General features: G+C 42.4%; 1 long non-coding RNA gene and 1 pseudogene across 2 annotated transcripts; one reads left to right on the forward strand and one right to left on the reverse strand.

The window, feature by feature from the left end:
- The first annotated feature begins 21433 nt into the window (after positions 1-21433).
- On the forward strand, positions 21434-26183 carry LOC145713677 (serine/arginine repetitive matrix protein 1 pseudogene; annotated as a pseudogene).
- Positions 26184-46914: 20731 nt separating this feature from the next.
- Positions 46915-115265, reverse strand: LOC145714266 (uncharacterized). 2 transcript variants are annotated; one of them, XR_014136824.1, is made up of 7 exons: positions 115091-115265; positions 113258-113293; positions 112253-112426; positions 97170-97257; positions 63584-65043; positions 56196-62991; positions 46915-56158 (listed from the first exon to the last, which is right to left on the reverse strand). It is a non-coding gene; the product is annotated as an uncharacterized LOC145714266 (long non-coding RNA). The 2 variants fall into 2 exon arrangements; XR_014136825.1 differs by having other exon boundaries at positions 46915-55538; positions 55630-62991; positions 115091-115264.
- Positions 115266-144179: the final 28914 nt, after the last annotated feature.

Raw genomic sequence — 144179 nt, forward strand, 5'->3', positions numbered from 1 at the left:
CACCAATGCTGATGGACGTAGCTGTAGTTCATCACCTATACAAATATATGTCATTTATGTATCTGTTCTCCCATTGAGAGATCATTTAAGATGCTTAAATTTTTTTTTTTTTTGCTATTGCTAATAATGCTAAAATGAACATTCTGGTACATGTCTTCTGTGCAGACGTGCAATAGTTTCTCTAGGGGATACGCTCAGGAGGAACAACGAGCTTTTAACTTTTCAAAGAAAGTAACAGATTGGGAGGAGACTTTGATCATTGTGAACCATAGTTTCCATCAAAAGAGTCTTTAGAAATCTTTGCCCCTCAGGAGTGTGAATCCTTGCCTCTCTCAGAACACTAAAATATATTATGCAGGAAAACTGTATTTTAAAACTGGCCTGACCTCGAAAAGACCAAAGGCATCCTTAAAACTTAAAGAGACCCACCTTAGAGAACAAGGACTACACAAAATAACACCAATTACTCCTTTAAAAATCTCTCAGGAGAGAAGGCAAATTGAGATAAAAAAAAAAAAAAGCAGAAGAAGAAAACTTGGAGGAGCTTCTTGAAGAATTTTCTTTTCATAGATGTGATGAGAAACTGCATAATCAGTCACTAAGTGATTTGAAGGTATTATCAATGAGACAATTTGTGAGTAAACAGTGAGCTGCCAGTCATAGGTCAGAGACTAATGATATAGAATTATCCATATGATTTTTTCCATTTTCAGTCTGGATGACTAATCTCAAACAATCACCATATAAAAGAGCAATCTGAAAAAATGGGATTGGGTATCCCACCCCACCCCACTCTTGCCCAAAGGTGCTGAGAAATAGAAAAGCATTCTGGAAATACTTGAATGAGAAAGGAAAATGCCTCAGAATAGGTCACATACATTTCTTTGGAACCCACCATAGGAATTTCCATAGTACAGTTTGTTATTTGTGTAAATAACAAGTATTCTAGACTGTAATATCAAGGACGTAGGTGTAGTATGTATCCCTATGGCACTCAAGGCCCTCGGGTACGGTTATAAAGATGATCAGGAAGGTTTCCTCAAATGGGAAAAGCAGAGTATAAAATGCTGTAGCGATAGCCTAATTGTGTTCTTTTTTAATCTGGACATTGAAAAAGTCTGGAACAATACACACAAAAATATTGAGAATTGTTGTCTAAGTACTGGGATTGTGGATGTTTTTATCTTTTGTCTTTTACATATATGATTTTTCTACAAAATGAAAGACACATTATATATTACATTTAAATTACGTTGAAAATTTGTCAATTCCTGGAGAAAAAGGAAGAAAGGAAGTATTTTCTTTGCCTCCACATCAGCATTTCTCAACTACCAGTTTCTCGGCTCTCAGTGTAGGGCTTTCTCCTGGTCTTCTTTCCTTCAGATCCAGACCATTAGGATATGCTCACCTGCAGAGGCTACTGTGCCAATAAGAGGAAAAGCCAAAGCAGAGCCTTCTCTCCTCATGTCCGGATACCCTTCTCCCTTCCTTTAGGGCTTTCTAAAGCCCAGGACAAAGAAGGCTAGTGAGAAAGGTACAGACTGACTCAAAGTAGAGGAGGGGCTCCCATCACAGAGTAAGAGTGCCCGTCCACCTTTTAAGTTCCTGTGTAGCCTGCACACCCTTTTCACACCAGCTCCCCCATTTCTCCACAACACTTTACCCCATTCAAGAGTCTACCTACCTATTTTTTCTTAAAAGACTTTAGATAGAGATAGGAAAACCCACAGTCAAGTCCCCTCATTTTACAGATGGAGAAATTCTCAGAGAGGGGAGGTATCTTCTCCAGGGTCACACAGCAGAAAATGTTAGATCTGCCTGAAGAGTCATGTGGTAGGCGAAGAGTTAGAAAACTGGGCTCTGGAGTGTAATAGCCATGGGTTCAGATAATCCCAGCTTTTCACTCCCTGAGCCTTTGTTTGCTCAGTAGTCAACGGAGCAACCTCACAAGGTTGAGCTGAGGACAAATGTGATAATACAGGTCAGACTTTAGAGGAAAGTGCCTGGCACATAGTATGCGCGAAATAAATGGCCGTTGCTTTATTGTGACTTAACACCATTGTGATAAAATTTGGCTGCTTTTTAAACTATATCAGCTTCCTTCTAGACTCCTGTTTTAACTAGCTCTTTTCTAAGGTGAGCTCACATCTTTGCAGTTTCCTGGTTACTCCAGCAAAATGAAATATCACTCATTAACCTTAAGTACCTTGTGTAAGACCTGTCACTTTGCAGCTGACATATTGACAGTCGCTCTCATTTCAGTTGTGATGCACCCACTGCAGTTCTCCTTTGTCAAGGCATTTCATTTGCAGTCACTTCAGTACATTCTGACACTCTGTGATTTTTAAAGTCAAATAAATAATTGCTCAATTTCCTCCCGAGCTTTGATGAAATGTCAAAATCATTACAGAAATTGATGAGAATTGTGTGAAGGACTTGTCAGTAGCCTATTGGATCACTACTGTGCTCATCCCTAGTCAAACTCCAGGGTGATTTAAGGAGCAGATTTTGACCTCAATTCAGATTCTAATCATAATAATTAGGATACAGTGTTTTCTAATGACTGTTTACTTTTGTTTGGGATTAATTTGGATGGCACAATCAGTACTAAATTAGGACCAGGCAAATGTGTAGGGAAAAAATTTCCAGATAATTTAAAAATGCATTCTTGGGACACCTAGGAGGCTCAGTCCCTTAAGTGTCTGACTCTTGATTTTGGCTCAGGATATGATCTCACAGTTCATGAGTTTGAGCCCCAAATCAGGCTCTGTGCTGACAGGCAGAACCTGCTTGGGATTCTCTCTCCCCCCTCTCTCTCGGCCCCTACCCAGCTTGCTCTTTCTTTCAAAATAATTAAATAAGGTTAATAAAAAGATTTTTTTAAAATTTTTATGTCTTTATTTTATTTTGAGAGAGAGACAGAATGCAAGCAGGGGGAGGGGCAGAGAGGGAGGGAGACGCAGAATCTGAAGCAGGCTCCAGGCTCCGAGGTGTCAGCATAGAGCCCGACACGGGGCTCGAACTCACAGACTGTGAGTGAGATCATGACCTGAACTGAAGTCGGTTGCTTAACTGACCGAGTCACCCAGGTGCCCCAATAAAAAAATTTCTTAAGAAAATAAATAAAAATGCATTCTTGTCTGATAACTTTAAAAATTTTTTTTAAATGTATGTTTATTTTTGAGAGAGAGAGAGAGAGAGAGAGAGAGGGAGAGAGAGAGCAAGTGGGGGTTAAGGGGAGACACAGAATCCAAAGCAGCCTCCAGGCTCCCAGCTGTCAGCACAGAGCCCAACGTGGGGCTTGAACTCACAAACCACAAGATCATGACCTGAGCCAAAGTCGGATGCTTAACCAACTGAGCCACCCAGGCGGGCACCCCTAACTTCTTCTTTAAAAAAATTTGTTTTAACTTCTTCTTTTAAAAAAATGTTTTTAATGTTTATTTTTGAGAGGGATAGAGCACGAGCAGGGGAGGGCAGAGAGAGAGGGAGACACAGAATCTGAAGCAGGCTCCAGGCTGTGAGCTGTCAGCATAGAGTCTGACACAGGGCTTGAACTCACAAACCATGAGATCATGACCTAAGCTGAAGTCAGATGCTTAATTGACTAAGCTGCCCAGGAGCCCCCAATAATTTCTTCTTTAAAAAATTTTGTGTAGGGTGGTGGAAAAAGATCACATTTTGGACTGAAATCAGTCACCCTCTCTCATCCTTACTTGGTTACCTTCTGATTGGAATTGAAGCTCACACTGTACAAACAGTGGGCAGCAGAAGAAAAAAACAGCCCAGTAGAGGCCTTGGAAAATCCACAGTCTCAAAAATTAAGAATTGGCTGCGTTGAAATGGAGAAGCCCCAAACCATGCATCACTCTGTTCATGTGCCATGCACTAACTACCCTTGCTGTTATAATGAAAGAAAATAAAGCTCAAAGGCACCGGTGCAGCCAGCTGTAGAGAATCAGTGTCACTCCCAGAGGATTTACATGGTTTACAAAGTCAAGTTCCTTCCATAACGAGAGCTTCGTGAGCTACCTAGAATAAAGTACCTCTTTGGTAGTAGCCAGGTACAAAAGGTCTAGTCCTACAGTGAAAAGAGCCACAGACTACAAATCTGCAGACCTGTGTGACAGTTCCAGGAACTCTAACTGTGTGGCCTTGGGAAAGTCACTGTGACTTCCGAAATCTCAGTCTTCTGACATATAAAAATGGAGGTACACCATAGGTTATAATGTATGTGAAAATGCTTTGGCAACTGGGAAGCACTATTTATGTGTATGTGATAACTGTAAAAACAAATGCTCTAAACATTTGTTATATAGACAGCACTATAAAGACATAAAGAAAAACATTAAAGTTGATCTCTATCCTCAAGGTGCTTACAATCATGTCAGACAGATAAAACTGCTAATGTCAATAAAAAAACTAAACTTCAACACTAGAGTTTCCAAAATGTTTGTAAGAATCCTATTTGTCCCTCACGATGGCCTGATGAGGCAGGTAGAATTATTAGTACTATGCTCATCTAACAGATGGGAATCAGAATAACTGAGTTATTTGCCCAATGGGGGCAGATGGACACAAACCAAGATCTGTGTCTTCTAACACTTAATAAAGGACACTTTCTTTATCATACTCTTTGGTCTACTCACTCAGCTATGTTAAATGGTATGGGCTCAGAAGTTCTGTAGAAGTTCAGAGAAGGGATGAATGGTCGATGAAAAGGAATGAGAAGGGTCAGGGGCACCTGGGTGGCTCAGTCAGTGAAGCGTCCGACTTCGGCTCCGGTCACGATCTCATGGTTCGTGGGTTCGAGCCCGCGTTGGGCTCTGTGCTGACAGCTCAGAGCCTGGAGCCTGCTTCAGATTCTGTGTCTCCCTCTCTCTCTCTCTCTGCCCCTCCTCTGCGCTCTCTCTCTCTCTCTCAAAAATAATAAACATTAAAAAAAATTAAAAATAGAAGAATGAGAAAGGTCAGAGAAATCTTGATGGAGGCACACTCTCCAGAAAGCTAGGTAGGATTCCAGAAGGCTGAGAAACAATGAGAGAACATTCATATTAAAATTCCTTGGGGAGGTGTGGGGCGGGGGCTTTTGGAGCTACACACAGAAGGCCCTTCAGAATGTGCTCTGGCCCCATTCCCACTCTGGGAATCACTGCAGTGTGAACCACCCTTACTGAGGGAAGTGTTGTACCTCAGGTCTGTTGAAGCAGGAAAAGGCAAGCCACCTAATTACAGTTCCGCTCCTTTGTGTGTCTATCTCCCTCACACATTCACCCTTCCCCACGAAATAGGTGTGACTGTCTTCACTTGTAAACCTGAACTTGTACGGTCCACAACAGTAGAAACAGCTTTATTTTATTGAAAAAACGTTACTATAAAGGCGGATAAGCATTAGTGACAAATCTTTCTGAGAAATTATGTATGCAACGTTAAGTTAATGAAACCAAATGACCTCATTTGATCCCATAGCCTTCAACTCTGAAATCCCAGAATATCTCTTTACAGATCGATGATAAACTGACTAGAAAGGGAAATAGTAACAACACTATAAAAATTTAAATATTCCTTCAGTTCCCCCAACTAAATTTTTATACACAGAGCAATTCTATTTCAACTGGAGAACAAAAGGCTATTGCTTTGTTTCTAGGGGGCTGTGCTTGAGACAGTAGGCCAAATGCACATCCGTGCCTTGAACACCACGGGAAACTTCCCATGAACACCCCATTGCTAGTGCTAGCCTGACCATATCTTCCTATCCACCACAAAGTCAGCCTAACGAAGTTTGCAGCAGCTTAAAGAATACTGCTATCGGGCCTGGATTACGGAGTTCTCTAGAACTCCTGGACCACCTTGAAGTGCTTCAAGGGTGCAAATATATTGGATTGAATTTAATTTTAGAAAAACACTCTAAACTCTTTGTTAAAACTATAGTAAACATAATATGCTTACACAAATGCACCATGTGTGAGCACAATGAAAGCCATAGGTGTATTTCTTTATGTAGTGCAGAACAGGTTTGGGGCAGATCTCAAAATATAGTTCTTCCCGTCAGATCCAATATGGATTTGAACTTCTTGGACATACGTCACTGACTGGAGGAATTCTAGGTTTTCACTCACGCTTTTGATTGAGGCCCGTACTGGTCCACTCCTATAAAATTGTGCACGAGAAGAGGGTCATGGAATACAAATATTGGGCCCAGTGAAATGCAAGATAAGGCACAGTCATCACATGATCACCACTTCTGCCTAATTTCTGCATGATAGTCAGTTGTAGGATTACAAAGGTACATATAATATGTGGCATTATGAGGATATTATCACACTCTAAAGTATTTCAGCAGGCTTTCTGTAGGGGCTTCTTGTCAGACCCCATTAACGATGCGGCATGGGAGTTAACAGAGTTTGTTAGTGATTCAGATTTAAAATAAAGATGTTCTCTCCTAATCCTCTTTTGTGTTTCAGGATCAGTCAAGTTTAAGTGTCCTGAGATTGTTGGCATGCTATTTAACACCTGTTACCATTTGCAACTACTACACTTCCTATGATTCATCTGGATTTTCGTGTGGGCATTCAACACAAAATCCATTAATAAAAGTAGACAATAAGACTTTTATATGAATGCCGCGGTCATCCAGATGCCTAGCTACCTAATTTCTATGTCCATCAAAACAACTTTCATCATTCTCAGTGAGGGATGTAATAAATGTTAGGACATTGAATTTATAAAAATATACGTAATGCATTTATAACAGGTTTTTGTCTGTTTTTCACATCATGAATGAAATTTTAAGAACATAGGGTTCTGCTACTTGAAGGAAAAAGGAAGGAAGGAAAAGAGGAAAAGAAGAAGAGGAAAGGAGGAGAGAAAGAAGAGGAAGAAGGGAGATTTGGACATCACTGGCCAAGTTATAACACTGGCCTGGGAAACTAGAGCCATGAATTCTAGTTGATTCTTTCTCGGACATGCTGTGTTCCCTTGAACATTTAAGCCCTTCCCCCTCAAGGCCTTGAGTCTCCAATCTGTGAAATGCACGCATTTCTCTTAACTGAGCACTTCTCTTAACTCGGAGCTGTGCCTGGTGTGGGGGTACAATGGTAGAACAGGCATGGCCCCTGCCCTCATGAGGCTTATCATCAGAGGGAAGAGAGAGAATAAACAGGTTGATTGAGCACAGCAGCAGTAATTCTCTCTGCCATCAGGGAGATGCCATCAGGCTATCACGAGGGTCAAGTCAGAAGATTCATGCAGACGTGATTCGGAAATTCAAAGCATTGGCCAACTGCAGGCTGTCTCAGGTTGAAGTTTGGTTGTTTTGTTGACATTAGCAGTTTTGTCTCCCCGATACAAGCTCCTTGAAGATAGAGATCAACTTCAATGCTTTTTCTTTAGCTCTTTGTAGAGATGGTGCATAATAAATATTTAGGGCATTTATTGTTTTACTATAAATTTGCCCCCTCCCCCACTGCTATATTCCACATTTGGTCTCCCTTCATTTCCCGGGAAACACCAGGCTTATTTGTGCCTCTGAGTTTCTGGCCACGGTGCTGCCAAAGCCTGGACTTCTGTTTCCCCACCCTCTCCAGCCGTCACAGGTCTTCTCCCTCCTCACCCTGTGGATTTCAGAGAATGGGAATCTCGCCCCATGTCATGAAATCGTAGGCTTAACACCCTGAGCCACCCAGGCACCCGCCCCCCAAGGTGATTCTTTTAAATGCAAATCAGGTCAAGAAACACCTCTACTCAAAACCATGCAAAAGCTCCCCATATCATTCCCAATAAAAGCCAAGGGACTCACATAACGCTCTGTCATCTGGCCCTATTACTACTCTGCCTCCATTTCCATTTACTCTCCCCTTTATTCACCCCATTTCATCCTCACTCATCTTGTCATTCCTTTGCTTTATCAGGCATTTCTCTACTTCCCCCACCTCTCCCCACACCCCACTTGTAGCAGTTACCCCAGATATGGAGATGGCATACTCTCCCTACTTTAAATCTCAGCTCACAGGTCACCTTTTCATTACAACTTTCCACCCCACCCCACCGCCGTTCCCCTACCCTTGCCTTTCTTTTGCTTTGTTTGAAGCACATATCACCTTCTGACATATTCTATATTATTGACTTGTTATGTTTATTGCCTATTGTCTGTCTCTGCTCTCTTGGCTGTAAGTTACATGAAGGCAGAAGCTTTTTTTCTTTTGGCTTACTCCTACACCCCCAGCCTCTATGTGGGACCTACCTGGAGAGTAGGGATCGGTATACACTTTTCTCAAATGACTAAGTGGATGAATAAATAAATACTACAAATTTCTTATACGAGGAAGCTACACACATCAGGGAAGCAGCCATTGCACAAAATATTTGGGGGTGGGGAGAAAAGTGAAAAAACACATTTTGGGGGAGATCTTAATTAGGATTGTCTTCAGATACTGGGGACATGGTCTGACGGTCTTTGTCCTTAAGGATGAATTTACCTTTTGGAGACTACCAGAAGTCTCTCAGAGCCAAGGATAGTCAAAACAGAAGGTGAACAAATTGGACATTATCATTTTACATTGAAAAATAAATGTTGATATTACGAGATCATGTTTAATTCTTTGGCTCATAGGCCTGTTATAAAGCCGTTCTCGGGAAGGAGTTCCAAAAACATTTCATCTGCCTGCTGCAAAGTTTAAATTGGTATGTGGTTTTCTAATGGAACATTTTTGAAGTTAAGGGTTCGGATTTTTTTGAAGCACTGCATTCATCCTTTGCAACATTGCCAAGATAATGACATCCACTGAATTTAGATAGTCTAGCCAAATTCAGCTCTTGATTCCTATCAGATGTCAGTATAGAGAGTTTTCTCCCTTCAGAAAGTGTGGGCTGTTAAGTCTGGTGGAGCTGGAAAAGACACCTGGGTCTGAAGGGTCTTGATTCCATTGCTACTGATGGTTAGTGCCATCATTGCTGTAGTTTAGTAAGGGGAGAAGAAAGTTTAGTTAGGGTTGACATTAAAGGAAATTGTTGAGTTCTTTTTCTTTTGGCTTCTAGTATTCTTAATAGTGTATTTTTATTAGTTGTTTGTATTATAATCCCATAGTATACTTGAACTACTTTCTAAGTATGCTTTAGTAGGTTTTCTTTTATGCTTATAATCACCCTACCTCTTCTCTGGGTGATGAATGTCCATACAGGTCCTAGTACTTTTTAATTGGTCGCTGATGTCAAATGAGTAATAAGCTATGATTTAACATCACGGTTGCTTTTTAAGCAATCCTTCCTAATACTGGGTCCTTATTTAGTGAATGGCTGATTTCGCTCTCTATTGCTCTGACTCCACAGGTTTTTCTTTGGTCTCCTAGCATCAGACTATATAGACACGACTGTTTGTCCTTAGACTTTTAACTGTCAGCATACAAAGAAACCCGTGAGCAGGTGATCAGGCCTTCCTATAGTTGTTTCTGATTCTTTGTCCTGATACTATAGACCCAAGACATCACATAGGTTTCATCTCAAGTTCTAAGGCAAACAATTTACATCTGCGGAGCACTGTGTTGAGGTGTGTGTAGCCAGTCTAGCTGGATGGGAAAGCATGTCATAATTGATTAGTGATGTCTGCCATCGGCTTATGATAGGAGAGCTTCTCTGTCCCACCATGTTGCAGCTCCCTTATTCTCCTATATAAGGTCAATCATCCCCCCCAAAATAGCCTAATTTTTTGTCCCACTGGTTGCCTAGTGGGCCCCAAATTCCCAGGTGTCAACTTCCAGCCACTGAAGGCACAAGTTGCATGAGCAGAGTGGTAACAGTCTTATTTTTTAATGTTTATTTATTTATTTTGAGTGAGCACGAGCAGGAGAGGGGCAGAGAGAGAGACGGAGACACAGAATCCCAAGCAGGCTCACGGGGGCTCAGTCCCATGAACCACAAGATCATGACCTGAGCCGAAACCAAGAGCTGGATACTTAACTGAATGAGCTGCCCAGGCGCCCCAGAGTGGTAATGGTCTTGATCTCCCTCCTATCATACTGCTAGGTTTCCCTCAACCTACACCTATGATCTCATGGGGATGTTTCTGTGACCAGGTGAATAAAGGGAAAATTTAAGCCCAAGATGCACATGCTGGCCCCAAAGTGGTCTCTTACAGTATAACAACTTCTCTTAGACCTGCCCCCCTTCTTCCTGAGACCTCTCTGTTATTATTTACATCTGGTATTGGTTGCCTCTGCCACTGGATTTTAGCCTCCCACTGGATTGCTGTTCTCAAGACCTGGTTTTTGTTGTTGTTGTTGTTGTTGTTGTTTTTCATTTTTCTTCTGTCTCTGATCCCAACTCTCACCCCTTCCTGGCTTGATTCTTTGTAGATCATTGAAACTTGATTGGAATCCTCTTACCCCTGATCCTGCTGTAACCAACAGTGCACTCTAAAATTGAACCACAAGGTTGGAAAGGCTCCTTGCTATACTCTCCTGGTTCCTGAAAACTATATCACAACTCATTTGATAAACTGTTTAATGATATCATGGATTATCTTTCATTTTCTGCTAACCACTCATCATTTAGGAAGAGAACTCAGGTTCCCGGACACTGAATACTTATTCCACATCTATTATCAGTGAGCAATTTACTCTCAAGACGATTTGTTAAGGTCCCAGACTAACTATGGAACCAAGCCTGCAAAGAATTTCTATGTTAAGAAGTCTAAAAGTGTTCTTGTTCTCTTTCCAAATATAGAGATAAACATTCTTGATAATATGAGCATACATTCTAATTAATTAGTCAAAAGTTGTATAGAAATAGCAATACTTTGTATTCCAGAAAAAGTACTGGTGGTAGTTAATAAATAATAATTATATCCTCATTTTCAGTAATCTGAAAAATAGTGTGAATAGAACAGATGAGTGGTTTCCCACAGCTGAATAAAAATCAAAATAATTAGCATAGTATCATAAAAGTTCACTTTAGAGACAAGCTATTTTTAGGACTCTATCCTTGCAAATATCCTAAGATACCCTACACAAAATAAATAAAAGAAGAAAGAAGGAAAACTGCCATGAACAGCTCCAGTGACTTATTCTGAATAAGAATGAAAGATGCTTGGACTTGGAAAAACAAAGTGAGAAACAGACCAAAATGTCGTCCACATAAAACACACCAGCAAAGGGCGCCTGGGTGGCTCAGTCAGTTAAGCATCCAACTCTTGGTTTTGGCTCAGGTCATGATCTCACACAGTTCGTGAGTTCGAGCCCCACATCGAGCTCCGTGCTGTCATTGCGGACCCTGCTTGGAACTTTCTCTCTCTCCCTTTCTCTCTGGCCCTCCTCCACTTGTTCATTCTCTCTCTCTCTCTCTCTCTCTCTGTCTCTCTCTCTGTCTCTCTCTCAAAATAAATAAAAACTTCAAAACACCAGCAAAGTGGACAAACTACAGACCCATGTCCTGAAGAGCAGGGATCCACTACCTGGTGCTGAAAACATAGTCAGGAAGTCCTGGCTAATTGAAAAAGGTACAAGAATTGCTCACAACAATTTGAAAATAACTGAGTAAAATCTGTTGTCACAGAAAGGACAAAGTTCATTAATTTCCCATCTCCTGAAGGTAGAAGTTAATTGACTGTAAACAGGCCATTCAAGCTTAGAGATTTATTATTTACCTACTTCTTCTAAATAGTTTAGCATCTTTAAACAGAGTAACAAGGCAAAAAATTCAAGACTAAATTAAGTCATATAAATAGTGTCCTCCTGGATATTGGTTCAAATACACTTGATTCCCAAAATATGGGTACTACCCTGAATCTATTGATGAAGTAACATTTTTTTAAATACCATCACCAACCAACAAGAGAGCAGAATGTCCAAGGTCAGAATAGCAGCTCTAATGCTGAAATTTATTTTGGACACATTGCACATTACAGGTTTCCTTTGTGAAATATGGCCATAGTAGAAAGCCTCCAAAAGCACAGGTTGTAATTGTGTTGCCATGGGAAGTTCTGGATTCTACAGCCATAGTTGGATGATCGAGAAATGCATTTCCAGCTGTTTGCTGACCATATCCACCGTGTGCCCCATATGTATCTTCGATTCAGTATGCCCAGATTAGACTCATTGCTTCTTCCTTACCTTGCCAAAAACAAAAAAAGCAAAACAAACAAAAACTTAAAGCAAACTACTCTTCTCCTCCTCATTTTTTGGATACCTAGAAGGTATCCAAATAATCCATGATATCCAGGGATGCAGAACTATATCCCAGGTAAAATGCATGGGCTTGGGGCCACCAGTGACCTAGCAGGTCAAACTGAAGTAATTAGAGTTAATTAGCATGTTAAGCTGTGACTTAGGTAGAATCATCCATAGTAGCGCCCAGTTCTCTAACTTTTGACGAAGATCCCTAATCTGTAACCATGCTGTGGTCACAAGTCTTTGACCCTCTAACAATGTTATGGCCACAAATCTTTGAGCAAACAAGTAGAGCCCATCAAAGATGGTGACTCAGCTCTCCTAGTTGGATAAGTGATTTTGCAAACTCAGGAGAGTTGCCAGATCGAATACAGGGTGCCCAGTTGAATTTCAGTTTCTAAAATGTTATTCGTTGTTCATCTGAAATTCAAACTTAACTAGGTATCTTATGTTTTATCAGCTAAATCTGGCGACCCAGGTAGTAAAATCTAGCAGTAAGTATATGTAAGTATTGAAGCAAATCAAACGCTCAGTAAATAACTTATTTTAGGAATACATTTTGTTATGATAATCTGTGTATGTGTTTGTAATTTAAGGTACTGTATTTGAAACGTTTGATAGAAATGGACCTGTTAAAGATTCTAAAATGATAGCTTTAATTTGAAATGTTTAATTATCATTAAACTATTGAAAGGGTAAGATTTTGTTACGTATGTATACAAAACTCGAGAAAGCTTAGCAGAATGTGACTTATTACCATTATAATTGTGACTAAATTTGTAAGCATTATTATAGGACTTAGAAACATTTTGCTTATGAGGTATGTAAGATTACCCTGTCAAGCATTGGGAAGGTTTATGGGAATCGAATTTATTCAATTTCTAAATGTATTTAGGGTAGACATTTAAGGGAAAATCTATTGAGAGTTACTCAGAGAACAAGTGAAGTGATTTTTTACATTTTTGTACAGAAATACTAGATTTATGTCTAGAATGTTGAACTTAAAGGCTTAAAGACAAATTTGATTTTCAGTTTAGAGCTCTGATTAGTGAACATTAATGTGATCACAACTGAATGCAGCTTCACCCTCACCACACCCCAGTCACACTAGACTTTTTCCAGGCCTCTCTAGGCTGCTTCCCACCACAGGTGTTTGCCCCAAGTTGTTCCTTCTTCCTTGAGGCCATCTATACTCCCACCCCACTGGCCCCTGATTAACTCCTCTCCCTTCAGGTCTCAGCCATAACTTCAGAACTCCCTAAGTAGGTCAAATCTCAGTACATGCTCGGCAGTATAGGGACTAAGAAGCTATTAGTGGTTATGGTTATTATTGCTGGATTTTTTACCTCTTCCTTTTCTTTCTTGGCACTTGTCTTAGTTATAATTAGGGTCACTTTGTTTATAAGCTCCGCAAGGGCAAAGACTACATTTGTCTTTATTCATCATTTTATTCTAGGTGGATGGTGGCATCTGTAACATACCAGCCACTCAGTAAACACGTGTGGAAACAAGAGGCAGAGGTCAGCAAAGACAGATCCCGTTCTTCTTCAGGAGGTGAACTTTGGGGCTGAAAACCTGCATAAGCACCTACGCTCACAGATCTCCCTTCCCTCCTTGCAAATCCAGGCTCTCTCCCCTCTGTTGTAGACACAAGGGAAGTTTATATTTATACTTTTGAGGAAGTCAACTTAGGGACACCAGGCTGAAAACAAAGGACGTACATGAAAGTCTAAATGCCGAATGGCAAGGAGCCTCAGTAGTCCCCTTTCCCTGCTTGGCTCCCAAAATGCTGTTAGCCAAGCTCCTATCACCCAGGAAGAATGGAGCATTTCTCTCCAGAGTAAGAGAGAGAGATACTGACAGCTAGTCCCTTATTAATTGCCCTCCAAGGCTACCAATCAAAAACACTACTCATAAACAGAAGCTTATCGGTTTGTTTGTGCATGGCCATTAAATACAATGGAGAGCAAATCTAAAGAAAGCCTCCAACATGAAAGAAAAAACCAAAATGAAACAACTGAGTGGAACTAGACAATCCATAAAGTAGAAAAACTTCAAAATATTTATAATTAGTTGTTTTAAGATTAGAAATGTCAAACCTATGAAAATATTAAATCGAGGATATTTTTCAAAAGAAAAACAATCATATTTAGAATAAGAAAGAGCTCTTGAAAATTTAAAGCATACTGGCCAAATTTTAAAATCCATTAGAGGTGGTAGGGGATAAAGTTGAGGCTATTTCCTAAAAGTAGAGCTAAAGACAAAGAGAATAAAGTGATTAAGAAAATCAAAGACTCAATTGAGAAGAACCCATGCCCAAATAGGAGAGGTTTCAGAAATAGAGAACAAGGAAAGCAAAGGGGTAGAAAATCAAAGAAATAAAACAAGAAAACTTCCTGAAACAGAAGGGTATGTTTGCATATTAAGAGGCCACACTCGTGCTCAGCACAAAGCATCATTACCAAGTGTTAAAGCAGAATAAAAGACTTTTCAGAGATTCAGGGTATTGCAAACACCTATCACCCAGGAATCCTCCCAGGTTGGAGAACCTCAGTCTCTTCCCTCCTGTGTTTCTCGTTTACTCTCCCACTACTGCCACACTCACAACACTTTGGACGCCACATGTGTGCGTTTTCCCCACACCGCCAAGCAATTCTCCTACGTGGGCGGGGTGTCCTACAATTCAACCCAATTCTGATACTATCCACCCGAGATTGCGTCAGACCCTGCAGGTTAGTGGCTCAGTCCCCCGACACTGCCCTCCATCCCCTACTTCAGATGCCAGTTTCCAAGTCCAGGTTGTCACCTGTGCCTCTGGCTGCCTAGCTATAGATCAGAGGTCCCAACGACCAGGGGTTGAATTAACTTGCTACAGGAGCTCACAGAACTCAGAGAAACATTTTACTTACTAGATTACTGCTTTATTACAAAGGATATTAGAAGATATGAATCAACAGCCAAATGAAGACATACATTGGGCGAGGTCCTGAACAAAGGAGCTTCTGTCCCTGTGGAGGTTGGGGCCCCACTGGGCGGCACGTGGATGCATCCTGGTTCAGTAACCCAGAAACGCTACGGAACTGTCCTTTTGGGTTTTTAGGGAGGCTTCGTTACACAGTCGTGATTGATTAAATCATTGGCCATAGGTGATTGAACTCAATCTTCAGCCCCTTTCCCCTCCCCGGAGGTCAGGAGGTGGGACTGAAAATTCCAACCCTGGGTTTGCTGGGTTGGTTCCCCTGGCTACCAGCCCCCAAAGTTACATTACCTAGGGGCTCTTCCAAAAGTTACATCATTAACATAACAAAAGGCACCTTTGGGGGCGCCTGGGTGGCGCAGTCGGTTAAGCGTCCGACTTCAGCCAGGTCACGATCTCGCGGTCCGTGAGTTCGAGCCCCGCGTCAGGCTCTGGGCTGATGGCTCAGAGCCTGGAGCCTGTTTCCGATTCTGTGTCTCCCTCTCTCTCTGCCCCTCCCCCGTTCATGCTCTGTCTCTCTCTGTCCCAAAAATAAATAAACGTTGAAAAGGCACCTTTGTTGCTCTCATCACTTAGGAAATTACAAGGGTTCTAGGAGTTCCGTGCTTGGGACCAGACCAAATACACATTTCTTATTATACATCGCAATATCACACCTTTTTAGCAAGCTCTTTGCAGTTGGTCTGCACCAAAACAAAAAAGTAAACCAAGAATGAATAAGGTGGAGCCCAGGAAACTGGGGATCGACAGAAGAAAGAAGGGAAGAAGATTCCCCCAGGCAATGGTGAAGGAGAGCCCCCAGGATGGCAGCTGTGGAACTGGCTTAGAGAGCAAGCAGTCCAGATTGGAGTGGGGAAGGTCAGGGTGAAGGACCGGAAGAGGTGGGGGGGAGAGTAAAGGAAGGGAGGAAGGGATGGAAGAACACCTGATGTGTGTGATTGGAACAAGCGGTTTTTGCGGTCTAAGGAGATTGTAGGAAGCAGTATATAAATAAAACAAAGAAACAGCAAACAAGGGAATTGTTACTCTATGGAGAGTAAACTGGCAGCTATGTACAGTATTTACATAATCAAAATAATGTTTGCACAGATAATACTGATTTTTAATTCATTATTTTTTCAACGTTTATTTATTTTTGAGAAAGAGAGACCGAGTGTGAACAGGGGAGGGGCAGAGAGAGGGAGACTGTTTCCATTTAACAAATTTTACACATCATCCGTTAAGTTGCAACTTATGGAACAAATAAATCAAGTTCCATAAGTTGCAACTTAACGGATGATGTGTAAAATGTCAAAAACAAGTAATAACTGTAGAAGCATATTACTAAGCAATGTGGAAATATTCCATACTCCAGACCAAGAAAAAAGCTGAAAAAGGTTAATGTGGTTGCCTCTGGAGAACAGGACTGGAGTAAGGTTGAGGGTAGGGGACTCCTGTTGTTCTTGTCAAGACATGTAACACAATTTACCTTTTTAAACTGTGTGATCTGATTTCTAAAAAAAAAATTTATGGGGGCGTGTGGGTGGCTCAGTCAGTTGAGCCTGGGACTCTCGATTTTGGCTCAGGTGATGATCCCAGGGTCATGGGATCGAGCTCCACATTGGGCTCTGTGCTGAGTATAGAGCCTGCTTAAAATTCTCTCTCTCCTTCCGCCCCTCTCCCCCACTTACTCTCTCTCTAATATTAAAAAAAAAATTATGAAACAAACGGGAGCACCTAACATTGTACGCAACAACCTTTTACTACCAGATGAATGATGGACGTGTTTCCCACTGTAGCAAGCGAGCAGCACCTGACATCGCCTGTTACCTCTACCACTGAAAGAACCACCTAATGACCTCGCTTAGGAACTTGAGTTCGAATTCTGACTGTCAGGCACCAGCTACAATATTAGGACCTCAAAACAACTCTCTGAGCCTCCGTTTCCTCAGCTGTCAAATGCAGGTAATACTATCATTCTTTTTTTTTTAATTTTTTTTTTATGTTTATTTATTTTTGAGACAGAGACAGAGCATGAACGGGGGAGGGTCAGAGAGAGGGAGACACAGAATCGGAAACAGGCTCCAGGCTCTGAGCTGTCAGCACAGAGCCCGACGCGGGGCTCGAACTCACGGACTGCGAGATCATGACCTGAGCCGAAGTCGGCCGCCCAACCGACTGAGCCACCCAGGCACCCCTCTCATTCTTAAAAGGTTGTGAGGAAGGAAGGAGTTACTAGTGAAAGCAAAGGTAACAATGCGATGCTCTGCCATCAAGGACCTCAAAGGCTCCCATTACCTTTAAAATGGAGTCGGGCTCCTTTGGCGTTTCTGCCAGGCTCAGTCAGTAGAACATAGAACTCTTGATCTCAGGGTCGTGGTCTCGAGCCCCACGTTGCCAGTGGAGCTTACTTAAAAAAATTTTTTTAAACATTTGTCATAAATAAATAAAATGAAGTCAGACTCCTTCAAAGAACTCCACAGTCTATACTCGGCCCTCTTTATTGTACCCTGCACCTCAATCCTACAGGCATCTTACAATCCAGCTTTATCAGACTGTGCCATTCCCCACGCGCTTTCACATGCCTACCTTTTTGCTCCCTAACCTTCCAGCTGGAATGCCTCCTCTCACCTCCTGATTCTCCCCGCCCCCACCTCGCTATATCCACCTGTAGCAGTCCTGCCCGTTCCTCATTGCCCAGCTCAAATCACACTTCCTTTTGCAGACTTCCCTAGATTTTACCAGTCACGTGCCATCTACCCATCCCCTATACTCCCACTGGGCTCTGTATTCTATTTTACCACAGTTCTCTGTACACACCTGCTGTTCCTTCCAGACCACTGCTTTTTAGAGTGTAGAACAGCATCACCTGGAGTTCTTGGTCGCAATTCAGACTCCGGGGCTCCACTTCAACCCTGTGGAATCAGAAGCTCTGCCATTGAGTGCCAAAAATCTGCATTTTCACAAGCTCTCCAGGCAATTCTTAGGCCTAATAAAGTTCTGGAACATTTGCCCAAGACTGAGACACCCCTCCAAAAGAATCACACCTCACTCTTCTGTGGATTCGTTCTCCCTTCATATCTGTTGCCCATGATATAGGAATCCTTCAGTAAAGGTTTTAAACCTAATTTAATGTGGGCACCAGGGCATCTTGGAACGGAAGCCATGGCTGCAATTTTCAGGAGTTCCACAACACCTTCTACAGGTTTGCTTTCAGTGAATTTTACTTTGAAGACAAGGGAAAGCACTCAGAGATCTCAAGGATTTCAAAATGCATCATTCTCCTTTCTCTCCACATTTCCAAATCCACTCTTGAGTTTCCAGAAATGTATAATAAAAGGTATAGCTTTTAATAACTACTACACTAGAAAAAGAACTGTCTGTAGCAGTTCTTAATCAGAGGGAGAATAATGTTCTTACGCTTCATCCCTGCAGCTTTTAATATCTGTACACTATATTTAATCATCTGGGCCCCTTAATTTACTGACATTTAAATGATCTCAAATTAGATTTCCCGGAGCACTGTTCCAAATAAGTAACTTTTTAAGATAATGCAGGGTCTTATTAGTTGCGAATCGTGCCACGGGTTGCCAAACTGGTTGCATTTTCTACACCTTCCTGAAAAATTACCCTGTTTCTATGTAAAGAATGTTGTCAGTGTGGTCAGAGTGTGTAAGTACGTAACCATCTGAGTTTCTACATTTTAGCCAGAATAACATGAAAAAAGTATAACAATAGATAAGAGGCTTCTTTCTCATCCTTTGTGCAAAGCAGGTTCAACCTTTAAACACTTTAAATTATAATATTTTTCTATCTCTACTGTATTACTTGCACGTGTGTCATTGCATTTGGTCCTCAAAACATCCTGTGAAGCTTCATAGAATTGCTATTATTTATTCAGCTTTACAGATGAAGAAAACGGTTTTCAGGGAAGTCGTGCAATTTCGCCCAAAGCATACCATTAGAGCTTAAACCCAAATCTTCTGACAGTAAAAAGCGTGTTCATTTGACTGTATCAGAGTTTCTGAAACCTTCTGGACTGCCACAGTTAGGACATATATCCCTAAGCTCTAACTACTCACTTCTCCTCACCGCTCAAGACACCACTGATTATGTAACTGACAAGCTGTAGCCACTCCAGCTCCCTACAAGTGCCTTTAAGAGATGGTGAGATCACACAGTACAGGCAGCCTCTACTTCATACACATACGAAGCCAGGCCTTCCTGGACTCCCAATTGGAAATGGATGGCAGAGTACAAGTGCCCTCTTTGTGACATGCGAAGCCTCCAGCCTTATCGCCGTCCCTAGCATACACGAGGCCTGGCCTGCATAGGATGTACCTCCAGTGACGATGGTGCTCAATTATTTAAGGAATGCACTAGAGATTACACGTTCCCTCAAAACTTGGGGATTTTGCTGAATTGAAAGCTCATCGGGATTTAATGCATTAACTACTCAAAAAGAAGCCCCATGTCACCCTACATTTCTCCAAGCACAGTGACCAGAACCAAGGACATAGTAGTCACAAGCCAAGTACAAAGACTTCAAGAAAAGCACCTGGAGGTCGTGACGTATATCTCCTGGAGAACATAGGAGCTGGTTCCTCCTGTCACCTGGAAGTCTAAAGATGAAAGACAGGGTAGCGTGGGCTCTAGGGGGATCTGCTGGCATGGCCAGAGTTTAATGGGAAAGGGTGTTTTCCACAGTGAACAAGAAACACTGGGGAAGGTCGATGGGTGTGAGCCACCCTGAAACAACCCAACCCAAGAGATCTGGCTACCAAGGCAGGGATATCTCCAAAGAAAATGAGCATTGGGTATACTGCCGGAAGCAGAAGGAGAGTAGTGGGAGGAGTCAAAAGTAGTCAATTCTGAGGATGTGTCACCCAGGTAAAGATGGTGCAGTGCAATGTCACCGTGGCGGGTAACTCCAGAGAGTCCTTAAAAGCACTTCACAAGCAAAAGAGGCAGCACTGGAGCGTGCACCAGACCCAGAGCGTGCCAATGCAGGATTCACACTGCACCACTCAAGTAGGATCTCATCCATTTCCTTCCATCCATCAGATCTAGAGGCCCAAGTGAAGCCAGAAACAGCATCATGGGTGGAAGAGTAGGAGGGCAAGAGCTGAAAGGCATGGAAGAAAGACTGTGCCCCTTTGGTGGACTCCATGACATGCTGCCCATCTCCTCATGCGGGAATGCAGGACCCACTCCCCTACCCCTGCAGTGCCGCCACTTGACAGCCCTCAGCTCTCAGCCCCTTTAGGAGAGTGCCTCAGCTGAAAAAAAGCCACCTTGCCTCAGGTCACATGCTCTTTCAAGGGTGGCCCTCGTGTGATGGCTGATCAAAGCAGGGTATAAAGGCCCGGTCCCCTCACCCAACTCAGGACAACTCTGAAGGGTCATCTCCGCTTCAGAGCTCCCCAGAACGTTGGCCAAAACCACTGCAATGCATTGCAGCTCAACTTTTTCCCCTACCCAATCCTGCATCTCTCCCCTCCTTTCCTATCCACAGGTGCTGATCCCAAGAGCACCCTCGCAGACTCTGCTTCCCAGGAACACAACCTGCAACAGCTCCAACTTCGCTATTTGGAAGCTTCTGAGGCCAGAGAGCAGCTTCAAATTGAAAGAGACTCAAGTTCTGATTTTTATCCGACTGAGCTCTTTAATCCCTAAGATTGAGATTGTTCATTAAAAACTATACATGACTGAAAAAGTGATGGAATCTGCCAGAGATTCTGTACAAGAGCAAGAAGGGAGAACTTATGGAATGGATTTGAAAGTCACTTGTGACAGGGGCGCCTGGGTGGCTCAGTCAGTTGAGCCACCGATTCTTGATTTCGGCTCAAGTCATGATCCCAGGGTCGTGGGATCAAGCCCCTGCTTAATATTCTCTCTCTCTCCCTCTGCCCCTCTCCCCTGCCTGTGTGTTCTCTCTCTCTCTCTCTCTCTGAAAAATAAATTAAGAAGAAAGAAAGTCAATTGCGACAAATTACTTTCATAATTTCACCCCACTGAGTCCAGCCTGGTTAATAAGCTAGTTATATAAATTTCATACCACAGTTTTCCTGGTGTCAGAGCTTCGTTCTCCCCTAGTATCCAGTTTGGGATGTGATTGCTGTTACCTCTAAATCTGTCTGTCTCCTAGGAGGCCATACAGTGATCCCAGTGATGCTTCCAGTGGATTGCCACTCATTTGGATGAACTTTCACAGGGTTTGTTGGTTAGTTCATTTGTTTCTCCTCAATGGTGGGAACTCTTTATTCTGTGAACCCATTTTTGATTTGGGGGTATATTTAAAAGTGACCCAACCAAACCACTGAATCAGGTAGGTAATAATGTCCTCAGCCCAAGATATTTTTTATTTTATTTATTTTTTATTTTTTTAATGTTTATTTATTTTTGAAGGAGAGAGAGACAGAGTGTGAGTGGGGGAGGGGCAGAGAGCACGAGACACAGAATCTGAAGCAGGCTCCAGGCTCTGAGCTGTCAGCACAGAGCTTGATGTGGGGCTCAAACTCACAGACCACAAGATCATGACCTGAGCCACAGTTGGACGCTTAACCGACTGAGCCACCCAGGCGCCCCCATTTTAAAGTAAAGTTATAAGAAAAATGTCTTCATTTAGCTGGATGACTGCCTCTACAAGCAAAAAGAATTCTGGACATATTTTGAGCAATGGCAGGATCTTTAGGATGAAGTGAATATTTGTATATGTCTAAGTTCTGCTGTGTTTATTTTCTGGGCGTCATGTATCTTGAATTGTCGATTGCACTACTATTTGTAGATAACTCATGAAGGCTCTGAAGATGAGAGGGGATCCCCTGGTGCTGGGTACTGGCAGTGATGCCAGAAGAAGAATAGCAAAGTATTCAAGGCAAAGAGCCTCACACCAGGTTCTGTATCAGGTAGCCTCTGTTAGTTATGAAATTGCCAAAACCAGACATTCGGAAAACTGTTACACTTATGCTATTGGAACACATAAAATATCACCCCGTTCCCACCCCCATCACATATACTTGTATTTCAAAATACAGAAAAACTTCACAGAAAGCACAACTGACATTTGATTCACTAATTAACAAAATGGGATTTAGGCTGGAAATCATTTTTAGCAAGCATAGAGCATAAGCCTCAGCAAACCAGCTGCCTTGTGCTCTGAGGGCCAGAAGGAGCGGGAAGAATTTGATGAGCTGACAGCTGGTTGCTTTCGCCAGTCTTTCCCATGGAGGACCTAGAAGATCTAAACATGACCCATCTTATTATGGCCTTCAAATATCAGCCCAATATATACACAAGTTAAAAACATATACAAGCATGCACCTCTACCCTGACTACATAAAGTTTACATTAGGGTGGATCCAATAGCTGAGATCGAGGGTATGCATCTACTAGAAAAAGAAAATAGGCATGGGGGAAAGAAGACAGTACAAATTTTTAATATCTCAGTCTTAGTTTGGAGCTTGGGGTATGAAAACTCTGACATCACAATAAGAAAAATCAATACAGAGGCAGCAAGATGGACACGGGATTCTGGAACAAGTGCAGAAAAGGCCAGTCGGTTCAGCACAAACAGAAGAAGGTACTGAAGCAGCTGAAATTTGCAGCATGCCTGGAAAAAAAGGTGGATATGAGCAAAGTAAATTTGGAGGTTATAAAGCCTTGGGTAACAAAACGAGTAATAGAAATCCGTGGGTTTGAGGATGATGTTGTGATTGAGTGTATATTCAATGAGCTGGAAGTGAAGAATCCAGTCTCAAAAATAATGCAAATCAACCTGACTGGGCTTTTGAATGGAAAAAATGCCAGAGAATTTATGGGAGAACTGTGGCCCCAGCTCTTAAGTGCACGAGAAAACATTGCTGGAATCCCTTCTGCTTCTCTAGAACTGAAGAAAGAAGAAATAAAACAGAGACAAATTAAAGAAGAAAAGTTGGCATCTTTGAAAAAGCAAGATGAATACAAGGATAAGAGGGTTAAGGAAGAAAAAGAAAGCAGCAGAGAAAAAAAGGGAGAGGTCTGGAAGCCCAAGAAGATGCAAATTCAGGTGTCCTTCCCCTAGAAGATGAGTTTCCCCTGTCAGGAGAGAGAGAAAGCGCAGTTATTCTCAGTGTCCCCACCACAGAACCAAGAGCCAGAGTCCTTCCCCTGCTCCAGAAAAGAAGGAAAAAACTCCAGAGCTCCCAGAACCATCAGTGAAAGTAAAAGGACCTTCAGTACAAGAGGCCATTTCTACTAGTGACATCCTGAAAGTTCCCAAACCTGAACCTGTACCAGAGTCTAAAGAATCTTCTCTGGAGAAAAACTCCAAAAAAGAAAGAGAAGGAGAAACCTGACCAAGATCTCAGTCACATTCAAAATCAAGATCCCAGACACCGTCTGCTCTCCTTCTCATACTCAACCTAGACGGTGTCATAGATCCCGATCAGGATCAAACTCACCTCGAAGGTGGCCATCTCCTCGAAGAAGAACTCCACCAAGAGGAATGCCGCCTCCACCCAGGTATAGGAGGAGTAGATCTCCAGTGAGGCGAAGGCGTTCGTTCATCAGCATCCTTGTCTGGAAGTAGTTCATCATACTCTTCATCTGGTTTCTGGTCACCGCCAAAGAATCCTCCTGAGAGGACATCCAGCCCCCCTCAAAAAAGTGGTAGGCTATCTCCTTCAGCAAGTCCTCTGAGGGGAAGGCATAGGCCATCACCTCCAGCAACTCCACCGCCTAAAACTCATCATTCCCAAACACCTCAGCAGTCAAACCGTACAAGAAAAAGTCCTGGTTCTGTCTCTCCAGGGAGAACTTCAGCGACAAAACACAAAGGTACCAAGAAAAAAGACTCCCCTTCAGCAGCACCTAAGCCTAGAAAAGTAGAGTTACCTGAATTGGAGGAAAATAAAGGTGGCCAAATAGCTGTAGCAGATTCTGTGCAGCAGAAACATCAGTACAGATGACAGAACCAGCAGTATTCATCTGATTCTCGTTCCTCTTCTTCCTCAGAAGATGAGTGACCCAAGAGGGCCCATGTGAAGAATAGTGAGGTAGGCAGGTGGTGGAGACATCCCCCTTCTGGGAGTACCTCTCCATCACCTTGAAAGCACCAGAAAGAGACTTCTCCTCGTGGTAGATGGAGGGGGAGCCCCTTCCCACCATCCACCAGAAGGCTCCGTTCTCCTTCTCCTGCCCCTCCTCTTCATAGGCGCAGGTCTCCCACGCTGCCACCTCGACGAAGGACTCCTTTTCTCCACCCACCCCCCCACCATCGGCACTCACCTTCCCCAAGAAGATACTCTCCTCCAGTACCGCAGAGATACTCTCCTTCTCTGCCTCCAAAGGGAAAAATGGCTTCTCCCCCTCCCCTCTTAAATGCAGGAAATTGCCGTCTTCACCACCAAACTGTCAGGTCTCCCATTCTCCACCTCCCGAAGAAGCTCCCCAGTCACCAAGAGACAGTCGCCTTCATTATCATAAAAGCATAGGAAAGTGTCTTCCCTGAGCTAATCTACCTCGGAGTCCCAGTCACCACAACCAAACAAATGGCATTCGTCCTCACCATGGCCTCGAGCTCCTCAGACTTCCTCAAGTCCTCCACCCATTCAAAGAGGAGCATCATCATCAGCCCAAAGAAGGCAGTCCCCGTCTCCACATATGAGGCCCATTAGCGTCTCCAGAACTCTGAAAAACCAAAAAGACAAAAAAGGCTCCCTCACCAAGTCCTCAGTCTGTAAGGAAGGTCTCACCCTCCTGATTTGTCTCAAGATCTCCCGAGCCAGCAGTTAAAAAACCCCAGCACCTCAGTCTCCTGTCCAGTCTCAGTCACCCTCTACCAACTGGTCACCAGCAGTACCGGTCAAAAAGGCTAAAAGCCCAACACCAAGCCCATCTCTGGCGAGGAACTCGGACCCCGAAGGAGGTGGAAAGAAAAAGAAGAAAAAGAGGGACAAGAAACATAAGAAGGATAAGCACAAGAAGCACAAAACACAGGAAGGAAAAGGCCGTGGCCTCAGCCCCTGCAGCCATTGCTGCTCCCACAACCACAACAGCACAGCAGGAATCAGAGGCAGAGCCTGAGCCTAAGAAGGAGACCAAAAGTGAGCCCAAAGACAACCTCGACGACTTAGAAAACCGCCTGCGCGAAAAGGTGCTAGGTCGATGCAGAAGGCTCAAGTGTCCCCACAGTCTTAGGTGGGAATGTGTGTCACGATGTACATTTTATTCGGTTTGTATGCAATTCAGTTTCAAAATTGCTAGAGTGTGTTTGAGCTTTAAACTATATACATTTGTTGTAATAATTGCTAGATTGAAGTTCACTGTATAAAAAAAGGGCACAGATTTACACTGTGAATAGTGTCCACAGTGTGTTAGTGACATTCTTTTGTTGGACAGCTGACATAAATTCATTTACAGTGAAATATTTTAGCCAAAAAAAAATCCCCTTTTTTAAAAATGGGGTTTAAATATTGTTGGCATCCTTATGGTTAAAGGCCTTGGCTATTCCCAGAGGTTTTTCTTTCTTTTCATTTTTTTTCTTTATTTTTTTCTTATTTGAATCTTAGCACCCATTTAAGTTATAATGCTTCCAACCTTATATGGTTTGCAGGCTAGCCCAGACCACTGTTGAACTACCACAGAAGTATAAACTATTTTAATGCCACAATCTTTCCTGTTGCCTGTGGAGTCCCCGGTGAAATGAATCCGGATTTGAGCTCTAGGATGAGACAGAAAATGAAAGCATGTTGTTTGCCAGGACACTGGGTTTATATGGATGTGTTACAAGTTGGTTTGGAACACTGCAATTTCATTCTATTCTGTTGTGGGTTTTTTTTGTAAAGGCAATTAACTAGTTCCAGGAAGGATCCTTCAGTTATATAAAAGTTTGTTTTATGAAATGTCACAGCTCCATTCATAATTTTGTCTTGTTCTTCCAACTGGTATATACAACTTTCAGAGCTCTCATATTTGGAAGGCTGGAAGGGCCCAGACTGAAACAGTGTGCTGTTTTCACTGTTTCTGTTTTGTTTTGTTTTGTTGTTGTTGTTGTTTTTAAACTAAAGCTATATAAAGCTTGTGGATTAAACAGAGTAAATTTCTAAATTAAAAAAAGAAGAAAAATCGATACAGTTCTATTTTCTTTTACAAAGCAAACAGCAAGCAACAGAGCAACTGTGTTTGGCCTGGCACAGAGTTGAACACTGCAGGGAATAGAGAAATGAATGAGACAGGGACTGTGGCCCTGAAAAACTCACACTGCAGAGAGGGAAGTAGACACATAAATAATTACAGAATAGTGTGATACATGGACGAATGGCCCCATAATAGCAGTTGTCACTACTATATTTAGTAAGGAATTAGTGGGGCCATGTTGTAGATACACCATTGACATCACCATCTCATAACTAAGATTGTTCTATTTTGTGTCTATCCATTCCTGTCCTGAATTACTCCTCAATGAACCACTCCTAGACTCTCAAAGTGTTCAGTTTCATTAGAGGGCCACATCGTTTTATAAAGCAAAGTATGATATAATATTAATTTTTAAATCCCCATATGTAATATATAATATTAATTTTTAAATCTCCATATGTAATACAAAGCTTCATAAGAGACTTCAAAGATACTCTTACATTAGCTAGATATAGAAACTTCTGAAACAAACTACCCTGGAAATGAATAGATTTTGGTACAGAAATAACTGGAGGAAGCTGTTTGTTTCTACCAAAAACGTGACATTGTTACATCAACCCACCCAGTCTCCCAGGGATTCCAAAAAGTGGCTAAAGTGTCAGAGTATGTATGCCATTACCTCTTACTATTTCTGTATCAAAGAAATGAGTTCGGTATTTCAATTATATTCTTCCCTGTGGGGCAGGATAGCTAATGTATTATTTATTTAACAAAGGAATTAAAATTAAAATGCTAGCACTTCAATAATTTTGCCTAATTTCTCATCGATGAAAATAAAAAATAAAATCTGCAGGAAGTGAAACACATGTAGGTCTTAACCGTTTAACTCTCCCAATTCAGCTATCTATCAAACTTTTGATCAAAAAATGTCCCTTTGGATGGCCAGTTCTAAATAACAAATTTATTTGATTGCACCTAAAGAAAATCACAATCTTAATCAAAAACTTATTGTGTGACATTTCTGAAAGGTAATTCTTATTGGAGACTTCAACAGAAACATTTGGAGGGGAGTGAACATTCCTGTATGTAGTTGCACGTAAATCTGAGTGAACATTTTTAACAGAAACTCACTAGGGTAGAAGTAATGGGCACTTGTTGCAAACTCACCTAAGTGCTTTTTTTGATATGATATGTAATGACGGTAAAAAATACATGAACCTGTATAGAGTTGTTGGATAACTATACCTGCAACTAATGTAACAGTGTGTGTCAATTATACTCAAATTAAAAAGGGGGTGGGGCGTAGATGGCTCAGTCGGTTGAGTGTCCCCCTTCAGCTCAGGTCATGATCTCATAGTTTGTGGGTTCAAACCCCATGTAAGGCTCTGTGCTGACAGCTCAGAGCCTGGAGCCTGCTTTGGATTCTCTCTCTCTCTCTCTCTCTCTCTCTCTCTCTCTCTTTCTGTCCCTCCCCTGCTCATACTCTGTTTCTCTCTCAAAAATAAATAATAATGATAATAATAAACATTTAAAAAAAAACGCATGAGCCTTATTTCCAAGCCCTCGTCTTGAAGAGAAACTGACAGAATCCCCTTACACCTTACCCCATAATGCTAGAGCCCAGTCTGAACAAGATGCTAACATAGTTAACCTAGGAACCTCCAGGGCAACACTACTGTTCCATAGCTCCCAACGTGGTTGTGAAAGCTGCTTACAAGTTTGCTCTAACCACTGTAGCATGTAAGCAATCCATTTCCTACCCAACTCTACACACACCTGGCTTAAACAGACAATACAAGGGAGTGTGGAAGGATGATGGATCCAATCCTTCCCAAGATTTCATAGAGCATGCGTTGAATACAGTTGACATCTAGCCCTGCAAAGCTCCTTTGAAAATCACATCCACAGCATGGATTCAGGCCACCTCCACCTTCACCCACAATGTAGGGGCACCCTTACTTTTACCTACAATCTCTGTTCTGATCTGCTTCACAACCTACCTTTTGTTCAGTGTCCTAAGCAATCCTTTTCATCCTGACATTGACCCTTATGACTTGTTATGCTATTTACAGTCTCACCTCACATCTTGGACCTAAAACTTCATACTGTTTTTCCAACACTGAAGACTTGGTTGTGCTTTTCTCAGGTATGATTTGGCTATACCCTCTGATTCTACTTCAGAAGCTCTGGGTACCAACCTGGTTTATCTTGGCCCAAACTGTCACATGTGGAAGCCCCACAAGTGAAACGTGGGAGAGACAACAAACACTGAGGGCCAAGAAAAAGTGGACAATTTGTATGGAACATGCATACATTTGTGCACACAAAATACACTTGTATCATGCATTGGCTCACACTCTATTACAGTATGGCTTTATGTAACAAAGAACGTTTTCTAGAAAGCAATTCCAAAACATTATTTTCCAAAGCCTTCTTAGGATGAACAAAGAACACCGTGGCCTGCCTACCTTACTTATTCCGCTTTTCCAGTGGAAGACAAATTCAATAATAATTAAGCAAGCTCTGTTAAATGGGGAATACTTTTTCCCCACTTCTGATTTCAGTGTGGAAGGATTTTCCCTAAGTACATTCCCGGTCACCTGGTCTCTCTCCATTCCTTTGCTCAGTCTACCTTGGAGAGGAGGAGTGATTTATCCAGTTGGTCAATTTGGAGAGATCAAGCTTAGCTCTGGCCTCCTTCTCTTTGCTTCTATCTTCTGTCTGCTACTCCAGGAAGTCTGCCTCTATGAGAGGCTTAGGGGAGCTTTTCCAGCTTAGTGCTGCTGCAACTGGGTGAGCAGACTTGCCTGCTTCAGGGTTCTGTATTAGCAAGCCCAGTGAGCTAACAGACCTAAGGCCACATGCTCCAAGTTGGCCTCTACAGGTTCAAAAGATGATGATCTGAGTCCACATGTCATTTCTTTGCTTTCTCGAATTGTTCCAAACCTGGTTGGGAAGAAGGGTGTCTCCTCAGTGATTCCAGTAAACACCACTACATAAGACTAAGGATTTTGCTTGTTTCCTCAGCTATGTGTATCTAGCAGAGTAGGTCAGTCAATAAGTTTATTGGCCAGTGAAATGCGAGGGGAAAGGTACCGGGAGGCTTCTGAGAAAGACTTCCTCACCCTTGAAAAGAGACACAAGAAAGGGAAGCTGTCTCCTCAGACTTTTGGGTAGTGCCTTGTGAGGCTGCTTTTTGTAGAGCCACTGAAGCCACCTTTCCACCATGAGAAGGTAAGTCTGAGGCTGACGATGGTCAAATGTACATAGGTGGAAAGAACCCGGGTCCTTGACAGTATTGCTAAATCACTGATTTAACCAATGCTGTAACCACTCTGCTTCTGGACTCTGTGTAATATGCAATAAGAAGTCTCCTTATGGGGTGCCTGGGTGGCTCAGTCGGTTAAGCATCCAACTTCGGCTCAGGTCATGATCTTGCAGTTCATGAGTTCGAGCCTCGCTTCAGGCTCTGTGCTGGTGGCTCAGAGCCTGGAGCCTGCTTCAGATTCTGTGTCTCCCTCTCTCTCTTCCCCTCCCCTGCTTGTGCTCTGTTTCTCTCTCTCTCTCTCTCTCTCTCTCTCTCTCTCTGTCTCAAAAATAAATAAACATTAAAAAAATTATTAAAAAAATATATCTCCTTATGGTTTAAGGTAGTTTGAATCAGGCCTTCTGTTGCTTGATTTAAAAGCCTCCTTGGGGCGCCTGGGTGGCTCAGTCGGTTGGGCGTCCGACTTCAGCTCAGGTCATGATCTCACAGTCTTGTGAGTTTGAGCCCCGCGTCGGGCTCTGTGCTGACAGCTCAGAGCCTGGAGCCTGCTTCCGATTCTGTGTCTCCCTCTCTCTCTGCCCCTCCCCTGCTCATGCTCTGTCTCTGTCTCAAAAATAAAGAAAAACATTTAAATTTAAAAAAATAAAAAAATAAAAAATAAATAAAAAATAAATAAATAAAAGCCTCCTAACTTATAGAGCCGTGAAAAGGACAGTTACTGCTTAGACTCCATTGAGGAGAGACAGGAGTACACATGTGTACATGAAGAGATTAGACAAATTCGGGTATTGATGCATGCTCTGAGGAAAACAAAAATGGGGTGCTGTGGAGAGTGACTGGAAGGGCTGCTTTAACTTACGTGGTCAGGGAAGGCTTGTCTAAGGAGGGGGAAATGCTTGTCTTGAGACGTGAATGATGAGAAGGAGTCACCCATATGAAAAAATGAAGAATAATGCATACCAAGTAGAAAGAACAGCAAGTTGAAAGGCCCTGAGGTGGAAATACTGGCATGTTGGACAGTGAAGGAGAAAGCTAGTGTGGCTGGAACAAAGTAAGTGGCGGGGGGGGGGGGGGGCAGCAGAAGATGAGGTGAGCATGTTAGGCAGAGGTCAGACCATGGAAATCCTTTGGAAGAAAGACCAGAAAGAGAGAATGGACACTCCTTTGGTTGTGAATGAGATGTGCTTAAAAGATTTTAAGTGGTAGAGTGGTATATCTGATTTATGTTTTAAGACATTCATTTTGCTATGTGTAGGATGAACTTCATGGGAGGGAAGGTCATGTGAGGAGACAAGGACACTAATTTTGAGGCTATTGCAATAACTCAGGCAAAAGACTTGATGGCTTGGACTATGGGAGTAAGAGTGAAGATAATGAGAAGCAATTGAATTTAGAATATATTTTGCAGATAGAGAGAAGTCACAAGACTTATATAGATGGGTTGAATGTGACATATAAGGAGAAAAGGGGAATTCAAGGCTGATTCCTAAGTTTTTAGCCTGAGCAATTGAGTAGATTGTGAAGTCATTTTGTAGGATGAAAAGCCTTGTTGGGGTGCATTTGTGGTGAGGGGATCAATAGTAGGGTTTCAATAAATATTTACAGAATGAAAGATTAAATATTTTAATAATGAAGCTTTATTATATAAACACATTTGGGAGGAAGTTACGTACATACCTACTATAACCCTTAGGTATGAGTAATCATATTTGGATTGTATCACATGCATATTTTAAAGCCTAGTTATTGCAAAACGTTGGCACAAACACTTAATGCAACCATGTACCATTAACACTTCAAAGATTAACAAAAACATGCACAACAAATTAAATAGATAATAATGGGGCTAAACCAATAGCATTTTAAAATTAAAAAGCAAGAAAACAACCTTAGAAAACTAGAATCAACTCAGACAATAATGAAAATGCAGATGGTTTGCCGACCAGGCATACTCCTGAGAGCCAAGGGCACTCCAACATCTATCTTCTTGTGAGCATGCCCAGTGGGGGCTTTACAGTGTTGCTCAACACCTACCAGATTTCTTGGTAGAATCCCAAAGTTAAGTCCTCAGGACACATCAGCAATGCACTCATTTTAGTTTATGAATATCAAGCTTTGATAATCTTTTAACATCTCACTTAGGAAGTTAGCATAGGTTGCCTCTGGGTATACATAAAATGAAAGTTTTGGAATTTGCTATCATTTGTCTATAGCAACCAAAGGGAGGATTTGTAATGAGAATTCATTCAGATCCTATGAGAAGGATCCTTATGGCCCAGTGTTGGTCTGGGGATCCTACTAGCAGAACTCCTACCCTAATATGGCACTTTCCATAGGTTTAGGTAGGAGAAGCAGGAAAAATTCTGCATCTGGTTCAAGGGTTACCTCCTCCTCATGGTCATTGTCAAGCACCCCATCCCCAACAACCAGTCACTCCTCTGAATTCCTTTATCACTTACTGCTTGCGTCACTGCTCTGGACCCCTGGTATCTCGGACTTGCTTCATATATATATCCTCTTTTCCCAACTGGATGGCACCTCCTTGGCCCTCAAGGGCTGATATGGCATACTGTAGGTATGACTGCCTACAGTAGGGGCATACATAAGCAAATTAATCTATGGGTATATTTTTGTTAATGATAAGACCAATGACCTAATTTCCTTATGAGTTACTAGAGTGTAAGCCCTGACAATTGTGTTTTTCTTTTTTGTAATGCAAGTGCCTGACTTAAGCTTAATTGCCGAGGCATCCACTTCAAAGATGGCTATCTCCCATCCAAGCACTAATTAAAGGATAAAGAAGATGTGGTGTGTGTGTGTGTGTGTGTGTGTGTGTGTGTGTACACATACACAATAGAATACTACTCGGCAATCAAAAAGAATGAAATCTTGCCATTTGCAGCAATGTGGATGGAACTAGAGCGTATTATGCTAAGTGAAATAAGTCAGTCAGAGAAAGATATCACATGATTTCACTCATGTGTGGAATTTAAGAAACACCACAGATGAACATAGGGGAAGGGAAGGAAAAATAAGATAAAAACAGAGAGGGAGGCAAACCATAAGAGACTCTTAAATACAGAGAACAGACTAGGGGGTTGCTAGAGGGGACGTGGGTGGGGGGATGGGCTAAATGGGTGATGGGCATTAAGGAGGGCAGTTGTTGGGATGAGTACTGGGTATTATGTGCAAGTGATGAATCACTCGGTTCTACTACTGAAACCAATACTAAACTGTGTGTTAACTAACTTGGATTCAAATAAATAAATAAATAACAAGATGACTGTCCTGAATAAAACACATTGCCAGCCACAGGACTAGATGAAGAGCCAGTCCTCCCATTTCCCCGCAGGCTCCTTTGTTTTAGAGAACTTGGTTATTTCAGTGGCTGACCATTTGGGTCTCTTGTGCTTTCTCTTCCCAAATTTAAATTCCTGCTCTTATGTTTTAAATTCACCAGTAAAGAATGAAACAGCAAAATCCTAGGCCCCACCCTCAACCCCGATAAAGTAGAATTCCACTCCCCAATTCTCAACACCCCTCAGGCTCATCATGTGGCCCCAACTGTGCCATGGAATTTCTAGGACTTGTAATTAGTCTTTTTTCTTCAAAGTTTCATAATGGTTATTGCTGAGGATGTCTTGCAGTCATACAAGTCACAAGGGCCGGTCCAGCCCCGACACTGGTTACCAATAGGCTGAGACGGGCACGCAACAGTTATTTTATGGTCAAGCAATAGCAGTGTTTCGTTATATCTAAAAATACCAGCATGTGATACCATAATTGAAACATATGACATCTCATACACAAAATAATACACTGGGAGCCAAACAACAGAATGTTGATTCTGTATTTGAACTGTGCAAATGTTTTATTAAAGAAGACTGAATAAGTTGTCATGGCAATTGTTCTAATTTGAGACTTACTAGATACATCAATATTTCATTTCTGTACCTGCCACATGTCCCTAAATCTAAGACATGTGGCTTCATAGGAGCTACAGATTTTGTTGTAGAAAGTCATAGATTTGGTGAAGACCTTTATAATGGCTAGAAACCCCAAAAGCATAAACTGAACCATATTTCTTTTTCTATCACTAAAATGAGAACCTGAATTTTCAAATAGCAACCCGCACTGTTTCTTGAGCAGTAAAAATATGGCACCGTATAGTAGTTTACCTCCTCAGCCTACCTTACGCTCCACGGGTCTTCCTAAAATTGCCTACAAGTCACTGGAGGAATAAATTGAAGCTGGAAAAATTACACCTCCCCCATCCTCCTAACTCTGCCAATACAGGACCTCACGGGAATGAGAGCACTAAACTGAGCCCTTACAGGAAGTGAGTAACCTCAAAGCTTTAACAGTCTTCGATAGCTGAGAGAGAGGTCATCAAGACCTATATGGCTCAGTAGTGGGCCTCTTTCTTCCTGTTGGTAAAGCCTAAAGAGGAATAATATGAAAGCTAAGAACGGAGGAAGGCACACTCCTTATGAAAATATTTACCGCAAAACACCGATGGTAATGTAAAATTAAAATGCAAAGAAACGGCCCTGGTAAATACAAACCACTCAAGACAGCTTTGAAAATGGGCTGCTGTTTAAATATCCTTCCAGCAACCACAAGGACTCCAGCAGCAAGCTGTTGTGTGAGCATGCACTGTGGGAGACTTAGAATCCTAAATTTGAGTTTTCATTAACTTAAGCAGTGTGCTGATTTTAGCTTATGAATATCAAGCTTTACAAACCTTTAATCACTCTCTTCATGAGTTAGTTGTACATGATAATGTTCGAGAGCATGGACTCCGGAGCCAGATTGTCTAGATTTGAATCCCAACCCTGCAACTTATTAGCAGCATGTCCTTGAGCAAATTACCCAACTTTTTTGCACCTCAGTTTTCCACCCATAAATTGGGGACAATAAAAGCATCATCAACCCACAGTGTTGTTATGAGGATTAAACACGCTTAACCAGTATTTAAAAATTTCTTAAAACAGGGGCACCTGCGTGGCTCAGTCGGTTGAGGATCTGACTCTTGATTTCGGCTCAGGTCATGATCTCACAGTTCGTGGGTTCCAGACCCGTGTAGGGCTCTGAGCTGTGTCAGCAAGGAGCCTGCTTGGAATTCTGTCTCCCTCTCTCTCTGCCCCTCCCCACTCATGTGTTCTCTCTCTGTCTCTCTCTCTCTCAAAAATAAATTTTAAAAAATGTCTTAGGGCAGTGCCAGATACAGAGGAAGCTCTGTGAGTGTTAAACAAGAAAGTTCTCATTGAACATAAAATGGTAGTCTCTGGAACTATGTGCCTATTGTCAGCAATACGCAGGGAAAGGACTCATACTTTTAGATTCATTTATAACCCATCAGGTGAAAACTTATTGCCCAGCAGTAAGTCTGGGACCATATTTTGAGAACCCTTTAAGGGCCTCCAGTCTAACCTACTCATGTTACAAATGAGGTAACGAAGGACCACGGCAGGGATAGCATTTGACCAAAGGAACAATTCTGAAAATGTGGCAGAGTTAGAAATGGAAGCCAAGTCACTGCTGTTCTTACCAGCTGCCTCTCTGCCTTCCTAAGGTTGAGTTTCAAATAGATCTTGTGAGAGATACTTATTATTGATCAAAATAATAATAATACTAGTAAAGTTGGTATTTGCACTAACATTCAAAATAAATTGTGTGCTTGCCATACAAGGGTCACACGTTATGTGTGAGACTGTGGTTCTCAGCGTCATTGATATTGCTTATTTCACAAATCTTTTCCCAATATGGTTCTCTCTGTCATGTGACTAAATTAAGTACCAAGATTAATATTTCCTTCTGTTACTGCCTTAATCCGTTCAGGCCGCTGTAACAAAATGCCATAGACTAGGTAACTTATAAACAACAGACATTGATTTCTCACAGTTTTGGAGGCCCAGAGGTCCAAGGTCAAGGTACCAGCAGATTCAGGGTCACTCGCTTCCTGGTTCGTGGACTGCGATCTTTTCAAGGTGTCCTCACATGGCAGAAGAGGCAAGGGAGCTCTCTGGGGCCTCTTTTATAAGAGCATTATTACCATGCAGGAGGGCTACACCCTCACGACCTCATCACCTCCCAAAGACCCCACCTCCAAATACCTTCACATCGGGGATTAGGTTTCAACATGGGAGCTTTGAGGGGACACAAATATTCAGTTAAAAGCAATTACACATTCAAAACCAATGCCTTTGTAGTCAAATAAACCGAACCTGTTGCAAGAAAACCCCTAAGGCAATTTTATTACTTACAATAACACTTCAAAAGATCTCTCCCTAATGAGTGACTCAGACGATAGTTTAATTGCAATTCTGATTTCCCATATCAGGATGTCTGCATCTTTTTAGCTTTATTATACTTCAAATATTAAATTATTAAGAATGTATACAGCACAGGAATTAAACAGGAAAGCCAGCTCAGAGGCAATTAAGTATAAAACCAGAAATTGCTTCTTAATTCCTTTGTCAATTAAAAAAAAAAATAAGTGAAGAGCTTGGCCTTACAGTTTGTAAAAAGACATTTCTTAAAAGTCAGGATTTTGAATCCATATACTGTATTCCTAATACCCAGAGAGCTCTTACAAGACTCATTTGTTGAAAAGCAAAGCAGAGATTTGGAGATGCCTCCTAAAGTGAAAACCTAGCACTTTTCAAATTCACATTTACTTTTATATTTATCACTGATAAAAACCCAGGGAGCTAACATCTGTAAACATGAAATGTTTAATAACAAACTCATTAATTGGAGTCTTTTCATAATTTCATTACAGACCGTGATTCTCTGTTTGGACTAAAGTCCTATTAGTTTGTCACAGCCATTATTGCTTCCTAGGAAGCAGTGACTGAGATTTACCCAAGCGTGTGAATTGCACAAATCGTGCATTTCCTTCTGTGGGTCTCGTAATCCTCAATATTTGACACTATTAGAACAACAAACAACTACAGTTCAACAAGGAGATATCAGTAGGACATTATGTAATGAATATGTTACTATTCTAAAGAATTATTAGAAAAAAACAAGTTAATGAACCATGGTACATTATGAAAGTCTTAGATTCAGTGTGTCAGAATTGGAAAATGTGTTAGAAACCGAGTAGTTAAACCCCCACAAAGGCAAGGAAATGGTTCAGGTCAGTGAGTTAGTCTTAGAGTCAGGAGGCTTCTGGATCCTTGTCTAGTACTCTTCTAAGGTTAGGATTTTGCGTGTGTGTGTGTGTGTGTGTGTGTGTGTGTGTGGGCGCGCGCGCAAAGGCACTTCAGTATATACTGTCCCTGTTTGAGGTCGGTTAATTCCAAGGCTTTTCTCTGAAGCAAATCATAATCTAACCAGGTTTCATTGCAAGAATTTCCCACTTATGAATATTAACTTATGTTAGGTCTTCAGCCATGACATTCATATTTGCAAGAAAAATACAATCAGGGAGAACTTCCACGTGATAGGCATTTTCCATGATTTATAAACTTAATTTTTCACATGTGGCTTCTTAGATTTATATTACAATATTATATATTAAGAAATTATCTATAGACTCATTCTTGCGTTCTAAAGATAATTGGACCAGTTAATTTATTTTAGGCAAACTAAGAAACTAGGTAAATGGAGAAATCATCTCGAAATGGAATTTCAAAGCAATAAAGGCGTGGGTCTTTTTAGTGACTTCATAGAAGCCCATTGCTACAATATATCCTCCTAAACCCTCAAAAGCAGATAACATAATCCTATAATAACCATTTAAACTTTTTTCTCTGATTTGGGCTCAACAGCTATTCTGACATAATGCTTCCTTAAAACTTTACATGATGCTCCATAAACTGAGACCAAACTCCTCACCCACATCATCAGGGCATTTTGCCTCTTAGCCTTACCAGCTAAACCTGAAGTTGTTGCTATTTCTTCACTTACATCTCCCACTTACTCTAATGAGCTTGACTCGCCCACTCACCAGGTTTTATCTAGAGAGTAGAGATTAGCCGCAGGCTATAAACACGTCCTGGCTATGGTGTTGTGTTGGCCTCTCAGCAACAAGGTACCCCACTACTCATATTGTGTGTTATCCGGCCCTTTTTATTTCAGGGTCCCCCTGTGGGACAAGTGACATGGGGAGCTGACAGGATAAAGATCTTGCTTTTGCTGTCTATGTAAGTAATACACTGTTCACATCTGTCTGGGCTAATTGTTTTTTTACCTGCTGAATCTGTCAAGCTGTTTGACATAGTGTATATCAGTAAACACTTAAGGACAGCTTTGTGCTAGGCATTCTAGACAATACAGTGACTTTTAAGACATGAACCTTCTTTCAGGAAACCACTTACGTGGGAATACTGAAGTAAAGGACATGTGCATAGTGAGTAATATGCTCAATAAACCTTCCGAGAGTTCAGAAGAGAGACCTGGGGCCAGAGTGTGGACCTATATATTGTCTCCATTGAATCCTCAATATGTTTTAGCAAAGCCACAGTTGTCTTCCCTAACGATTCCAGAAATATACCAGCCATTCCTTATTTAAATGATTTTAGGCACCAACATTATAGTGGTAAGAACTCATGACTTACGCTGTATAAGCATAATACGTAAATCCTATGTGTTTGTTCATCTTGTGAAATTTACTTTCGTTCAACTGTTTTCTGCTTAAGAAACACTACATATTCAGTAAAGAAATTTGAAGAATATAGAAAATACTTTAAAAACCATCCATAACCTCAGGATAACCACCATTAACATTTTGGCCTTCTTTTCTGCTATTTTTTTCTATGCATTTTTACATTGTTGAGCTAATATTGCATAATTTGCTTTTTAAGTAATTTTTTCCTCTTAGTTTAAAATGTATAAGGAAGGAGCTCTGTGTTGACAGCTCAGAGCCTGGAGCCTGCTTCAGATTCTGTGTCTCCCTCTCTCTCTGCCCTTCCCCCCCTCATGCTCTCTCTCTCTCTCTCTCTGTCAAAAATAAATAAACATTAAAAAAAATTTTTTAAATGTATAAGGAAGGAAACAAAAATTCCATGTAAACCTACTACCGGTTAACTCCAGATGACATTTTTTAAAACCTTATACATGGTTAGAAAATTCAAACAGTGTAATTGGTGCACCATATAGCCAAATGATTTTCAAATAGGTTTTCAATTACTTGCAATTATAACCAATGCAGTGCTGAGTATTTATCAACACATATCACTATCACATGAAAATGGCTGAATGAATTTTCACCGAATTTGTAAGGTGTGTTTACAATAGTCTGGCTCAAAAAAAAAAAAAAAAAAAAAAAAAAAAGTGGTCTTTTTGAAATACAGGAGCTTCACTTTGGGGACCAGGAGGGAAACCTTCACAAAAATCTGCTTCAAAGCAGCTGTAGCAGGGGTTCAGTGAGAGCCCTTTAAGACTGCTAGTCAGGAAAGCCCTCCCATATGCATTAAGATGCCAAGGAGACACAAATCACACAGCGCTTTGAGCAGAAACCCCCTTCTGAAAGTCGCAAGAGCAGATACTCCAAATTACAGTAACGGATTTTCTACTGAATTGTTTCTCTAATAGATAACTCAACATTATGTGATCCAGAGTAACAACAGAGACAGTGTTCACATTAGGATCATTAATAATTAACTTGAACAGCACGAAAAAGTGATGCAAGGCTGAACAGAGGAACTGACTCCAGAGGCTGAACGCAGGAAACAGAAGAAAACTTTGGAAAATGTCCTCAAGAGACAGATTCAAGAGGATTTTGAAAAGGAACAACACAGGAAACAACAGATATTGGCCGGGATACGGAGAAAGGAGAACCCTCTTACTTACACTGTTGGTGGGAATGCAAATTGGTGCAGCCACTCTGGAAAACAGTATGGAGGTTCCTCAAAAAAAGGTAAAAAAACAAAAACAAACAAACAAACAAAATCTACCCTGTGATCCAGCAATTGCACTATTAGGTGTTTACCCAAAGGATACAAACATACTGATTCCAAGGGATACGTGCACCTATATAGCAGCATTATCAACAATAGCTAAATAAAGAGCCCAAATGTTCATCGGCTGATGAATGGATAAAGATGTGGTATTCATATATATATATGATGGAATAGTATTCAGCCACCAAAAAGAATGAAATCTTGCCATTTGCAACTACGTGGATGGAACTAGAGGGTATTATGCTAAGCAAAATCAGTCAGAGAAAGACAAACACTGTATGATTTCACTCATATGTGGAATTTAAGAAACAAAACAAATGTGGGGCCCCCGGCTGGCTCAGTCAGTTAAGCGTCCAACTTTGGCTCAGGTCAAGATCTTGTACTTTGTGGGTTTGAGCCCTGCATCGGGCTCCGTGCTGACAGCTCGGAGCCTGGAGCCTCCTTCGTATTCAGTACCTCCCTCTCTCTCTGCCCTTCCCCTGCTCTCTCTCTCTCTGTCTCTCTCAAAAATAAATAAACATTAAAAAAAGAAAACAAATGAACATAGGGGAAAAAAGAGAGAGGCAAATCATAAAACACACTCATAACTGTAGAGAACAAACTGAGCGTTGCTGCAGGGGAGGGGGGCAAGGGATGGGCTGTACGGCTGATGGGTGCTAGGAAGGGCACTTGTGATGAGCACCGGCTGTTGTACATAAGTGGTGAATCACTAAATTCTACACCTGAAACTAATATTACACTGTATGTTAACAAACTGGAATTTAAATACAAACTTCGAAACTAAAAAAAAAAGTGGAGGGGAGGATTTGTATCCGTAAAGGAATAGAACAAGCGACCATGAAAAAAAAAAGTATATTGGAAAGGAAACAGTTTGTGAACATTATAAATATAATTGCCAGATTAAAAAAGAAAATATTCCCTCAAACGAAAGTCTAAGTAGCAGAAGGAACACAGCAGGAAAGCAAATTAGAGGTCTGGCAGATGACAAAGTACACTTTCAGAACGTACTGGGGATGGGTGTTGGGAGAGAGAGCAAAGCTACGAAAGAAACGTTGTGAGGTATGGAGAACACATAAAGGCGAGTCAATGTCTGTCTGATAGAACTTCCAAATGACAGAGAAGAGAAAGGAGACACGGGCAAACATAATTGCGGGAGTAACGAAAGATACACTCCTTTAAGCTGGAGACTATGTTTTGAAGAAAAATACAGAAAATGGCACATTATGGTGCATTGCTTGCCAGAATGGCTACATTTATTCCCCTCCCTGTATTCCTGCCCCTTTGCAATGTGACTTGGAAGCTCCTCCCGTTAAGGAGTGGAATCTATTTCCTCACCTCTTGAGTCTGATAATGCGGCCTTCTGACTTGCTTTGGCCAACAGAATGCGATGGAAGTAACATTGTGTTAGTTCCAAGCTAAGTCTCTAGAGGCCCTGACGGTGCTTCTACACTGTCATGGAACCAGCCCTATGATTAATATGTGAACAAGCCCAGTCTTGTTTGCTGATGGGTGAGAAGTAATGCAGAGCAGACCCAAGCCATTAGAGCTGGAGCCTTCCTAGCACCCTGCTGACCTACCAGATCATCACAGACACATGAGGGATCTCAGCCAAGAACAGAAAAATTGCCCGGCTGGGTCCAGGCCAAATTGCCAACCCAGTAGCCTGAAGGAGCCAAAGGAACTAGCTATATGGATATCTGATGGAAGGATATTTTGGGTAAGATCAGCATATGCAAAGGTCCTGAGGTGAGAGCATGTCTGCCATTTCTGAGGAAAGGGGAAGAGGTTGGTTTGTCTGGAGTAGAGTAAGCGATGAAGGGAGAGGGATAGGGGATGAAATGAGAGGAGGAGTGTGGCGATTGTACAAATGTGACCACATCTCATTTCCCTTTCTGCATGCTTGCTCTTGCAGTGGGATACCACAGACCCTCCCATCAAGAAGTGGACTCTGTCCTTCCACTCCTTGCATCCGGGTTGGCCATGTTGTTTGCTTTGACCAATGGGACGTCAGCAAATATTAGCAGAGGCTTGAAAAGCACTTGCACATCAAGGCTTGCTCTCTTGCTATTCCTGAAACCCCTGACTGCCATGCAGGTCCAGATTATTCTGCTGGATTGAGACTCGTCACACTCATCATCAACACAACACCTAGCCACCCCCTCCCCGCCGCCGTGTGGTATACAGTGTTGTCCAAGCCAGCTGTTTCTCTATTGGCTTTCTGTCTGGGTTTTCTAAGTGCGGGTATTGAAGTCCTTTACTATTATTTATTGCTGTCAATTTCTGCCTTCAGCTCTGTTTTGCATATTTATATGGATAATTAACTAATTAATTCAGGTGCTCTGATGTTGGGTGTTTATATATTTATAATTGTTACATCTTCCTTTTGAATTGACACTTTTATCATTATATAATGACCTTCTTTGTCTCTAGAGACCGACCGTTTGGGACTTAAAGTCTATTTTGTATAATATAAATCTAGCCACCTCTGCTTTCTCATGGTTACCATTTGCATGAAAGGACTTGTTCTCTTAGCCTATGTATGTTTAATTCTAAAGTGAGTCTCTCTTAGTTGAAACTTTTTACAAATAGTTCACAAAAATGTGAGACAATGCCACTCTATTTTTTTTGTCTTGGAATTTATACTTACTATTTATAAAAAAAGTTTGAAAACATGTTTATTTAAACGTGTATATTTATGTTGTTGCTTTTTTAAAAGACTCAAATGGATATTTTATTTATTTTTTTATTGTTTATTTTTGAGAGAGAGTGAGAGAGTGTGTGCGAGGAGGGGAGGAGCAGAGAGAGCAGAGAGAGAGGGAGACACAGAATCCGTAGCAGGCTCCAGGCTCCGAGTTGTCAGCACTGAGCCCGATGCGGGGCTCAAACTCATGAACCATGAGATCATGACCTGAGCCAAAGTCAGAGGCTTAACTGACTGAGCCACCCAGGTGTCCCCAAATGGATATTTTAAAAATTTGTCGGGGGTACCTGGGTGGCTCAGTCATTTGGGCATCTGACTCTTGGTTTGGGCTCAGGTCATGGTCCCAGAGTCATGGGATCGAGCTCCATGTCAGGCTCTGTGCTGAGCATGGAGCCTATTTGGGACTCTGTCTCTCTCTCCCTCTGACCCTGTCCTACACTCGTGCTCCCTAGCCCTCTAAAAATAAAAAATAAAAATAAATACAGTCTCTCTTGCAGATAGCATATCACTAGAGCATGTTTATTTATCCATTCTATGCCTTTTAATTGGTAAGTTTAATGTGTTTACCTTCAAAGTAATTAGTGAGAAGTGAGAACTTACTGCTGCCATTTTGTTCACTGCTTTGTTTGTCTTGTAGTTGTTTTCTTCCTCTTTTTCAGCTTCTTTATTGCACTTCTCTATTGTACACTGGAGCTCTCTTAGAGCTAGTCTTATTGCCATATAGATGTTTATTCATTGTTTTTGTTGGTTTTGTGGGAGAGATGAGCATTGGGACTTCCTAGTTTGCCTTCTTGCTAACGTGAGAATAGAGACAATTATCATTAACTCAGAGACTATTGAAAATAGAAGGAATGGAAACAGTCGTTCATGAGGGCTCCACCCTCATGACCTAATCACTTCCTAAATGCCCCACCTCCGAATACCCTCACACTGGGGATCTGGTTTCAACATAGGACTTTTGGGGGAAAGTTTCATTCCTTACACGCTATAACTTTGGCCAACAGAATGTGGCGGAAGTGATGATGTGCCAGCTCCATCTCTAGGCCGCAAGATCGTGGTCCTTTCTAAATCTTCTCTTCAATTCCTGCTGTGTGGGAAGAATAAGGCTGCTGGGAAGCAAGAGAACATGTGGAACAGACCCCACTTGTCCCAGCTGGGGCTGTCCAAGGGCAGCATAGTGCTAGTGTCCCCCAAATATGTGAGAGATCACAGTCAAGAGCAGCACAGTTATGTGCGTGACCCACAGCTGATGGCCACCATTAATGGATGCCCTATCTCCATACCTGTTGCAATGTACCTTTGTAGCTCTTCCCATTAAAAGATGAAGGGTTTTTTTCCCCCCCACGTCTTGAATCCACCATCGATAGGCCTTGAGTGGCTTTGCACACTTCTACTCTCCCTCTCGGAACTCTGCCATGCAGTGAGAATGTGCCTGGGCTAGTCTGATGGAAGATGAAAGGCCATGTGATTGGGAGCCAGCTTATCCCAGCAAACCCCCAAATATGTGAGAGAGCCCTGCCAAGATCAACAGAGCTTTCTAATTTACCCACCGCTGACCATAGACACATAAGGGAGTCTAGCAAAAAATGAGAAGAAATGTCCAGCTAACTCATAGGCTCACAAAAATGAATGGTTATTGACTTAGACCAGTGAATTTTGAAGCGGTTTGATACAGCACAGTAGGGAAGCAGCACAGGCCCTATCAACAAAGTAACCTGGAAGGAAGTGACTTTTGTGTATCTTTTCTGGGCAGGCGTTAAATTACTATGAAATTCAAAATTGGTCTTCCAGAGATGGGACATCTTAATCCATGTTGATCTTTGACTTAAAATTTTAAATGGCTTTTTTAAATAAGAAAACATGCAAATAATGTCAGCCCCTGGATGAGAGTGGGAGAGCAGGAAGGAGGGTGAGAAAAAGAACAGTAAATAAGTGTAACTTGAACATAAAATTGCAATTGAAGTTTGTTATCTTAGTTTTCTGGTGTTTTGTGTTGGTGCCTATGGTAAACAAAATATTAATTATACATGTGTACAGAAATAAACCCACTGAACTTCCTGAATAAAAATTTAAGTCTGACGATTTTTGACACTGGCTACACTTTCTGATATTCTTAATTGCTATTTCCAAAGGTAAACTGGCATAGTACTAAGATAATAAATATCCACATTTATGTAAAGGTCTTTAATAAACTGGGATTCAACATTAAAGTTGTCCTCAACAGTAGGAAAAAAACACTAGCTCCCATAACAATAAAGCATTAATGGTAATTTTGAGATAACTTCCCAATATTCTATTCAAACTACTTATGTCCTGCACTTTTGAATTCCGTGGATGGAGAGTTTTCTTTGCAGATAGCTGGGCTTTGAGGAATAGTGATGGAGATTGGAGCTATACAATTTGCAGCCATTTTAAGAAATATACGCTAATAGAAAAACAAAGGCTGCTCAATTGGGAGACTGGGATATGGTTTCATAACACATAACATGGTTTAATAAAGTCATTAGAAAAGGAGAAAAAATTGGCTGCACAAAAACACAAAAGAAAAATTGGATTAATAAAGCCCTCATTAAACCAGGTAAAAAGAGACAGTGACTTAAAAGCAATAACGTGAACTTGCAGTATGTTTTGAAAAGAGGAATCCTTTTGATTCTTCATGAAAGTGGATAGCAACCACCGTGTTAACCTGCTTCACCTCAAGCACTCATGAGAAATCATTTCCACTCGCAGCTTCCTGGGATGGCTCTCTCAACTTTTCACTAAAAAGAAATTGGGGTCCTTACAGAGTAGCATACTTTAAAATCAGCCTGGAACCTTCTGTTTTTGGGAGGAAGCCGCCTGGGTTGTGACGTAAGAGTTGGCGTAAAATCATTCCTAACGGTCCGTGAAAATTTGAACATTAAAAAAGTGATTACATCAAAACATATCAAAATTGTACACCTTCAGTATGTGCAATTGTGTGTCACTTTTACCTCAATAAAACTATTTTAAGTTAACAAAAAAAGTGATTATGGTTCCCTAGAACCAGTAGAGTCTATGAAAGGCCAAATGTCTGTGATGATGCTCAGAGGGACAACACGAAGTGAGCAAGATACAAGTTGTGTAAAACGCACGCGTGACTCCCATCCTGAGACAAACTCTGGAGCAGGACCACCTGAGTCTGGGTGTTAGATCTGTGAGTTTTCTCACCTAGGAACTTGGGGGCAGATATTGCATGAGCATCTGGTTTCACCCTTGCTGACGAGGACAGGAGCTTTTTGAGGCTGAGTTTGGCTCAAAAGAGAGGCACGTGTTTTGGTGAGTTTTTCCGGAATGACGTAACACCCATATCTAAATATGGTGCCGTGGTACTCCTGGTGGTACCATGAGTTCAGATGTGCCAGGACCCCATCCTGTAGTGGATTTTTGCAGTTATGTGTTCCCAAGGACCCTACATATGCAAGAGAAGCTGTGCTGAGATATGGAAAAGAACTTTATTCCTCATTTTAGGAGGAGAAAACATGTTTTATTCAGTAAAAATAAGAAATGCATACAGGAAAGGAGAAGACTTGGTGCCGTGAAACCAGAAAAACATGTCTCCATAATTACTGGTAATGTGCTTATGTCCTAAAAATAGAAATATAGGCATAGTGTAAGCAACCAAAAATATTTTGAAGCCTAGACAAGGGGCAGTGGTTCGTCAAGAATTCAGCTTTGTTGATCCAACGGAACTCTTTATCTCATGAGGCAAATATTGCTTGCAGCTGTACTCCCTTCTAGGCACTCTGGGGGCAGAGTTATCTGGAAGAAATGGTAGGGGAAATAAAAGTAAAAAGTATGCTAAAGACCTTGTCTTGTTGGGGTAGGAGTGCAATAGAGAACTGATTATTTTTTGGCATTGAGGCGAAAACATACTTCCTCAGTGCCTAGAGTTCTTACATCCCATTCTTAGCTTCCACTCTAGGGTAGGAAGGGCCACACTGACTGAAATGCAAGCACAGGTTCTGCTGAGGCATCAGGCCCAGAGCAGTTCGTGGAAACTTCCAGAGAAGCTCAAGTCACCGACTAAATTCTGATAGGCCCCAAACAATTCTCAAGGAAATAGAAGATTGACTATCCTCTGCTAGAGAGGATTCAGAAACCGGGGAAAGGTTTGAATCGAGGTGATGTTAACCGGCATCGTCATTGAGGAAACAGCGTAAAGAAACCTTTGGTTTGGGGTGAGGGGTTAATATCAGTCTCAAAGTTAAGTCTTTTTAGGGCATGGTCCAAATGTCCCTTTTCAATAAACATCAAACGCTTTAAGGCTTCATGGTCAAAAATGAAGTCTTTTCCCACAGTGCTGTGACCAGAATATTCCTGCTCCCTGAAGAGGCATGTCTTCCCATAATGGAAAACTATTAGGACAGAAGAATAACCTATCTTCTGAGACAGGTTATCTAGACTCTTTGTGGTTGGGCAGGACTCTGAAAATATAGAGGGAAAGTCGAGGACAAAATAACCAAAAGCAAAAGAAGGAACCAGTGCTGACAAATGAGGGGGCGAGGGAAGCAGTGTGGCTGTAGTAGGTCCACGGGCAAGTGGAGAACGGGAATGGCTCCATGGGGGAGTCATGGCGCAGAGGTTCAGCTTTCATTAGGAATTGAGTTCTAGGAAGGAAATGGTATTTTAAGTCAATAATCTGGCAGCAATTAACAGGATGGACAGGAGTAATGAGGGGTCGTGAGGTCAGTGGAAGGATATATATAATCTCGATGATGACAGCCTGAGCAAGGGACGGGAGACCGGTAAAGAATGAACAAATATATTCTAGGCACACTTAAAAGCAGTGTTGTTTTATTTTTTCATTACAAAGGTATTATGTGCTCACTTTAGAAGTTTTAATGATACAAAAGTACACGAGGTAAAAAGAATACGTATACGCACGTACATGTATATATGCAACCACTATTAGAAGTGATATTTCTAACTCCTAAGCCACGGTAGGAAAGGAGGACATGCGCCTTGACAAGCTTAGCAAAAAGAGAAACAAATTAAAATAATGACAGAATTATAAATAAAGGTTACATCATTGTAATAAATGTGAAAATTTTAATTATGAATTAAAAGGCAAACATTCCAGATGGAGTAAAAGAAAAAATCATCATGTACCGTTTGGAAAAGATAAAGACACACCTAAAACAAAACAGTGCAGAAAAACTGCAGATACTGAAATGGATAAAGTTACACCGGACAAGTGCTAACAAAAATCAAGTAAAGGTGGCAAAGAAACATCACGGCAAAAAGCATCAAATGGGTCAAAGAAGGTACCTTTATGTTGTGAACTAACACAATCCAATGAAGATAATCATGAAATTTAATGCACTGAAAAAGAATTTCAAATTTGCAAAGCAGAAAAGGCTAGAAATAGAAGACTATGATAAAATAAGTGGGAGATTTTACATACTCTCATCAAAAATTTAGATTGAGCACATCAAAAGGGAAAATCTGAGTAACAATTCAATATGTAGAAATATGATATAATATTACCCAAACAAAAAGGAAACATACATTTGCTTCAATTGCCCATGGAATATTTATAAAAGTTTATTACATTAGGACACAAAAAATTTCCAAAATGTATAATCCACACAGGAAACATTCTCCATCCATGAGACAGTAGGATTAGTAATAAGAGGGGGAAAAGGGTAGAAAAACAAAATGTCAACTAAAATCTAACCATGCTGAAATAGATAAATACTTCTAAATAACTCTTGGATTAAAAAGGAAAACAAAACTAACTACAGATGAAGTGACCCCCCCCCCCCGAAAAAAAAAGGTCACACTGTTTTGGCTAATGCTGTTTATGGTAACACTGTTTATGTGGAAACTGGGGGCACGGTCAAACACATCCAGAGGAAAATTTCTCATTTAAATGCATTAAGTATAAAATAAGAAAGACTGAAAAATAAACTAAGCATTCACTTAATTATTCTAGAAAGAGACCAAACAGAACCAAAGAATATAGAAAGAAGTATTAACAAAAGCAGAAAGTGATATTAAGGAACAACTTTTAAAAATAGTTAAACTGAAAATAAAATACACAAATCTATGAACAGTTCTATTAAAGAAAAAAAGGAGGATATCGCCACATATATGCAAGTTAAGACACATTAGACGATTATGTACAACTTCTCATCAATACATCTGAAAATCTAAATGAAATGGGAGAGTTTCACAAATTGCCCCAAGGAGAGGTGGAAAACTTGCATAAACTGATCATCAGAGCAGGAAAAAGACTTCTAAACACAGAGAACAGATCGGTTGCCAGATGGGTGGCGGGTGGGGGAATGGGTGAAATAAAGGAAATTAAGAGTACACTTATCTCAATGAGCACTGAGAAATGTATAGAATTGTTGAATCCTTCTATTGTCCACCTGAAACTAATATAAACCGCATGTTAATTCAATAAAAAAATATAAATGAAATTTTAAAACTAAAAATTCACACACATAAGGAAGAAACTGAGAGATTTGCATTTCTACCCTCCCACTTCCCATATAAGCACCAGGACGAAATGGTTTTATGGGTATTACCAACTTTTCAGGGGAACAGCTTGTGTCTAAGGCACACTGTAAAATAAGAAAAAAAATCCAGTTCATTCACAAGTACACACAATTATATTAAAGCAGGAAAAGGACATCACACAAAGGAAAACAATAAATGAGAGTTTCCCAACAAGCGTGTGTGTAATTTACCTTCTAAGGCCTTGGGGGCAAACAGGCAGAGCCTGAGAAGCCAGCTGCCTCTGCCCTGAGCAGTCCTGTCCATCTGCCCCAGTGTGCCAACATGTGAAAAAGGTAAGGAGGCGGCGCTGTAGGCACTTGTTAATATAGAGCTTTACATCCGAAATCAAATACTGACAGAACCAAAACACCACAACCAAGTCAACTGGATTCCAAGAATGCAAGAATATCTCAACATTAGGAAACCTATCAGTGTAATTAACTACATTAAGGGATTAAAGAGAACAACCATATTATCGCCCTGGCAGATGCCAGAAGAGACTTTATACCATTCTTTGTCTGTTCCTGACAGAACTAGAAGTCAATCAGGAATCAAGACTAGAAGAGTATTCCCATAACTGGAAAAAGGTTATCTATCATAACCAATGGCAACCATCATGTTTTACAGTGAAAAAAGGTATTTGTGTTCAAGTCAAAAACAAGAGAAGGATGCTTGCTCTTTATGAATCAGTATAAATCTGCATTGTCCTAGAAGTCATAAGATCTTTATCGATGTTGTACAAGGGGAAAAAAATGAGATACAAACATTAGCAAAGAAAAGACAAACGTGCCATTGTTTACAACTGACATGCTCCTGTACCTAGGAATTCAAGATAATTAACTGGAAAAATAACATAGGGCTAAGAACAGAGTTTAATATGATGCCTGGATACAGGATAAATGCAAAACTTGGTGTCATAAAGATATCAGTTCTTGACACATTACTCAAAAGGCCTGAGGCAATTCAAGGGATTTTTTTTTTTTTTTCTTAACAGAAGTTGATGAGCTGATTCTAACATTCATCTGAAGAAAATGTACAAGAATAGCTAAGTAAATCCTGAAAAATCAAACAGAATAATGGAGGAAGAAAAGCAGCCCCATCAGGTTTCAAAACATATTATAGTGCTATAGTAATTAAAGCAGAAAGGAACCAGCTCGGTAAAAGACAAAACTGGACAGAAAAGAAGCATAAGTATACCCATATACTTCCTGATAAAAAAAAAAAAAGAATTCCAAATTAGTGCAGACGTAATTCCATAAATAACATAGGAAAAAATAAACATAGGTCCCTTACTTTCCACCATACACACACACAAAATCAATTCCATATGGACATATGGATTAAGGCACTACATAATAAAAACTAAATAACGTATTAGAAGAAAACAGAAGATAATACTTTTATCATGTTGAGATACAGACACCAACCTAAGTATGAGACAAAACCAAGAAACTATAAAAGAAAGATTCATATGTTTGCCCATTTCTATAATTAGATTGTTAGGGCAATACCACCATAAATAAATGTTGAAAAAGACAAATGACTGACATTTGTGGTATACAGCAGACAAAAGGATACCGGCTCTGATAGCCAGAGACCTCGTACAAATCAACAGGGACAAAGACAAATGATTCAACAGAAAAATAAGGCAAAGGATATGAACGAGCAATCTCCAACAGGAGAAATACAAATAACTAATAAAAATATTAAAAGGTGCTTAACTTTACTAGTGATCAGGGGAAAATAACTTAATGGAATGAGATTGGATTTTTCATCCAAAATGCTGACAAAAATTAAAAAGAATGACAGGGTCCAGCATGCCAGGGGTCAAGTTAGCTCACACCCTTTGATCTAGCCATCATACTTCTAAGGTACCAGCCTGTAAAAATACTTGTAAATGTGCAAAAGACAGATTAAAAAGAATGTTTTTATAGCATTATCTGTAATGGTAAAGAAAAAAAAACAACTGTTAACAATCTCAAGATTTATGTGGGAAGAGTTGAATAAATTATATAGTACACCTTACTATGGAATTCCCTCAGCTATTACAACAAAATGACTTCTATTGGGGCGCATGGGTGGCTCAGTCGGTTGGGCTTCTGACTTCGGCTCAGCTCATGATCTCACAGTTATGAGTTCGAGCCCTGCATCGGGCTCTGTGCTGACAGCGTGGAGCCTGGAGCGGGCTTTGAGCTCTGGGTCTCCCTCTCTCTGCCCCTCTCCCACCCCTGCTCACCCTCTGTCTCTCTCTCTCTCTCTCTCTCAAAAATAAATAAACATTAAAAAATATTTTAATGACTTTCTATTGAGCGCGGCTGGGGAGGGCAAGTTGTAGAATAATATGTACAGGATGACTTCATTTTGTGAAACATCAAGAACACATGCACATACAGAGGAAAAGTAATCATGGCTGTCTCTGGACAGCGGAACTGTCACTTGTTACTCTATATACTACTGCATTTACAGTAAGCATATATTACTTTTGTAGCAACAAAAAAATAAGCTCGCTCTGTAACATTTGGATTAAAAAAACAACTGTAAGGAAACAGAAAAAAATGATGCGAAATGTCACTAGACAAAGGCAATTATTATTAACCCGTCAACACTTTTTCAGTCTCTGGTATGCACATTAAACATATCTGAGATCTTCCTCTATGTAGTTTGGGGCTTGTCTTTCAATTATTGTTAAATTGTATTTTCCCTATAGGAAATTTAGAGAATAAAGAACTGCAAGAGAATAAAAAGCCCATGTATTCCAGCCACCCAGAGATAACTGCTTAAGAAATACCATGCGATTTGAATTCACCGAATTGTATTATGAGTAATCCACGCACGGTGTCTCATCGATCTGTGCATGGCCCGCTTTTATTTTTATCCATTAACTTATTGGATTTAATTTTCATAATCGTACAATTCTTAGTCAATGGTATGCTTTTAATTATATAAGGAACACCCACCCACCCATTGAACCTGAGTGCTAGAATACGGACGATAACTTCAATCCACTTCTACGATCTTCTCCTATTCCAGCCCCTTTCCTCAGTCCCAATGACCATTATCCCGAAGTTTTTATTGATTCTCCTTTGCTTTTTAATAAAATATTTTAAATCCCAAATATATATGTGTAGCTAAATAACACAGTGTTTAGTTTCACTTGTTTTTGAATAATATAGGAAGGACATCCTATTATACGTGCTCTTCCGGGACTTGATACCTTAATTTAACATTATAGAAGTACAATCTACCCATATTATTATGCTCAGCAGTAGTTCATTTCTCTGCTGTTTAATATTACACTGTGTAAATATACCACGATTTACCCATTTTCCTCTTGGGACTTTTACCACTGACATAGTAGTGTATATTCTTCCGGTCATTTTTCGGAGGACATTTATATAGTTTGCCTTCTAAAGATTTGACTGTCATACATACTTCCATGTGACCTGTTCCTCTCACTAATGAGATCTTGTCAACATATTCCTATTTCAGTGAATATTCTTCTGTGGTGCAAACTTAAATGGCTGCATAGTACTCTGTCATAGAGTTACCGTATAATTTTATTTAACCACCCCCGATTCTTGGACATCTTGACTGCTTATGGGTTTTTTGCTCTGATAAGCATTATGATGTACATATCCCTTAACTCGGCAACTCTCCTTTAAGAATTTATCCTAAGTGATACCTGAACAAATTTGCACACGATCACGTACAGGGCCACCATGGAAGACGACACAGTTTGTGTTCTGCACAACTTGTGTAACGTATGTGCTCATCACAGCAGTTTTTAGAATACAAAACAACTAGGAAGAACCTGATGCCCGCCAATAGGAGATATTAAAGTTAGATATTAAAATTAGAACATAGACTCACAGTCACTGACATGGGAAGACGTTTATAATTTATTGTTAAGGGGAAAACTGGGTTAAATATAAGTATGATTCCATTTTGTGAAAGAGAATAAACATACCTGTGAAAGAGGGTGGAAAAATATACACCAAAAACCTTATAGAAATTATCTCTAAGTATTATTTGAGATCTTAATTTTTTTCAATTTGGTTTCTTTCATTTTGAAGTGTTTTCAACAGTAAAACTTGATTACATGTATAATAAGATGAATAAATAATGAACGTTTATGCACAATCATTTAAATATTTTTCCTGAATATAAAATACTTTCACACTGTAAGAACTTTGGGAGGAAAAAAAAAAAAAAGAACACCAAGAAGTACACACAAGTCACACATAAACGTACCCACCTAGAGATAATTAGTTCACAATCTCCAATATGTTTATTTCTAGTCGTTTGTCTCTGATTATATATACTCAAGATAATTGCAACCACACTTTATGTAATCTTGTGTGCTGATTTTTCACTTAACATTATATAATATCAACATACCACAAATATTTTAATGAAAGAACATTCCATCACATGGAAATAGCACATTTACCTAACCATGCCCTTAAAGTGAGACCCTTAGGTTTTTCTGTTTTTCACTATACCACGTACTACGTGAGGAACATCTTTGTGCATGAATTATCCGCATTTAAATGAAATAATTTGAAATGAAATCTTGAATAGATTCACTGAGATGAAAATACGAAGTCAAAGAGTACCAACATTTTTATATCCCTTGATATATAGTGCCAAAACTATACTTACTATACATTTTTTAAGGCAGCATGGAGCAGTAGGGAAAAAAACAAGTCAAAATACATGCATCCCATGCCCATCTTTAGTACTTGCTGTTTTACCTGATTAGGTGAAACTGACATAAAACATCCATCTTACTAATCAAGTGAGAAAACAGATCCTTCAGTCACCATAAATGTTACTTCCTCAGGAATGCTTTCCTTAACTTTCCAGACTCTCACAACATCCTATACTTACTTTTCCTTCATGGTCTTGCAACAACTGATAGATAATTGTTCAATTATTTGTACACTGTCAGTTTCCCCTAGGTGATTTTGAGCTCCATTAAAATATTCCTGGCACACAGTTGGCGCTCAATAAACATTTGTTGAATGGATGAAGACATGGATGATGGATGAAATGATAGCACTTTGCAAAATAAATCATTAGACATTTGGAAGGTATTTCAATTTTAATAATAATTATTATTCATTTGTATTACCATGTAGACAATTCTAGATCTTTAGGGATCCCTTGACCAACCATAATTTCATTATGTAGCTTTAATGCTTGTCATGCCAGCCAGAGGCATGGTAGCAATATTGCTGGAAGCACCTGTTAGGAGGTGAGACTTGGAGAACCAAGTAGTTAGTTCTCTAGGTCAGCATGCTGGGGGTTAGGGAGTTGTAGTTACCATTAGTTGAACACAAGACAGTAGTCAGGAATCCAGGAGGTCAATGATATGTGAAGAGACAGGTAAATCCTGGAGGTCAGAAACAAACTCATGATAAGTGGTCTATATAGTAAGGTAAAACTGGAGAATGGTCAGTGATAAGAGATTGAAGTTGATGGGAGGGTCAAATTCCAAGCACCAGGACTCAAAGCATGGACTTATGAATATGATTCTAAAGCAAATGGCTCTTGAACTCAGTGCTTCCTTATTTCTGCCCAAATTGAAAACGGTATCAGGAAGTGTTTGTGCCTAGTTCCATACACATGGGCAAGGGAATAATAGTAAATAGTTGAGGAATGAGATCTGTGGATACAAATACGTTCTGATAGTGACAGGAAAAAGTGAGACCATTTGGACATAAGATCTGATAATAGTCTGCACACAAAACGGGAGCAATCACGCTTTGGATCCCATAATTCTCATCTTGACTTTCAGCAGCAGGTATTATAGCATAGCGGTTAGGATCATGGGCTCTGGTCACAAGCTAGCTGAGTCCAAATCCCAGCTTTCTCATTTCACTTATTAGTTGTGTCCTTTGGACAAGTTACTTCACTTCTGTGTGTCAGTTTCCTCATCTGTAAAACGGAGATGACAGCACCTACCTCAGTGGGTTCTTGGGAAGATTAAATGAGTTGATGCATGTTACAACCTTAGAACAGTGCCTGGACGTAGCAAATGCTATGTCAAGTGTTATTATTATGATTACTATTATTATTAATTGGTCACATAAGACCAAACAAAAACTGGTGTTAAAAGAAATGGATAAATACACTGTATGTTAACTCTAATAAACAGTCTGTAAACAGGATTTTTTTTCATTAAATAAGAATTTCACTTGCACCTAAACATAGTTGACTATATGAAACCTATAAGCATCAGGGAAGTAGCAAAATTTCTCACAGCAATCCCATCAGTGTGTTTATTTTCCAGAGGCTGTTTTATGAACACTATCTTAAAAAGTTGTAAAGCATAAATACATATTTACTAATAGCAGGAAACACTATTAAGCTGCAGTACAGTTAATCCATAAAATCTGGTCTGTAAGAAGGAACACCTTATCAGATTTTTTGAGGCTAAATCTACTGTGGGCAGGATTACTTGTGTTGGAGGGCCTGTCTGCAGAAAGATCTGACTCAGAAAGGCTTGGACTTGGGAAGACTAATTTTAAAAAGGTCTGGACCTGGGGAAAGGTCAGAAGACCCGGACTGTGGAACATGTTAGAATACCTGGATATTGTAGACACTGGAAGCCCCAGTGTTAGAAGACCGGCACTCTGGAGACGTCGGAAGATGTGATGTTGAGCCCCCTGTTGGAAGACTGGGTAGTTGTCGGAAGACGCGGAGATACCGGAAGACGCGGAGTTGCTGGAAGACGAGCAGATGCTGGAAGCCCTGGAGATGCAGGAAGACGTGGATTTTCTGGAAGACAGATTTGTTGGAAGACGTGGGTAGGCCGGAAGACACGAATTTGATGGAAGACACAGCCTTGTTGGAAGACGTCGATTTGCTGGAAGACGTCGACTTTCTGGAAGACCTGGAGGTCATTGGAAGACGTGGATTTCCTGGAAGACGTGGATTTTCAGGAAGACCCGAGTTGTCTGGAAGACCCGGATTGTTCGGAAGACGTCGATTTGCTGGAAGACCTGGAGGTTCCTGGAAGACGTGGATTTTTTTCCGGAAGACGTGGGTCTCTAGGAAGACATATATTTGTTGGAAGACCTGGATCTAGCGGAAGACATAAATTTTCTGGAAGACGTGGCTTTGCTAGAAGACCTGGATTTATTTAGCGGAAGACGTAAATTTTGTTTGGAAGACGTCGATTGACTAGAAGACTGGATTTGGTGGAAGACGTGGATCGGTTGGAAGATCTGGACTTTTCTGGAAGATATGGATTTGGCGGAAGACGCATATTTTTCTGGAAGACATGGAGTGAGTGGAAGCCCTGGATTTCTTTCTGGAAGACATCAATTGACCGGAAGACCTGGATTTTCTGGAAGACACAAGTCAGCTGGAAGACTTGGATTGATTGGAAGACTTGGATTTGGTGGAAGACGGTTTTTTTCTGGAAGACATGGATTGGCTGGAAGACCTTGAAACCATTGGAAGACATGGATTTTCTGGAAGACATGGATTTTCTGGAAGACGTGGATTTTCCTGGAAGATACGGGTTTTGTGGAAGACCTATAATTACTGGAAGACATGGATTATCTGGAAGACCTTGATGTTGGAAGACTTGGAACCTGTTGGAAGACTTGGAGTTGCTGGAAGACCCGGAGTCGTTGGAAGACCTTGACACTGGCACCATTGGAAACCCTGGACATTGGAGACATTGGAAGCACAGGATATTGGAGACATTGGAAACCTTAGATTTTGTGGACATTGGTTATTCTGGACGTTGGAGACTTTGGAGACCCTAAATGTTTGGAATTCATGGGTATCGGAAGCCCTGAACACTTAGAGGCATTGTAAGTCCTGCACCTTGGAAGCCCTAAACATTGGAAGATACAGACAATGGAAGATCTAGACATTTAGAAATCCTAAAATTGGAAGCCCTGGGTATCGGGAGATATTTGGGAAACCTGGATATTGACACATTCATGTTAAGACACAGAATTTGGAAGCTATAATTTTCATGATGCTGGAAGTCAAGGACGTTGGCAGCCCTAGACATTAAGAGACTTGGACAGTAAGATGTCAGGATGTCAAAGACCAAGTCATCCAGACACTGGGGATGTTGGAACACCTAACCATTGGAAAACCTGGTTCTTAGAGATATTGAAAGACTTGGGCAGTGGAAGAAATGGTGATAATGAGACATTGTAAAATCAGAATTTAGGAGACACTAAAAACTGTAGGAACCAAATGATGTGAGAGCTAGAAGATATTAGAAGAGCTGCACTAGGACACAATAAAACGTGGACTCTAGAAGACGTGCATATATGGGACACTGGAGGATTGGGAACGTAGAGAAATTGGAACTTAGAACTCTGGACCCTGAGACAAGACCTGGAACTTGATGATTGATTATTGGAGAAAGTAGAAGACCTAGAGTTTTAATGTCCCCGATGATGAGGAGATTAGAAAACCCTGGCATTGGAGATGCTTCAGGCCAGAGAGTGGAAGATGTGGGCATTGTAACATTTAGAAGATCTGGCAATTGGAGATGTTGGAAGCTGTGAAGCTCAGAAAACCTGATGTTAGAGATACTAGCGAATCAAAAGGCCTAATCTTAGAGATACTAGAAGGTCATGTTGAAAGATATTGGCAGTGTTGAAAGACTTTCACATATGGACCTGATGTGACATTTAAAGACGTATGATAAGGCTACTCTAGTAGTCTTTATAACTATGGCATCTCTCACTAAAAAGCAAAACACAGAGAAAGGACATCTTAGGAAGATGACAAAGAGGAAGCAGGGAAATTCAAGCGAAAGCAAGTAGTTTGAATGGGTGGGAACCTATTTTCATAGTCCCAGTGAACTAGCCTTGTATCGTTTGACAGGATGTGAATGAGGAATTATCAAAGATGAAGGAATATCCAGCTTGGAGAACTACTTGACTTTAAATAGGAGTCAGCCAGCCAATGTTTTCTGTAAATAGTTAAGATTTTGCGGGCCATATGGTTTCTATTGCAACTACTCAATTCTATCATTATAATGTAGCCATAGGCGATACATAAATGAGTGGGCATGGTTGTGTTGCAATAAAACTTTTATTTAAAAAAAGTTGGGCCAGTTTTGACCCAAAGGCCTTGGTTTGCCAGTTCCTGCTCTAGATGCCAAATCTAGGGTATAGTAAGTATATTAAGTACATCCCAGGCTAGCATTCACATGCAAAAGAGTGTGTCGAGCAATTTGAAGCCCGGTGGTAAATAAAGATACCATGTATGTGATGATGCTCAGGATAGGAGGCTAGCAAGAGCCTGAGAATGGAGTTTAGATCTCCACTTAATTATTCCAGGGGCACAACAAGAATATTTGTATTTAGAGCCAGGATTGAATGGGTAGCATTCAGGACCCCAGGCAAACGGGGCTGGGGTTCAGTGAGGATACCCTAACTCGATAGGCTGGAAGCTTAAAAAGAATATTAAAGAAGAAAGTCACTTTTACACACCGGGGTTATCCTTCCAGCACTAAGCACCATTCATCCAAAGAGAGGGAGTCCCCAGCCCAGGGCAGAGAATAAGTGGCAAAGCCTTCACTCTGTGTCCCATATTCTTCTCATTAGGACACTGATCATGCCACCGCCAATTAATCAAGAGCCAAGTCTAGGTGTTTGTCATAATGGAGGAGAAGAGGAAGGAGACTACAGCTTTGAAGTCTCATCTCAGGCACTCTGGCTTCAGGTAATAAGTCTAATTTCTGCTCTTACCCACCAGAGCTTAAGCAACAAACGTTAAGAGATCAGGGTTGAGTTGTAAGCTGAAGATCTTTAGTACTTAGACAGGGCTGAGGAAGACACGGGTGATCACATACACTGTAGGAAAGAGAACACCGGCCGGCAAAACTGGTTACAATACGCTGGGACTGGGTCATGATTTAAAGGTTAAGTAGTGGAATATATAGACAATGGGCAGCCACTGAAGATTTTTGAACAAGGAAGTACCAGCATCTGAAGTGTACACGAGGAAAATTTGTCAAGCAGCCAAGTGCCGAAGACTACCAGACATAATATACCAGAACATCAAAGACTCCCAAGTTCAAACACTAAAAGAGTTGGGATGTGAGTCATGAAGCCACTATAATCATCCAGGCTAAGTGGTAACGGGGGCTTGAACTGAGGCAGTGACAGCTCTGTTACCCAACAGATCCAGCATTTGGATGATGATGAATACTCAGCATTCTGGAAAGCATGATGCTAAGTTTCTTGAATGCCATCACAGAATGCATGAAATAGCGAAGATGTTCAGAAGCGAGTTATGCGGAATTGTCCTCCCCTCGTAAGAGTACTTAGATATCCAATTTTCTCTCAAAGGCAGCTGAGCTAATAATTTGGTGGTTTAAGCAAAGTAGGTCCTATAGAGCTTTATTGTTAGCTCCTATTAACACAGAGTGACTTAATTATCTTAAAAGTGGAACCAAGTGGATGGATTATTTTCTAGAGAATAGGAATATACCCATGTGAAAAAAGTCATTAAAAGTCATCCCTATATGAATAAATATCGTGCAAGGATAACCACTTGATAAACAAAGCACATATAAATGGAGCTGCAGTCAAGGAGTACCACAGGGGCAAAGGAATTATCATTTCAGGTATCTTTCACAAGCAAAGAAAAATATTGCAAATCAATTTTTATTCCTTCTCTCTTCTTAAAACCATCATGCATACCATTTTTTGAAGGAAATTAGATAAAATATCAAAATATTAAAATCCTGCAAAAACATGAGTAAACTATCATCTTTAGTTCTATAATGCTTGTTATAATAATAAAAGCAACAATTTATTGAGCGCTTACTATGTGCCAGGCACTGTACTAGGCATTTCATATACTCTCATAGCAATCCTATAATGGCAGGTATTTTTCGACCCCGTTTTACAGATTAGAAACTCAAGTCTGAAATGGTTAAAAAGCATGCCCACAGTCACATAGCTGGTAATTGGCAGGGACAGGATTGAAAGCAACTCTGATCCCCAAACCTAGGCCCCACGCTGACTTGCCGCACCCCAATAGCTCAAGGGTGATCCTGCGGGGACCAAGCGCCACTCACGCAGAGAGAGGGAGTCCCCACCCCAGGCAGACAAGAAGCCAATGGCAAAGCCCTCATTTATCTATGTCCCGTGTTCTTCTCATCACGGCCTTCCTCATGCCCCTGCCAGGAAATCAGGAGTTAATTCTAGGTGTTTGCAAAAATGGGTTAATTATATCACGGGCTTTATGCAGTAATGCAAGAAAGATGAAGTGCAGTGTCTCAAGCACACTAGATTCCTATTTAATTTCCCAACGTTTGTTGTTTGCGCTAGTGAAATGTCCTGTCTGGGCTTTCATCTATTTTCTATTTGATTTTATGGCTCCCAAGAACATATACACTCTGTTCATGCCACAATTTATTTCTGAATTCTTAGATAAACAACCATAGCACATTGACATCAAGACCATTAAAAGGTAACTCTATGTAAAGTTCAGTGATCAATATATTCCATAGCACAAACGTGGTTCGCACACTCTTCGGCTATACACGCCGTAGAAGCCCTTTATTAGCATTCAGGTGGTGGCAGCCGTGTAATCCAAATGTGTGGTTTAAAGAGCCTTGTCTGCATTTTGAACGGAAAAGATTTTAAACAAACAAAGGGCTCTTTTTAAATGTAATACCAGTTTTCTAATATTCTCTACAAGCGTCATCAACCTGGGCTGCCCTTTCTCCCCACCTCCTTTTCCTTTTCTTTTCTTTTTCCAGTGGTTAAATATGTCTGTAAAGAAGGAAAACTCCACGCATTTCATAATAGTGAACACAACAATTTACCTGAACCATTTGACAAGAGGAGGATTCTTTTCACCCAAACTGTGCATACCATCTTCTAAAAGAAATTTCAGCTTGTCAATTTGGGGGACTATTCTTAATTTTAAAAAGAAAAAGGAAACACCCATTTGCATGGCAATGTTGTCATTCATTTCTATTTCTACCGCTTAGGTCTATACCAACTTTCAAATCCACCTGTAAGTTCTGCTGACTTGTTAAACTCAGCCATATTGAAATGTTCTAGATTTTATCGTCATCAATGAAACTTCTTAGATTGTTTTAACTGGATATTGCATTAAACAAGAATTAGATTTATCTCAATTATTTTATTTCAAATGGCCTGGTCCCTAGACAAACATTTCCGCCTCTCAAGCCAAAGTCTAGGCATTTCTGTGACAACTAAACTGATATAATAGTTGGTTTCCCATTGCATTATTTTTATATTAATGGTTCCTGCTTGATGCTGTTCAACTTGAATTTGATTTCTCTAATTCTGGTCAAATTTAAGAGAAATAAAATGGCAAGGCAGTAATCTCAAGAAATGGTAAAATTCTCAGGAAACCACATTCTCTAAAGGCATATGGAACCACTGATTATACTGGTAAAATAGTCATCGACTTAAAAATATTTACCTCTAGATATGATTAAGAATGTACCAATTATCCATGGAACCTTGAAACAGTAACCATACAGAGTTCTCTGCTTTGGTTTATGAAAACAATAGATACAACATGTTAAGATGTTTTACTCATAATATCTATGCATTATTATTTTCCCCGAGCCCTGTAACTCAAGAAGAAAAATCGCCATTAACACAAATAAGAAACTCATAGGAAGTCCTCTCTGTCTTTCTTTTCAGGAAGTTGATGCCATGTTTGTTTCTCGTTTTTCCATGCCTAACTCTCTTTTCTGGAAGGCACTAAAACATGGTAAAACTTGAACCAGAAGCACGATTTTTAAAATAACAGGAACACAGTACAGTAATGCTGCTACTTACCTTGGTCTCTATGAAAGGGCTCAGGCACACTCACAATCAACCAGTGAGGTTGATGCACCTTTCTTGCAAGGTGCAGAGAGAGAGGGACCTTAGAGACCAAGTGGTCCTATTCTTTCACTTGACAGATAAGGGAAAAGCAGGGTGATTTGAATAAGACCATCCATTGAGTTAGTGGTGGAGCCGAAATTTAGAATCAGGGTTTCCTAGCTGCTGGGCCCACTGCCATTTGTATTGCATTTTCTATTAGAATTCTGTTCAGACTGAGAGCAGCAGTTAACAACCATGGCTGTATAAAACATCGGTTGAGGAGCTTTCAAAATACGCAGGTGCTCACCCCGTCCCTGATTCAGTACATCCAGGGGCAGGTCCCCGAAATCTGTATTTTTCAAAGCCCCCCAACGGGATTTTGATGTGTCGAGAACTACTGTAAGGCAAGGGAGTGAGCTCCTCTGGCACTGTGGCGGGCCGCTCGACCCACAGCACCTGAAAATGAGTTTTCTCAACTCTCACTTGCCTCTTTTGAACCTGTTGGGGAATGCCTGATATCTCAACTGTACCTATGCAAGCAAGCCCTTTTAACTCTTGGATTTTCTTCCCTTTCCTCTGACCACTTCAAACTCAGATATAGGTAAGCTAGCATTCAAACCTTCAGCCGCCGAGGGTGGTGTGGATCATTGGATTTCTACCACCTTTCGGGAAGAAGTTGCGATATCCCTTTCCCAGAGGGTATTTAAATATGCAAATCGCTGGGAAGACCAGATAGGACAACAGAGAGGATCAATGGAGATGAACTCTGGCAGCTTTTATTCCTTGAGTAGATACCACGAGTAAATCCCAGAATGCATTTTAAACGCACTGCCTTAAAGACTGACCGATGGCTACATCTACAACTGCTGGAAAACAAATTAACTGATACCAAACGAATGAGTCTAGATTCTTTCTGTCAACATGGCAAGTTAGGCTTAAGTAAGATTAAAATAAATGTCAGTATCAAGAGTACAAAATCAAGTTGTCCAACCACATAGAGTAACCCCCCTCCCTACGTATTAGAGTTGACTTCCTGGAACCCTCACTGTAGAGGAATCTGTGTCGGAGGGACTTATGAGCCTCGGGGGGAAATTGCAGCAGGGAAGTGGGTATTACGACAGCCCAGACACTTGGTCTGTTCGCTGAAATAAGACACTAAGTAAAGTGAATCTTGTTGGTATTTTACTAATTTCACATCAGTAATAGTGATGACCGGGCAACCGATTGCTGTTTCTCTCTGATCGCAAAGTCAGGACAATCATGCGTCAGTGAAAATGCTGGTCATCACAGTAGTGATAGGGAAAGAATCAAGACAATTGGGTTTTGTCTGGAGAGAAGTAAGCTCAACCTTCCGTTCTGCTTTCATCTTCCAGCACTTGGATCACATCATCATCAGAGCTGTTGGAGTCTGAATCCCAAGGCTCAACTATCTGTGTGTGGCCTTTCGGCCTGCTGTTTGTAGAATGGGTTTGAATGACATGGCCCGAAGGTCCAGCCTCTTCTTCCCTGTTGAAGCAAACAGAGAGAAAGACTTATTGGCCTTCATTTGAAGGTTTCTTATTACTGCTTTATAGGGTTGTGGGTAATCGTTTAAATCTTGCCTTCAGGTCAATCAATATTCCATCGAAGGATCTCTTTCCTCTGAATCATCACAGCAATTTGACTTGTGGAACAGCTGCTCCTACATTCTTTGAGCTCTGGATGTTAACCTATGCTGACCTGTGGTATCAACTTTTGATGTGATGCCATCTCTGAAAAAGTTCTCAACTATCTTCTGAGGGTGAGAATCTAACACTTCGGCAAAATGTCACTTAAATCAATGTCTTCAAATCCTTCACCACCCAAATGTTTTGCAGATGCTACAACCTTTGCAATTTCGTCTACCACTGGGAGAAAACTTGCAGAGTCCATTACAACCTCATTCCCAAGTTTGTGCCAGGCTCCATTAAGGGTTGCCTGTGTTAGTTCTCGCATTGATTCTTCCACTATTGTTAAAGCATTACAAATGGGGAAGTTTTGTCAAGCTACCCTCCCAGTCAGTTCTGGCGTCTCTCTCATACGATCTGCAAGGGAATCAAATATACGCCAAGTACAGTACCTCACAAACAATTTTCAGCACTCCCAGATGCTTGGGTTTGAAGGAGTGGAGTTGTACTGGGGGGTGGAGGTGACTGGAACACAAGGATCAGCATTTACTATCGCACTTTTGGCAGCAGGAGCAGGTGTCCAAAAGCAGCAACTTTGAATTCAAGGTTTTTTGTTTTTTGGGTTTTTTTTTGGTTTAAATATTGTCTAACCTCAGGAATGAAGACTTCAAAAACGGGCCCCAAAAGAGTTTCTCAGTGATCCCTACTTTATGGTTTCCCTTCATGTAAACAGAAAAGTGTTTCTAGCATTCTCTTTTAAGAGGGCAAGGACTTCGCAATCTGTGAAGCAATGTGGGTTTAATCAATCACCAGAACCGTTGGAACAAAACAGAACTTTGAGCTTGTCCTTTCCAGGCTTGAAGCCTCTGGTCTTTTTCTCATCCTTTGCAAAAGGTGTGCAAGTAGGCATGTACTTCCTGAACAGGGCCATTTCGTCAGCACTGAAGAAATAGCCGTTTCCCTCAATCCATTCCCTCAGGTGTTCAGGGTAGCCAGCAGCAGCCTCACGATCTGCTTCCTCTGCCGACCATTTCTTTTCAGACAGACCACAGCATTTCTTAAACCTAGCCAACCACCCTTTACTCACAGTGAATGTTGTAACCTTTTGTCCAGATGAAAACTGAAACTTGCGTTTTTGTGATGCTCGCTGGCAGATTACGCATACAGGAGGAGGCCTATGCAGCTCTCTCTGGGTTAGAAGCCACACGTGCACATCTTTTCCATGGTCTCTGTGTTGGCATCTCACGTTATGTATGATGTTCTCGATGATTCTAGTGTGCCCCTCGATTGATTGGCCCTAATAGCTTCTTATTTTTATTGTGCAAACCATAGATTTATTAATGCCAAAAAAAGGAAAAAAGGGCCCTAGAGAGGTCTTGGTTTCACCATTATTGAGCATTTCGAGAACTTTCATTTCGTTTGCTGCAAACATCACTTTTCTTGCCCTCTTTGCTCTTCTAGCATCTGCACTCTTGCTTTTCTGCTTGGGCGCCATTCCTACCCAGACTCAACGCAAATTTCTAATTAGTGACAGTTTTATATCACCGAGCAGTACATGACACTAATTCATGATACGCACGAAGCAAATGACAACATTCACAAGACAAATAAAAACAGCAAAACGGCTTTTGTGTGACAACACGTGCGTGTGCTCAATGGCTGCAGAGGGGACAACAGGCAGAAGAACAAGGGCAGAAGCAAGCGACCCGGGTGTCGGTCTCGTCACATGAGACAGTCAGCAGGATAACGTGATGGCGACGTGAACTTGCATGCTGTTCCAAAACTCTCAAAGGCGCAGAGTAGGCAAACTCCAGTTTTGTAGGAAAATGACTTGCAGTTGTGAAGGGATCGCGGAAGTCAGGAGTGAAGGTCAAGCCTGCCTGGCTGGGATGAGAAGCACAAATAGCACCAGCTAGGAGAGAACAGACACAAAAATAGGAAATGAAGTCAGGAACAGAGGCAGATTGCCTGAGTAGCTTTTACATTAGCGAGGAGAACATGAACTTGGGATAATAATAATATATGCCAACCTGCCCTTACAGAGGCTGGACCAATTTGTATGCTTACCAACAGTGGAGGAGAGCCCTCTTGTCCCATATGTTCACCAACATGAAATATTACCAATCTTTGTCATTTGCACCAAACAGAAGGTGAATAGCAAGGTATCTCAGTTTTGTTTTAATTTTCATTTCTTTAATCATCTTTCCATATGGTGAGCCATTTCTACTCCATCTTTAAATTGTCCGTTTATATCCTTTGCCCACTCAAAAATTTTTCTCCTACTGATTTGTAGGCACTATTAGCATATTAGAGAACTCTCCTTTTCTTTTTTGTTTTTTTTAAAAGTTTATTTATTTTGAGAGAGAGAGAGTATGTGTGTGTGTGTGTGTGTGTGTGTGTGTGTGCAGGGGAGGGGGAGAGAGAGAGAGAGAGAGAGAGAGAAGCTCCAGCAGGCTCCAGACCGTCAGTACTCAGCCTGACACAGGGCTCAAACCCATGAACCATGAGGTCATGACCTGAGCCAAAATCAAGAGTCAGATGCTTAACCTTAAGGCTGAGCCACCCAGGCGCCCCTACGGAACTCTTATTTTAAACTCTATGCTGCAGACATTTTCTTTAAGCCTGCCATTTACTTTTTAATTTTGTCTTTTGCCATAAAGACGTTCAGATATTTATGTAATCAAACGTTTCATGCCTTCCTTTGAAAAGCCTTCGCCTCCCTAAGATGATAAAAATATGTTCACGTATTTTCTTCCAATATTTTTATAGTTCTGTGGTATTATTTCAAGGAATTGAGGAAAGGAAGGATTCCTTGATGAATGATGGTGGAATGACTGACCATCCAGCTACGAGAGTGTCAGGCCTCTCTCGATGGCACTTCCCCTCTGTACGGGGGACAGGAGTTCTGGTAGACTCCGAGCCCCACGCTGATTCCCAGTTGATGGCTCAGCTTTCTCCGGAGGTCACTATAGCTCGAGGAGGGGAGAGTAACGAATACTTGATTACTCTGTATTTTTCTGGCTTAAGTTCTGTTCCGCTACCGGTCTATACTCCTGACTTCCGTCAGCTGAGGGACAGTACCAAGTTCTCAGATCTCTGATCTGCCAATGATCGCGTCACTCATAATTCACAGTCACTCACAGTTTGGGCACGACTGGAGGAATCTGGATATGAGTAGGCTGTCAGGTAGAATAGGTGACTGCTGTTGACTTTATTAGGTATAATAACGGAACCGCGGTAAGATAGGCGAATACTCACTTTTGAGGGTGGAGAACTGAAGCAAATACACATATAAACTAGTCACTTATTTTATCAAAAATGTTAACAATTGTTAAATCCAGGTGCTTGGCAAGTGGGCATTCACTTCACTACTTTATTTCTCTGTAGATTTGAACACTCTCATAATAAAAAGTGTGTGTGTGCGCATGCACATGTGTGCATGAGGTAATAATCTCGTATTTCATGGCTACATTTTAGGCACCATCACGTCTCTGTCAGTGACTTTTCAGGTTAAATACAAGATTAAGAATTGCAACTAAAGAGGGGCGCCTGGGTGGCTCAGGTTAAGCGTCCGACTCCCGGTTTCAGCTCAGGTCACAATCTCATGGTCGTGGGATCAAGCCCCGCGTCAGGCTCTGCATTGACAGCACGGAGCCCGCTTGGGATTCTCTCCCTCTCTCCACCACTCGTACTCTCTCTCAAAATTAAATAAACTTTTTAAAAAAATACAACTAAAGAACAACTGATCACTGGAGGGGAATCACTTTAATGAAGTATTTTCCCCCCGTTAAATCAATAGATTAAATACTAAGGTATCACACAGCCTGAATCCCGGTATCAATTTAAAGGTATGAGACCAATTTCCAGGTCTCCTTTTTCCCTACCAAACTGGAACAGAAGATTTATGGCAATTTTATCCAAAAGGAGATTATCTGAACCTGGGGACAGCTCAGCTTCATAATACTAATAGCAACTCTTTTCCACACCGTACAAGAGATGGAGATTTATGAAAGGAAATCAGGAGCAAACAAGAGGGTAAAAACCGATAACCCAGGGTAGGAAGACTGACTACTGATGTGCGTAACCGAATCACTGGGTAAAACTTCATTCGACCGACTTTCAAATGAGAAAATACATCTCTACCCACAAAATTCACTTTGGGTCAGCCTTTCACCCTGTGTTCTTTGACCTTTTGCTAAGGGACATGTCACTTTTGTAAGGCGCTGGCACCAGGCCAGTGTGAAGAATAAAGTGTCTGAAATAAACGTCCTCCGTCACCTTTCGGTTCTGCGAGTTGTGCAGAGCTTCGAGGCGGGTAGGGCGCTATTAAATAACGGTATAATCAAGTGTTCCTCTTCTCAAGGTATTATTCCAAAGTGCATTTATCTAAAGGGTTGAGAGCATACCATCATGCTTCCGGCCCTTGTGAGTCCAAGGAGGCCTGATACGCTGTCGAATGAGAAATAAAGCCCAATTGAGCTTTGAGTTGAGGCTCACGTCGCTCAAGTGCCCGAAAGGGCAGGAGCGTCTCAGGATGTTGTTTCTGTCAGCATTTCAACAACGGGGAAGAATAAAGGATTTCTAAAAGTGCCACACCCTGTGAGGATTTGAACAGCCAAACAGGATTGAGCTCCTTTGAAGCTTCTGTTATGAAGGGACATTTGGTCTCGGTGGCGGCGGGGGGGGGGGGGGGGGGGGTTGGTGCTTTCATACAAGCTGTGCAGAACTATCATCTTCCCCCTTCAAAAATCTTAAAACACACACACTCAAGTGGTGAACTCAAAAAGTACAGAGCCCCGGAAGCATTTCACCTTTTGAGTATAATACCCATAAATGGCAACCGATGGGGAGATTTCCATGAGAAATCTTATTTTCTTCCAAAATTGATAAACTACCCACAACATGTTTACCAGGAGGATAAACCAAGCTGCCATGCAACTGACTTTTGAGACCAAAGAACCCTAAGAGAGCGTTTCAAAAGTAAACCCTTATGATAACAAGTTTCTGACATGCATTCTCCTCAGACAGCTCATGCTTGTCACGTACAAGGGCCACGTGGTACGAAGAATCCAGAAATGAACGGAGAAAAAACCTTGATCTCAAGAAACTTAAGTGTTCCGGGGAAGGTGAAGATAACGCGCTATGAGGTAGAAAGTCACACATTCCCTAAGAGTTACAAACAATGTGTTATGGAGGCCTAATCCTGTTTTGTCCATTTCTACTTTATGTACCCTGCTTCGGGCCCTTCTCTTTCCTCATCTGAAGAAAGATGTGACTTCCTAAGTCGTCCGCCTGCCATTCAAACCTACTGACCGCACTGCCTCCAGAGTAACCTTTCTTTTCTTTCTTTTTTTTTTTTTTTGAAGTTTATTTTGAGGGGAGGAGCAGAGAGAGAGAGGGAGAGAGAGAGAGAATCCCAGGCAGGCTCCACACTGTCAGCACAGAGCCCGATGCGAGGCTCGAACACGTGAACCACGAGATCGCACCCTGAGCTGAGACCGAGAGTTGGGTGCTTAACCGACTGAGCCACCCAGGCGCCCCAGAGAGCAACGTTTCTAAAATAAGTGTCTAAGCCAGTGCTGCCACCACTTGAAAGCATTCCGTGAGTGTCCATGGCTTGTGGAATAAAGTCCAACCTCCCTGTGTGTGGTGCTGTCTGCCTACTTTCCCAGGCTTATCTTTCACTGCCTCTCCGTTTCTGCCTCTGTAATCTCCTCGGTAGCCATTAAGGGGCTATTTCAATCACCCGGATTTCCTTAACCTTCAACGCTAGGTCAAGAACCGCCTCTCCCAGGAAGCTTTCCCTGATCTCTCCGGCTGTGTCTGAAGCACCGGCTGGCTCTGAAGTAGGGACCGGAGCTCTCAGAGCCTCCTTCCCCAATTTACTCCGATTGCAGCATTGATGACATTGCACCGTGCTGCCATCTGGTTCCCTGTGTGTGTCATCATCTGTGGATGCCTTGCAACACACGCAAAAGTCAGTATTTGAATCGGACTTTGAAGAACGGGTAGGATCTCCAGCACGTGGAGAAGAGAGCAAGCGAGTGGGAAGTAAGAGGCAGGAAAACGCTGGGGAAAATTAGACGAGGTCGAAAGACAGGGTAGCCGAAGTGGATGGTAGAACACAGAGTTGAAAGTCTGTTGAGGCAAGTCATGGAGGGCCTCAGATGGCAGATTTCTTTTGTGAGATGGAGTTACATTTAACTGTCTCCGTATTAACGAAAGGCTTTGTTTGCAATAAATAAAAAATTAAGGAGATGTTTAGGATGAAGCAGACCTGTTCTTCTTCGTTACTATGTCTCAGCACACACATCCCCACAAGAAAAAGACCTATTTGTGTCCTAAATAATTTATGTGCACCGTGCTGATGTTTATTATCACGTTGCTATTTTGTTCTCGCTATTTTATTGTTTGATAACGACAGTTAGGAAACATCTTCACTTTCCTTCCATGGCTTGATGGGTCATTAATCAAATAGACATCCACAAGTTATTAATAATAATCTATTTTTCACATTAATGTTCCATGGAAAATCACGCATATTTCTTACTGGAGCCAAGTATTTTTTATAGCTCTGAAAATTCTCCCCACCCCAAAAAAATCAAATGGAGTCCATGTGGCAACAGTGCCCTCTGCTGGCTACAGCGTGGAACAGCTACACCGAGACAGGGAAGAAACGCCAACACCCATCTGCGGTGCGCCCCCGCGGGACAAGGTTCCCCCCCATGCCTGCCCTTTCTCAATTTCTTCCCCTTTTGTATTAAGCAGAATGCTGACTTAATAGCTCCTCAAAGTAAGCAAACTCGTCTTAACAGGCCAGGAATCTGGCAAGTGATGGGACAAATTCCCCCTTTTCCCTGATCTTTTGAGGGACTGGACACACCCAAAGCTTCGAAAGATTTCTTTTCTTTTTCTTGTCTTTTAGGAAAAGGCACATAAATGTGAACAATAGTTTCCTGATCTCTTTCATTTGCTCTTCCCCTTTACCTCATTTTCACCGGCCTGCGTGAGACGAAAGGGAGCATTTAGTTCGGGAACCCAGTAAGGAATCCGGCAGTCACCGACCTAGTGGCCAGCCACGTCCCAACCTGAAATACAACTGGGCCGTCCCCTAGGCCTGGGCTACACGTGCCATCTGTCTCTCAGCCATAATGACCGCAAACCACACGAGCTCGGCAGAAACTGGTTCTGAGGGATAATGACAACTGAAAGCCACTTTGAGCCAGCGCCCAGCACTGTGTCCGGTTACCGGCTGAGAAGAGTTACATGAGGTATGACAAGGGAGATGCACTGTAAATTATGGAGTGTCATCGTCATTCAAGGTACCTGCATCATTGCAAATTCAGACTGAATCGCAATACCAGGAAAGGCTCCTGGCAGGCTTGAGCCGAACAAGGCGGCCCGGAGCATAGAAGCATCCCTCCTTCTGCAAATTAATTTCAAAAGCGCTTCCCAGTTACTCGTGGTTCCTTCAAAACACATATATTCAACCCAATTCCGCATGGGTTCCTAAGCCCTGATTAAGGGAGCACAGCTTCCTCTTGCGTCCTACTTCTGCGGTGTTTTGGCCATTGGAAGGCAGAGCTTTGCAAGCTGGGGGTCTCGCATAAGCTCTGGCCTTCAGTCTCCTCCAAACGTCGCACCGCCCCAATGGCCTCTGTGAGCCAAGAACTGGGCTTTGCTCCTTGAGGCACGAGGTGATGAAGCCGCAGTGTCTCCAAACCGAACTCACTGCAAAGAAAGCAAATGAGAAGTAGGACCGAGGTCCAGGATTGGGGACAACGGGGGGGGGGGGGGGGGGGGGGGATCACTTCGGAATTGATTCGCAAAGCCCAGGATTCGGATGAGGCCAGCGTGGCTAAGTCGTGACGAGTCGGGGTCAGATCGTGTCTTTGTTTCACATGTTGATGTTTTGTTCATCATGGATTTTTCTTTTTGCATTAACTTTGAATTTTTAAAGATGTCGCATTAAAATTTTTATCTTAATTACCGTGTGTCTTGGTGCGCCCCCCCCCCTCCCGCCTTAAATTTCGCGCCCGAGGTGCCTCCCCGGATGTGCCCTTGGCCCGGGCCTGGTGACTGGAGTGCGGGATACGCGATGGCCTTAGTGGCAGCTGGAGAAGAGGTAAAGGGCCGCCCCGAGCAGGCGGTGGGAGCGGAAGCCTGGGCCGCTGCAGTTTGGGCGTGGGGGAGGGGCGGAGGTGGGGCTGGAAGCCGAGGCCCCGGCTCGGGCACGTCGTGGCGGCCCCCCGGGGAATCGGCTGGGTTAAAGCGGAAGGCCGGAAGGCCGCTGCTATACCTGCTCTGGCTGCTTCGGGCCCCGCCACCTCCTCTCCTAACGGCCAAGATCCGATCTGCTCCCCGGTGGGGACGGAGCGCCGGGTCCCCGCAGCAGTGCCGACCGAAGCAGTGCCCTGCGGCGCAGCCTTTGTCCACCTGCCGCTCCCAGGAGAGACCTGCCCTCCCCCGCGGCCGGCCGCCCGCCGCGCCCGTAGCTCGTAGCTCGTCGCTCGTCGCTGCCGGACGTCCTCTCGCTCCGCGCTGGGTGGGCTTGTCCCCCGCGGGGATAGGAAGACCGCGTGCCGTCTCTTCCCACCTGGTCGCTGGCTCCGGACGTTTCCTCGGTTACGCGGTTCAATCTGCCCCCATCCCCTTCCCCGAGTCCCAGTCCGTCCACTCCGTCCCAGCAACAGCGGCGGCGGCCCAGACGCACTCTGGATTAACCATCTCGAGGCCAGTGATGACACTCCGCAGGGTTATTCCTTAGCGGTCAAAGTCGCTGGTCCGCCTGATCGTTGGGGCAAGCGGCCAATCCGAAAGAACTTCAGATTTGGGGTAGGATTTAGCAAGTGTCAGTTCACCAGGTTACTTCGGGTTTCTTCCGAAGCAATTAACATGGCTTGTTCAAGTGAGACCGGCGGCTAGAATGGAAACAAATACTCCTGGAAAAAGGATGCGAAAAATGGGTATGCCACACGGTTGTTTTAGTGTGGTAAGTTACACTCAAAACAACCAGGAGGGTGGAAATGCACATTTCCCCCAGATCCCTAAAGACGTACTTCACTTCCGGAGTCCTGCCTTCAGATGTTTGGCTATTTTTAAGGCCTTAGTATATAAGTGATGGGCAAAGTTCGTAAGTACAAGGACAAATGCCAGATTTGCCAATAAAAACACAAGTCACCCAGTTAAAACTAAATCTCTGCTAAACAACAAATACTTCGCTAATGTAACTATGTCCTATGCAATATACAGAACTTGGATGTTAAAAGCTATTCATTGTTCTTAGGTGAACTTCAAATTAACTAGGTGTCCTGTTTGTTTGGGTTTTTTTCCTGGCAAGTCTGATAACAATGCATCAGCTACTTGAAGTCCTTTTTTTATAGTCAGTCTAACAAACAAGACACAAGCCTATATTGAGAAGTAGGCAAAAAAAAAAAAAAAAAAAATCACAAGTTTTCTTAGTAATTTGTACACGCAAAAAAAAAAAAGCCACATTGAAACATTTATTATGAAAACAGTAAAAAGTTTATTTACATTAACCGAGGAGACTGTCAATCTGATAGTTAAGATTATTAAGGGGCTACAAACTACTCCCTGGGGAATAAATCAGGCCTGTTGCCATGTTTTGTAATGGTCTTTGAGCTTTACATTTTTAAATGGTCAAAAAGCATCAAAAGAAGAACAATATTCTGTGGTAAGTGAAAGTTACAAGAATTTCAAAATTCAGTATCCATAATTAAAGCTTATTGTAACCCAGTCACGCCCCCTAATTTTCTTACTGTCTCAGTCCGTCTTCAGGCTTGTAGCCTGCAAAAGCAAAGTCAAGTCAATGCAACAGAAATGGACGGACCTGCAAAGCCGGAAATTTTTACTATTCGGCCCTTTTAGAGAAGCACTTTGTCAACTCCTGATATGGATGAAACCATTACCTGTAAAGCGGTGCTATAAATAATCGTTAAGTCTGTTAGCTACAACTCTGAGCAGGCTAAACATTTCCCTATTTGTAGAAATTATTTGCTTAGCTGTCCTTTTTCTCGTAGTGAAAAGGACCCTATTTACATAGATCAAAATTTTGGTGAACTGAAAACCAATGGCGTTGGAATGAGATTTGTTTTAACAATATAGGCTGTCTCCGCTTTTCACAATGTCTAATTCACCCTTTGTCCATTGCTTCACTGCCTCGCAAATCCGAATATTGCTGCGGTTCCTAGATCCCGAACCTGGACAGTATTTTACCAAGTGGCTCGCCTGCCATCTAGTGGGGGAAGACGTAAGTGAATTATTATTTATCGATTGATTGATTGATTGATTGATTGATTTAGACAAACGGACTGGCTAGCTATATAACCTCTAGGACCTTGAACGGTGATGATAAGAGCAATTCCTTACATTTGAATAGCAGTTTGCCATTTACAAAGCATTTCCCCGTATAGTATTTTAATTAATCCTCCCTCCGAACAAGTGCTGTGTTATAAGCAGATCTTCTTTGCCCTATTTTTCAGATGAAAAAACTGAGTCTGAACATTAGCTTATTCAGGGTCATACAGGTGGGCTCAAACCCAAATGCCACATTCTTTTTGCTAAGCCTAACCCTTCCGAATTTAAGTTCCTTTGTTTCTACATTTCTAGCTCTAGTCTATGAATGATTTTGAAAGTCTCTATTTGCCACAAGTACATATAGTTTAGGAAACTTCCATGGATAGTTTCTTAAAACAAACATGACCCATCCAAAATATCCCCTCTCAAGAAAAAAAAAATTCAAAGAAGGCCAATGCGATTTTTTTCAGGCAAATTTTTAATTAGTATTTATCAAAAACAGGGTATGAGTTAAGATCCATTTTCTAATGGGAAATGGAAGGTGCCAAAAGCGGGCAGAAGACACTGGCCCCCTTTAAATCCTTAAGATATATAATTAAGATATTAATATATATAACATATAAGATATATAATATATATTAAGATACATAAGATACATAAGAAACATAAGATTGTTATATAATAATAATAACTAAGATATAAGATATATAATAATAATAACGCTTTCAGTGCAATACGATCCCCTTACTTTTAGGTCTACAGAATGTTGTTTGCATATGGCTTTGAGAGTGGAAGAAGGGAGATTTGTGGGCTCTTCCAGGAGCTACTGAAGTGCCTCTGTCTTAGAACAGCAGCCTGTGTGCTTCGTGATGACCAAGAACCAGATTAAGTCACCAGAGGTCAGGGCAACCCGAAAGAAAGAGTCACGTTTGCGATGACACCCATCTGCTGGGTCTACAGCTGGGCACACAGTGCCAATGGACGGAATCATGGGCCGCCTGCTACACGCAGCTGTACGTGTTGAGTGCGTCCAAAAATGCACAAAGCATCAACCCAAGAAAGAACAGTTTCCACAACTTTGCAGATCACTGTTCTCGGGCCCTGCCCGTTTCTGGTGAGCCTGCCCCCAGTGCGAACACTTTAGGATTACTTGCAAATAGCCACCCCTTCATACTGAACTTTCGGCTTCGGGTGGGAGTATGAAAACTAAGGCCCCTGGGACGTAGGAATTAAATTCTTGTATCGCTAGACTTTCCACGCCACCTTCAGTTTAACCACAGGCAGTCCCTACCGTTTGCGAGCTTTGCGGGTAGTGTGATTTGTAGATAGAGGCGCTCTCAAACTCTGGCTCGGACGTGAGCCTGGAACCATTTTACTGGCTGCCCCCATTGTCCCGGAAGCCAACGTTCCGGTTGGGCCATTTTAAGCTACAGAGGCCTGGTTATTTATGGGGCTAGTACATGGCTGACCCCGGGTGTACCTTAACAGTTATGCCGAGAGGGTAGAATCGAACATTCTGAAATAGCCCCTGAGGTTCACTACTGGTTTTTTCAAGCCCATCAGGTCATCCTAGGTACGTCCCTACAAGTTCACAGCACAAGAACTCCCTAAAGTTGCTCCTATTTGTATCACAACTATTATCGTTACGATTACTACTGACCACACTGCTGCTACTAACGACGACGCACACCGTACGGGGTTCCCTCTTGTGAGACAGCGTGGTAGGGGCTGCATACGCATGAACTAAACCAATCCTCACGGACTGTACCTGTGCGACGTTCACACCGAGGCCCAGAGAGGCTGAGAGACTCGCCCAATCTCAGTAGTGAGCCTGAACGCGCACGGTGCGGCAACGACGGAATCAAAGCAGTCCGATCCCAGAGCCCCAGCTTCTAATTAATATGGCCTCAAGCCCAAAGCACAGTCGGAAGAAGAAGGGACGCATCAGGTCCAGTGATGAAGTCCAGTGACCAGCTTGCCCTTCACTACCTTCCGTGGTCTAGCTGCATCTCATATTTCCCTCGCGCTGGGCCACTTCCTGCCTAGTCCGCCGTGGCCGCTGCAAAGGGCTTACCAGTAACAGGCCGACCCTGGATTCACGTGGTTCCTTCTATATTATCCCCTCCCTCACCCCTTTCCCTGTTGAACTTCTCATCCATTAAGGCCCAGCTGCGATTCAACCTCTTTGGTAAATATTGACCTGGGGCCCCAGCTGGAACCAAATACACTCACCCTTCTACCCTCGCTCACTGCCCTCTGTCTGAGCTTCTCCTAGGGTGCTGAGTACCTTTTACCTGAAATTGGAATTATTTACATGCGTACCAGTCAGTCACACTCACCACACTATAACCTCACTATAGAAAACCCAGCACAACCCCTGCCTCAACCATGGCTCCTTGGTTCCCCAAATATATTAACTCACAGGTTCCCTTGGCACTTTGTTCTTACCTTGTGTGTAAAACTTAACCTTACCGCAGGGTGCAGTCATTAGTCTGGGTATGTGCCTTACCCAAGAAGGTAAACTCCGTGAGGGGGGACAGTGGTCGTGTGTGTGTGTGTGTGTGTGTGTGTGTGTGTGTGTGTGTATGTGTATGTTTGTAAAGTTTATTTATTTTGAGAGAGTATGTGTGTGCGTGCACGCATGTGAGCAGAGGAGGGGAAGAGAGAGAGGGAGAGAGAGATTCCCAAGCATGCCCCACAATGCCAACGCAGAGCCCGACACTGGGCTCGGGCCTATGAACAGTGGGATCATACCCGAGCCAAAACCAAGAGCCCCACGCTTAACCGGCTGAGCCACCCAGGCGCCCGGGCAGACGGTGTTTCGCTTGTCTCTGTATCTTCAGCCTCGCACAATCTCCTGCTCATTTGCTTGTCGAATGAATGAAGGAGGGAAGCCCTTCCTGAATCTCCCCAACTAGAAGTAATCACTCCCTTCTCCGAACACCAATAGCTCCTTGTTCTTCCGTGTGTCTTTTTTTTTTTTTTTTTTTAAATCTTTGTTAGCGTTTTGTTAGTCTTATCTCCTTGTTAGACTATAAGCATCTTAAGGTTGGAGCTATGCCTTAGGCATCTCCATGGTTCCATTACCCAGCAGAATTCCTGGTCTAGTAAATGGGCTCGATAAATGTTTTTATATGAGAGAGAGCATGTGCAACTGGGGGAGAGGGCCAGAGGGAAAGAGAATCTTAAACAGGTTCCACACTCAGCACAGAACCCGACGCGGGGCTCAATCCCACGACCCTGGGATCATGACCTGAGCTGAAACCAAGAGCTGGATGCTCATCCCTGAGCTGAAACCAAGAGCTGGACGCTCAACCGACTGAGCCACCCAGGCACACTAAATATTTTCTGAATGAATGATTCATCACAAGGAATGGAGCCCCTTATTGATGGGCTCACCAGTGGTCTCAAGGAATAAATGGAAGAAGGCTGAACTGGGTGGGAATCAGCCATGAAGGCTGAGGTGAGCTGTGTGTGGTGGAAAAGCTGTGAGCTATGGGGCCTGTCACTCACACCTATACACACAGGCTGCCATCATTTGTCACTGTCAGTACTGACATGAGAGGCAATTCATTATTCTTTGCTCTGCTACTGGAGATATTAGGAAAACAAACATCAACATCCTCCAAGAGAATAGGACAAAGTGATGAAAACCCATAAAGAAAACTTATTTTCAGGTTCATACAATAGCTGTATATACATTCTGGGAAAACACGATGTATCCGTTTGTCAGTGTGATTATATCCCGATCCTAGCCTTCCTTTCACATTATTCAAAACATTATCTTAGCACCACAAGACAAATAATAAATGAAAAAGCTTGTATTATAATGCAATGGCAGGAAAGCTTTAAAATATCATAAAAATATATGGGTCTACAGGTTAATAATGGGACATTCTTATGCCATCTTTACATCAAAGAAGTAAAAATAAAATATCTTGGAATGAAGTAATCTTCAAAACTGAGTTCTTTATAGAATAACCCGACTCTTAAGATTTAAGAGAAGGAAGAATAAGAACACTGGCTGAGAATCTACCACGTGCCAAATACTATCCTTCGTGCTTTTACCCACATAATCTAATTTATCGGTCTGAAGAAATCATGGAAGGTGACAGGGCTCATAAGCATCCAAATTGGAACTTGGTCACATGTCTTCTGTATGCTTACCTTTATTCTGCCCCTCCTATTAAGAATTCACTGCAAATATAACACTTACTGAAACTCCCCATCAGTACCATTTACCTTTATCCCTCCCCACCACAAACAGCATTTCAGATGCTATCTGGGCCAGTTAACGGAATTTCTCAGAGATTCATTCAACACATCTAAGCCCAAGTGGTCAGGATTTCTCCCATTCATCTACCCTATCGTCGATGCCTATCTTTTTCCTTTAGAGAGTTTAAACCTGGTGAGTTACACAGACTACTAGTCTTTTTCATTTTTTTCATCTTCCCCAAACACACAGTTTTAGTAGCCTGATGACAGAAAGCCAATCCTGGCAATCCAAATGGGCTGAGTTCCAATGGATCAACAACTCACTTGGTAGTCTGCCACCAAGTGGCCAATCACCATCAGAAAATATGGAGCCCAATCCTTCTCTAGTCTGCCACCGATTAATTAAGTGGGTCATCTTTCCTTGGCGGTGGTGACAGTCCCTTCCAAGCAATCGTATGTGTGAGAGTAGTATGCAACTGGCTTGCAGACAGGGGACTTATTGCAAACATCCATAGACACTTTCAGACTAGGGAAAAGTTTGTGAGACTGTGTAACAACAAATTTAAGTAGTAGAGTATTCATGATCAGTATTAAAAAAAAACACTAAGCGCTTGTCAAAATGGCACAGTTAATTTCTTTTAGAATTAAATGAAAATGAAGGAACAACAATTAAGCATGTAATTATCCACAAAAATGTTTTTAAGATTTGTAATTACAGTTAATTGCTATAAAATATCATGTTGACTTAAAAAGCTGTTACAAGATTGAAAATAAAGTAATGGCATGGCAAATGCATACTTCCTTCTGTTCGCCCAGGCACACGGGCTAGGGTACAGCCCCAGCTCCCTTTGTGACCCAGCTCCCTGTCGTCCTTCCTCAGCCGGCTACACATCCAGCCTCCCTTACTCTAGTTGTGCCTTTTTTTTTTTTCCTCTTTCTCGCTTTGTCCCTGCCCACGTGACAGGTCTTCATATTCTCTGCTCTTGTCCCCCATCTGTGGCGGAGATGCCGAAAGAAAATGATCCATGGGATTAAGAAAAATTAAAACGAAGCCACGGAGGTGATCTGGCTTTAAAATTGGAGTTCTGATGAACTGCATCTGGGTTGACGTTCCCTAAACTGGACCTAATTTCAAAGCATGTCACTTTTATTCACTGTAGCCACAACCATGTCTTAATCCAAAAGGTTTCCAAAGTTAATTTGCATTATGACTATAGCACGAAGATGAACGTTCAGAAAACCTGTCCTCAGTAAAAACAAGAAAACAAAAAAAAACATGGTGTTATCTTTTCAAACCATACCTGACATTTAAAAAATTTAAGTGCATGGCTCCATGTAATATCTCTTTGTTAATATCACTATCCTCTTACAGCTGTTCTTGAAAAAGTTGGGAGGGGAGCCTGGGTGGCTCAGTTAAGCGTCCGACTTTGGCTCAGGTCATGATCTCATGGTTCATGAGTTCAAGCCCCGTGTCGGGCTCTGTGCTGACAGCTCAGAGCCCGGAGCCTGCTTCGGATCCTGTGTCTCCCTCTCTCTCTGCCCGTCCCGCCCCCCGCCACCTCTCTCAAAAATAAATAAACGTTAAAAAATTAAAGAGAGAAGAAAAATTTGGGTTACTAGTTACCCATCTGCTCTACTTGGGTGGGGGGAGAGGTTATATGGGTAGTTCAGAGAATCCTACTATTTTCTTCAAGCACTAAAATGAACACATTTCAATATAATATATAATTACTAATCTAACTCATGCTTGTCCATTTTCACAGCTCCTTATTCGGTAGTATTTACTTATATGTGGCTATAAAGTATCTATATTTATCATTGTTCACATGTGAGAACAATTTGATCCCCTAAAATATCTCTGCAACATAAAACGTGTACTCTGGCCAGTGTGAGCCTCAAAGCCAATAGTAGAAGTTGTTTAGCTCTGCAACTATGTCTAGCATCTATTGTATGCAAATGCCAGAGGAATGGAGATACATGGGGTCTAAATATTTGAGAGAGAAACTAATTACACTTCAGCAATTAGTTTAGCATACGAAACCCTGGTACTCGTAGACGGATCCAAACAGAGGGCATCTCTGTAAGCATGTGGTTTCACTGCTATATTAGTATTTGTGAATTCATTCATCTATTCACTCCACAAACCTTTCCTCAGCTGCTGTTCTGGGCATGTCACCATGCAGGGTGCTGGAGACACGTAGAGCAACTCGTTAAATCTCCACAAGAATATGAGGTAGGTACTGTTATGATTCCTATTTTCCAAGTGGAGCTTAGAGAAGTCATTTGCCCAACATCGCATAGCTAGTAAAGTGGCAGAGTCCCTCCAAAATAACTCAGACGACAGAGACACCTTTAACTTAATCGTAGGGAAGTGGCATTTAATCCAAAATCCTAGGCAGAGAGAGGACTGGTGAAGCCTCGGGGCACTATGGACACCCAGGATTATTTACTGGAACTTTTACTAACTCTCCAGTGCTCTGACGCGGTGTCCCCGTCACTGCAGGTGGCACCGAATGTGGCCATTCAGGACGACTATGAAGAAGGGGGAACAGCTTCCTCCTCACCTAGGGCCCATGCCAGGGTCTAGCCACAAACAACGGTGACTCTGATGAGTACTGGCAGACCAGGGGGGGCAGCTCCCCGAGCTTGAGGGTCAGGCTAGAAAATGCAGCCCATGCCACTAGGACTCAACATGAACTAGATGGCTGTTTGCCCCATTTGACAGGGCAGTCTGAGTCCAGTGAAACTGCCTTTTGTATGTTCCCTTCCTCAGACCCCTTAAGAGTCAAAAAAAAAAAAAAAAGTCTCCCCACTAAAACAAAAGTAAAACAAAATGACAAGAATGTGGCAGAAGGAATTCATGGTCCTACTCCTTGGGCCCCATTTTCCTCTCTGAAAACAGACCAAGCAACGCCAAGCATCTCCCTGGGAGGCCGGCTGGAATGCCGTAAGCTGATTTTCAGAAACTCAAATAAGCGGCAGCGGCTAAGACAGAATTAATTCAGGTTACTGGTTTGTGTCTGTTTGCTTGATGTTTTGCAACTGAAGAGCTAAGGAGAAGGCTCTTTTGCTCTTAAGAACTAGCTGAGGGTCCGAGGGGCTAAGCCTGTTTGAGTGTTACGTCCCCCGGCATCCGGCAGCTGTCCAGCCCAGGACGTGCTTCTGGCTTTCAACTAACGGACTCAATCTCTTTATGATGACGCCACCTACAGCCTTATGGAAGAAATTCTGAGCACAGGAGAGAGATCACTATGAGCTGTTACCAGGTGAATCAGAACCATAAGGAGAGCGGGGCTCTGTATTTTTTTAAAGATCCCCATGTGATTCTAAAGTGCATCCAGGCTGAGAACCACAGGTTTAGATGGTTTCAACCTTGGGAGGTTTCTAAGTAACTGGAACTCAGGTCACATGGAGAAGGAGGAACCCTCTAGGCCAGGACTGCCCAAGAGAAATGTAATAGTATGAGTCATGGATATAATTTTAAATTGTTTACATAATCCAAAGAAGAAAATAGAAAGTACCAGGTAAATCAATATGATAACATTTTATATCACCAAATATATCCAAGATATTATCATTTCAACGTGTAATCAATATAAAAACTCATGGAATGATCTTTTCCATTCTAAGTCTTCGAAGTGTGATGTGTATTTTACGCATACAATATATACTCTGCACTGGACAGCACAGCTGTATGTCTGAGTGAATACCCGCCAAATGGGTATGGCTTTTACCTCCCTATGGGCTGCCACTCCAGAATGGGGCTCTGGAAAGTAATTAAGTAATTTCATCTGCAGAGTCACTGAAAGGGCCAGAGCTGGAAGGGCCAGTCGATATTTGGTCCAACTCCATCACCTATGAACAGCGATCAAGGCCCAAGGGGGAAGGCTTGTACCAGATTGTGCTCATGATTTGTTACAGCGCAAAGGCTTTGGAATCTTAGGTCGTTCTCTCTATCCTGAAAAAGACTGTCATTGAAAAGGTGGTGTCTGTGCTAAGTCTCCCTTTTCTTGATTAGCAAAGAAGTATTTTCTGTAATGCTGAATAAAAACAGAAATTGATCAAAAGGCTATTCGTTTTATGTTAGAAATTAAAATACCAAATTTCCACTTTGTTGGGATTTTTTATTTTAGCACAGCAGGCTTTGGACACCTTATCTGATGCCTCGTCCGTCAACTGTCAATTTCAGCGCATACAGGGCCAAATTCACTCAAGAGATCCCCAACTGAACAGAGTGATTTCTGGAACAATCCACACATCTGGTAGGAGTAATCAGAAGCTTCATTAACAGACCTGAATTAAACAAAAGGTTTATCAAGGCTGTTAAGGACCACTGGTTGGTTACACAGACCTCTTTAGTCTTTCATCTGGTTTTTTTTTTTTTTTTAAGATTTTTAATGTTTATTTATTTTTGAGAGACAGAGATGTGGCACAAGTTGGGGAGGGGCAGAGAGAGAGGGAGACACAGAATCCCAAGTGGGCTCCAGGCTCTGAGCGGTCAGCACAGAGCCCGACACAGGGCTCGAACTCACGAGCTGTGAGATCATGACCTGAGCCGAAGTCGGACGCTCAGCCGAATGAGCCACCCAGGTGGCCCTCTTTCATCTGTTTTTGAACGAAACGGTAAGGGTTACTTAGATACTAATTGCAAACTGCCTAATACTCAGGAGTGTGTGGTAACTAAAAAGTGTTTCCCTGAGGGAAGGAAAAATAGGATAAAAACAGAGAAGGAGGCAAACCATAAGAGACTCTTAATACAGAGAACAGACTAGGGGGTTGCTAGAGGGGAGGTGGGGGGGGTGATGGGCTAAATGGGTGATGGGCATTAAGGAGAGCACTTGTTGGATAACAACTGGATGTCATATGTAAGAGATGAATCACTGGGTTCTGTTCCTGAGGCCAAGACTACACTGTATGTCAACTAACTTGAGAATTTAAAAAAAAAAAAAGTGTTTCCTCCCCACAAAAAAGATGCCTAAGTAACTATCAGCATGTGTTTCCCTAATATGCAGTTGTGTACTAGAGAAAGTTATGGGCCAATGTGTTTGGGTCCTTTTTTGTTCCTTTACTTATCCTCTTCAGTGGTTTACATCAGGGTTAACCCGGAGACAGTTCTGCCCCACTCAGTACTGGCTTTTCTGTGGCTTGTCAGCATTACATCACATAACTGAGCAAAGAGCCGACATGGAGATACAAACAGCCACATACACGCTGGTTCTGTCCTTCATGCATTCAATCATTCACTGAGCACCCGTATACAAGGCACTGTGCCAGGCCCTGCAAAGGACACAAAAGTAAAGGAAATATAACTGCTACTTTCAACATGCTTACATGTATGAGAAGGGAATATACAAATGGCTGAACTATCTGAAATCTCTAAGTGTTCAAGGGCATGCATATGCAATATTATGGGAGACACATCTTTTTATAGATATATATCTTAATAATTTTTTAGATCATTTCGACTGAAAATGAGAAAAGGACACACAGATGGGGTGGGATGAAGGGACAGGCCGTTTTGATAAACTCCAACACTTGAAATCAGGGCTTAAGGAGGAGAGCTATGGTTTTAGCTTCCACAGCAAGGGGTTGTTTTCCTTTCTTTTGCGTTACAGAGTGGTGAGAAAATCCCCATTTACCCTGAAGAGTAATGCATTCTTGCTTGTCCAATTTTACAGTACCCTCTGAGAGTTGGGCGTGAATTTTTACCAAAAAATGCGAAAGGCAGCCTTCCTTCCCAGTACATTTACAAGACATTCAAATATCTGCACAGAGTAAGCAAGAAAATCCTCATTATGGGGCTTGGCCAGGGCCCCGTTCCTCTGGCAGGATTCACGAGCCATCTGAAGAAGACACACGCAGATGACACTGAGGGGCTGTGGATGTTAGGGGCAGAGAAGCCTTTCCCCACAAGAAAGTCTGGCACCTTCGCTCTCCGCTTCCTCCTCCTCTTGGAACTGACAAGATTTTTAAGTTTTGCCGCTGAGTGGGCAGAGCTGGGGACGCCAGAGACCGCTGAAGATTTTGTTTCTTGACTATGCTGGGAGGGACAGTAAGGGTGCATTTGAGATGAGCCTTGAAGGATGGGATGAGTTTGAACAGCCAAGCGAAGGAAGAGGGGCCTTCTAGGCGAAGGCAGTGACATGCAAAGGGAGGGCAGGAGAGAAGCTTCAGGACCCCCGGGGTGGGGGGGCAGACTCACTCAAGAGGCCGAGCCACAGTTCTCCTTCGGGGCTAAACACCATGCCCTGTCCCTAGAATAATCACCAGCCAGGAATCCGAGAGGGGATGAGAGAATGGTATGGGGAAGGTGAAGGAACAATCGTAAAGGTCTGTCTTCCCCTGGCCAAGTTCCTCTGCCAAAGCTGTTCCAGCTCCCCTTTGGCTTTCCTAAGCATCCCCCCCCCACCCCCGGGGCAATAATGACTGGGTGTGGGGGTAAACTCCAAGAGGGCTTTCTGAGCCCCTGCAGAGAGCCGAATAATAGGGCTTTGCAAACGAGGGACTTTAAGAGTCCTTAATCCCAAAAAGTTTAATAATATTCACAAACACAAGTTTAAATGAAAAACTTAAAAAGCAAAAAAAAAAAAAAATGTCTGCTACATTAATAAAGCCTTAGTGGACCGTAATCAGGTTTTGATTTAATCTCTTTAGGAAGCCCTCTAATACTCTGCATCAAATACAAAGCTAATCTTCTTGTTTCCTCTGAAACTCCACCTCAGCAAATTGTTCATCCCGCCACGGAAAGAAACCGAAGCCTCCCCAGAATGTATTCTGTGGTTTGGACTCACAGTGATTGTGTTGCGGATTAAACGGTCCTCTGTCAATAGTCATTTTTAAGTTTTGTAGCTTTGCGGTTTCTAAGATGCAAAGATTAAAATATTTTCCAAGTCGTTACCCACAGATATTATCTCTCTGCCTTCTCCAGTCACCCCTGTTCCTCCTTTCCTAAGCCTTCCTGTAATTTACAGACACTCAGGGTCCGCTTCTGGTCCGCCGGGGCCCAAGCTGAACACTCTTGTGTCTGGGTCATTCACTTGGCCTCAAATTGCGCTTGTAGTCTGGTTCCAGAAGCCTTCCCTAGGGGAACTGATCTCAAACTCCAGGGACTGGTACCTGTGTGCTGAGAATCAACCCATTTTCCTCTGCGAGCTGCAATACCTCCTTCCCTAGTTTTCATTATTTTACAAAGTGTGCCAATTTGCTTCTCTTGGGGATGGGGGTAAATAAAATGCGTCACAAAAACTCTCCCATCCCCCTGTGACCCAGGATAATCAGAGAATTTTAGAAAACGCTCAATGACCCAAAAGTTTTCTATTCCTGCTCTCAGTGGTCTACTTGGGATGTATCCCGCGGAGCACTGCCTCATGTTTGATAGGTTACAGAGTCGTCATCTAAAAGCAATTTCCAGGGGCGCCTGGGTGGCTCAGTCGGTTGAGCATCCGACTTCGGTTCGGGTCATGATCTCACAGCTTGTGAGTTCAAGCCCCATGTCGGGCTCTGTGCTGACCGCTCAGAGCCTGGAGCCTGCTTTGGATTCTGTGTCTCCCTCTGTCTCTGCCCCTAACCCACTCGCATCTTGTCTCTGTCTCTCTCAAAAATAAATAAAACATTAAAAAAATTTTTAAAAAAATTAAAAAAAAATAAAAGCAATTTCCAAATTGTGGAAACCACCCCTTTTTACATATCCATGAAAACCGACCAGTTCTACGAAAAAGGTTGGGATCTAACTCAGCTGAATTATCTTTATCTTTATAAAATACATCAAAAGATGTCTGCAAATTCTAAGAAACAGAGGTACATGCTAAAATCTCCAGCATTCATAACTTTACTGGGGCAGCAAAAGCCGCCCATGTTCAATATGTTAGGTATTGTTTCCCACATCTGAAAAGTTATTAGGCTTATTATTACAATTAACAATACTTCACAACTGTGTATCACATTAAATTTTATGTGTTCATACGTATTTTCTCACTTGTCTTCACAATAACCCTGTGATATAATAAGCAGAGCAACTATTATTTTTCTTCCCATTTTAAAGATGAGGAAACTGGTGATGAGGTAAAGATTTTACCCAACTAGTCAGTAGTGCAGGGACATGACGAATCCATGTTTTCTGCCTTCCTGTTCAACACGTTCAACTTTAACAGAAATATAACAGAAATATAACAGAAACTATAACAGAAATAACATATAACTATAACAGAAAATATAACAGAAACTATAACTTTCTGGCATTCAATACCAAAGACGTCCATTGTCTGGATAAACCAGAAGGGATTACATCAGAGAACTGACCTTGAACGGACAGGCTGAGGGAAGAGAACTGAGGAACTCCCAGATCAAAGGCTCACCTGCTGCCATTAAATGGCAGCAAAATGAAATACTTTTGCCGCCTCATGGCTTCACTTCCTCTACACAAGAAACATCGTTTCCTGGGGGCACCTGGGTGGTTCGGCAGGTTGAGCGTCCGGCTGTTGATTGGGTCATGATCTCGCGTTTTGTGGGTCCGAGCCCTGCATGGGGCTCTCACGCTGACTTGCTTGGGATTCTCTCTCTCCCTCTTTCTCTGCCTCTCCCCTGATGGCTTGCTTACGCGCTCTCTCTCTCTCTCTCTCTCTCGCAAAATAAATAAATAAATAAATGAATAAATAAATAAAATAAGAAAATATAGTTTCCTGAATATTTAAATTAAACCTGAAGCTCATAACTTTAAAAAAGTTTCATTCAAATGAAAAGTCAGGTAGTATCTTTAGGACTGGAAGTTCTACTTTTCATTCTTCTATCTCGGCTTTCTATCTGTGAAGGAGCATGGAGTGGCCCTTTAACCACATGAGGCATAGCCACCTGTCTACACTGTCTCCCTACTGACAGGCAATTGGCCAAAGAAGGGGAGGAAGAATCCAGGGCAGGGATGGGCCAGGGCACCAGAGGAACTTTGCTGCCTGTGCCCCATCCCGCCCCTTCCAAAAGGTCTGCTCCCAATGAAGGCAGCTGGGCATGGCTGTCCCTTCCCAGTGCCAGCTGAGACGACTACAGTCAAAGCCAGTACACCTGGTTTCACAGGCTCACAGGGCCCGTGCTGCTGTGCGTGAGAAGTCAGGCCAAGATTCAACACATTCCAACGTGATTCTTCGTTCACTGGTCCAGAGATTTCCAAACTTTGAAAAAAGACAATATCCCAGCTCAGCGCACCCTTGACCTAAGTAAAGCCTGCTTATTGTATTTATCATTTCTCCTACTAAGAAAACTCCCATGCAGGAAAAATGTATTTCTCTTTCCTTTTCTAAATGAATTCGGTTTTGTATTTGAAGCTTACACACTGTTTTCCTCAGGACACTTCGGGTGGGGCAGAGGCGAGGAACGAGATTCGAAACTAGGAAAACTCCAGTCCCAAGATAAAAGGTGGAAAGAGCAGTAAGTGTAGTAGAGGGCAAGGAGGTGTGTGTGGGGGGGGGGGGGGGCAGAATATGTAATTGTGAAGATGGTACAATGCAAGCAAAGTCTTCATCCATATGGCTCTTCTTTCCAGAACACTCCCAGTACTAAATAGTGTGGTCCGCTCTGTCCATAAATACATTTGTAGCTATCACCTCTCTTGTTGTAAAATAACCCTTGCATAGAGTGCATAGACATGATTTTAAGCGAGTGATTACTATGATGTGCGCTATGTAAATGAGCCAGGAATGTGAACATTCTCAAGAAGGAGTATCACACCGGATCCTGCTCCCCCTCATTTGTCTGAAGCATGAATCCACCATATAACATCTTCTTTACCTTCTACTGGGGATTAGTGTTGAGTTATTTAGATACAGGACATAGCACACTTTTCAGCCCATCTAGTGAGCAAACTTATTAGCGAAATTCTAGAGGAAGAAAAAAAATCGCCTTGCTGTATTCTTTAGTGACTGAGTCCTCTTTCCCTCTACTCGCAGGTAATGTTGTTCATTCCTAAGACTGTGTCAGGGGAGGGGGACATAAAGAGAGAAAGGAAGTGTCAAGCTCACTCCTGCCGCACCATGAGCGATGTGTGTGATTAATACAGCTCCTCAACCCCATTTAAGGTTTATTTTTCCATGTTTTCTCGGGCTCCCAGACTCCATATGAAATGATATGTAAATAACTTAGGGATATGTTGAGGAAAAACAGATAGCAAAGCTCTTAACAAAAGACAACATGCCACATAACTTTCTACCCTCCATTTCGTTCCTCCCTGTACCACCATGACCTAACTTTCAGTGGGGAAACTACTTTTGGTCAGAAGCATCGGCTACCCCTTTGTTCTTACTGAGGCATGTTTCAGGCATCTTCAAGCTCAGTTTAGACTTCTGGAAACTCTGAGAGAGTCAACAATCTGATCGTAAATGCCATGCGCTCAGTAGAGAGATGATATTCACCTTAAGGAGCAGGTGGTCAGACTAAGACTCTAGTACCCTGGTGAGAGGGTACCTGACTTTTGTACCCTGTCGAGAAGGAGAAAACAAGGGTAACAGGGGCCAAAATTGTCAAATGGGGAATGGCAGAGAGAGGCTAACCTAGGCAAAGAGAAGAGTTCAATGAGACAGGAACTGTCTTCAATGATCAAAAGGGTCATGTGTCGGGGCGCCTGAGTGGCTCAGTCGCTTAAGCGTCCGACCTCGGCTCAGGTCACAACCTCAGGGTTCGTGGGTTCGAGCCCCGCGTCGGGCTCTGTGCTGACAGCTCAGAGCCTGGAGCCTGCTTCCAATTGTATCTTTCTCTCTCTCTGCCTCTCCCCACTCGTGCTCTCTCTCTCTCTCTCTCTTAAAAATAAATAAACATTAAAAAAAAATTTTTTTAAAGGGTCATGTGTCAGCAGGAAGTGACTTGCCCCAGGTTCAGAATGTGCATCCCGGGGAGACAGATTTCAGTCCAACAAGAGCAGGACTATAAAGATGGCCAGAGACTGAATGGGCCACCTCAGAAGACACGGAGTGCCCCATACTGGAGATGTTCACACCAAGGTAGAAGAAACTACTTATTGCAGATTTCAAAATGGAGATACAGAGACTGCACTAAATGGTCTTTAAGGGTTCTTTGCAACTTGAGACTATATTATCATCTTCCCTTCTCTGGTCCTCAGCCTCAACTGGGGTCCTAAGAGAAACACTGGAAATCTTCCTATATTACAAATGAGAACTTTACCGGACTCCCAACCTACCTTCACCAATGGGCACGGCCTCTCTCTGCTGGTCTGGGAACACGGTAGGGATTTCAGGCAGGGCTACAGGTAGCTCAAAATAGCTCCTATCCCGACCTGAGCAGAGCTTAACTAAGTCAGTTACAGATACCTGCACAGACAACTCCCCCTCCAACTAGTTCACGAAGCCCCCCAACAGCACCCTCCCAGCTCCTTACCCTCTCATGTGCACGGATCTCTCTGCCTGCACCCAGATCTCTATGCGCTACAGCCAACTCCCCTTTGCAGGTTCTCTTGTGATGAAAACCTCTCAAAATGAACCCGCTCAATGACGCGCTCATACAGTTGCCCAATCAGCACACTTGTCCCTTGTCTCCATTCCCGATCTGGTCTGTCATGCATCCTCCTCAAGTCAAGGTGCTAGGTAGCTGTAAGTCTCAGATCTGAACCACTCACAGACCAGATATTGGCCCTTTGCTATTGGCTTACCAGGTCCTCAGCCCTTGCACCGACTGGGCCTATTGGGTAAACTCAGGTGCAAAAAAAAAATCAAAATAGTGCAAATACATACCAGCCATTTCACCCCTTCATTCTGGCACAACGCAGCCACCCCTTATTTCCCAACAGAGACATGCGACCAAATACACTGTATCGTCCTGGCCAGAAAACGGTCTTCTCCTGGACACTCAGTCCTAAAAAGCTACATCCCTACCCTGGCTTGCGTCACCCACAAGAGACAAAGTCTTCAGAGATCTCTGATGTATGAAATAATGCAAACCGTTGATCTCCATGTCCCATCAGTGACAAGGAGACATTGCCAAGATATTTTGAATGGCATCTCCTGTGACCTCATTTGAAGTGCTACGTTCACCTCTCCGTTGCACTGTTAAAAGCAAAAGCTTTTAACAAAGGCCAGGAGGACTCACCATGGAAATCACTGGCAGGCTTTCTTGCATCCTGACCTCCTCAAGGTCTCTGTTGTGCCACTTTCCCTCTTTACTTCTGAGAAAATGAGTTCCTTCCCACAATGGGGACAAAAGTTTCCTTTTCTTACGCGGGTAATGGCGACTCTAGATACACTTCCATTCTAGGCAATAAGAAAACTGTGGTAGTCTGAGGTGGCTAGCATCCTTGGCCATTTCCTCCCCAACCCTGGATGTAGCTGCAGGTGCCCTAGAGAAAGCCCTGTGGCATTGCCCCGGGGGCTCAGAGGAGCTTTCCCAGCTACACTTCCTCTCCTCTTTACTCAACCCTCTAACCGTGTTGCATATTTGTGATTTCCATCCAGGTGCCTTGACCCAGCCCTTTCGACAGTAAGGAGATGCACTGCTTGGGCTCTTGAAATTTCAGAGGCACTGATTTTCTGGCTTTAGAACCCTCTGGGTTCTACAGTCATGGGCCATAGCAACCTCACCAGTGAGCCCAACTCAGGCCCCCAGGACCCCTAGGCAGGTGGCTGCTGCCCAGACTCTATGCTCTTACATCTGTTTTAGCCTTTACAGTTCACAAGTACTTCCCTGGGCATTTCAATCTGATTCTAAATTAGCCTCATCTAGGGTTAAGGAGGGTATGTGTAATGGCAATGCCATTTTATAGATAAGAAAAATAGAGACACGTAGAACAAACAGCCCTAAAATTTGTATGGAACCACAAAAGACCCCAAATAGCCAAAGCAATCTTGAAAAAGGAAAGCAAGGCTGGAGGCATCACAATTTCAGACTTCAAGTTATACTACAAAGCTGTAGTCATCAAAAGATTATGGTACTGGCACAAAAGCAGACACACAGATCTACAGAACAGGATAGAAAACCCAGAAATAAACTTACAGTTAACATGGTCAATTAACCTTTGACAAAACAAGAAAGTTTATGCGATGGGAAAAAGACAGTCTCTTCAGCAAGTTGTACTGGGAAAACTGGTCAGCTACATGCAAAAGAATGAAACTGGACCACTTTCTTATACTGTACACAAAAATAAATTCAAAATGGATCGAAGATTTAAACGTGAGACAGGAAGCCACCAAAATCCTAGAAGAGGGCACAGGCAGTAATGTCTAACATTGGCCATAGCAACATTTTTGAAGATATGTTCCTGAGGCAAAGGAAATAAAAGCAAAAATAAACTACTGGGACTACATCAAAATAAAAATCTTCTCTACAGTGAAGGAAATAATCAACAAAACTAAAAGGCAACCTACTGAATGGGAGAAGAATATGCAAATGACATACCCAACAAAGGGTTATTATCTAAAGTATATAAAGAACTTAGACAACTCAACAGCCCCAAACCAAATCATCTAATTAAAAAATGGGCAGAAGACATGAACAGACATTTCTCCAAAGAAGACATCCAGATGGCCAACAGACACATGAAAATATGCTCAACATCACTCATCATCAGGTGTAATCCCATCTCGACTGCAATGAGATATCACCTCGTTCCTGTCAAATGGCCAAAATCAAAAACACAAGAAACAAGCGTTGGTGAGGATGTGGAAAAAAAGGAACCCCGTCGCACTGTTGGTGGGAATGCAAACTGGGGCAGCCGCTGTGGAAAACAGTATGGAGTTTCCCCCCAAATTTAAAAATAGATCTACTCTATGATCCAGTAATCACATTACTGGGTATTTACCCCCAAAATACAAAAACACGAATTCAAAGGGCTACATGCACCCCTGTGTTTATGGCAGTGTTATTTACAATAGCCAAATTATGGAAGCAACCCAGTGTCCATCCACAGATGAATGGATAAAGAAGAGGGGGCATATATATACACATATATATATATATATATATATGTGTGTATATATATATATATATATGTGTATATATATATGTGTATATATATATGTGTATATATATATATGTGTATATATATATATAGAGAGAGAGAGAGAGATAGGTAGAGATATATAAATAGATATAGATATACAGAAGGGACTATTACTCAGCAATAAAAAGGATGCAACATTTGCAACAACATGGATGGAGCTAGAGGGTATAATGCTAAGCAAAATCAGTCATTATGCTAACTAACTTGGATGTAAATTAAAAAATAAAATATGGGGCATCTGGGTGGCTCAGTCAGTTAAGAGTCCAACTTCAGCTCCGGTCATGATCTCGTGGTTTGTGAGTTCAAGCCTCGCGTCGGGCTCTGTGCTGACAGCTCGGAGCCTGGAGCCTGCCTTGGATTCTGTGTCTCCCTCTCTCTCTGTTCCTCCCCTACTTGCTCTCTCTCTCTCTCTCTCTCTCTCTCTCTCAAAAATAAATAAAGACTAAAAAAATTTTTTTAAAGTAAATAGAATTTTAAAAATACATTAAAAAGTAACTCATTCAGAGAAAGACAAAGACCATACGATTCACTCATATGTGGAATTTAAGAAACAAAACAAATGAGCAAAGGAAAAAAGAGAGAGAGAGAGACAAAGCAAGAAACAGACTCTTGCCTATAGAGAACAAACTGATGGCAGCCAGAGGGGAGTGGGGTGGGGGATGGGTGAAATAGGTGACAGGGACTAAGGAGGGCACTTGTCATGAGGAGCCCCAGGTGTTGTACGGAGGTGTTCAATCACTATCTTGTACACCTGCAACTAATATTACATTGTATGTCCACTGTACTGGAATTAAAATAAAATGAAGTAAAATAAAAATTTTAAAATTTAAAGAAAGAAAGTAGAGACGCAGAAGATGCCCCAGGTCATATGCATAAATGAGGGAGTCAAAATAAGGGACTGTTGAGTAATACCATTCCTGTTACTACTTTGACAACTATTACACCTAACAACAACAACAGCAACGGTAGGTTATGAATACTAGGTTTATGAGTACTGACATAAAGAATTCAGTTTCAGTGCGTAACATTAGAGAAGCAACACTTGTAATTTAACTTCGCAACTTGAGTTCATTATTCTCTCTCTCGCAAGTGTCTCCTTTTGAACAGGATCAACTACGTAATTGGTGGGGCCCAGTGCAAAATGAAAACGTGGGGCCCCTTTTACCAAACTTATTAATAAGCATGTCAAGACCAGGACAGCAGAGCCTTAAACCAAGCATGGAGCCCTATGAGACGCACAAGTCACAAGTCCGTGAAGCTGGCCCTGCTTCTGAACCCTTAAGAGATATGTAAATCTTAGAATAATGCTTGACTGTAGGGGCAATGAAGGAAACATGTCATTGCTTCTCTTATTCTTCTCATTTCATGAAAACTTTTGTTTCTGTTACCTCTTGTAAATCTCTTCTATTGTCAAGAGTATCATTAGAATCAGAGATGTGTCACAATTCCTGGATAGCAAATCTAGGGTTGTTTTCATTGATTCTTGAGATAATGTACTTCCTGTGGAGTTCTGATTCATCTTGCTGACCCTCTTGAATACTATGTAAAACAAAAACTCAAAAAGCCGCTCGATCTCCATTCGTCCCTCTTCTCAAGCCCTTCAGTCAAGAAAGGATACAATGAATATGTTAAAATTAAACTAAACTACCACAAGGAGAAAGGCCCCCTCTGTTAGCCCACTTACGAAGAACAAACAGTGCCATTGAAGGCACAGCCTCGCACAAGACTGTGCTAAGTGGTTCTCACAACAGAGATGCTAGACCTTTTCAGTCTGGAGAGATCCAGTCTCCCCAGCCATACTCCACCTACCACGATTCCCACTCCCGAGCCAGGAAACAAAGAAAAGAATGCTAAGAAAACCATGAAACGACAACTAAGATGAAATGCATAATGCAATGTCATTTAAGTGCGCTGGGATAAATTTTTAGATAAGAGCCACATTTTGTTTTCTGCAAACACAGCACAGGTGTTTTCGCTAGGGGCATGTCTTAGGGTTTGCTTTCTGTCCTCCACGGTCCTTTTTTCTGAAGAAATGACTTACCATATTTACCCGATTCCAACATGTATTTTTTCTGGCCTTTTATACATCTCTGAAATCAGAATGCACCTTATAATCAATGGCATTTTACCATCGCTGTCAGCCAGGAGGCAGTTGAAAGGGAGCTGTCATTGCCTGTGCATGTACTGAAATCCGGTCATGGCTATTGCAGTATCATGACATATGATAAACATGTATCTAGATACGCCAAAAAGAGCTCTCTCAGTAAATATAAAATTAAAATTCTATGGATATGAAAGCATTACATCATAGTTTATTTGGGGGTGTTTGTTTTCTTTCTTGGTGTTACATAAAAACTTAATTCCATAAAAAAGCATCTCAAATGTGATGAAATACCTCATATCTTCAATAGAATGCCATATCCACCACTGGCATTTTGGAAGAGCCTGAAAAGCTGCCCATGCACCCGCTGAGAAGCCACCCAAAGTGCAACTAGAAACCCCCCAACCTGAAAACCCAAACACTGGTAAAAGGTACTAGCTTCATGAGAGTTACCAATATACTGAACCAGATTCGTGGACAGATCAGTTGTTCCTGGGGTCATGCTTTTAGAGGAAGTTCGAGAACACCAACATAAGGTCTAGAGCAGCACCATCATGTACAATACATATGATGCAAGCTACAGATGCAACTTTAAATTTCATGCGCAACGTTTTTAAAAGTTTACAAAGTAGGTAAGATTCATTTTAATAATCTGTGTTATTGAACTCAATATATCCAGAAGATTGCCATTTCAACATGTGATCAGTATAAAAATATTTATGAGATATTGTATTTATCTTTGCCCTGTCTTTGAAATCTGGCGTAGACTGTATTCTGCACTTATAATGTATCACAGTTCGCACCAGCCACATTTCAAATGCTCAATAGCCACATGTGGCTCCTGTATGGGACAATGCAGGTCAAATCAACACATACGTTTACCGGCAAAATAAAATAATCCCTTCCAGAACATTCAGCAGAAATCCAACAGTGGCAGCTATTTCCACGGCACTCTGGTGAATGTCAATTACAATGAACTGAGTACCTCAATGATGACAACAATATATGCTCTAGAGCAATTCTGCTGAAAACAGTCTAGGGCAGTGGTCTTCAAACTAGGCTACTGGTACATGAAATCTTTTCCAGAAGTATGCGAGCAGGGATAGTTTGCATGGGATCCACTCTCAGATTCTCAGCTCCCGTGGATCTTCTCTACTAAAATTTATCTGCCTAAAAACAACTTTTTTTTCCCCACGTGCTTAAAATTAAGCATTAGTTTGCAACTATTCTCAATACCGCTTGCTTAAATGCATCATTAACTGGAAAGAAGTGCACGTCTTGACTAACAGCAGGATAGACTGCTGATGCTGATTCTTGCAAATATAACCAGAGTGTTTTCCTATATTGCAAAATGGTGACACTGGTAAAACCGATGCATAGCAATTGTATGTGATTTCTTTCTTATAAGGTCCATCATTCAAATATGTGAAAACCTGTTTTCTCAGGTTGAATCTTGAAATAACTTTTCCAATCAAAGTCAACCCTCATTTCATTTTATAAGTATTTTCTACCTCCCATTTTCAAAAACAAAATATGGTATTTTCCAGACCGATTATTCTTTACCTATGTATACTTTTCTCCTGATAAAATATGGTTGAAACGTTTGATTCTGTGGTCTAATAAGATTAATGGATTTTAAAATTTTTGTACATGATTCCTAGTTAATTATTCCAGAAACCCGACACCAGAGTTGTAAAAACATATGCATAAGTGTTTACCAAAGGAAACTACGTCTGCCATCGGATTTCTTGTTTCATACATGAATTATGTTAGCTACATATTACATTCTTTAATTTAAAATCACATGAGAAACAAAATTAATTTCTTAATTTATTTGGAAGTAGATAAAAATATCATTATAATTTTAGTCTATTTAATCTATTTGCTCCTCAAAGTGCATGTCAGTTCCTTTTTTCCACTGCGAAATGAAGTAGAACACTTTTTCTGAAGGTACAGCTGATATGGCTGAGTATTTTGATATGGACATTGCCTTTGCCAATTAAGTTATATTATAAATATTTTCTATGAAATCATGACCCGGAGTTACAGCCTCCAAGTTTTATATTTAAAGGGTATAACAAATTCAAGGCACTTTGTCAAAATTATTGTATCAGCTAAGGCATATTCATCTAAGTATTTTGATTTTTCCAACCTTTTGTAAGCACATTGGATTAAAAATAATGCCTCAAAATGAAAGTATGACCGATATTATAGTCATTTGCTAAAGCATGGCAAAGTCATTTTGGTAAACTTACCAGAAAACTCAGAAATAAATGATTCGGCAACAAATCCTTTTGTAAAATTGGGGCTTCTTTGCTTTCGTGGAACTAAGGATAGGCCTAATCAAAAGTTCTCTGTTAAGAATTTTAAATTTTAATTAAAACATTTAAATCACTAAAAATTATTTTTGGTGACAGATCACTGTGATTTTTGACTTATGACTTGGCCATTCATTCCATTCCCTTCTACCTATTTATGGGAACAAAGTTTTCTGAGTTCTTAGAGTTCTATACGTGAAAAATAGGAATAAAATTTATACTGTACTGTCTCATTAGAAGTAAGAGTCATCCTTAGAGTCATGAACTAATTTGGGGGAAATAACAACTATAGGCACTCAAAGGATGTATTTCCAACCAAATTTGAGTTTTCATTTTTAGTAAGTACTTATAAAGATATGTAAAATTTCATATTGTTTTGAGAAACTGTATACTACTAATAATTCAATGATAAAAAGTTTAATAGTTAATAAACTTAGCATTAGAGGAAAATTTATTTCAACCCATATGTAAAACATAGAGATGTACAGTAGGATGACCAGTAAAAGGCTTTTAAACACAAAAATATATTACATTAGGATAAATTATTGAGGGGAGTTACATAGAATGGGGATTTCAGGGAGATAATATCATGAAAGTTTCTGACCATGTTTTTTTTCCCCTTTGTTTGCTTTTAAGTCAACAATGACAAGTATCAAGATATTATGGTAGTTTTAGTTCACTGAATGAATATAAAAATGTGATTAAATCCTTTTATTTAGAAGTCTAAGTATTTATAATATGCTAGAATAGAAATAATAACTACAAATAATTAAACACGCGATAAGGAATTTCAGATGCCGGCTTCAAGATGGATGATGGAGTTGAGATTCCTCAAAATTATTTTAGCAGGCCTATAATTGGAAAGTTTGAAAACCACTGCTATAGAACACAGTCTCAGTGAAGCTCAGAGGAAAACTAAGTGGGGGAAAGGAAATTTAGAGAGATTTCTTTTATTTTGTTGTCATTTTTAATTTCTCAATATAGCAGAAACCACTATAAGTTGAAGTATAGCAGCTTATTTGCCAGGCCAGTAATGCAACCTTGCAGTGGGTGAAAGTGTAGGGATATTCTGAGCAATCCACAAACACTGCACTTACTCACTATGGTCACTAGATGGCAAATATGCACTGGGCATGCAGCCCTCTTCCGCTCTTCCAAGGGCTCTCTCAATCATCCAATCTCCTCCTGCAAAAAGGAAAAGGATATGACCAACAGCGACAATCACAACAAATAATTACAGGAAATATTTGTTCCCATTTTCCAGGGGCAGTAATAAGCCTTTATCATCTCTGAAAATTTCATAAATGGCCTTGTTTATGAAGGTAGCCTACCCTTCATTAATACCATCTACAAATAACATTAATACATTCTATTCTAGAACCATGCACTTTGATCATAAAACCCAAACCTTATGCAGCTAAGAACTTCAGTTCCAGCAAACCCAAAAGGCAGCATCTATGATATTCCAAGCAGAAGGCTAAAACCTTCATTTCACTGAACCTTTAAACAACTCTAAGAGATAGGTGTTAATATTACCCCATATTACAGGTAAGAAAGCAGAAAAATGGCCCCAAACCATTCAGTTAGTAGGAAAATGCAGGTTTGGTTTGGTTTTGTTTTTCCTAACTCAGTAGCCATGCCCTTAAATAGTATACTGTGTGATGTTTCAGTGGGGCGTGTGTGTGTGTGTGTGTGCACACCTGTCTATGTGTCTTTCTGCATTTGATTATGCATATTTGTCTTTCTGTGCTTCTGTGTCGTTCTGTGCATGTGGAAGTGTGTGTGTGTGTGTGTGTGTGTGTGTGTGTGCGCGCGCGCACACAAACACCTGTGTACTCCGGATCTTTTAGATCTCTTTCTGGTAATCTTTGCATCTGCTTTTATCCTGTATAGTCATTGGAGGGAACTCAATAATTTCCATTTTCTCTTGAAGAGGCTAAGAAAAAGGTACATTAAAAGTCATAGTGTCCTTTGAAAAAGTGTTACTTGTGTATCTTTTTGTAAGTATTTGAGTCTCTTTTTTCACATGTATAAATCCACATATGTTTCCATATCTGCGCATGTGTCTGTGTTTGTTTGCAGCATGACTGAGTCCATGTATGCATCTATATGTGTATGTTGGCACATGCATGTGCGTGCATCCATATACCTGACGCACGTCTAGGATTGAGTGCCACGTGGGCACAGGAGTACATTTGTAGATTATTTGTGTGTAGGTACACATGTGACAATGTGTATCCATGTTGACATGCGAAGGTGCACGTCTGTGCATTTGTGTGCCTGCGGATGTGTATTTTATACCATGTTTAGGTCCGTGTTGTCTGCAAATATATGTGTGAATGTCTCTTTTATATGCCGAGGGCGTGTATTTCTGGGTGGGTACAGCTGGCATCTGAGTGGACATGTGCATGTGCATTTATGTGCCCGTATGTTGCACACACATACGCTCTTATAGAGTTGTGTGCGCATGTGCCTATAAGGGGGGTTGGGAGTGTGTCACCATCTGAGTAGATGAAATCTTGTTTTTTTTGGAGGCAGTGCCCATGTAAGTGTACATATGTAAGTCTGTAGACCTGTACCTATACTCTCATGTATATATCTCTGCATGAGTCCATGTGTATCAATGGCATCTATGTCTGTGTGGAAATGTTTTGTCCTCATGCTCACCGCTTGCAATTATTCATCTGTGTGAGTAGGGGCATGTGTCTGGGTCTGTGTGTACATAATGTCTATGCCTGTGTCTGGGTGTGAGTCAATGGGTGTGGACCTGTACATCCTTGCCTGGAAGCCTCTTTGTGACGAGGTGCTTCTACCTCCACAGGTGCGTGCCTCAGTGCTCATCCATCTGTTCAGCCACCTCTGCGTGTGTCTGTGTGTGTGACCATCTGCATGTCCATGGGGACGGGTGTGAGTGTGTCTACATCAATCTGTCTATGCGAGAAGGAATTTCTTTGGCTGGCTCTCCAGGTGAATGGATCTGTGCGTCCCTGGGCAGATGTTCTTGTTGCTGCATGATAGAAGGACTCTGTACGTGTGGGAATTTTGCACGTCTGTGTGTACATGTGTGGCCGTGTTTGTGCACGCTTCTGTGGTGTGCACACTCATCTATGTTTGCATGCACACACACGGCGGTACATACAAGTGTCTGCACAACTGTATGTCTGGAGGGTATCCTGGATTCTGCCCGTGTGTGCATGCATTTCTAAGACTAGGCGCACAGATCAACGGACACGCGTGCTTCTGTGTGCCTCTGTGTTTGCTCCGGTTTGTGTCTGTGTGCATGTATACGTCTCCACATACAAATGTATTTATATGTGTACACCTGCGTGCTTGTGTATTTCCATATGTACGCCCACATGCACGAACATTCCTTTCTGTACTTCCACATGCATTTTCATGCATGTGCACGTGTGCACACTAAATTTTCATGGTGTGCATGTGGACAAACTTGTTTATACATGTGTGCTACAATAACAACAATGCTGCTGTGTGTACACGTATGTGACTCTATAAGCATGACAACACTGGTAAGTACATGTTTAAAACATACGTGTCTAACCGCGAATGACTCTTTATGTTTCAATGTTTGCATTCATGTCTCCGTGTCTGCATCTCAGTAAATACACATGCACCTGTGTCCACCTATGGATGACTTTATGCATCTGTCTATACGCATGCACACACGCAAACATGTGTGTCTGCGTGGGTTCACATATGCCTGTCTACATCTCTGCATAAATGTCGAGGGGTGTCTGAGCATGTGTCTATGCCTCATGAGCCTCTAGAGGCTTCTACGTGTTTTTGGAAGTGCATATATGCGTGTGCATCTGTGATTTTGCATCTTTGAGGCTACGAATCAGTAAACACGTCCTCTGGATGCTGGCCAGGTCAGCGTATACACCTCTGCACGCTTCCCTGGGTCTGTGTGAGTGTGGATTGTGTGTTTGTGAGTGTATGTTGCTCTGCACCTACACACAGAGCTGTGGGCATTTGTGTGTACCTGTGTGTATGCATATATGTATCTGTGTATGTAGGAGATGACCCCTGTTGGGACTCCGAATTTTATGTTCATACTTGGGAAAACATAGGTCTTTGGCTGTGGCTGTAGGAATCTATGGTGTGTGGGATTATGACACACCTGTAGGTCTGGGCCAGTGTGAATATCTGTGGCACTGTGTGTGTGTGTGCGTGTGTGTGTGTGTTCTAGCGTGTACTTATCTATGATGAATATGTGTGCACAGATGTGAGCACTTCCTTCCCGAAAAACGTTTCTGATCATTTCCACACCTGCTTGTCTATGACTCAGCCAGCAGAAGGAGCTCAAGCTTTTCTTCCTACTCTTGAAGCAGCCAAGAAAATAAACATTACAATATGGACTCTTTGGAAAAATGTAGATTATGGAAGCTGGTGACTATGGTCTAAGAACACAGGCTTTTTATAATTTGAAGACAAAAAGTGGGTGGCTCCTCAGTTCTTCAAATCCCACCGCCGTCGCAGGCATTTATGTGGGGGACCCTGGCGCACACCCACCTTCCTCCTCCTCTCCGGCCCCAGGCAGAGCCCGCATGCCGCCACCTGGCCGTCCAAAGCCCACTCATCACAGAGCCTCCGTCGCACCTTCCGCTTCCCCAGGCTTGCCTATTACAGAGGGCTCCAGAGTCACCCCCACTTTCTTGCTCATCCTACTTGTCTTTGCCTCGACATTGAGATGAAGAGGCCTGGTGTCATTTCATCCTTATCACGGACTAAGAGGCCGGAGCCGGCGTCACCCCCAGTTTACAAGTGAGGGCTGAAGATCGGAGAGTCCGAGTGCGTCCTATAGGTCATTTGGCCAACAAGTGGCAGAGGCAGAATTCAAACACGGGCCTGATGGACACCAAAGCCACGTTCCTTCTGTTCTACCGCTGACCATTTCTACCATCGAACGTGCCCAGGTTCCAGCGCCAGTAAGCAGGCATGTTTGCCTCCAAAGACCGTGCTCTAAACCTTGGTTCCTTCTTGAAATTATCTTACTGAATTCTCGGGATGACCTCAAAGGAAGCACTCTGTCCATGTTTACAAATGGGCGTCCGGACTCAGAAAAGTCAAGTCACTAGTCAAAGTTGCGTGCGAGCGTGGAGGTCCTCCGTTCGTACCCTGTGGGGCAACGTGTTGTTGAGGAGGAAGCGTGATAGAGTGAGCATGGGTCTCGTGAAGGGAAGCCGTAGAGTCCAGGGTGAGCATACATACTGTGCTGTTCTTTTTGGTGGATGAGGCCTCCTGAGACTTGTGTAATGAGACTGTGCAGTTGGGGGCAAGTGTGGGTCTTCTGGGGTGAACGCGCGTGTCGTGGTTACGTCTCCGTGTGTGGATCTTGTCTGTGCCGTGGTATGAGTCTCTGAGGACTGTGGGGCAAGTCTGAGTGTTCCAGATCTAGTTCCTGGGTTAGGCGGCACTCTGTGCAGCCCTGTGACGCTAGATGCCATGTGGTGAATGTGTCTTGAGTTAGGTCTCTGGTTGTATAGCTATAATCTCTGTGCTATCTTGCTGAGATGAGCACTGGATGTTGTATGGAAACCAATTTGACAATAAATTATGTTTAAAAAACAATCTCTGTGCTACGGTGGGACCCTAAGTGTTGTGGGGCGAGTCTGGTACGGTAAGGTGAGTCTGACGGCGGTGGAGAAAATCTGTTACGGCAAAATCCCTTTGTACCGTGCCTTGATGTTACACGTTTTGGGGTGATATGTTTTACATTGTGGGGTGAGCCTGTCTGAGGGTAGGTGGGTCTGGATGTTGTGGGGCACGTATGCGGGTTTTGTGGTGTATCAGGAAACTGTTGGTCTGGTGAGTGCGTTTCTTGCGACGTCAGTCTGTGACTCGCATGATTCATATGTGTCCTGCGAGGCTGTTCTCGGTGCACATTAAGGGAAGCGTAGCAAGGTGGGGATGAGGTGAAGCCGTGGATTCTGGGTTGTCTCTATGAAATATGGGTCCTGTGAGTCCTGAGCTTCTGATTTGGAGTCACTTGCTTTGTGGGAGTGATTCTGGGTGTTGTGACTTTCGTGGCTGTGATTCTTTGGAGGTACTATCAGGAAAATCTGGGGATGGTGGAACACGTCCTCACGTTGTAGGGCATGTCTAGGTGTGGAGTATGCATTGCAATCTGCACACTGTGGGATATATATTGGAGTAATGGGGTGAGACTATGTGTCATGGGTTGTTCCCAGAGATTCTATAGCAAACTGTTTTGTCATAGAGCCAGTGTGCATGGTAGGGTATGTCTGTGCCTTGTGGGGTATCTATGTGGGTTTTTTAAAGCAGGGAGAGTCTCTCAGGTATGGGACTGTGTCTGTACATGATATGGAATTTCTAGAAGTTGTGGTCCAATGCTGTGTATTGTGGGGCAAGTGTGTATGATATAGGCTGATCGCGAATATGGTGTTGGACAAAGTCTGAGCATGGTGTGGCCAGCCCGGGATTGTGGCGGAGGGCCTGTGTGTTTTCAAGGTACTTTGTACATTGTCGGACGCGTCTTCTCGTTGGAGGTTTTGCCAAGGTGTCGTGGGGGTGTGTGCACTATAGATCGTGTCTAGGTTGTGGAGATCAAGGGTGCCTTGTGGGGCAAGGCTCAGTTATAAAGAATGTCTGGTGAGGTGAAAACTGTGAAAAATGTCTTCATCCTGTGAGGCAAGTCTGTGTGTCATAGGGCAATTCTGGGTTTGGGGGATACACGTTTTTCTTCGTGGGGGTATGTGTCTTGTGCAATGACTGTGTGTGTGTGTGTGTGTGTGTGTGTGTGTGTGTGTGTGTGTGTGTGTTGAATCTTTGCATCCGAATGCAGTTTTGTGCTTGTGGGAGAAACCTATGTGCTATAAGGCACCTCTGCCTATAGCAAGTTAGCTGTATCTGGGTACCATGGAGCTATTTTGTGCATGGTAAGACCTGTCTTCGTACTGTGTGGCCAGACTGAATTCGGGGGTGCGGCTGGATGTCTGCAGTCTATTCTTACCACAGTGGGGTAACTTTATGTGGTGGAGTGACACTACATTATAGGGAGATGATGCATTGTGGAACTTAGCTGTGGGTAACAGGGCACGTCTTGATGTTATGGGGTGAGTCTGGGCGTTGTGGGGCAAGTCTGTTCGTTGTAACTTCATTGTAGGTATGGGGAGGCATTTCTGTAGTGTTATGGTGAAAAACTGAGTTTTGAGGCAAATCTGGGTATTATGGTAATATTGGATGGCTTACGGGGTAGGTCTCGGCGTTTTTTTGGAAAATGTTTGCATCATGAGGTCAATTTGTGCATTGTGATGGGATTCCACGGGCTGTGGCAGGGATTTCGCGTCATGGAGCATGTGTGACATCATAAGTTGGCCTTAGTGTTGAGGGGTGAGCGTGGGGGTTATGGGCCAGTCGGATATTGTGAAGCTCACAAGCATGTCGTGGTGTGCGTCTGTGTGTTTGGGCAGATATCTGGTAGTTGTGGTAGGTGACGGGTTCGTTATTTGCTTTGTGTTTGAGTCTCTGCGGTGTGGGATAGCACCGTGTGTAGGGGTGAAAGTCTGTGCACTGGAGAAGGAGTTTGAGAGTTGTGTAAATATCCATGCATTGGGGGGCAAGTCTGTTTTCTGTGGTGTGGTTTAGACCTCCTGGACAAGAATGCTGGTGGCGGTGGGTGGGGTCGGATAGGCCTTTGAAGATGCGACTGGATGTTTTAGGGAGTCCACTGATCCCGGGGTGTATGTTCTGAGAAACGTCTCTAAGTCGTTACGCGATATTGCGTGTTTCGGGGTGGGTCCTGTATCTTATGTGACACATCTATGTATTGCAGGATGTCTGCAGCTGTGGGAGAAGCTGTCCATTTTGGAACAAGTGTGGGTGCTCATGCGATTTGGGACGCTGTGGAGTGAATATCACAGAGACAGCTCTGCGCTGTTACTGGAACCTGGGCACTGTTCGGGGAGTATCTAAGCCGTGATCGTTGTCGGCACGTCGTAGCGTACGTCTGGGCATTGTGGGACGAATGTGGGTTCTCAGCTGATTCTAAGTGAGGGTCAATCTATGTGCTATGCTGTGTCTGATGCAGGCTGGGTTTGCGCGCTCGGGGCCAAGCGTCAGCGTCTGGCCCAACGTTGGGAATTTTGCGTTCAGTGTGCAGTGGGGGAGCCTTTGTTCTCTGGGGCAGGTCTGTGAGTCGTTGGTCTGTGAGTCGTAGGTCTGTGAGTCGTTGGTCTGTGAGTCGTAGGTCTGTGAGTCGTTGGTCTGTGAGTCGTTGGTCTGTGAGTCGTTGGTCATGGTTGTGCACATTGTGAGGCAACTCAAAAACCTGAGCTGAGTTTGAAAGCCATTGTTCCTTTCTATCCATTACAGGGCAAGCATGGGCTCGGTGAGGGCTTCCATGGGGGCACATTTTTATGTTTTAATATGACTTGGCAGCGATTTTTAGAGTCTGTGTGTCGTACTGTGAGTTCGAGATGCTGTGGGTCAAGTCTGTGCAAGTTAGGATTTGGGGGCAAGTTTGGGATTTGTGGAGTTAGTGTGGTGTGAGGCAAAAGTGTGTCGGGCTTATCTACATCTTGAATTGTGAGCTGATGTGCTGTGATGTAATCCTGTGTGTCGCAGAAGTGTGCATCTGGGAGCACAACCCTACGTTGTAGGGTGTGCTTACGAGTTGCAGTACACGTGTGTGCAGCGCTTGGGCAAATCTTTGCACCGTGAGGTAAGTGTGGGATTAATTCATTAATTGTTAATTGTGGGATTGTTCTACACATTGTAGGATGGATTGTGCCTTGTGATGCTGTTCCACACCTTGCTGGGACAGGAGATCGAGTGTTGTCATGGACCCCACGTGTTTCTGGCTCCATCTTTTGCTGAGGCATGTGTGTAAAAGTTGTGTGTGTGTGTGTGTGTGTGTGTGTGTGTGTGTGTGTGTGTCTGAACTCTGAATATTGTGTGGTACATCTATGTGCCAGGAGTTGACCCTATACAACTCATGGAAAATCTGCACACTCTGGTGTGGTTTTGTGTGGGTCTGTGAGTGGTGGGCAGAGTCTTGGCATTTGACCTAGGAATTGTAGAGAATGTCCGAATGACTGTGTCGCAGAAGAGATGCACGTTGGGGCATGTTTCTGATTTGCGGGAAGTCTTGTGGCGTGAGAGTCATGTCCCCACTGTAACTTGATACTGTGCATTGTGGGGGGCATATCAGTGCTTTGCAATATGATTGTGTACTTTATGGGAAACGTCTGAGTTGTGCATTCGTGTCCATGCTTTGGGTTTTTTACAATTCTGTGGGCTGTGCAAGGAGCTAGGGGTATCGTAGAGTGACTCTGGTATGGGTGGTTCTGGACGTTGTGACACATGTCTGTGCATCTCAGGATACGCCTTTGTGTCCGGGGACAAGTCTAGGGGTTGTGGTATTAGATCAAACTCAGTAGGGCGGACCTGTGCGTCGTGGGATAAGCCCACTGTGGACTACGTGTTACACGAGGCATGTCCGTGTTGAGCATGAGATGCTCCGACATTTGTCTACGCACTGTATGGTGTGTCCAGGTGTGAAGGGGCAAGTCTGTGAGTTGAGAGGCATATCTATGCATTATAGGGCCTCCGCGTGGTAGAGAAATGGGGGGAGAACGCTTTGCGGTGAGCCTGGGTGCCATGGCTCTAGTATTTTCACTGTGGCGTGACTGCATATGTTGTGGAGCAAATCAGCTTTAGAGAGTGAGTCTGTGTGTTGTGATTCCGACCTGTGCACGGAGAGGCTGTGTTGCGGGGCACGCCTGCGTTAGGAGGCAGGCCTGTGCACCGTGGGGTTTACCTGTGCTTTGTTGGGGGGCATACGGGGCACTGTGGCACGTGACTATGCTACGCAATGACTGTGTGTGTTGTGCGACAGTGCGGGCCTTGTGGGGCCTACCCTGGCATCGTGTTGTTATTACTCTGCGCACTACAGGGCGAGCTTGTGGGTTAGGGTTAGGTCCATACTTTGAGAGGCACGTGTGTACGTTGTGGGCCAAGCTTGTGGGTTGTAATCTGTGGGCAGCGAGGTGACCCTGAATGTTCCGATGTGAGCGTGGGTGATGCAGGCACACGTGGGCATTGTGGGAGATGCCTGTGTATGACGGGACATGTCTGCAGGTTGCGGGATGAGTCTGTGGTTACAGCTTGTATCTGAATTCTCTGCACCTGCATATCTTTCGGGGGACTACGTGGAGACAACCGAAGGTGTTTGGGGCCTTTGCGTTGTGATATCATTCTGTTCCCTTGGGCAGCTGGGCGCTGTGGGAGTGCCTGTGCATTAGGGGGTACGTCCGGGTGCTGTGAGGCTATGGTGCACGGTGGGGCAGGACGGGGTGCTGTGTGGCCTGTCTCTGCTGCGTGGGAGAAGTGTGCACCGTGGTGCTGAGTGCGTGGTCGGGGGAGGCGCCGAGGTACCGTGGATCCGGTCTGGGCGTTGCAGGACAGGCGTCGGTGTTGTGAAACGAAGGTATTTACTGGAGCCGGCGTGCGCGTTACGTGCCTGACACGGGCACTGCGGGGTAGGTCTGCTTTGTCCCGTGATTCTGTGTGCTCCAGATCTGCTTGGAGGGAAGGGGGCAGTCCACGCGCTGAGGGACAAGCCTGGTATGGTGGAGCAAGCGTGGGCCCTGTGGAAAGAGAGCAACTTGGGGTGTACGAGTGAGATGTGTGGGCTGTGACGGCGACAGTGGGATGTGACTTTGTGTGGTGGTCAAGGCTACGTGTCGTGGACTGTTTCCAGGGATTTTGAAGTGAGGCTCCTCTGTGCGCGGAGAACACTCGGGATTACACATTTTATCCAAGCACTGTGGGGCTCATCCGTTCCTTATGCCACGCCGGCCAGCGTGTTCCGTGCTGAGCGTGTGTGTTGTAAGAGCACGTGTGTACAGGAGAGGCTGCGTTTAGTTGGTGAATCCGACATGGTGAATCCTCGCATGGATGGGTGAATCTGTATCGTGGGTGTGTTGTGTGCAGTCATTTGGGAATCGTAAGCAAACGGTGGTGAGAGCGGGAGCCATGGTGGGATTCTGGGCTCCGTGTAGGTGGACTCCGTGTGTCATGGGCTGATTCGAATTTTTTCCAATTAAGTCTTAGCAGCACAGTCCAGTTCCATGTGTAGAAACAACAACAATAACAGTAACAACAAGATCAGCTAACGTCGATAACGCTAACTCCGTGCCAAGCACTGTTCTCAACACTTTATAGGCATTCACTCATTTGTTCCTCTCAACAGCCCTACTAAGTAGGGTACTATTATTATTCCAATTTGCACCTGACAAAACTAAGGCCCAGAGCAGTTAAGAGACCTTTCCAACGTCACACAATTAGTCAACAGTCCCTGTGGGCCTGGAACCCAGGCAGTCTGAATCCTAAGTGTCAGCTTCTAACCGCAATCTACACTGCCCCTTTGTTTTGCGGTGTGCTGTGCTTCTGGAATGTCTCTGGGCCTTGCGGGGCACGCCCAGCTGTGGCGGCGTGTCTTGCGTCACATGACACCTAGGGATTATATGTTTGATCCAAGTAATGTGGGGCTCATGTGTGCACTGTCAGCGTGGGCAGGCTTTTTGTCGTGGGCCAACTATGTAAGTGGCATGAAGTCTCTGCTTGAAGGGAAAGTCATGTGGTTATGCGATTCTGTGAGCAATCAAAGAAATTGGCACGTTTGTGTGAGTACCTATTGTGAAAGGTGTGTTTCCTTGAGAGTCTACTGCCTGGATTACGGCACGTACCTGTGCCTTGTGGAGTCAGTCTAGCTGCTCAAGTCTTTGCTTTAGAGGGTAGATGTGTACACTGTGACGCAGTTCCGCGAGTCATGGGGGAACCACGCGTGCTGTGCGAGGCGTGCACGTGCCGTGGGGTCTCCAGGTATGCCGGGGCTAACGGCTACCTTCCCGAGGGGCCATCTGGGCATTGTGCGCTGCCTCTGGGTGTTGTAATGTGTGTGTGTGTGTGTGTGTGTGGGCACGTGCACATGGGTGCGTTCGTGAGGAATGTGTCTGTGCATTTTAAGGTTGGTCCATATCCATGGGAAGCGTCTTCGTGTTGTGGGACGTGTTTGTTTGTACGATAGAGGCAAGTGGGCGTTTTGCGCGGGGATGAGTTTGTGTGTTGCGGAGTTCGGCTGTGGTGCATGGTGCACCGTGCAATGGAGAGCATGGTGAGGCTTCTCCGTCCATCCTGAAGTACCCCTAGGTGTCCCGGGATACGTAATAGGTATTATGGAGTGTTCTCCGTATTCATGAGGCAAGCCTTACTTTATAGGGGAGGCCTTACGTTGGGGGTTTACTCTGAATGTTATGATGCAATTCCGTGCATCGTACAGGGTCTATCCGGACACGCTAAGCTGTTTTGGAGCACATCTACGTGCTGTAGCGTGTCTGGGTGTCTTTGGATGAGTCTGTGTATTATAATGAGTCTCCCTCCTGGGGAACCCCGAATTGTTGGGTGAGTCTGTGTGTTGCAGGATGAGTCTCGGTATCATGGTGCAAGTCTTGTACATTCGTGAGCATGTTTGTGAATAGAAAGTATATGCACATGTTATACAACAAAAATGTGAGCCCGGGAGGATGTGCTGGTGTGCTACGGGGCATATTGCTGACTTGTAGGGTGTATGGATGCGTGTTGGTGTGTGTGTACGTGGGTGTGTGTTGTGTTGTGGGTCTGTGCCTCGTGGGGTGAGGCCGGGCTTTACGCATCCAGTCTGAATACTGTGGCGTGAGCCTGCGTATAACAGAGCAAGCCTGTGCACCGAATAGCAAACTTGTTGATTGTGATACAGTTGTGTCTATTGTGAGTGGCATCTGGCTTAGGGTTCTGTGTGTGCTCGGGGGGGGGGGGGGGGCGTATCTGTGTGCTGTAGCGTGTTTTTACATGTTCTCAAGCCAGCCCGTGTATCACGCGGCCAATCTTTGTGTTGTCGGATGATTCTAGGTATCTGGGGTAGGCCTTTTTCACTTCAACATAAGGCTTCGGTGGGGGGAGTGACGGTCATATAAACGAACAGCTGCATAGTTTCTAGGTGCCTGTACTAAGCACTTCACGTATCTTAATTCATTTACTACTCACGACGACCCTTCTGAGTAGGTACTACCGTTACCTTTGTTTTACAGACGAGCAAACTAAAGAACAGAGACATGTACTTACCCGAGGTGATACAATTAGAAAGGGGTGGAATCTGGATTTCAACCCAGGTTGTCTGGGTCCAGAGGCCTCGCTCTTAACCACTACACAAGCTGTGTCTGTGCTGCACGTCAGAGCTGGAGCTCAGTAATGTGGTGAGCTATGTCCGCGATCCGTGATGGAAACATTCGTCTCGCAGGCGGAATACGCGTGTTGCGTGTCTACGAACTGGGGACTGTGCATGTGAGGTATGGGTATGCTGTGTTAGAACGAGTCCACGCTATGACCAGATGCGTGCACGGAAGAAGAAATCTATGTGTTTACAGGCAGCCCATGAATTGTAAGTTGTGGGAGTGTGATTACACGGCGGGGCTCGTCCGTGCACTCAGGGTGAGTTTCGGGGCTCGGTCGGGTTTGCGTGTGTTGCAGAGTGAGTATGTCTGCTAATGTGCTAGGACACGTTCATGTGCGCTGTGGGGCGGGGGGGGGGGGGGGTGCCGTGCTGTGGGATGGGTCTGTGTGTCGTGGGTGGCCTCCGTGTTGCGAAATGAGTGAGGGTAGTCTGGATCACGTCTGCGACTGCGCCCTGAGGGGTGGCTGTGTGAGCCCTGAGGAGTGGCTCCGGACACCTTGGAGACAGATTAGGTGGCGCCGTGGCACGAGTGTGTCTGTTGTGGAGCCAACCTGTCCGTTGTCGGGCCCGCGTGCACGCTGCAATGCGGTGCTGTGCACTGGGGAAGAGGGATGGCTATTTATTGCAGCGTGTCTAAGGAACGTGGGGCACGTATGTTGACGGAGGGACACGGCACGCCTTGTCTGGCAAGTGTGCGTGGCCGGTGAAGGCCCAGACGCGGGGCAAACGAGCGCACCGCGAGGCAAGGGTTGGCGTCGTGTGGTAACTGTATTTGTTGTGGAGCGAACTGCTACACTGCAGGAAAAGCCCGTGTGTTGTGGCGCAGTCCCGTGCGTCCCAGGGGGCCGTGGGCGCTGTGAGACGTGCTATTGTATCTCGGAGACGTGGGGGGAGCTTGTCTGGGTGCTGCGGGGAGAGTCTCTGGGCTCTGGGTTTCATCTGTGTGCCATGGGGTAAGTCTTCGGGCTCTGGGGTGAGTGTGCCTTCGGAGGGGCATGTCCTCGTGCTGGGGGGCAAGTCTGCGTCTTGGGGAGAGACCGTGCATCCCAGGGCCGGTCGGCCTGGAGTGGGTAGGGACCACGAGCACGGGGAGGGCCCGCGTCCCGTGCAGAAAGTCTGTGCGGTGAGTTCACAGGCTGTAGGGAGCGTCTCCGCTGTGGGGCGTCTCAGTTTGTGGCACAGAACGTGTTCTACGGAACAGTCTTTTGGCTGGGGGCAGCACCCGTGTGTTGTGGGGACGCTTCGTGCCACGGGTTTAGTACGATTTGGGTACTCTGTACACTAGGGAGCAAGTCTGGGCCTGGCGGCGTGCGTGCGTTCCGCGGTGCCTCTCTTTGTGCCATGGAGCAAGTGTAGCTGCCGTGGGGGAGCGTGCCTTCCCGCGTGGGTCTCTGAGCTGCGTCAGGAACCATGTTCTGGGGCGACGTCTGTGTTCTGTGGACGGTCCGCGTGCTCTAGGGCGCATCTGTGTTACGGGGTAAGGCCACGTGCCCTGAAGTGGGGCGCCTGCGTGCTCTAGGGAGTGTCTTCGGGACGCGAGGGGAGTCTGTGCCCTCGGGAGAATCTCAGCTCTGGATTTAGTCAGCGGGGCACCGGGAGAAATCTGTGGGCTGTGGGCAGAGGCCACGTTCTGTGGTGTGTGTCCTGTAGGACATGTCTGTGTCCTGTGGGGTAAGTCCGTATTTGCTAGAGAGCCTGGGCCACACCAAGGGCTCGCGTGCTATTGGGACAGTCTGTGATGTCGGGACTGTGGGTGGGTCGTGGGAAAGTCTTTACGGAAGGGCGGGTCGCGTCATGTGGGGCAGGTCTATGTCCCTGACGTGAGACTTTCTGCCTCGCAGAGAATATGTGTGTCTTTAGGGGAGTCTGAGTGACGTGGGAGATGACTGTGTGCCTGTCCGTGTGCCGTGGGCAGAGTGTGGGTGCTGCAAGGGTAAATGTGTGTGTGTGTTAGTGACGAGTGGGCCTTAAAGGGTAAGTTTGTACATTGCAGCCCAAGTCTATTTCAGGGCAAATTGTCCTTTACTATCTACAAATAATAATGCCAACACTCATACAAACATTACTATGTAACAGACACTGTTCTAAAAGTGCCATTATTAATCTGCATTTTACATCTGAGAGCGCCAAAGCACAGAGACATTAAGTAATCGTCCTATGGCCACGCAACTAGCAAGAGGTGGAGGTCTGAAAGCAAGCAGCCGGTTTCCTGCGCCCACACTACCATGAATCCCCTTAGGGCCTGGGGGGCATCAGTGGCCTCAAACACTGGGAATACTTCGTGGTCACTGCTGGACACAGCGAAAGCAGGTAATTTGAAAGGAAAAGGGAGCAGCTCAAAGCCTTCCAAGTATTACAAGATAACACAACGCTCGATATGCAATAGCGACGGCCGCTTAGCCCAGAGAAACTGACATCATGACTGCACAAGCGCGCCTTCAGTGACTGCGGCCCCCCCAGCCGCATTCTGCCACTGCAGAGGAGTCAACACGCATGCCCTGACGAGCTGTTGTTGCCAGGGAAACCAGCCTCCAGTCACAAACAAATCACAGCCTAATGCGGCAAGTCAAGAAGTGACCGGGCCGTGGCTGTGAGCCAAAAGAGCCCCTTGCAATGAAGGCACGCAAGGCATCCTCCCACCCAATGCCCCCTGTGTTTCTTCCTGAATCAGCAAAGGCTAGAGGCCAGACTCTGAAGTCAAGAGACAAAGAAGGCTGTGTTAGATGTGGGGATGGGGGGTGGGGGGGGGGTGGGGGGGGGGTGGGGGGGGGGTGGGGGGGTGTCAGCAGTGGGTGGCAGGTGATTTTAATAATCAAATATTTCTGTGAGCAACACTTAACTCTTCTCCCACTAAGACTAAGAGTCTGTTTCATGCCTGAGCCTTCCGCCTGCAGTGAAAAGAGGTGAAGCACTGGGGTGTGTCCTTACCTACAAGAGACGGTTGCAGTCTACCTCCTTTAAATCCCTAGATCAGACTACTGCCAGCAACAGGCTGGCGAGCGTTATTTATTTCTGCTCCTCTCACAGCTCTTACATTTCCTTCTTATACCATTCTAGAAAACTCCAGGAACTGAGTCCAGACAGCTTTAATTCTCCGAGCACCTGAGGAGTAGAAAAAGAGGTTGAAGGAGGAACCTTACCAGTAACACTAACCCCGGGGGGTGGGGGGTATGTTTTGAACCCACGATTAGGATGCCAACTGTGTCCAAGGGGAATAGGACATCTGGGACAGTGGTTTTATATATTCACTTCCCTCAGTTTTAATTTGTAAAAAGCATCTGATAAAAGTACAGTTTGGGAGTATTTAAAATTTAAAAATCCTGTCTGAAAACCACTGAGCTATACTGCATGTGTCTAGAATCCTTGAAAGGCATAAGCACGAACGTGATGCTTTAGAATGCTACCGGAAGCTGCAAGAAGGTACGAATACTATTGCAGAAAGGGACCACCTGGGGCAGAAAGAAAATGGCCGACCTGTGGACACTATTGCCCTAGCTAACGGGAGAGAAGTTGTTGCCATTTGAAATCAGTGGAAGGAGGTTGGATTATTCAATAAATGATGCTGAAACAATTGGTGACCTATTTGGAAAAAAAACAACATTAGATCCTCCTTCAAATTCATACCATACACCAAAATGAATTCCAGATGAATCAGAGTTAACTGTAAAAAATGAAGCAACGGAATGGAAAACAAGGCAGGTAAGTGTACTCATCAATGAAAAGAAATAAATCCCCAAATCAGAAAATTGATAGCTGTGGATATCTAAAACTATAAGGCCGCAACATGGGGGAAAAAAAAAAAAGCTGCATAAATGGTACAAAATCAACAGGCAAACAACAACTGGGAAATAATGTTGTCACCACATATGATAAATAAATTAGGCGACAGTGTTTAAGGAGGCGGTGGAGGACAAATCTTAAACTGGTTCATACCATTTGATCCGGAAATTCCACGTCTACAAATTTATCCTAGGGAAACAAAAACCAGAAAAGCACACAGAGATTTATATGGAAAGATATTCTTTAAATGATAACAGCAAAAATTGCACCTATAAACATTCGATAACTAGACATGTAGTGGGACACTTAAGTGATCAGAAATTATGCATCCATAGAACCCTGCATTCTTATGGAATGTTTAGAAAATGACGAATCGCTCTCCATATGTTGTTTAATGATGATTAAAGCAAGTTGCAAAACTGTATGCACATACGATTTTCATGTCCTATACAAATATACATTTCTACACATTCATTTGTACCTGTTCAGGAAAGAGGAACTGAGGGTAATTTTTGCAAATGTTAAACAATTAATATGCAAAATTTTTATAATAAAGGGGAAACACAGTATTTTCAAGACTGCTATAAAAGCAGTGGGAGCACAGAAAAGAAAGTCTAGGGATAAAGACAAGCAAAACAAAGCCTAAATGTACCTATGGGCCAGTGGGAGATCCAGGAAAACAAACTCAGTGTGAGTTACAAGAAGATTACAGTATTATTTTCAGGTTAGTAGGTGTAGAATTTCTTAAACAAGATGGACTCCTGGAAAATTTTCTTCACTACACCAGAGAACGGTCACATGTCCCAGGATGCGTCAGTCATTCTCTCTGCCGCAGTGCTCAGTTCAATGCCCCCCTCCCTCTGCCTTCGGCACGCTCTCCCTTACTCCCCGTGCAAAATATGCCACCAGCGGACATTTTCAGCTTGGAAAAATGGCCCATCTTGTGGGTTTTCTTTAAAGCTTTTCTTTCTTATGTTTCCTCCTTCATCGCTGTTTGTCATCTAAGTCACAAATCTACGTATGCTTTTTTCTTCCTCCTTCCTTCCTGCTGAAGTGTCAAAAGAGTCTGAATTTCAAAAGAAATAAACTGCTCCAGTTTTTTTTCTTTTTTGGTTTGTTTTCTTGCAGAAATGGATCTACAAATGCAATTTCTAGGTAAAAGGGGGCACAACATCTTACACGTTTTCAGACACTTTTCAGAAACAAACATAAAAGCTTTTTTGATAAGAATCTCTGGTCTCCTTCTTCCATCCCTTTTGAAATAAAGAGGCACTGAGAATATTCTGCCTTTACAGTACAAATTGATGTCCACAAGTACAGATAGATGATTTTCAAAATAAAGGCACAGCCACAATATTCATTATTTCATTTTCACAATTTTTCAGCCTAAAACCAACTTTTAATCTTTCCCCTTCAACACATGTTCGTCTCTCACATGAAGCAATTAAGCCGAACGTTACAGGCTGCCCTCCTCACTTTCTCTCCTGTACAGACATCCAGTCACATGATTTTCTTAATTAAAAAAAAAAAATGAGGCATGGTATCCTTCCCATTGCCAAGTAACAGTTTTCTCATACTCTTTCCACACTGGGACAGGAACTCAGATCTGAGAACATCTTGAATCGTAACCCATTTTCTCAAGCCTCATCTAAACATCATAAAGCTGAGATACTGTTCCGAACACAATTTCTCATCTTGGTAACAACTTCATCAAGTCATATGTTGGGAAATATCTTACCAGAATCACAAGGGGACATTTCTAGATTTCCCTCCGGCGGCCCACTTACCATGTAAGACACAAGCTTTAAAACTAGTAACGTGACTGTGGAATATTTAGAATTTAATTAATCCATTTTCCAAATACTGGTGATTAGAATCAGGGATTCCTAGATCGTTCTGTATTATTCTACTGCATCAAAACATGTTGGTCACTTTGCAAAGCGTATTTTGGGGATCTATTTTACAAAAGATTTCTCAGCTACTTACCAGCTGCCTGCGCTCTGCCTTTCCACCAGCTCTGAGGCTGTCGCACTGAAGGGGTGGGGGAAAAACAGCAGCAGCCACTTGAAAATGAGCTGTGTTCTGAAGAAGGGATTAGCTCTATGCAAAGAAATGAAATGCCTTGGGATTATCGTCAAATTCCTCCAAAAACGTAAAATCATATTAAACATCACATGTCAAAAAGCACATGCGCATCAAGGAACAGATTTTAATAGCTAAACCTCTGATCTAAACCACACTTAAATTGCCTTGGTTTCCCGTGGAACCCCTACAATGCCATGGGCTTTTGGCTCTCCCGTCTCCTAGCAACAGTCTCATTAATATTGGTTTCTGCAGTGGTCCTACTAGGCATCAGAGAACACCGACAAGGTCTAGTCTCTGGTAGCATTTTGTTGCTCAGTATGTGTTTTCCCCAGGTCAGTAACAAGGAGGGTCAGGCATTCAATGACAAGTTCTCCAGAGGAAGATTTTGGATTGGAGTGACATCCCATTCTAAGGACAGATTGTTCTTCTGCCCTCCCTTGGTGCAATGCGGTCATTAGACCCTTGACCTAAACATGGGCCTCAGCAAAGAGATGCCTAATGCCTTCTGCAATCCTCAAATTACACACAGAAGTTCAGGCCCCATATCAGTGTTGTTATTATACACCATATGCAGAGAAAAACAAATAATGCACAGAATTCATCTGTGTCCTTACCCCCACTCATCAGCATGGCTCCTGGAGGTATATGTCAGAAAAGCAGTGGATGACCTGCAACCAGATCAAAAACAACCTTCATCTGTAAATATTAACACTAATATGACAAAATATGACATGTTAAGGAAATAAGAGCAGGTTGTTGTACAATACGTATAATGCGATCACTTGTATAACTTACGTGGACAGGAATGAATGTACACAAAGAAGCCTGGAAGGCTATACATCAACATGTTAAGAGGGATTACGTCTGGGCTTTCTATGGATGGTAGAATTGGATGGGGGGTTCGGTCGTGTTTCTTTCTGATGATATAATAACTTTTCTGCAATTAACATACATCCCTTAGGTTAGTAAAAGAGAACCATGCCCAACAATGCCAATGTACTTAATGCCACTGAACTATACACTTAAAATAGTTACAAAGTTAAATTTTATGATATGTATGTTTTGCTACAATAAAAAAGAACCATTCATTCATGTACATGTACTGAGTACATGTACTCATGTACTGAGTCTCACCACATTCAGTATACTGTATGGTGGGCAGACATTATAAAAATGAATAAAACACAGTCTGTTCCCTTCTAAAAGCTCATAATCTAACGAATGAGTACCCCCAAAACTTCTATGCAGGTTTTTATTATACATGACACGTAGAACTGCTGCATTTAGAAAGAGATATTTCATTAACATACTTTTTACATTTCATCAATTTGGGGTAACATTTATAATTAGAGTTGTTACATCGTTTGCCTAAAAATACTGGACTCCTGGTATGTGGAGGAAGTAAAGGAATACACAGTAAATATTTTAATTGTTATTAAGTATTTTAATATGTAAGTAATATATACATTTGTATATGTGTATAAAATTGTCATATTTTTAAAAGGAAGAGAAGGGAAACTGTTCTAGATTAAAGAAGATTAAAGAGATAGGACCCCCCCCCCCCAAAAAAAAAAAGAAAGAAAAAGAAGTATTCCAAATGCAATGTGTGATCTCTGATTAGATCCTGGATAGAAAATAAAACAGCTATAAAAGACATTTTCAGAACAACTAACACATCTGAATACAGACTAGATATTAGATAATATTAGGTCAACGTAAAAGTTGTTAGGTATGATAGCATAGAATGACGGATTTGTTCTCATGAGATACATGTTAAGTACCGAGAGGCAGAGTGCCATAATGTCTACACGTTACTCTGAAGATGCTTTAGAAAAAAATCATAGTGAGAGACAGATAAAGCAAATGTAGCAAGATGTTAATAATTGGTAAATCTAGGCTAAGTATACACAAGTTTTTACCATATTCTTCTTTGGTCTAAAATCCAGAAAATAAAATATTTTTAAAATAACTATTGCACAATACTTAAAGTTAAAATTCATATATAGTTTGGAATGAATGACAATTAGCTTTATAATCTCTCATTTAGAGAAAGCTTTCCGTACTGACCAGTTGGACGAGGAGTTTTGTCACGCGCCATCTAGTGGTAAAATCCGGATTTACCATGACTGAATGATTTCTAAAGAACAAGTTGACCACTGACCCCTTCAATATTACTATAATTTTATTGTAATAAGTAAATAAAAATCAAAGTATTTTTATTACTGTTTGTCAATATAGTTTAAAAGTTTCCTTAATTTTCATTCTCTCTTTCTGGTTATGGGGAACGCCTCAGCTCAGGTATCTCCACGTAGGCCCCATAATGAAGCCTCAACTGCAAGCTGACCTAAGTTTTGGTGAAATGCCCTGGGATCGTCCGTGGAACACGGCAAGACAAGCAGTCTGGTGAAGACTGTTTCTTACTCCGTCCTTATTCTGTGGGGAGGCATGGGACTTTCCATCGTGCTTCCTCCCTTAGAGTAAACCTTCAGGCTCCACACCCCACCGGATGTAATATGGAAACAGCTCCCGCACGACACAGTGACTCACTGCCCATGTCATCTGTCACCTTGTCCCTCTGGTTGTCGTTCTGTGGGATCAGGGATGTGGAGGGCTGACACCACGCTAACCTTCTAATCTTGCTTTTGCTGTACTCGTAAGTAACAGACTGTGCCCATTTGGCTCATTGTCTCCTTAACAACTGAATACATGGCAGCGTAGCGAAACCCAGCAGCTCTTGCGGCTTAGAGCCTTCATCATGGCTTGTTAAAAAGTACCCACAAATGTAGGGGTGTCCGGTGGCTCAGTCGGTTAAGCAAGTGACTTTGGCTCAGGTCACGATCTCATAGTTGGTGGGTTCAAGTCCCGCGTCGGGCTCTGTGCTGCCAGCTCAGAGCCTGGAGCCTGCTTCGGATTCTGTGTCTCCCTCTGTCTCTGCCCCTCCCCACTCATGCACTCTCTCTCTCTCTCTCTCTTTCTCAAAAATAAATAAACATTTTTAAAAAGTATCTACAAATGTGCACAGGGGCGGGGCAGGGCAGGGTTGTTGGCGAGTGTCCGTAGAGAGAGTGCACAAATTTCACACATTCTGTTGAAACGCTGAAAGCTTCCTTCTGAAACTGGAAACATGGTGAGTGACGCCCACTTTTACCACTTCTTTTCAACATTGTGCCAGGGCAAGAGTGGGGTGTGGATAGTGCTCAGTGTAGTAAAATTACGTAGAGAGGCAAAAGAAGACTAAATATGAGGAGATTAACATCGGTACCCAAGTAATCACTTAGTCCTAGATAACACAGCAACAAACATGAAGAAAGAACTATACAGCTTCACTGTGAGTCTGCATATTGCTTTAGGCCAGGTAACCAGAGGTGGCCCCTCAGCAACCACCCCTTTTCCCTCCCAGACATCCCACTGGAACAGCTCTTGATCTGACCTGCCTGTTTGGTCACCTGACGGAAACTTCCAGCTCCACTCAAAAGCCACCATGAAGGGGCTCCTAATAAACATCAAAATAATAATAGTAATAATGCCTAAAGTGACTATAATGCATCAAATATGTAAAAATCATAATTAACCGCCCAAATCAATAGTCATCACTGGTAGTTACTAAGGTAACACCCCCTTATTCTTAAAATTGATAAGCAAAGGGTACTAGTCAAGCATTTATCTTAACTCTCCTATGTGGACTGCATTTCAACATAAGTAGCTAACAAGGGGAAGCTCTTTTTTAAAGCAAATTTCCAGTGAATATATACAGAAAGAATGAGAAAGTTAGAGAAAAAAATCACCATTTTGCAACCCTCAACAAAACAATGGATCTAGGCAACAATCTTCAGCAGCTGCCAAAACCATTTAATGAATGATCGATGAGAAATTCTTTTTAAACAACAAAAGTAACTTCTCAAGTCCAGCCTCACGAATATCTGTTATTATGCTATTATAACCGTGATATCAACTCTGGGAAATGATAGCAAGAGTAAGGAAAATTATAGTTCCATCTTGTATTTGAGACTGCTACCATTTCCAAGCAAGATACAAATACCTTCAGGTCAACTGGGTGCTCAGTCGGCTGGGCATCCGACTTCAGCTCGGGTCATGATCTCGTGATCCGTGAGTTCAAACTGTGTTGACAGCTCGGAGCCTGGAGCCTGCTTCGGATTCTGTGTCTCCCCCTCTCTCTCTGCCCCTCCCCACTCATGCTCGCTCTCTCTCTGTCTCTCTCTCTCTCTCAAAAATAAACAAATATTTTTTTAAAAATTTAAAAAGATACAAATATCTTCATTGGAGAGTTCTGGAAAGAATATTTACACAACAGGAGTGACTCTATTCTAGGCCTGATCTAAATGACTTCCTGATTAAAATGCAATCCAATTTAAATAAAATATTTGAAATAAACTGTTTAGGAAGGATTCTCAAGAGTAACCATGGACCCTGGATCATTAAGGCAGGCCATCAATGGCACTGTGTGAGACACTTGTGTCTTTGGAGCTGATCCCTGGCTCCCCACGTGGGACAAGGAGAACGGCACCGCTGAGCAACAGCAGGCGCACTAACAGACTCAACAACAGAGCCACACTTACCACTCCTACAGCAAGGGAAGATTAGTCAGGACCTACTTCAGTGGAAAAATAGAACCAGTCTCTGCAGAGGGACTGGCAGAATCGGAACTACATTCCACTGAGGTTGTATCCTGTGCTGTTGATGTCCCCATGTGTGGTACTGCTACAAAAATGGCTCTAATTTCTTTTTAAATCAGGAGAGAAAAGATGCTGGTGTTTGCAACCTAATGCCTAGGAAATCGGAGAATATAATACATTTAACTACTTTTCTTTGCATAAAAGGAAAGTCAATTGAATTTTCCAGCCATTTGCATCTATCAGAACATAGCCTCGAGCATGAGATCACACCAGTGCAAGTATAGCATAAATAAAACCACAGAAGGTCACATAAGAAGCTCGAATTTTCTGCTGAGAATTTAGACAAAAGTGCAATTTCCATCTGAATCCAAAGGTTTTCATTAGAAGGAGAAAAGAAGGCCCAGAATTAGAGTCTATTTTTAACCCAACTAGAAGCATTAATAACTAAAAACTGGGGAGAAAGCAAGACAGCACAAATGAGCAAGAGAATGATGAAAACCAGTGATGAACCTAAGATGGCTCTCCTTAGCCTGCCTTGCTCCATATCAAACACTGAAACGGCATGACCTGTTCCTCCTGAAGTTTCAAAATTCATCACCATTTTGCATATTCTTCTCTGGAGCTTCTCCGGTATGTCTTTCAGAAGATGGTACTACAAACTCATCAAAGTAGCCCAGATTTTGGCTAAAGAACACAGAGAAGACTAGAGTCGTTACTTCTGATGATCGGATATACTTCAGGACACTAGAGAACAAAGCACAGGGTAGTGGGGAAGGTCAACCATTGTACTAGGTGCTGTGGTACAACACAGATAAGACAGACAAGGTCCACGGCTTCAAAGATCTTATAAGTTGTATAGAGAAGACAGATCAATACAAGGAATCATACAAATAATAAGAACATAAGATCATGATGAGTGCTACAAAGAAAATAAAACACAATAATAAAACTGATGTAGCCTCGAATCATTAAACTATTTTTAGTAGCTGTGCTACTGTACGTAGGTAAGTAGATCTGTGTTTAACTCAGATTTCCAGAGCTCTTCGTATGACACTCTCCTGTTAAAACAGATATCCTCCCCCATTTTGTACTGGTGTCATGATTTATTTCATCAAGCCACCTCTCCTCTATCTCCAGCCTCAATCTTAGGCCAGATCCTGCTGTCTCTCCTTTCCTACGTGCCACATGCTGCCAGGAGGCACTGTCACGTTTTTTGTCTATGATCTCACTACTCTGCATGCAGAATGGACCACATTTCAAAGAGACAACTGGACTACAGTAGGCTCAGCCACACTTTGGCAAGGCACCAGTAACCTACGAGAGCTGGGCAAACAGCCAAACGATTCTAGACTAGAATGCTTATTTCATCTTCTCATAGCAATTCGGTGAGGCACAGGTATGAATTAGTATTATCCCCCAATACAGCATAAGGCACAGAGATCACAAAAGAGTGATAGTGGCAAAAAGAGGGTGGGAGCCAGATTATAGAGACTGAACCAGCAGAAAGGAAAGGAACCAGGAAGGCAGCAAGGCTAAGAAGGAAAGAGTAGTGGTGAGGTCCAGCCATTTGAACTTTGGTTCACTGGCGGGACGTTAGTTAAAGAAGAGTAACTTTCAGAAAAAGGCCAAACCCTGGTTCTGACGGTGGCAAAGCAAGGCAAGGGATGCTGTCAGTAGCACAGAGAACAAGGGAAGAGCTTGGTTAAAATAGCCAGGATTGATGCTCCAAAGTCAGATTGTAAGGAGGTGTTGCATAAGGGTACAGAGGCCCTTCTAGTACCCTCTCTGCGGGCCAGACTGGTCTGATTTGGGAGTGCTGCTGAGCCTGTTTGTGGAAGGTTGTAGCGCAACTGGAGACAGTGAAGGAGAGGAGAACGCATAATTAATCTTACGGCAGAGAATCAACCCTAAAGGGAACCCTTTCCTAGAAATAAGAGAACTTTGAAAGACAGAATGTATAGGTTGCATAGATCAGCTGAAAGATTGTCGTAAGAATTTCCTTGTCAGTCAGTCACACGAGGAGGCCAGACCATATCAGGAGTGTCCAAATCACCAGGAAAAAGATTTTTCAAATGTATATATGCAGTATCTCCCTAAAGACACAGAATTAATAGGTCTTGGGGGTTGGTACCTGAGAATCTGTATTTTTAAAGTTCTCTACGGGAAGTAGTTTCCAAAATCACAGACTAGAAGATTCCCAACGTAGTATTACCTGCAGTGCACTGTTTTATATATCACCCATACAGCATTAGTTTATCTCAAGCCTAATTGTTTACTAAAGCCTTACCTGTAACTCCAGAGGGATTATAAAATGAGAACAGAATTAAATGGCTGTCTAACCCATGCTTCCCTCTAGACCTCCGTCAATATCATTAATATAGAGCCATATCCTTGCAGGTGGGTAGGGATAGCCAGCTAGGCTGGGTACATGGCATATTAAAGCCAAGAGACAGACCAAGTCTAAGGGGAGCAATGTACTCACTAGCCCTCGGGGGAATTTTGGAGAGACTGAGTGTAATGTTTAGTTAGCTTTATGTGTCAATTTGGCTGGGCTATAGTACGTCGTTATCCCATCACACGCTACTCTGGGTGCTCCTGTGCAAGTATTTTGTAGCTATGATTAAGATCTACAATCGGTTTAAGTAAAGGAGATTATCCTCAACAATGGAAGTGGGCCTCATCCGATCAGTGGAAAAGCCTTAAGAACAAAACTGAGGTTTGGCTGAAGAAAAAATTGTACCTGTGTAAGCCAATTCATAGACAGATAGATAGATAGATAGATAGAGATATACAGATATATAGAAAATATATATGTACTCATATACTATATGTGTATCTTCTCTCTATATAGGGTATACACACATATGCATGTATGTACGTATGTATGTATGACATACGTATCTATTGGTTCTATTTCTCTGGTACAATCCTGACTTACACACTGACGACAGCATCCGTGCCATGGGAAGATCGATAGCCCAACATGAAAACAAAAGGGAACAAACAGCAGGGTCGATCCAGGTCTAAAGACGAACGACCACGGAGGGAATGAGTCAGAGATGCCATCCTGAGAAATCAGGGTAGAGACACAGCGAGGGCCAAGGCCTCACAAGGGCCATTCACAGCCAGAGAATGCTGGGAAGAAGGCAGGAATAGGGTGTTGGAGGAATAAAGCAAAGGCCTGCCACAAGAAAAAAGCCTAGGGCTATCAGGTGGGCACGAAACCAATCATCCACACGAGATTCGTGAAGGGTAGCTGACTTTTGCTGCTCTCCCACAGGACAGGCAGGATCCCATGCTTAATCTCAGTGGGTCTGGGAAGGGTCCAAAGACCTGCTGGCTCGCTCTCTTCTACGTGACTGTGGAAGAGGGGCAGCCTGAGACTGCCTCGTGCATAATGAGAACTTCTGGATAGGGCCGGGACAAGGGCAAGGGGCTAACAACCTTCCCGTATGCCACCTACATTTCATTTCCATTTTCACATTTGGGGACTATCCATTTTGCCTCCGTAAAATAAACTCTGGGAGGCAGTCACTTGGGTTTAGGTCTCTGAATAACATCTCGGGGGTTAGAAGCGTACGGACTTGCTGCTTTACTCTGGATGTAGATACTCCCATGTATAATAGCAACAGCTGCCATTTGTTCAGACACAGCTGTGGGAACGTTACACTGATTAACTCATTTAACCACCACAGTAACCATATGCAAGAGGTACTATTTTCACTCCCATTTTACAGATGAGAAAACTGAGACTCAGAAAGCAAGTCGCTTGCTGAACGTCAACTAACAAGTGAGGGACCAGGATTGGAATCCAGGCATTTTGATCACAAGATCCCTCCTGTTTGTTTACATTCTACTCCCTCCTCTGTTGGATTCTCGTGATGTGAGTCACCCTGCATTACCACTGATGTGTGTCGGCTTCCTGTTACTAACTACAAGCTCTCTGAGGGCAGGGAGCTAATTCCACAGGTGCTATGGTAGTCTGCTCGGCCCGCCCTTCATTCTCTCAGTCACCCCACTGGCTGGCTTGACTCTGTGAGGCCATACCATCACAGTGATGTGCGCTGACCTCATAGTAAGTGGCCCTACTTCAGAACCCTGAAGGCAGCAGAGCACCTCAGTTCAAAGGATAGAGAAGGAGCAGATAACTGGGCCACAGTTAAACTTTTTCCGATAAAAGAATTAAAATATTTAAATAATGGACAAATGCCCTAAGTTATTTTGCTTTTTTATTTTTGTGCTTTTAGTGGACTGTCACCTTTATTTACACGTAGCTGATTCTGGTGAGTAAAAATTAACTGGACAATAATAAGCTTAGAAAGTAACACTAGCTGGGGCGCCTGGGTGGCTCAGCTGGTTAAGCATCTGAGTCTTGACTTCCGCTCAGGTGATGATCTCAGAGTTTGTGAGCTCGAGCCCCACATCCGGCTCTGAGAGCGTGAAGCCTGCTCAGGATCCTCTCTCTCCCCTCTCTCTCTCTCTCTCTGCCCCTCCCCGACTTTCTCTCTCGCTCTCTCAAAATAAATAAATAAAGCTTTTAAAAAACAAGTACCACTAGCCACTGGGGAAGTACAATTATATCCTAGAGTAATTACATTTTCCTGTGACAAGTTTTCAAGATAAGTAAAGAGTTGCAAATATTTTGCAGCACCCATAAAACTCCATGGATTGCCAAATGAATCAAATGAAAACAACGAAGCATATCAACACAATGAATATCCATCAAAATATTCAGGTATATCACACAAAATCCTCATTCCTAACCCTGATCATACGAACCCGACTGTAATTGTCACTTGATGCACATGTTTTAGTGGTAGAGAATATTAGTCCAGACATAGATGATTTGCAAGTGTTACGGCATCCTTTCGGGTTATTTGTCTTTTGTTTGGCTCTGCACGTTTTGTTTGAATACTAGCGAAATTCTGTTGATCTCAAAAGACAGGAATCGACACTTGACAATCAGTAAAGTCAGAAGGTGAATATCTGTTGGAGATACGCAGTATGCAAAACCGATTCAATTTCTTACAAAGTAAATAGTATCTACATGGTATCATAACACTTAACTCGTGTTCGTCTTGGCCCCTCCCTGACACTGCCTTTCTTATTGTCTGATGAAGAGGCTTCTTACCCTAAAACAAAGCAGACCAGAAAGCAAATGGAAGTAACCTTAATGTTCCACATTAATGATGGCAAATACTTGATGTGGATACTTGCAAATACAGTAAAATAATTCTACTGGACATGGAGTGCTTTACATTAATTTTATTAACATTCAACATTTTAGCCACAGGAAAACTACATTTCCAGCTCCTTGTACAATTCCGACTTATTTCCTAAGCTTCCTAAACCAATCTCTAACCTGTCACCTCCCTCAGATCTCCTTCTAAGCAGGAGCCCTACCTTCTGCCCTTCCCTACTACTCTAGGGACATCAAGGGAAGTTGAGGGCAAGTGAGGATCCATAGCCATTCCCAGGGACACTGCTGCACGACTGCAGAAGGTACCAGTGTGGCCACCAATAGCCTACATGGCACTTTTGTGCAAACTGGAGACAGATGCCCCCTCAGGACAAATGGATTTGGGAAAAGGTGCCCCTCGAGATTAACGAATTAGTCACATATCCCCCCCTTGCTAGACATATTAGAAATGAGAACCCTCTGTGGGCTTATACTGCCCTGTGGGTTCCTAGCATAGCAAACAGAACACAGGCTGATCTTCAAGCCTTACTGCCCACTCTCACCCACTAGGTGCCTTTGTGCAGCACACAAATTCTGCAACCGCACACAGCAGTCCTATGAGCGGCACTTCTGGTGGTTTCTCTTCTGTCTTGGCCCTCCTGGAACTCTCTGAGACCACGTGATGCAGAGCGCTAAGAGCCAGGAGGCCACGGCTGTGCTTGCAGCTTTCTCCCCTCCTGAAAGGTGTCCTTTTTCCTTATCTTTGGCATATTTGCTCACTGCCTGCCGTGAGCAAGCCACCGCTCCTCACCCGTCTACTGGGGGTGTGAGCCTCGGGACACCTTTCAGCTCCAGTAGGCTGTGCCACCTCATCCTGGACCAGTGAAGGGACAGAAAGTGAGGGAAGGGAAGGAGTGGGGTTTGAGATAGTCAACTCACCTTGTTCGGTTTATGGAATAATATAGCTATAACACCTGTTGCTCCTTTAACCAATTTATACCAACAATAATTCCTCTGTGTTTTTATTCCAGGTATAATGAAAAACAAGAGTACCACCTCCAAGATGAAAATCGAGTGAGACAATGATATAGCATATGCTATACCTAAAAGATACATCAAATGGAATATAAGGAATATGGATTTATAAAACTCAATCCATAGTTTCCCTTTCATATACAACCACACAACCGGAAACAATAAATGCATCATGTAATCAGAAAAGTATGGCCACTATTCTTTCAGCCAAACATATTGCAAGTGTCATTGCGAGTCGGGAATTCAGATTCTTAACAATGCAGGAGAGAAGTACTTTGATAAGGGACAGGAGGTAGACAAAATAAGGGAGCTAGGCATTAAGTGGGAATTTAATTTGTATTTGATTATATGGACTGTACAATGTAGTCTCCTTTTTTGTCTGTTTACAATGGTGTTTCTGAGTTTTTAGGTATATCTGATTTTTCTCTTCTTTTCCCCTGTGGGAATGACAATACAATTTACAAATACATCACTGATACACAAAGTTAAAACAAAATTAAGAGAATTGTTTTTCTTTTTAAGCAGTGGTTCCACATAGACTAGCTCTTGCTAAAGTAATTTTAATTGTGTACGTAGCTAGCCACCTACCTTCCTCTGACAGGTGGAATGACTATTTTTTGCAACATGTAAGTGTATACTGAACAGCACACACACTATTAGATAAGCAATTGCATATTAACTAAGGTGGTATTTAGTATCAACTAATGATGATGATGATGATGATGATGATAACCACTAAATTATAACCATCACATATTTCACATCAGTGTTTTCCAAGATAATGGGGATGTGCTCTTGAGTTGCTTCAGGGTCCCAATCCTTTAAAAATAGATCATAATATAACATTACTTAGTAAATGGAAAATATCATAGTGTATCACATATATTAAATTGTTATCCCCGGGGCACCTGGCTGGCTCAGTCGAAAATGCATGAGACTCTCAATTTTGGGGTTCTGAGTTCAAGTCCCAAGTAGAGTTTAGAGATTACTTAGATAAATCAGACTAAAAAACTGTTATTACATGTATTAAATATTTTATGACACTTTCTTGTTATACACAGTGAGCACACGTGCGTGCACACACACACACACACACCACTGCGTTGTGATATAAAATGTATTTCCAGAGATGGGGCACCTGGATGGCTCAGTTAAGTGTCCAACTCTTGATTTCAGCTCAGGTCATGATCTCACAGTTTGTGAGACTGAGCCCCACATCGGCTCTCTGGTGACAGCACAGAGCCTGCCTGGGATTCTTTCTCCCTCTCTCCCTGCCCCTCCCTTGCTTGTGCATGCACACACTCTCTCCAGATACATAGACCTCAAGAAATAAATAAAATAAAATATTTCCTATCATGGTCAAAAAATTTCTGAAAGCCACGGTTCTAGATACCAGTCATCTCCCAATGACCCGCCCAGAAACATGGTGTCATGAAATGAACATACTATTCCAGTTGAAGTCTTTACAGTGCAGATCAGAAAAGGATAACCATCTTCTTTTTCATGAGATACTTATTCTTATTAGCCCAGCCTGTGATAATATCAGGAGGGTTTTTTTTTAATATGGATCACACTGTTTGCACATATCAAGCTTATGGTCAAGCTCAAGTTCTTTCAAGTGGTATTATCAAGCTGAAATTAGCATTACACAAAAGTGAGCCATGATGTGTCCTCCTATTACTAGCAGGAAGAGGTAGAACTCTGAACACAACCCATATATTCTGATTCCGACTCCAGCATTCAAATATATCACATCATAAAGAATTTAAAGAAGTATAAACTTATCTGTTCAACTAAAATTAAGTAGGAAAAAAACCCTGAGCATACAGCCATGTAAAGTGTAGTTATTTTTTCATGTAGCCATTTTAGGACTACTTTGAAGTAAGCAAATCTAGGCAAAATGGAAAACAAATTCAAAGAAACCTTGCTATTGACAAAAAGTACCTGGAATATTTGTTACTGGGCTATCTACTTTGGTTATCTAGTTATGTGGATGATCTCCATCTGCATTGATTCAATTAATTCAAATGTGCAATCCTTGTGTATTTCATTAATGTGCACAAATATCAAAATAAATACAAAGTTTTCAAAAATAATTCCTCAAAATTTAAATTGAAAGGATACGCCCCTGATCATTCAGTGCTCCATTAAGGAGCTGAGCTAAAGCAATCTCTGTTTCCATATTTGGCTTACCCAATTTGAGTATCTTTAACAATGTTTAATACAGGCCAAATTCTTCACATCAACCAGCATGCTTCTGGAATGCCCTCCTCCTCTTCCTTCTGGCTCTTATAACACAAATAAGTTAAGTCAAAAATTACTTTTTATTACATAAGCCAAATAAAATTAAGACGGTATGTTAGAAAACATAAAAATTTTCATTATCCCCTAAAGAGTGAATAATGGGAAACAGCTGTTAGATGATCCACACTTTGGGATTATCAGGGCCACTCCCTTCTTACTTAGCACATAAATTTGAGAACTGACTATAATGGTTTAAAGGTCTATTCCTACCATCCTTCTCTACTAACCCACACCCGTAAGAGACTCAGAGACTCATACAGACGGTGGTACATCTTTCTAGTAAAATGGTCACATGATTAAGGCGATGATTCCCAGGAGAAGGGGCCAAGATGGTGGAACAGCATGGAAGATTTTTTTGCATCTCTCATCCCTGAAATGCAGCCAGATCAACACCAAACCATCTCACACACCTAGAAAACTTATTTGAGGATTAACACAACAATCTGCACAACCTGAATCACAGAACTCAGCAGGTACGTGGCACAGAGAGGTGAACTGGGGGAGAGAGAAGCCGCAAAGGGCAGGGAGCCGCTATTGCGTGTGGAGACAGGACGGAGACAGGTGGGTGGGGGAGAATACGGGAAAAGCACCCCTCCCCAAAAGTAGCTGGAGAGAAAGTGGAAAAGTGGAAACAGCCACAGCGACTGAACTAAAAAGGGAAAAAGGAGAAAGGAGAGGGTTTAAGTTCCAGTAAGACTCTATAAACAGGGGGAGCGCAGAGCCTGAAACTCCACAGCTTGTTACCGGGCAGTGCTCTGGTGGGAAGGGCGATCCCCAGGAGCAGAGAGCGAGGTCCGAGGGCCACACGGGAAGAGGCAGGTCCCCCGCTGGGAGGACATTTGGTAGAGGCTGTGCGGCCACCCAACAGGCAAAGGTCCCAGAGGACCCTGGAGAACAGTCACATTTGCTGATGTTGGAGTGAGGACGTTAAGGGTGAACCTGGTTCCAGGTGTGTGTTGTGATTTTCCACAATCCCTGAAATGCTGCCGCTCCACGAGCACATGAACTTTTTCTGGGGTGGGCTGGCACCCAGCCGCAGTCTCTGGGCATCGGCAGCAGCACAGTCCCGCGAACATTCCTGGGTGTGGCCGGCACTCAGCCACTGCTCGGCGAGACCCTCCCGCAGAGGGTCTGAGCAGGTCAAAGCCGCAGTCCCTCAGAAGAGAGGTGTTGGGAAACACAGCTGCATCTGAAATAAAACTCAGGAGGGAGGTGCCGCCTGGCGGCCTGATGGTTTGGTCACGGACAGTGTAAAAGCGGGAAGTGGACGGAAGCTAGAGACAAAGGATGGGTGCGAGACTACTGGTCAGGGAGAGTACAGAGTTCCGATACTAGAGACTGGGTAGCTGGGTGACGCCATTGTCATCCCTCCCACCCATGTGCATACACACCTACAAGCACCACAACGATCCACCCCAGTAAGCTAAGCAGCGCCATCTAGTGGATAAGGGAGGCTTTACACTAACCCTTGCCCAACTAGGCCAACCTCACTTTTCAGGAATACCACAAGTCTCTCCACCTGCTTAGTTTACAGACTATAAAGTGCATCACAGTTCGACTTCTAGGGGAAACCAATGTAATTCAATTGTACTTCAGTCTGTTTGCTGGTCCATCTATTCAATTTCTTTTTCTTTTTCTTTTCTTATTCTTGAATACAGAAAGAGAAAAAAGTTATTTTTATTTTCCATTTTGAGTAAAAAGATATTTCTTTTTTCTACCATATTTTTTACTTTTTTGTAAATTTTTTATATTCTATTTTACCTCCATCATTTCATTTATTCTATTTTATTGTATTCATTTTTTCAAATTTTCAAACGTTTTCCTTTTTTTCTTTTCTTATCTTTCCCTTTTTTTTTGAATCGATCAAGTTTCTTTCAAAACAAGACCAAACCACACCTAGGATCTAGCACTCTTTATTGATTTTTCTGTGTTGTTTTTAATTTTTCAGTTTTATTTTACTTTATTAATTCCTTTTCTTCCTTCAAAATGATGAAATGAAGGAATTCACCCCAAAAGAAAGAACAGGAAGAAATGACAGCCAGAGAATTAATCAACAGAGATACAAGCAAGATATCTGAACCAGAATTCAGAATCACGAAAATAAGAATACTAGCTGGGGTTGAAAATAGATTAGAATCCCTTTCTGCAGAGATAAAAGAAGTAAAAGCTAGTCAGGATGAAATAAAAAATGCTATAACTAAGTTGCAATCTCAAAGGGATGCCACGGTGGCAAGGATGGATGAGGCAGAGCAGTGAATCGGTGATATAGAGGACAAACTTATGGGGAATAATGAAGCAGAAAAAAAGAGGGAGACTGAGGCAAAGAACATGATATAAGAATTAGACAACTCAGTGACTCATTAACAAGGAATATTATCAGAATCATAGGGTTCCCAGAAGATGAAGAGACAGAAAAAGGGGTAGAAGGTTTATGTGAGCAAATCATAGTGGAAAACATTCCTAACCTGGGGAAAGGCACAGACATCAAAATCCAGGAAACACAGGGGACTCCCATTAGATTCAACAAAAACCGACCATCAACAAGGCATATCATAGTCAAATTCACAAATACTCAGGCAAGAAAAGAATCATGAAAGCAGCAAGGGAAAAAAGTCCTTAACCTACAAGGAAAGACAGATCAGGTCTGCAGTAGACCTATCCACAGAAACTTGGCAGGCCAGAAAGGAGTGGCAGGATATATTCAATGTGCTGAATCAGAAAAATATGTAGCCAGAATTCTTTATCCAGCAAGGCTGTCATTCAAAATAGAAGGAGAGATTAAAAGTTTCCCAGATAAACAAAATTAAAGGAGTTTGTGACCAATAAACCAGCCCTGCAAGAAATTTTAAGGGGGACTCTCTGAAGGGAGAAAAGGTGAAAAAAAAAAAAATACCAAAAGCAACAAAGACTAGAAAGGACCAGAGAACACCACCAGAACCTCCAACTCTAAGGCAACATAATGGAAATAAATTCATATCTTTCAATACTCACTGTAAACATCAATGGACTAGAGGCACCCTGGTGGCTCAGTTGGTTAAGCATCTGACCTCAGCTCAGATCATGATCTCATGGTTCATGGGTTTGACCCCCACGTCAGACTCTGTGCTGACATCCCAGAGCTTGGAGCCTGCTTTGGATTCTGTGTCTCCCTCTCTCTCTGCCCCTCTCCCGCTAGTGCTCTGTTTCTCTCTCTCAAAAATAAATAAATGTTAAAAGTTACCAAAAAAATCGATGGATTAAATGCTCCAATCAAAAGACACAGGGTAACAGTGGACTAAATGCTCCAATCAAAAGACATAGGGTAACAGAATGGATAAGAAAACCAGATCCATCTATATGCTGCTTCAAGAGATCCACTTTATACCTAAAGACACCTTCAGATTGAAAATAAGGGGATGGAGAACCATCTATCATGCTAACGGTCAACAAAAGAAAGCCGGAGTAGCCATACCTATATCAGACAATCTAGACTCTAAAATAAAGACTATATCAAGAGATGCAGAAGGGCATTATATCATAATCAAGGGATCTATCCACCAAGAAGACCTAACAATTGTAAACATGTATGCGCCAAATGTGGAAGCACCCAAATATACAAATCAATTAATCACAAACAGAAAGAAACTCGTTGATAGTAATACCATAATAGTAGGAGATTTCAACACCCCACTTACAGCAATGAACAGGTCATCTAAACAGAAAATCAACAAGGAAACAATGGCTTTGAATGACACACTGGACCAGATGGACTTAACAGATACATTCAGAACATTTCATCCTAAAGCAGCAGAATATACATTCTTCTCCAGTGCACATGGAACGTTCTCCAGAATAGACCACATACTGGGACACAAATCAGCCCTAAGTAAGTACAAAAAGATCGAAATCATACTGTGCATATTTCAGACCATGCTATGAAACTCAAAAGCAACCACAAGAAAAAAATTGGAAAGGTAACAAATACTTGGAGACTGAAGAACATCCTACTAAAGAATGAATGGGCTAACCAAGCAGTTAAAGAGGAAATTAAAAAGCACATGGAAGCCAATGAAAATGATAATACTACAGCCCAAAACCTCTGGGATGCAGCAAAGGCGGTCATAAGAGGAAAGTATATAGCAATCCAGGCCTTTCTAAAGAAGGAAGAAAGATCTCAGACACAACCTAATCTTATGCCTTAAAGAGCTGGAAAAAAACAACAAATAAAACCCCAAACCAGCAGAAGACAGGAAATAATAAAGATTAGAGCAGAAATCAATGATATCGAAACCAAAAAAACAGCAGAACAGATCCGTGAAACCAGAAGGTGCTTCTTTGAAAGAATTAACAAAATTCATAAGCCCCTCGCCAGTTTGATCAAAAAGAAAAAGGAAATGACCCAAATATATACAATCAAGAATGAAACAGGAGAGATCACAACCAACACAGCATAAATACAAACAATAATATGAGAATATTATGAGCAATTATATGCCAATAAAATGGGCCATCTGGAAGAAATGGACAATTTCCTAGAAACATATACACTACCAAAACTGAAACAGGAAGAAATAGAAAATTTGAACAGACCCACAACCAGTAAGGAAATCAAATGAGTAATCAACTCCCAAAAAATAAGAGTCCAGGGCTGGATAGCTTTCCAGGGGAATTCTAGCAAACATTTAAGGAAGAGTTAACACCTATTCTCTTGATGCTGTTCCAAAAAATAGAAATGGAAGGAAAACTTCCAAACTCTATGAATCCAGCATTACCTTGATTCCAAAGCCAGACAGAGATCCCACTAAAAAGGAGAACTATAGACCAATTTCCCTGATGAACATGGATATAAAAATCCTCAACAAGATACTAGCCGACCAGATTCAACAATACATTAGAAAAATTATTCACCACGACCAAGTGGGATTTATACCTGGGATGCAGGGCTGGTTCAATATCTGCAAAACAATTAATGTGATTCATCACATCAATAAAAGAAAGGACAAGATCCATATGATCCTCTCAATAGATGCAGAGAACGTATTTAACAAAATACAGCATCCTTTCTTGGTAAAAACCCTCAAGAAAGTAGGGATAGAAGGATCATACCTCAAGATCATAAAAGTCATGTATGAACAACCCACCATTAATATCATCCTCAAAGAGAAAAACCTGAGCGCTTTCCCCCTAAGGTCAGGAATGCCACAGGGATATCCACTCTTGCCACTGTTATTCAACATAATATTGGAAGTCTTAGCCTCAGCAAACAGACAACACAAAGAAATAAAAGGCATCCAACTCAGAAAATAGGAATTCAGACTTTCACTCTTTGCAGATGACATGATACTCTATATGGAAAAACCAAAAGATTCTACCAAAAAACTGCTAGAACTGATCCATGAATTCAGCAAAGCCACAGGATATAAAATCAATGCACAGAAATCGGTTGCATTCCTATACACCAATAATGAAGCAACAGAAAGGGAAATCAAGGAATTGATCCCATTCACAATTGCACCAAAAACCATAAGATACCTAGGAATAAATCTAACCAAAGAAGTGAAAAATCTATACACTGAAAACTATAGAAAGCTTAGGAAGGAAATTGAAGACACAAAAAAATGGAAAAATATTCCATGGTCCTGGATAGGAAGAACAAATATTGTTAAAATGTCAATACTACCCAAAGCAATCTACATATTCAATGCAATACCTATCAAAATAACACCAGCATTCTTCATGGAGCTAGAACAAACAATCCTAAAATTTGTATGGAACCAGAAAAGACCCCAGATAGCCAAAGCAATCTTGAAAAAGAAAACCAAAGCTAGAGGCATCACAATCCCGGACTTCAAGATGCATTACAAAGCTGTAATCATCAAGACAGTATGGTACTGGCACAAAAACAGACACCCAGATCAATGGAACAGAATAGAAAACCCAGAAATGGACCCATAAACATATGGCCAACTAATCTTTGACAAAGCAGGAAAGAATATTCAATGGAATAAAGACCACAAAAGGTGCTGGAAAAACTGGACAGCAACATGCAGAAAAATGAACCTGGACCACTTTCTTACACCATATACAAAAATAAACTCAAAATGGATGAAATACCTAAAGGTAAGACAGGAAGCCATCGAAATCCCAGAGGAGAAAGCAGGCAAAAACCTCTTTCACCTCAGCCACAGCAACTTCTTACTTAACACGTCTCCAGAAGCAAGGGAAAGAAAAGCAAAAATGAACTACTGGGACCTCATCAAAATAAAAAGCTTCTGCACAGCGAAGGAAACCATCAGCAAAACCAAAAGGCAACCAACAGAATGGGAGAAGATAGTTGCAAATGACATATCAGATAAAGGGTTAGTATCCAAAATCTATAAAAAACTTATCAAACTCAACAACCAAAAAGCAAATAATCCAGTGAAGAAATGGTCAAAAGACATGAATAGACACTTCTCCAAAAAGGACATCCAGATGGCCAACAGACACAAAAAAAGATGCTCATCATCAGGGCAATACAAATCAAAACCACAATGAGATATCACCTCACACCTGTCAAAATGGCTAAAATTAACAACTCAGGCAACAACAGATGTTGGCAAGGATGCGGAGAAAGAGGGTCTCTTTTGCATTGTTGGTGGGAATGCAAACTGGTGCGGCCACTCTGGAAAAAAGGATGGAGGTTTCTCAAAAAACTAAAAATAGAACTACCCCACGGCCCAGAAATTGCACTACTAGGCATTTATCCAAGGGATACAGGTGTGCTGTTTCGAAGGGACACATGCACCCCCATGTTTATAGCAGCACTATCGACAATAGTCAAAGTATGGAAAGAGCCCAAATGTCCATTGACGGATGAAGGGATAAAGAAGATGTGGTATATATATACAGTGGAGTATTACTCAGGAATCAAAAAGAATGAAATCTTGCCATTTGCAGCTACATGGATGGAACTAGAGGGTATTATGCTAAGTGAAATTAGTCAGAGAAAGACAAGTATCATATGACTTCACTCATATGAGGACTTAAAGATACAAAACAGATGAACATAAGGGAAGGGAAGCAAAAATAATATAAAAAGAGGGAGGGGGGCAAAACATAAAAGACTCTTAAATATACAGAACAAATGGAGGGTTGCTGGAGGGGTTGTGGGAGGGGGGATGGGCTAAATGGGTCAGGGGCATTAAGGAATGTACTCCTGAAATCACTGTTGCACTAGATGCTAACTTAGATGAAAATTTTTTAATTAATTAATTAATTAAAAAAAAAGAATATCAACGCAAAAATAAAAGATGATGATTCCCAGTTAAAATTTATTCCCAAATCCATATATAGTAATGTAAAAGAGCCCAACTGGTTCTATCAAAATGTTAAAACACCATTACTGGTGGTGGAAAAAGATATCCAGGAAGACAAAGATGTGTTCTTTCAGGGAGTAAATCTACCAGTTTAATCTATCAGATTCAGGTTTACATGAAAGCCAACCTAGCAATAATATGACTTTCAAGGACAATGCTAAATGGGATTTAATTCCATTAAAGATAATCAAGATGAATATCCAGGGCCAAAGCTACAGAAATAGGGCAGTTTTCATCAAATTATACTGAGGGTCAAACAGCTTATTCGGTTGCTTCATTTTGCAGGGAAATTCTAAGCATCTAAAACAGGGTTCTGTGAACAAACTGTTTTCTTAGACAAAACATGTCCCATAAACATACATATGGAACCTGTGTTATTCCTACACACAGGAATACACAGACGGGGATCTCTTCCACCCATGCCAACTGCTTTGATCTGATGAAGAAATGTGACCCACACCCACTTAACTGTGTCCCTAACATCAGAGAATGTTAGGGAAAATGTTCACCCCAGTGAAAGATCCCTATTTTAGAGGCATGTCTATAATAAAAGTATTCTGCATTATACTAATAATACGAATGCAACGTATATGATCATATAAACCTGATTTTGTAAAGTTCTAAGATTTCTGGTTACCTCTTTTCTTTTCTTTTTTTTTTTTTTTTTTTGAGAGAGAGAGAGAGGGAGGGAGAGAGAGAATGAATAGGGAGGGGGGGGGGAGAGAAAGAATCCCAAGAATCCCAATCAGGCTGCACGCTCAGCACAGAGCCCAGTGTGGGGCTCAATCCCACGACCCTGGGATCATGGCCTGAGCAGCAATGAAGAGTCGGGCATTCAACCCACTGAGAAGTCCAGGAGCCCCCGGTTACCTGCTTAAGAAAATACAAAGCGAAAACATTTAGGCAGTAGTTATGTACAGGTTACCTCTGACGATTCAAGGCATACACAGAAAGGCATTCAAAAGGACTAAGGGGCCCAAGAGACAGAGAGATAATGGACAGTTACTACAGTAGATGGGCAGCGTCATACTCTATGGAAAACAAAACTTTAATATTATCTCTAGCAGAGGTTAAAAACTTCTCTATATTCTTTATAAACTTTAAGGGGTGTGGGAAAACAATTTTAAACTGCAATTTTCAGCATCCTTTTGTGGCAACTAGCACATATTCCCTTGGAATTCCACTGTTCCCACTTTTATCTTCCCATACTTTTTTCTGACTCTTTTTGCTTCTACTTTTACTCTTCAACAATTAGGAACTCAATGACACCTTGCCTAAATATGAATTATGAAATGCAGAGGGAGATTAGTATTAGAAAGAAGAGACTAAGGAAAAATGAAAATCTGGAAAAGCTGTTTCAAGGAAGATACAGAATGAATGCCAGTAGTCACGAAATCTCTCTTTACTGGGCCTTTCGGAACTCCCGACACTCGGGAGTACATTTCCCTGATGGGCCCAGCGGCTGCGCTCTGCGATCTATCCCTGCATTTACACCGAAGCCACGCTTCCCGCGAGCTGCTCATAGGCAGTGACTGAACAAGGCCAGGATGGTGACGCAGGCCCGTTCCTGCCTGACGCAGAACACGTCTGCAGCCAGCTTCAGTTCAGAGACCCCCGGCCCTGCCCATTGGCCTCACCACACTTGCTTAGAATGGCTCTTAGTCTAAGATTCTTTCACGCATCCCTCCCACTCCATTTCCTTCATAAGGATTAAACTGCATTGTGATCTTTCAGCTCTCCCAGCCTCCTCTGGCAACCTTCACATTTTCCCAGAAAGCATTCTTCCTAATAATTCTCGGGACGTCTGAACCCACCTGAGCATCTGCTTCTTGGGGACCAGAACTTGCACAAAAGGTACCGAGCGTGGGCCGAGAAAACAGGCAAGAAGACTCATATCTGGGGACTGGCTCGCCCACGACCCAGTAGAGGAAGAGGACGGCATCCTGGTTGGTAGACGGAACACGGATGGTCTCTGGCACCCAGTGGTTGTAGAAGTGCTGAGGGTTCCCCAGTGCTGACCTGAGGAATGTCCCTAGTGGAGGGAAATGCTGTTGCAGGCGTGACGGTTGAGGCATTTGAGAGATGAGGGTGTAATAGTGCCTCCAAAAACAGAGTAGTTGGCCAGTTACCGGTAAGTTGTACTGATGCCCTTGAGAGGGATAAGGAGAGTCTGTGGGCCTCTAACGAGTAGTTCATGGCCAAGTGTGAGAGCAAAGTGTCAGGGTAGCTCACAAAGAGGCTGTTATCTCCCTCAGTGAAGAGCAAACACAACTAAAACCTTAACTGTTAAAGATGCAGGGTTAGAGATGCTTGGCCAAGGTAAGATGAGTTATGGAAATCTTAGGGCCCTGGTGGAGGAAACGTTGGGACACTGAACGATGAAAACAGAACATCTATCTGAATGGAAGTCCCTGAAGATGGTAGTTCTGCAGCCCCTGCCTTGAACACACAGGATCCCAGAAGTGGCCCAACCTTCCCTAGTAAGTACAAGCACTTCCCCTATACTAGAAAATGCTGCCAGATAACAGACGCTAGGGCAAGGAGCTGCCTTAACCCCCTCTCCCGAGTACCTCCTACGACCGATAGCTGAGGTGAAACTCCAGTGTGACCCAGATGATGATGCGCTGGGCCTGATAGGTGAGGAATGTGACCGTATGCCGAGAAAACTGTAAACATTACCCTGTGTGTGTCTGTAGGATCCACGGGATCCATGGGAGCATTCTTGAGATGGGATTCTGAGGCTGTTGGCTGCAGGGGGCTGGAACATAAGACTTAATAATCAGGAGCTCATTGACTTGGGAGTACTTTCTTCAGACACAAGATTTAACACCCTAGTGAGGACCTCGTGGGTGCACATATGTCACTGGGGGCATTTTAGTAGCCTGGAGAAAGCTATGGCCAATATTCAGCAAGAAAAAAATATTTGGGACGGTAGAAAAAGGAATAAAGGGGCTGTCGGAGGGAGCAGGAGTGTGGGAATCGTACAGCGGAGAGTCCGGCAAATCCTCTCCCCAAAGGAAATGAGAAAACCGGCCAAAGTTGTCAAAAACAGTTATTTCAGGACTCTGTAAATTGACCAAAGGCACACAACAGATTGAAAAGCTTTTATACAAGAGAATGCGCTGAACTTCTGTGTCTTTGATGTTGAGCTCCTATCCCCAAACTGCTCTGGTAGACTTATTGCCCTGTGGCCAGAGGGCTCTGACTCGAGAAAAAGCCCAAAGCCAAGGGGCAGCGACAAAAATAACAGACCTTAGTGTTAAACAACTGGGAAAGGCTGTTGTCACAGCCGCTTGGAGCTGCAGTCCTACATGGGACAAGCAACATACCAGCCAGAAATTGAAAGAGAAACAAAATAGCCATAGTGAGCCCTGACAGGCTACCAGATATTTCCGGTGTCCTGGAAGGCGTTACACACACATGAGGCTGCTTGCCCTCAGAAGATGCATATCCACAAAGCTCAGCAAACTCCAAAGAGACAAACGCAGAGATTTATGCCTAAATGCTTCGTAACCTAAGTGTTAAAAGCAGTTAAAAAAAAAAAACAACAAAACAGACTCATCACATATAGGGAAACGCAGAAAATTAACAGTCGAATTCTCGTCAAAAGCAATGGAGGCCAGAAAGCATTGGGAGACATACCAAATTATAGAAAAAGGGGAAAAAATCATCAATCAATAATCCTATATCTAGAAAAACTATCCTTCAAAAATGAAGGAGAAATCGTTCTAGAAAAACAGACTGAGAGAATCCATCACTAGCACACCTGCCCTACAAGAAATATTAAGAGAAATCCTTCAAGTTTAAAGAAGGGACACCAGATGGTAACTTGAATTCACATGAAGAAAACTATTATCTGGTAAAGGTGATGATATAGTTCATTATAAACATGGTATACACTTCACTTTTATCCTCTTACCTTAAGATATAACTGCATAAAATAATAATTATAAAATTGAATGATGGACTTATATAAAGATGGAATATACATGAAAAAATAGCACAAAGGAGAGATGAGGGAATGGAACAATATTAAAGAAAATGTTTATATTTTACCAGAATTAAGTTAGCATTCACTAAAGTGGGTTGTGATATGTTAAGATACATGTCGTAAGGACACCTGGATGGCTCAGTCAGTTAAGCATCCAACTTCAGCTCAGGTCATGATCTCACAGTTCATGGGTTCGAGCCCTGCATCAGGCTCTCTGCTGTCAGTGTGGAGCCTGCTTCTGATCCTCTGTCCCCCTATCTCTCTCTGCCCCTGCCCTGCTTGCACTCTCTCTCTCTTTCTCTCTCTCAAAAATAAACATTAAAAAAAAAAAGATGTATACTGTAATCCCCAGAGAAACTATTAAGAAAATAATATAGTAAAAAATCAATAAATGAAGTAAAATGGTATATTAGAAAATATTTAACACAAAAAATTAGTAAAGGAGGAACCGAAGAACAAAAAAAGATATGTAACATATGGAAAATAGTAGCGCAATGGCAGTGGTAAATCCAATCATATGAATAATTACATTAAATGCAGAAGGATTAAAAACAAATTAAAAGGCATATTCTCAGACTGAATTTTAAAAATACAGTCCAGGGATGCCTGGGTGGCTCAGTCGGTTAAGCGACAGACTCTTGCTTTGGCTCAAATCATGATCTCATGGTTCACGAGATCAAACTCCACACTGGGTTCTGCACTGACAACATGGAGCCTGCTTGGGATTCTTTCTCCCCCTCTGTCTCTGCCCCTCCCCAACTAGTACACATGCATGTGCTCGCTCTGTCTCTCAAAATAAATAAATAAACTTTAAAAAATAAAAATATAGTCCAATCGTATTCTATCTATAAGACATGCACTTTAGATTCAAAGACACAAACAGATTGAAAGTAAAAGATAGAAAAAGATATGCCATATATAGAGTAACCAAAAAAGAACTGGAGTGGCTATTCTAATATCATACAAAAGCAACTTTAAGACAAAATTTGGTAGAAATAAAGAGGAACATCTTACAATAATAAAATGCCCATTTATCAGGAAGCTATAACAATTAAATGTAATACACAACCCAAAATATATGACAGAATTGAAGGGAAAAATAGACAATTCAATAGTAATAGAGACTTCAATACCTTCCTCTCCTCTCCATAACTGATAGAAAATTAGCAAGGATAAAGAGGACTAGAAAAACACTATCAACAAACTCGACCTGATTATCTATAGAACACCACATCTAATGACAGCAGTGTATTCAAACGAAATGAAAAACTCATTTTCAAGTGCACACAGTACATTCTCCAGAACAGATCATATACCAGGCCATGACACAAATCTCAATAAATTTAAAAAGATTGAAATTTAACAAAGTATGTTCTCCAACCAAATTTATTTTAAATTTAAAACCAACAACAGAAGGAAATTCGGGAAAACAAGAAAAATTTGGAAATTAGATAATACACTTAAAAATAACCCATGGGTCACAAGCACTGTGTGTTATATGTAAGTGATCACTAAATTCCACTCCTAAAACCAATATTATACTATAGGTTAACTTATATTTTTTCAATTTATGTTTATTTCTTTGAGAAAGAGAAAGCATGCACATGTGTGTGTGTGTGTGTGCACGTGTGTGCACACGCGCACACACACACACACACGAGCAGGGGAGGGGCAGTGAGAAGGAGAGACAGAATCCCAAGTATCAGTGCAGAGCCCAATGTGGGGCTCAAACTCCCGAACTGAGACATCATGACCTGAGCCAAGATCAAGACTCAGACATTTAACCAACTGTGCCACCCAGGCGCACCCTAACTTGGATTTTTAAAAAAAACCACAGGTTAAATGTCAAATAATAAATCATAAGGGAACATGGGATATATTTTTAATTGAGCAAGAACAAAAACACAACATAACAAAATGTGTGGGATTTGGGCAAAAAAGTGCTTAGAGGAACATTTATAGCTTTAAACACTCATATTAGAAAAGGAGAAATCTCAAAACATTAACCTAAGCTTCCACCCTGACAAATTAGAAGAATAGGGCAGAGAACCTGGACAGACATTTCTCCAAAGAAAACATACAAATGGCCAAGAGACACATCAAAAGAGGTTCAACATCAGTCATCATCAGGGAAATGCAAAAAAATTACAATGAAATATCACCTCACACCTGCCAGAATGGCCAAAATCAAAAACACAAGAAACAACAAGTGTTGGCAAGGATGTGGAGAAAAAGGAACCTTTGCACTGTTGGTGGGAATGCAAACTGGTACAGCCACTGTGGAAAACTGTAGAGGTTCCTCAAAAAATTAAATAGAGAATTACCATAGGACCCAGTAATTCCAATACTGGGCATTTACCCAAAGAAAACAAAAACACTAATTCAAAAAGATATATGTACCCCTATATTCACTGCAGCATTATTTACAATAACCAACATATGGAAGCAACTAAGTGTCTATCCATAGATGAATAGATCAAGATGTGGTATATACATACACAATGGAATATTAGTTGGCTCTTAAAAAGAATGAGATCTTGCCACTTGCAACAACATGGATGGACCTAGAAGGTATAATGCTGAGTGAAATAAGTCATTCAGAGAAAGACAAATACCATATGGTCTCACTCATACATGGGATTTAAGAAACAAAACAAATGAAAAAAAAAGAGAGAGAGACAAGAAAACAGACTCCAGAAGGGAGGTAAGTGGGAATGGGTGAAATAGGTGAAGGGGATCAAGAGTACATTCGTCATGATGAGCACTGACTAATGTATAGGATCGATGAACCATTATGTTGTACACCTCAAACTAATATAACACTGTATGTTAATTATACGTCACTTAAAAAAAGAGAGAAGAGAAAACCAAACTCAAAGGATGCAGAAAGAAGGAAATAATAAGGAAGAAAGTGGAAATCAATGAAATAGAAAACAGAAAAAAAATAGAGCAAATCAGTGTCACCAAAACTGGTTCTTTGAGATGATGAACAATAATTGGCCACCATTAGCAAGACTAAACAAGGAATGAAAGAGAGGCCATCAGCTGTGACCTTACAGAAATTACAAAGATTATGAGAAAATACTATAAGAAACTATATGTAAGCAAATTAGAAAATTTAGATGGAATGGAAAAATTCCTAGAAAGATGCAAAATACTGAAATTGACTAAGGAACGAATAGGACGTTTGAATCAACCTATAACTAGCAAAGAGATTGAATCAGTAATTCCAAAACTTCCCACAAAAAAAGTCCAGTCCCAAATGGCTTCACCTGTGAATTTCACCAAACATTTGAAAAGAATTAACACCGATTCTGCACAAACTTCCAAAAAATAGAAGAGGAGGAAACACTTCCTAACTCATTCTACATGGCCAATATTACTCTGAAACCAAAACCAAAGACACTGTAAGAATACCACAGACCAATACCCTTTATAAATATGCATGCAAAAATCCTCAACAAAATACTCGCAAACTGAATCTAGAAGCATACAAAAAGGACTATACACCATGGCCATGGGATTTATCCCAGATATGAAAGCTGGTTGAAAATACAAAAATCAGTCAATGTAATATACTGCATTAGTTGAATAAAGGGGAAAAAAACTGGGACGCCTGGGTGGCTCAGTTGGTTAAGTGTCTGACTCTTGACTTCGGCTCAGGTCATGATCTCACGGGTTCATCAGGTCGAGCTCTGCATCCGACAGCGTGGAGCCTGCTTGGGGATTCTCCCTCCTCTCTCTCTGACCCTCCCCCACTTGCACTCTCTCCCTCCCTCTTTCAAAATAAATAAATATTTTTTAAAAATCACATCATGTCAACAGACATAGGAAAAACATCCAACAAAATCCAAAACACTTTCATGACCAGAAAAAACCTCAAGATAAAAACACTTGTACAAACATAAGACCTGCAAGTTAAAAACTACAAAAGACTGCTGAGAGAAATTACAGAAGATCTAAATAAATGGAGTAACATTCAATCTTCATGGATTGGAAGACACAATATCATTAAATGGAAATTCTCCCCAAATTGACTAATAGATTCAATGCATTCTCTATCAAAATGTCAGTAGGGTTTTTTTAATACAGAAATTGACAAGCTGACCCTAAAATTTATATGAAAATGCAACAGACCCATAATGGGCAAAGCAGTCTTGAACAAAACTGGAGGACTTCTACTTCTCAATTTAAACACTGACTAAGAAGCTACACTTACTAAGTAGAAAAATAACTTGACATTAGCTATCCATTGTCACCAGCCAGCCCAGAACCATCAGGATGGGCACAGGAATGAAATGACCACAGTGCAAAGATAGAGTCTGTATATGGGCCCAGCAGCATGAACCCCCACTTACAAAGGCCAAACTAGCTATCACTACCTCTCAATGTCCACATTGCCAGCAACAGAGACCAACCCTGCGCTCCTGATATGACACTGTTCTTCAAAGAGAGCAACTAGCCACTTGTTTTTAAATAGACTATAACCTGACCCTCCCATTCTGGATGG

The sequence above is a fragment of the Panthera onca genome, chromosome X (genome assembly GCF_046562875.1).
Source record: "Panthera onca isolate mPanOnc1 chromosome X, mPanOnc1 haplotype 2, whole genome shotgun sequence".
NCBI classification, from domain to species: Eukaryota; Metazoa; Chordata; class Mammalia; order Carnivora; family Felidae; genus Panthera; species Panthera onca.